Source organism: Podarcis pityusensis (genome assembly GCF_964106645.2).
Source record: "Podarcis pityusensis genome assembly, chromosome: 7".
NCBI classification, from domain to species: domain Eukaryota; kingdom Metazoa; phylum Chordata; class Lepidosauria; order Squamata; family Lacertidae; genus Podarcis; species Podarcis pityusensis.
In genome coordinates this window covers 20,192,008-20,310,255 of record NC_138031.1, presented here as the reverse complement: position 1 = coordinate 20,310,255, position 118,248 = coordinate 20,192,008, and the positions used below count along the sequence as shown (strand labels likewise).

The following is a 118,248-nucleotide window of genomic DNA, read 5'->3' as shown; positions in this document are numbered from 1 at the left end:
CCAGTAGAAGGGAAAGTCAATGTTGGGGATCAGTTGAGCTGAGCGTCAGTCCCTCACCGCTCACCCAACCAGCTCCCCAAGGCTTGTCGGCCCTGGTCCCATTTCAGGGATTGGACAAAATTGTGGCAAGCCCCAGGATTCCTTTAATGGAATTCCCTTCCAGCACCATTGGAGGGGCAGGCACAGCCTATCCTGATCCTTCCGCCACCAGCTTTTTATAACCAATGCCTAAGAGCAACCTTACAAGTTGTGACGAATTGCTAAGTAGTAGGCAAAAACCAAATGGCACCAGCCAATCAGCCAAATGGCAAAATTCCTACTAGGTCCCTGCACCAAGGCAGACGACCCCATGACAGGCAAAGCAAGGTCAACCGGAACACAGGGTGGGCGGGCAGGTGATCTGATGCACTCTGCTAAAGAGAAAGCAAAAGCCAGAGTGCCCCAGTATTTAAAGACTATGGTCCCACCCACCAATTTGCTACATGCAATTTGCCCCAGCAACCCGGTCAGCCAATTGATGCACCAGGCAATAGCCATTAACCTGCCTGGCAACCCAGGGCTGGCCTGGCGGCCCACACCGCAACACGCGCTCTCATTTAATGGAGAACGCGCTTTACTTGTATTAAAGCTACAACTGCACTATATATTGAAAGCAGCATAATGCCAATTTAAACAGTCATGCTTCTCCCCCCAAATCCTGGAAACTGTAGTTAGTGCTAAGAGCTGCTAGGGGGCCCATATTTTCCCTCACAGAGCTACAGTTCTCAGACAGGTTTAGCGATCTATCTCTTTCCCCAGAAAACTCTGGAATCTGTAGCTCTGTGAGGAAAATAAGGATCTCCTTTAAACTAATATACTAATAGTTTATGCTATCACAACCATGATGGCTAATAATAATAATAATAATAATAATAATAATAATAATATTTTTATACTGGACCGAGGCCGTTTAGGGCTTTAAAGGTCAGCACCAACACTTTGAATTGTGCTCATTGTTTATAATATAGGCTGAGATGCTAATGCAAACTTAGATACCAGAGTCTGTGCTACTGTCTTCACACAAATCATGGGAGATGAACAACCATTAATTCAACTTGGCAGCACTGGAATGTTTCTACAGGAGGCTAATATTGAATTTTAATTCGTACTTCAATCATTTTAAAATTGTAGAGCATTTTAAATCTTTGCCGTTTTCAGAACCAATTATTTTGGACTTAAAGGAGTGATAATGATAGCATCACTTTCAAGAGAGGCCAGCTAATCATCTATCGTTCATTGACATATTTTGATGGGTATTACAACTGGCCTGGAGGAATCTCTCGCAGGAAAGGAGCAAGCATAGCAATATAATGAAATGAGGAAGCCTCCAAGTATAGCTCACCAGCTCTGCCTCACCCCATCCTTGAGTGTTTTTGCCTGCCTTGAATGTGTTGTTGAACTCTAAATGCCTGTTGCTTGCCTAGATGCAGGATGGGACGTGATATGTATGTATGAAGAGTCTGCTATCAGCTGAGAGACACCTTGGGGGTCCCAGTAAAGAGGAGGGTGTCTGAGAATGGACAGTGACATGGGACAGTGCCAATGGTTCCACAGGCCTGATAGCAGGTTTAAGTTCCTGCTTCTGAATCTCACTGACTATCTTTTCGTAAAACGCCTGTTTCATATTTCCCCACTACATTTGCTTTATTTGAGTTTTGATTGCATTCCTGTGATAAATTTCGCAGCGATGTAATAAGCTGGAATTGCAAATGATAAGTTGAGTTTTCCATTCCTTTTGTCAGCTTGTCTTGGCTGAGCAATATATCCTGCCAGGAATTAGGTCAAGAAAAATGGTCAAAAGGCATGAAAAAACAAACCCGCGTATTCCCTGCAGATTATTGCAGAGCTGTGAATTTTATTGAGGTTCTGGGCGTGCCAGCTTTACATGAATGCAGGAGAGGTGCCCAAACCACACTAACTAATAACATTATTACCTTGTGGACGTGCACAACCCCCAGATAAAAAATGTGAGGTTATTAATATCCGCCTTGTGTTAAATGTATTTTCCTACAAAGACAAATACCTGCAGAAGATATTGTCCCGAAATGCAACGGTAAGATGAAGAATGCATTGATAAATTGCTGAAAGGAGATGAAAGGTTTGGCTTATCAGTCTAATCATGAACCTGAATAATTGCACTTCTTTGGGGCAGAACATAAAGTACTTGGCCTCCTGAGAAATCATTCCCAGTGTGTCAAAAATCTATTACTCTTTGTTTGAATAAGCAGTGCTGCTTGTCGGTTGTAATGAGAGGCAAGCAAGTGTAAAGATTACCTTTACAAGCATTGATCTAAATGCCTGGAGAATAACTTCAACTACATGTGTATACACCTCTTCATTATTAGTATGCTAGCACATCATGAACTACCTTTTGCTTCACGCTTACTATGAGTCATTCCCATAGAGCACAATGTTGCTGAAGGAGCATGCATAGGATTGCACCGTAAATTTCAGACACAATTATCTACAGAGAACATACGCTATAACAATTCTCTCATGAAAATAGGGGTGCTAATAATAATAATAATAATAATAATAATAATAATAATATCCTGCCCATCCAGCTGAATTGCCCTAGCCACTCTGGGCAGCTTCCAGCATATAAAAACATAACAAAACTTTAAACATTAAAAAAACTTCCCTATACAGGTGTCTTCTAAAGGTAGTATAGTTACTAATCTCCTTGGCTCAGGGGTTGCATAACTCCATACCCTCCAACATTTCTCTGATGAAAATTGATAATCTTTGTGTTCTTATCTTGTGTTTTTATGTTGTGAAGTGCCCTGAGATTCACAGATGGTGGTATATACATTTTAAAGAAATAAATGTTTCCAGACTTTACTTTTCTGCCTATTTTGTGGTTTTAAATCTCTGCTGTGGTTCTCTCACCAAAGAGCACCTGCCCCAAACTTGGATCTTGACATCCAGGAAGTCTCCTCCCCCCCCCCCCTTGCCACCATCGGGATGGCCATTTGTCATGGATGCTTTAGTTGAGATTCCTGCATTGCAGGGGGCAGACTAGATGGCACTCGGGATCTCTTCCAACTCTACAATTCTGTTATTCTGTGAAATCCCATCCTCCACGCACAAAGCTATGCTATGCTTACGAATGGAGTTGGGAAACACCCTCAATTTGCAAGATACATGATGTAGGCCCAGTGTTGCCAGTTTGTTCCATGTCGTTCTATTAGTTGCATCATACCTCTGAGTATCAGTTGCTGAGCAGAATTTTGTTGAACTCATGTCCAGCTTGAAGGCTCCCCAAAGGCATCTTGTTTTTTGTGGCGATCACACAGGGTCCCCGGACGTTTAACGGTCTATTGATCCCTGTGCCACCACTGTGCTCGCTTCCCCGCTGCCACCAACCAGTTACTCTCTGGTAAAACACTGAGTCCAGTCAGTTGTTAAAATTGAACCAAAAAAACAAGTTTATTTTACAAACATTAACAAGTTTATGGTTTCTCAGATAATACTCCTGTCAGCATCTTAACTTTTGTTTCTTTACCGGCCTCTACCTTCCTAATACCTTCTGACTGATTATCTCAACTGTTTGACTGACTCCTCTTAACAAATTCTCTCCCTCTCTCACACCAGACTAGCCCAACCCACAGACTTACCTTCTTTGTCTCTTCTAACTCCAGACTGTCTTCTCAACAACTCTAACTCCCTAAAAACCTCTGTGCTTAAAACTTATACACAGCTAACTCTGCCCCCTGGGTTCCCATTGGTTAGTCATTTTACAATTAGTTAACCCTTTCCTTATGAACCCAGTATGATGTCACACACATAGGAGGACAAACGCCACATTGACCTCTGTGACAACAGGATGTTGGACTAGGTGGTCCATTGACCTAATCCAGCAGGTTTATCTTCCGTTCTTATCTCTCAGGATCTTTTATGCCTAGCTTTCCTGAATGCAACTACAGTTGCAAGAAGGCTAATTGGGAAAGATCACATCTACCCTGGAAAAATATATCAGAGGATAAATTAAACCCAGCTTCTGCAGATGTTTTTTTCAGGTTTTTCAGGGAGTAAGTTCCAGGTTCAATGCCTGGCATTTCTAGGTAGGCTGAGAAAAGACTCCTCATCTGATATCCTGGGGAGCCACTGCCAATCAGTGTAGAGAACACTGAGCTAAATGGACCAGTGACCTGAAGGTTATTTGAAAGTTCAAATAAGGCAGGTTCTTATGTTCCTATGATCTGCTCCATGATTAGACAAGCCAACAAGAATCATCCTAATATTTTAAAGGCAAAAAATTGCCTTCATTAAGTCAATGTCTACCAAGAGCCTGTGGTAGTGTCATTCAAGTACTCAGGAAATGCAGAACATATTCCAGACAAATCTGACATCTTTCCATCTCAAAGAGATGCAGTTGCCTCCCAGCCGAGATCATTTTCAGGCTTATAACTTCTCAGTTGGCAGTCTGTTTCTGATGCTGGCAATAAATACAATTCTATCATATCATTAGATCTGGCTTAATGTGGCCAATATGATGCTGAAAGCAATGGATATAATGAAGATGAAAGCAAGGTCATTTAGTTACGCTGCATATTTTTAAAGGGCAAAATAGGTCATCATTCATGCTGTGCTTTGCCTAAAGTGTCTTCAAATGAAGATCGAGAGACTGACAGCTAGTGTTGGAGGAAAAATCCACATGAGTTTATTGGTTGGCTCCTTGCTGCTCTGAAACTGTTAACAAGCTGTCATTCCTGAAAGTCAGTTGTCATCCATTATTTCCAGTTCAAAAGAACTTAAAAGTTTGAGGTTGTTCTCTGAAACTGCGGCTAAAGCTGATAACCTGTGGAAAGTGGATTTTTCATGGCAGGTTTCTGAAAAGGATATAGGATCTGGGGCTACCTTAAATCAATGGTGGTTGTGTAGGATAGCCTGCCTCATTGCCAGGGTGCTGTCAGCAGCTCCTGGCTGATTGCCCAGGAAAGTATAAAGACAAGGAAAAGTTTCTTACCGTCCTTTTTTATTTCAAACTTTGCAGAGAGAGGCTATAGAACCAAGCCTCTTGGATAATGGCATTGTCTCAAGTCATTCTCCACCCCCTGTATTTCCCACTTCCTCATTTGTCATCATCACCACCTTCTCTATGGGTGCCGCTAAGTGCCCTCTGTCTTTAAGCTCTTTGCTCCCCTACTTTTCAGGCTCCCCAGATTCTGGGAGATGGTGGGTCTGGAATGCTTTCTAATGGCAACGTGTCAGCCAGGTGTTGCTCTGGCTCTCCCATGATTTCCCAACTTTCCCCCTCATCTGCCTCTGAGCTGTGACCTCCCGCAAACCACTGTTGCAAATCTATAGTCTTCCCTTTCCTCTTCCCTGGAAGGGTCAGGATGGGGAGGCAATCTCCAGCATTCTCCTCCTCTGCCCAGCCCCTGACACTCATATAACCAAAATGCTTAAGTCTAATTATTGCATGAAGGGGTTAATGCCATAGAGTAAGCTGCCCTACCACACTTAGCTAGGTCACTCACCCTCACCTTGGAAGTAAGAAATTAAGTTTATTGTTCCTTCAGTCTAACATGTGAACTTCAATGTGTAAAGAGATCTGAGCTGGTTGCTCCAAGCTGTTTTCTACAAAGAGCTGAGCTGGTTTCTACAAAGCCATAATTGTGTTCCTATACAAATAATGTTGGAACTTTCACCACTTTGGAACTAATCCAAGTTTTGCTTCCCGTGTTTTCTGAATGCTGTATAGAAAAGCACATGATTCTGACCTTTGGAGAGTTTGTAAGTAAGCCATTTTGAACCAAATGTGTGGTCTTTTTCTATGCAAAGGGAAGTTGGAAACTTTGGAAGGGACTTAGAAGGCCATATTTAAAGCTCTAATAAGCTGTATTTCCACACTTTACTTTGTAGATTTTAAATCTTTGTTGGTCTTCTCTCACCAAAGAATACTTGCCCTAAACCTGGATCTTGTCATCCAGGGAATTCTCCTCCTACATACCTAGTTTTCCTTTCCCTACCAACAGGCTGTTTGGGTACTTTTTTGGGTGGAGGTATAAAATGTGGTTAAGGAACCCTCCAGAATTTTGGGAGGCAGGGGACTTCAGAGATAGAATAGAAGGGGTAAATCTGCTCTCATGATGTTGGCTGGATGCTTTGTTTCTAAAAGAAAAGTTTGGATTCCTTAAAAACAATAGATCTTCATCACACTAGTAGTCAAGGACAAGGATTATAGTCCTTGATAATAGTCACATAATAGTTATTTTTCACGAAACTATCCTGAACTGATCATTCACTTCAAAAGAAAACATAAGGGTCAGATTTTTGAGAGAACCAAGGCAAGCAGGGCTTTCATTTATTTAGTTTTTAAAAAAGCAAAATCCCATGTGCTTTAGATTAAAATATCACATGACATGTGCATGCACACCCACACACCATTATATGTGATATCTGGCTGAAATAAGATAGAAGCAGGAAAAAGGGCTACTCTACAAAATCCTAGCTCTACCTGGGGTTGTCTAAAAAGGTCACTTGCCAATCACAACAGTGACTGACTCTGGCTAAAACCTGGTAGAGTGGGGGCCACCAACCAGGCAAGTTCATTTCACAGAAATTGCAGATGTGGTGGGTTCATGCTCCTCATTCAAGCCACAGCCTTCAAGAAGCAGGGATTTCTCTGTGATGTAACAACTTCTGTGGAACTGTCATCCTTTAAAAGCCTACCAGGCAAGTTCTGAAGGCGACCTTAAAAGGCTTAGGATTTGTGGGTCCTATGTCGTGATTTAATCTGGGGTCCATGTAGCTGCCTGTACCTTGGCCCATATGTATTTTCTTTTGGTTTTTATTGTGAACCACTTCAGAGGCTATGCATGTGATGGAGAAGCTATTATTTATAAAGGGATAGAGAGATCAGTTACATGACAACTTACATCCATATTGTGATTTTATTGCTATTTTAAAACAAATAACATAATTTGTATTATGTATTTTCGAAACAGCTTAAAGGTCCTGGAGGGCTATGGGCAGGTTATAAATAAAGTGCACACACATATACACAACAACCATTGAAATTCATCGATTTGTGACACTTTGTCCCTAGGAATAATTTGAGTAGTCCTGATATTGCATGGATGATGGTGCCTTTAACACTCAGCACACTGTACAAATAACGGTTTGGATAATTAGTTTCTCCTAGTGTTTCTTTGCTTGTTTTTTTTTAAAAATATTGCTCCCTTTAGGGTTAGGTTTTATGATATGTTTGAAACCTGATCATTTTTTATATGCTGATGATGAGGCTGTGTTCTGTAAGCCATTCTGACTTGGTGGAGTATATAAGTTTCTATTAAAAAAACCAAAATGAATATAACATTTGGAAAAATAATTAAGACACTTAAAAGAGAACACCCCAACACACATCCATGCATCTTGACATCATCTCTGAAGATATTCTGCATATCTGTGCCTGGAGCAAAGATTTCTAGCTCAAAATAAGTGCACAAAGCCTAATAAAAATGTTATTAGCTGCATCTATGGGAACTTGATGAGATCTTAGATAACAACAGCTCCAGGGTATGTGAATGGGGTCATTAATCCCAGCAGAAGATAACTCTAATGTCCACGGTCGATAAATTATATATCGGCCTTGTTAGCTGTTCTGATCATTGTGTTGTGAAGGAGAGCTGAATTATATTCTTAGAGAGGTTGTAGACACATGGACAACCACCACTCAAATCCTGCAAGGAACATCTCCCTGTGGAAATTGGTAAACATGCATGATCCCTTCACCATAAAGCAGATAGGTGGGATGATGGATCCTACTCTCCTCTCTCTTCTAAATAATAATAATAATAATAATAATAATAAATAATTCTATTTATACCCCACCCTCCCCAGCTGAAGCTGGGCTCAGGGCGGCTAACAACAATCAAAATAATCCAACATTCTAAAAACCTTTCATTATAAAAATTAATTAAAATCAAATTGATGGCAACCATTAAGCAAAATTCTGTGCAGATTGCCAGAGGAGGGGGTCAGGCTGCGCCCTGACCAAAAGCCTGGTGGAACAGCTCTGTCTTACAGGCCCTGCGGAAGGATGTCAGGTCCCGCAGGGCCCTAGTCTCTTGTGACAGAGTGTTCCACCAGGTTGGAGCCGCGGCCGAGAAAGCCCTGGCTCTAGTTGAGGCCAGCCTAACCTCTCTGTGGCCTGGGATCTTCAGGATGTTTTTATTTGCAGACCGTAAGTTCTTCTGTGGGACATACCAGGAGAGGCGGTCCCATAGGTACGAGGGTCCTAGGCCGTATAGGGTTTTAAAGGTTAAAACCAGCACCTTAAACCTGATCCTGTACTCCACCGGTAGCCAGTGCAGCTGGTATAGTACCGGATGAATGTGATCTCGCAGCGAAGACCCTGTAAGGAGTCTCGCTGCGGCATTCTGCACCCGCTGGAGTTTCTGGGTCAGTCTCAAGGGCAGCCCCACGTAGAGCGAGTTACAATAATCCAGTCTGGAGGTGACCGTCGCGTGGATCACAGTGGCTAGGTCAGGGCAAGAGAGATAAGGAGCCAACTGCTTAGCTTGGCGGAGATGAAAAAATGCCGCCTTTGTTATAGCTGTAATCTGCGCCTCCATAGAGAGGGAGGTATCGAAGATTACACCCAAACTCTTAACGGACGATGCTGGCACTAATTGCACCCCCGCAAGAGATGGGAGTTGCCCCCTCAATCCCATATCACCCCGTTCCAGCCAGAGGACCTCTGTCTTTGAAGGATTTAACTTCAACCGGCTCCCACGTAACCATCCAGCCACAGCTTCTAGACATCTGGTCAGTGTGTCTGGGGCCGAGTCAGGATGACCATCCATCAACAGATAGAGTTGGGTGTCATTGGCATACTGATGGCAACCCAGCCCAAAACTCCGGACAAGCTGGGCAACGGGGCGCATAAAGATGTTAAAAAGCATCGGGGAGAGAATCGCACCCTGAGGCACTCCACACACCAAGGAGTGGCGCGATGACAATTCCCGCCCAAGCGCCACCCTCTGTCCCCGACCAGAGAGAAACGAGCACAGCCATTGGAGGACTGTGCCTTGGATCCCCACGTTGGCAAGGCGGTGGTCCAGGAGTTCGTGATCGACCATGTCGAAGGCTGCTGACAGGTCTAGAAGAATCAGCAGCCCCGACCCGCCTCGATCCAGCTGCCTGCGGAGATCATCTGTTAGGGCGACCAGAGCCGTCTCGGTCCCATGACCAGCGCGGAAGCCGGACTGGAATGGATCGAGAGCCGATGTTTCATCCAGAAACCTACCAAGCTGTTCAGCAACCACTCTCTCAATCACCTTACCCAAGAATGGAAGATTCGAAACCGGGCGGTAATTGGATAGATCTAAAGGATCTAATGATGTTTTCTTTAAGAGCGGGCGCACCACTGCCTCCTTCAGTTCCCCTGGGAATATCCCGGTGCCAAGGGACAAATTGATGATATCACCCAGGGAGGCCCGCACCTCGTCTGGACACGCTCTAATCAGCCAAGATGGGCATGGGTCAAGAGGACAGGTGGTGGGCTTTCCAGCTCGGAGGAGTCTGTCCACATCGGCTGGGGATATCCGGTCAAAGTGGTCCAATACTGGACCCGAGGACAGTCGACCAAAGGTGGAAAAAGGTTCCTTCATTTTCTTTGCATTTCCAACATTTATTATCGGGCAAATGATAGATTTTGGCTAGCTTGACTGGGGTTAAGTACCACCTATAGATCATTTTCATTATATTTTCTCTTAATACATTGCTGTCAGGGAACTGACATCAGAGCGGGAGGCGAAGGGGAGGCTCCTGGATGATGCTGGAGAGGGACCCAGCAGCAGGGGGAGAGGCGACTCAGTGGAGGGGTGTCAAACAACTCTTATGTTGGAAGAGATTCAAGAAACGCCCACTGACGGATTCTGCTAGTGACTGAGACAGTCATGATGAGAAAGGGCTGTGCAGTCAGAAAGGTTTAACAAGGCAAATCAGCCTAGAGAGGCACCAGTTTACGCACGAGTAACTCATACTCATTACAGCAATCCGTCAGTCCCTGAAAAGTTGCTCGTGCGCAGCAGCAGGCAGGCAGCATCATGAGCAAGCCCGGAGAAGCAGGCACCCAAGGGGGAGCAGCTGGAGGGCAAACGCTGGAGGAGAGGAACCGAGATTTGGAGCAGCATGTGGCCATTCTGACGGCACGGCTGGACGAAAGGCGGTCTCAAGATGCACAGGTCAGACCCACCCCCATAGCAAGGAAGGTACCGGGACTGGTGCACAAGTTTGGGGGGAAGCCGCAAGAATACAGTGCGTTTAGAACGGAAATAGAGTACGCATTGGAATTGCAGCATAACGATTTTGAAGACGACGCGGCGCGGGTGGCATATGTTGTGGGTCACCTGCAGGACGGGGCCAGGGAATGGGTCAGACCCCTTATGGCGACGCAGAATTCCGCCATGCAGGACCTGAGGAAATTCTTCCAAGCGATGGACACGATGTTTTCCACTGATGTTCAAAAAAGTGTGACTAAGCGGGAATTGATGAACTGTAAACAGGGGAGCCAGTCAGTCAGGGACTACTGGTCGCGCTTTGCCATGATAGTTTACCGCCTCGGGTGGGAACTGGGCTCCGAACCCATACAGATGTTATTCGAGGAGGGGTTGTCCCCAACGGTTAAGGATGAACTTTCCTGCGCACCCCGCCCACAGGGGATGGATCAGCTGACCAAGGCTGTGCTTGCGATTGGCGTGCGCCAGGAAGCGCGGGCCCAGGAGAGGCGGGAAGGGAGTGAGCAGCGTTGCCATGACTACCACATTCCTGAAATACCAAAGCAGCCCTCCCCGCCAGCAGAGCCAATGGAAATAGATGGGGCGCGCGCGCGCGAAGTTTCAAGCACCAGCGAAGGGCGCAAGAAGGAGGGAAAGGATTGGAAAACCTCCAAAAGGTGTTACCTTTGCCAGCGGCCAGGCCATTTTGCCAGAGCCTGCCCTCAAAGAAAGGCTTGGCAAGGAATGGTGGGAACCGCAGGGGGTGAGGAGGAGGTGGTAAAGGAACAGGAACAGGGAAACGGGAACGCTTGGCTGCCAATCAAGGGGCACAACAGCCAAGCCAGCCACCAGTAAAAGTGCCCCAACCAGACCCCCCCAAGGCGGCAATAGCCATCGAAGTGGTGCTAGAACTCCCGAACGGGCACCCAGTCAAGGTGAAAGACATGCTGGATTCAGGCAGCTCATGTAATTTCTTCAGCAAGGACTTTGCATTAGAGCACCAGCTCCACTTACTGCCTTTGGATTTTCCCTTGCAAGTGACCACCATTGATGGCAGGGAGCTTCTAGGAGGGGAAGTGACACACCAAACCCCGCCAATGAGAATGAGGGTGTCCAGGCACTCGGAAACCATCGCCTTTCACGTCGCCTCGCTAGCAGGACCCCCAATAATATTAGGGATGAGCTGGCTAGCACAACATGATCCAGTGGTGGCGTGGCATCAGAGGACAGTCACCTTTGGGTCAGCTTACTGCCTGGAACACTGTCTAGGGGGGGAAGCCCCAAGAATGACCGTGGCCAGGGTGGCTGGGATGGCGGTGGAGCGGAAAGGAGAGGTGCCGCCACAATACGCAGATCTGCGGGAGGTCTTCAGCGAAAAAGAGGCAGATAGACTGCCACCCCATAGGCCCTTTGACTGCCAGATCAACTTGCTTCCGGGGGCTCAGCTGCCAGTGGGTAAGCTGTACGCCATGTCAGACAGGGAGATGAAGGAGTTGCGAGAATTTATCGACAAGAACCTGAAAAGAGGCTTCATAAGAGAATCAAAGGCAGTAGGGGGCAGTCCGGTGTTCTTTGTGGACAAAAAGGACACAAATAAACCCAGGCTCGTAGTGGACTATAGAGCTGTCAATTTGGTGTCAGAACCCGTGACCTTCCCAATGCCCAGGATTGACGACATTTTAACGCGAGTGAGGAAAGGCAAAATTTTTACCAAGCTGGACCTCAGGGGCGCATACAATTTGATCAGGATGAGGGAGGGGGACGAATGGAAGACCACAATGTTCACACCCCTAGGTGCCTTTGAGTACTTAGTTATGCCTTTTGGATTACAGTCGGGCTCCGCCTGTTTTCAAGCTTTCATGCACCACGTGTTGGGGTCTCTGCTGTACAAGAACTGCGTAGCCTTCTTGGACGACGTCTTAATTTATTCGGACAATGAGGAACAACATGTTAGAGACGTCAGGGAAGTGTTACAACGACTGCAGAAGCACCAGTTGTGGGTCAAGCTGGAAAAATGTCAGTTTCACGCCAGAGAAGTCGAGTTTCTGGGGTACAAGTTGTCTGACAAAGGCTTAGCGATGGACCCAAGCAAGGTGCAGGCAGTGCTGGAGTGGAAGGCTCCCAAAACACGGAAGGACGTACAGAGGTTCCTAGGGTTCAGCAACTTCTACAGGAAGTTCATCAAGAACTTCGCCCACTTGACAGCGCCAATCACAGATTGTCTCAGTAGCAAAAAGAAGTTTGTGTGGACAGAAGAGGCCCAGCAATCCTTCGAAAAACTGAAGAAGGCGTTCGCATCGGAAGAGCAACTCCTGCACGCAGATCTGGAGAAACCCCTGAGGCTAGAGACCGACGCGTCCGACAGAGCCGTGGGGGCGGTCCTTTTGCAGCCAGGGAAGGGAAAGCAGGAATGGAAACCGTGTGCCTTTTTCTCCAGAAAACTGAGCAAGTCGGAGCAAAACTATACAGTGTATGACCGCGAACTGCTGGCAATCTACGCGGCCTTTCGTCGTTGGCGTCATCTACTGATAGGGGCACAACAACAGATCCAGGTTTGCACAGATCACAAGAACTTGGAGTACTGGAGAACCGCACGAGTACTCAACCAGAGACAGATTCGATGGGCACAGGAGTTCTCCAAGTTTTTCTTTGAAATCCGCTACGTGCCCGGAGAAGAAAACGTAAGAGCAGACGCTCTCTCACGTAAACCGGAGTACCTGGAAGGAGAGGGGCCGCCGGAGAAACGACACGTGATCCCCGAGGACCGATGGGTGTGTGTGGGAACTTTGGTGGGGAAACGAGAACTAGCCGGGCTGACCAGAAACGACGTGTTCGCGCAAACTAAAATCCGGGAACTACGAGACGGAAGAGGGACCCAAGAAGGGTTTGAGGAGAAGGAAGGGGTACTGTGCTATAGGGGGGCGCTGTACGTACCGGGGGAGACCCTGAGGGGAAAGGTACTCAAACAACTCCACGACAACCCCACAGCAGGGCACTTTGGACAGCACAAAACCATGATGCTTGTGACCAGGCAGTTCTGGTGGCCCAGGGTGAGGGAGGATGTACGGGAATATGTACGGGGGTGCGACCGCTGCCAAAGGGCAAAGGGGGAGCGGGCTGCCCCCACAGGATTGCTGGAACCCTTACCCACGCCGGGGAAACCCTGGGAGGTGGTATCCATTGATTTTATGACAGATTTGCCCAAGTCCCGGGGAAAGACAGCAGTCATGGTAGTGGTCGACCTACTGACAAAAATGTGCCATTTTATAGCTTGCTCACATGCTGTAACGGCAGAGGAAACAGCCCGGTTGTTTGTGGAGCACATATTCCGGCTGCATGGCGCCCCCTTGAGGGTTATCTCCGACCGCGGAAAACAATTTACTTCCCGGTTCTGGAGGAAACTCATGAGCTTACTGCAGGTGGAGGTGGGTTTCTCGACGGCAAGACACCCAGAGACCAACGGGCAAGCAGAAAGAGCGAACAGTATACTCCAGCAATACCTACGCTGCTATGTCAGTGAGAGGCAGAACGATTGGGTAGAAAAACTAGCGCTGGCTGAATTCGCGTACAACAACGCGGAACACGTGTCCACGGGAATGAGCCCATTCATGGCCAACCATGGGTGTCATCCCAGGGCCTTCCCGGGGAGTGGGGAGGAAAGCTGGAGCGTACCCGCCGCAGAGCAGTTTGTGGAAGAAATGGAGGCCCTACACCAGCAACTTAAGATGAACTTGGAGCGGGCCAAGGAAACTTACAAGAGGCAGGCAGACAAGCACCGCAGGGAAGGGGAGACCATACGGGTGGGGGACCGGGTGTGGTTGTCCACACAAGGGCTACCTTTCAAAGGGGGGTGCAAGAAGTTGCAGCCCAGACAGCTGGGACCTTTTGAGGTAACACAGCAAGTTAATCCCGTGGCATTTAAGCTCAGGTTGCCTGATAGCATGAAAATACACCCGGTTTTCCATAGGTCCCTGCTTTCACCGCATAGGGAAGGGCGGGAATTCCAGGGGCAAGAGGGAGAAGTCACCACACACCCGCAGGTAGAAGAAAGGGAACACCACCACAGGGCCACGGAAATACTGGACTCAAGGTGGCAAGGGCGCCGGGTGGAGTATTTGGTAGCGTGGGAAGGGGAACCCAGGTCCAAAAACACGTGGGTCCCCACGGAAGCCGTCGAGGACAGGTATCTGGTGGAGGTATTCCACCACCGGTTCCCGGACAAACCCAAACCCCTGGAGAGATTCTGGGAGGAGCAATTTGGAACCACAGATGAGGAAGAGGTTTTTGAGGGATTTTCTGACTCCGAGGAGGGAGGAGAGGTTTCGGAGGAAGAAGCATCAGACGGGGAAGACCACCCCGTTGGTAGGTGGAAGAGCGATTGGGAAGCGGGTTTCGAACCCACAGAAGATGGTGACAGTTCCTTCCAGGGTTTCCCCGCCTCCTCGGCCGACGAAGGGGACGAAGTTGGTCCCACAGGTCGGCCCAGGGGTGGAGGGGATTCTGGGGGGGAGGTGGATGTCAGGGAACTGACATCAGAGCGGGAGGCGAAGGGGAGGCTCCTGGATGATGCTGGAGAAGGACCCAGCAGCAGGGGGAGAGGCGACTCAGTGGAGGGGGAAGCATTTAAGCGCAACACCAGGAACAAAAGTGAGCAGATGGGAAAATCGGAGAGAGGGCTCACGGACTCTTCACTGGAACTCAGTGAGGAGGGGACAGGTCCCCTGCTACCCACGCCCACCCTGCGCAGAAGGCTCCCGCGCAGTGAGAGGCGGAGGAGATTGGGTGTCAAACAACTCTTATGTTGGAAGAGATTCAAGAAACGCCCACTGACGGATTCTGCTAGTGACTGAGACAGTCATGATGAGAAAGGGCTGTGCAGTCAGAAAGGTTTAACAAGGCAAATCAGCCTAGAGAGGCACCAGTTTACGCACGAGTAACTCATACTCATTACAATTGCAAGCCGTAAACTTCATACCTGTGGTCCATAACCGTTCCCAGTCAGCAAACATAATATTATGCCCAACATCTTGTGCCCATTTAATCATAGCAGACTTAACTATTTCATCCTGTGTATTCCATTTCAACAGCAGATTATACATTCTTGACAGATTTTTAGTTTTAGGTTCTAACAATTCCGTTTCCAGTTTAGATTTTTCCTCCTGGAAACCAATCTTTTTATCTAGGTTAAAAACCTCCCTTATTTGATAATAGTGAAGCCAATCTCGAACTTTAGTTTTTAATTTATCAAAACTCTGCAATTTTAATTTATCTCCAACTTGTTCTAAAATTTCACAATATTTTGGCCAGTTTGTCTCCATATTTGTTTTTTTCAATGCCTTTGCCTCCATTGGTGACAGCCACCTTGGTGTTTTACTTTCCAACAAATCCTTATATCTCACCCAAACATTAAACAATGCTTTCCTGACAATATGCAACATGACCAATAGTCAGGGATGGTGGGTCTTGTAGTTCAGCAGCATCAGAAGGCAACCGATTCCTCATCCCTTTCCTAATATGTAGCTAGGATTGTTAATTTCGCTCAACAGCTGAACAAAATGGCATGTTTCATGCAACAGCAATGGATGCTCATCTTTTCCTCACCTTAGGAGAGCCACATCCCTGGACCAAACTGCCCACAAATTAAAAATTGTGTCCTCCTTACTTACAGGAAAAAACTGTATTTTCATTAAAACTGGAACTCTTCATGCCTCCATGGATGAGTAGTCAATGCGGAGGGGCCCTTAACGCTTCGGCAGCTAATCAATATGGCCAACGGTCTGATTGCTTGATGCTGAGCACGCTTTCATGTTGGGCATAATAATTAGAATTGAATCTGGGCTTTTTCTTTCTTTTTTCCCCCATGAATCATGAGCTACTCGGGCCCTAATTTACAAAACATTTAAGCGCTAGAGAGGTTTGGAGGCTCTTGACAAGGAAATAAGGATGCAAAACGAAAGAGCCCCAGAAGTACCAAAGCTTCGGAAAGAGGGGTGGAAGGAAATGTTTTGCTGACACTGAAGTTTAACCTTTTAAATTAATCAAAGTTGGAGAGGAGTGAGGGATGTCTCTTAAACGCTCGCTGTGTTCCACCGAGAGCCCATCTGCTTGAGCCAGGCAAGATTAAAAACAAATCCCGTAGATCAGCTGCACCTGCTTGTATTGTAATACATTGTGGAGTAACGGAAGGATTTGGGGGGGGGGGGCTGACAAAAGCAGGTTGGATCATTAAATGCACACAAGGGGGCATTTCCCCCCTGCAGTGCATTTGTCAAGTATCAACTAAGTGGCTCAATTAATTGGCCTCACATTGTTCAGATCTGATGGGCATTATCACCATGTTGTAATAAAATCTTCAGAATGATTTCTCTCTGACAGCATTTGCCAAGTTCCATTCGCTGTCTCTCGGTACTTACAGTATGTGTGTGTGTGTGTGTGTGTGTGTTTGTTTGTTTGTGGAGAATGCAGGCACACAGAGAGACATGTATGCTTGTGAGTTGTTGCTGTGCCTGCCTGACAAGTGCAGAAGGCAACCACTGTTAAACAAACAAACAAACAAACAAACAAACAAACAAACAAACAAACACTAGAGCTGCTGGAATGCTGCAGAAGATGAAGATGGCAGCCGCACTGGAGTTAGCAGGCTTTACTTCTCATTGGTTCTAGCTCAACCTGTTATTGGCTGTAGCTCCACCTACTGCGGACCTCCCTGCCTTTTGCACCACCAGTCCTAATGGGCAGCAGCCACCACTGGTTGGATTCAACACTCCCACAATTCCATCTGCTGTTTGAACGCCAGCAGCTGGTGTGATTTTAACCTTTCTTTCTTTCTTTCTTTCTTTCTTTCTTTCTTTCTTTCTTTCTTTCTTTTTGACATAGTAAATTGTGTGCTGTATTCATTCCAGTTAATTTATTTCTCTGTGCATGGTGTTGTTGTTGTTTTTTTAATAATAATAAAAAATGCCGTGTGCACTGAACATGTAGCAGTGAAAGCCCCCTTCCCTTCCGCCTGGAGACTGTGGGCTGCCCAACTTATACGGTGGCCACCCTAATCGCACTGTAGAGCTTTTCCTGGCAGCCTTACTTCAGATTGCAGATAAGCAAGGGACTGCATATTCACCTCCTTGCCCACAAAAATAAGCAGAGAAAGAAACAAAAGCAAATTAAGGGGAAAGGTTTGGCTTTGCCTTATCCCCGACATGTTAATTGTATCTCTGTGTGGAGCATGTGTATATTCATGCATTCAACAAATATAGAAGAAGAAGAAGAGTTTGGATTTGATATCCCGCTTAATCACTACCCGAAGGAGTCTCAAAGTGGCTAACATTCTCCTTTCCCTTCCTCCCCCACAACAAACACTCTGTGAGGTGAGTGGGGCTGAGAGACTTCAGAGAAGTGTGACTAGCCCAAGGTCACCCAGCAGCTGCATGTGGAGGAGTGGGAAAGTGAACCCGGTTCCCCAGATTACGAGTCTACCACTCTTAACCACTACACCACACTGGCTCTCCAGTGTAGTCCACCCACCTACAGGGGAGAGCTGTAGCTCAGTGGTAGAGCATCTGCCTTGCATGCAGAAGGGCGCAGGTTCAATCCACAGCATCACCAGGTATGTGTAGACAATACTGAGCTAGCTGAACCAATGATCTGAATCAGTCTAAGGCAGCTTCCTGTGTTCCTAAGCAAAAAATTAAGTGTCTTGAAAAAAACACAGATCAATGAAGCAGAACATGCACAGAGATTTATTTATTTTTTAAATACTGATTTTATTCTCTGCTTTATCATGCTCTATTTTTATTGCTAAACCACCTAGAGGACTCGATCACTAGATGACATATAAATACTTTTTGCAAGTAAAATATATTGCGTGTGGAGGTCCCCAGGCCACCCCTCAAAATAATTCACAAATCACACATAATTTTTGTTTAAGGTTTTTGGCATAATTTTGGCCACAACTTTATTAAAATACATAATCTGTGAGTGGTTGCTTAGACATTGGTTATGACTATCTGTCCCCCCACCTGGGACAGAACTGACTTTCCGAACTCCCTCGGAAGCCAGTGAAGGGAAAACAATATTGGGGATCAGTTGAGCTGAGTGACAGTCCCTCACCGCTCACTCAACCTGCTCCCCAAGGCTTGCCGGCCCTGGTCCCATTTCAGGGATTGGATGAAATCGTGGCAAGCCCCAGGATTCCTTTAACAGAATTCCCTTCCACACCACCATTGGAGGGGCAGGCCCAGCCTATCCTTACCCCTCCTCCACCAATTTTTATAACCAATGCCTAACCGCAACCTTACAAGTTGTGACGAATTGCTAAGTAGTAGGCAAAAACCAAATGGCACCAGCCAATCAGCCAAATGGACAAAATTCCTACTAGGCCTCTGCCCCAATGGCAGACGACCCCATGACAGGCATAGCAAGGTCAACCAGAACTCAGGGCGGGCGGGCGATCCAATGCGCTCAGCGAAAGAGAAAGCAAAAGCTGAGTGCCCCAGTATTTAAAGCCTATGGTCCCACCCCCCGAATTGCAACATGCAATTTGCCCCAGCAACCCGGCCATCCAATCGTTGCCCCAGACCATCGCAATTTTTACCTGCCTGACAACAGAGAGTTGGCCTGGCAGACCCCACCACAACACGTGCTCTCACTTCAGGGAGAACACGCTTTGGAATAAATGTCTATCTCCTATCTATCAATGCATTCAGTTTCCATTCACTCAATGGGTTGCTTTCTTTAAAAAGAAAGGAAAAAAGGAGGCTGTGATCAAATGCTGCCTTTCGCTCCTTTTAGGTGGGCAAGAGCTGGAACCGAGCAACCAGAGCTCACCCCGTTGTGGGGATTCGAACTGCCAACCTTCTGATCGGCAAGCCCTAGGCTCTGTGGTTTAGACCACAGCGCCACCCAGTAGATTTAAAATCCATCTATTCCCTGACCTGCCCCCAGAATACTGTGGGGGGTGGAATATGCCAGACAGCATACGAATTTTCTGTCCCACTGAGACCAATGAGAGCAAAAAGCTTCCGAAAGAAAAGCTTGCAGAAATATAAAAAGTCAAGAGAGAGAGAAAAAAGAACTATGAATCACACCTTCCATTCTACTAAGCTGAGCCCAGGAGGGTTTTGGATTTAGCAATTTCTCTGCCTTCACTTCTCCCTCCCGCCATCTTTTTGGATTGTCCTCTTACAACAGAACCATTAGTAAGAATGTCTAGTGATTGCCAAAAGCAACAAGGAAAACAAGCAATCATCCCCAAGGTTCAGAATTGCTAGATTAGATTAGCAGCAATGAACAATATGGACTGCACAGATAAATTTTACACACCCTTTTAAGTTTGTTTCTTTTGAAATGAGCACCTGAAATCAATGAAACTGCTTAAATTGATTACGAGGTGCTGTGACATCATCATTTGCCCTATATGATCCCTGATTTGCAAGGAACGTGCCGTGAATAAGTAAACATGCATAGGATGGAAGAGAAAGCAGAAATTAATTTAGTAAACAAGGCTTCTTGGATGGTACAATATATATTATCCAGCTAAGTACTTTTTTCTTGTTGCTGTATATGATGTCGAATAGTCAATAATACAGTGTGAGTAAAATATGCAGGGGGGGAAATCAATCTAGGCCTGAGGTCATAGACAATATTGAAGAGCAGTGCTGTGTCAAATCTCTGTGAAGTTCAGATATTTTGCAAAGTTCAATTTCTGACACTAAAGTTGCCGGAAGAGGGTATGGGTTGAAAGATGGGTGCAGAAAAATTATTCCACACTCATGCACATTTTTGTACTTGGTTGTGGTAACTGTTTCCCCAACCTACTGCTGCTTCAGAGCCATGTTTTAGTACTTAAAACGAAATCTCAACTGTGTGATCCTAGCCAGTCAGTCTTCTCCATCTTCTTCCCTCTGCCTTCCCTTCCCAATCCAGTCTTCTGATTTTTATTTTTATTTTATTCTTCCTTTACTCTTGGCTTTGATTAAATATGTCTAATCTTCTTCATGATATTATGAACTGACATGCTTCTTCTTTTTTCCTTTTACCTTTACTGTTCATTTTTGTTACTTGCATTCTTACAAAAATTAGAAAAGAAACTCCAGCAAACAATACATTCAAAAAGTCTGCAAAAATTAATAAGTAAAAACCAGGACATCCCAAAAGTTGTTGAGCTTTTTCTTACAAAAATGCCAAAACCCCATGATTTTTCAATTGACTTGGCTAAGATCCATTTCCACCTTTGAAATCACGGTAATGTCCAGGAAAATCCAGACGTATGGCAGCCCTACTTGTTTTGACACAGAACTAATGAAAAGGTTTGTAAAACCTAGTTTTTCATCATCTAGAAGCAGATGCTCCACAGAGACAGAAGTAACTACTTGACACATTTTTATGATGTCTGATTTTCCTTTTGTTAAAAATAAAGAGTGTTGCTGCTGCCTTGGAGACATGGAAACCATTGATTTGTTTATTGTGTTTTTGGCCACAAGAGCCCTGCATGTTAGTTGCTTAGTCCTATTCAGAAATTTAGCGAGTGAAATAAGCCTTTGATTCACAGATGCTAAGATTTTGCTTTTCTTCCAAAATGTAAGGAATAAATGTTAAAAAACCCAGCATAAAGGATGGAGGTAGATTGAAGAAAGATTGATTGTGGATCAGTGAAGAAGTAGGTTGAGTAAATGAAGGCTCTGAATAAAAGAGTCTCAGGTTTAGACATCTGGGATAATACAGTTGTACCCTGGATCCCGAACGCCTTGTGAGTCGAACGTTTTGGCTCCCGAATGCTGTAAACCCGGAAGTGAGTGTTCTGGTTTACAAACGTTCTTTGGAAGCCGAACGTCCAACGTGGCTTCTGTGGCTTCCGTGACTTCTGCTTGAGTGCAGGTAGCTCCTGCAGCCAATTGGAAGCTGTGCCTTGGTTGTCGAATGTTTTCGGAAGTCAAACGAACTTCCAGAATGGATTCCATTCGACGACCAAAGTACGACTGTACAAACAGCATGAAAGGTAGCAGAACTGGAAGAAGAAGAAGAAGAAGAAGAAGAAGAAGAAGAAGAAGAAGAAGAAGACGACTAGAATTGAGAGGTAACTCCACTATAGAAAGAGGCTATTAGGACTGGCTTGAACGTCACACACATCTAAGATGTGCACTCAAAACAGCAATGTGTGAATGAGAAAACACACATTTGGAACACCTACCCAGAGACTGGACCTGGTGTTGTCAGCTCTTTCTCATGTGCACAAATCTTGACAAACTAAGATTTGTTTGCAAGCAATAATGGCAAGGTCCCTTGATGCACAGAAATGGAATGTGCATAAACTGAGAAGCTGGCATAAAGCACACCTGTGTAAATTAAGCCACGGTAAAGTTACACCAGATCCAAACCCTGTTCAATGGGGTGTGGGGTGTGTGTGTGCTGCTCTGCCTAAGCCTGGCAGAGGGAAAACAGAGGGGAGGAGTTGGTGAGGACAGACAAAGCTATAATTATGGACTGCTTCAAAGGAGTTTCAGAAGCAAGAAGCAAAAAGACCCTCTCTTGGGCTCAAGGGAGAGAAACATATTGTATTGGACTTGCTATGCATAAATAATACTGCTTGTAATATTTGCCACCCTGCAAGGAAAGAGTCATCTTCAAAGTCTTGTAAGTGGAGTTTACTTCATCACTAGGGCTTCAAGGGTAAAACCACTGTATCCCTCTGTATGACTCAGAAAAATAGCTAACAGGATCCAACCTAAATCTCCCATCTCTGATCTGGCCCATGTCATGCCCCATTTTAGAGCATGTACAGTGGCCTTAATTCAGTCAGCTTCAGTTCAGCTGGCAGAACAAGGATGGCCAAGTTACACTGGCAAATCTTTGGCTGAGCCAGGGTTGGTGGCTAAACACTGACTGAGCCTTGCTGTGCCTGCAATCAGCCAGGTGAGCCAGAGATCCACTGCATCTTAAACAGCTCATCCCTCTGGGTCTTCACATAGGATTATCCACGAAAGCTGTAGCAAAAATGCAGCCTGCAGTTTCACAGACCTATTCTCGGGTGACTGTGTTTTTGGCAAACAGCTCTGTGGGCAGGAGAAATTCTGAAAAATTGCCCAGTGTACTTTCATGCTTGACCATGGTAACAAAAGCTGTAAGAAACGCCGGGGGTGGGGGGAGGAGAGGTGTGATTTCAAGCAGCCAAAGGCTTCAGATTTAATAACTCGGCTGCTCAGGGAGAGGAAAGAGTTGTTTACGTTTCTCCTGTTTGCAAAGCTTCAGGATGAAGAAGGAGATTGTGTAAGTAAGCTGACCCCTCTGTGCAATGGGGAAGGATCTGAAAACTTGTATAAATCCTTTACTTTGACCAAAGACTGACTGCAAGCACAACCTAACTAAATCTTATCCATACATTTAATTCCAAAACAGAATTTGCTTTATGGGAGAGCCAGAGCTCCGAAATCTGGAGACCCATCACTAATCAAGCATAATTGAAAAAGCTTTAATATGACCTCAGGGCTAGCAGACACACCATTTGGCAGAAGTATTGGTTCCAGCATGCTCGGCAATGGGGATGCAGTTTCTGAACCAAAAACAAGCACAGTCTGGATCTGGACCATATGACTCGGGGCAGGGAAAGTTCTCTCTTTCCCTCTGTGTCATGTTCTGGCTTGGAATTTGCCTCTCCCATAAAGCTGCTATTTGCTCCTGTACATAGAGCCTGTCTGTAAGGAGCAGGTGTAGAGAGAGTCTTCTCTGTGATAGTCCCTTGTCTGTGGAATGCCCTCCTCTTATAGCAGAAGTGGGTCACCTGTGGCCCTCCAGATGTTGTTGGACGACAGCTCTCCACTATCCCTGATCTTTTCTCCTGGTGCTGATGGGAGTTAGAGACTGCCAACATCTGGAGGAATGTAGATTTCTCCCAGCCAGTGGTTATTTTTTTTCTGGGGGTACTCAAGGGTACGGGACACGGGTGGCGCTGTGGGTTAAACCACAGAGCCTAGGGCTTGCCGATCAGAAGGTCGGCAGTTTGAATCCCTGTGACGGGGTGAGCTCCCGTTGCTCGGTCCCTGCTCCTGCCCACCTAGCAGTTTGAAAGCACGTCAAAGTGCAAGTAGATAAATAGGTACCATTCTGGCGGGAAGGTAAACAGCGTTTCCATGAGCTGCTCTGGTTCGCCAGAAGCGGCTTAGTCATGCTGGCTCCATGACCCGGAAGCTGTACGCCGGCTCCCTTGGCCAATAAAGCGAGATGAGCACCGCAACCCCAGAGTCGGTCACGGTCAGGGGTCCCTTTACCCTTTACCCTTTACCCTTTACCTTTACTCAAGGGTACAGAGTGTGGCACTCACTGTAACAACTTCATGGTGAATACCAACACCTTTTTTCTGGGCACAAGTGGGGTATAGTGGTTAGCGTTGGACTAGCAGCTGGGAGATTGGGTTTCAAATCCCCACTCAGCCACAAAGCTCACTGGGTGGCCTTGGGCCAGTCACAGCCACTCAGCCTAATCATCACACAAAGTTGTTGTGGGAATTAAACAAGGAGGAAGAGAACCATATAGCCCACCACAAGCTCATGGGAAGAAAAGGTAGTATATAAGGTAGCAAAGAATAACTAATAATACTAAATAAATGTAATAAGTGTAAGTCAGCAATTTCTTCTCCCTGTTTCCTTTTTTAAGGACATTACATAGCTATTCCATGCAGAACAAAGGCCACATTTCTGTGTCAGTGAGACAAATTTATCTGGGTGAGACAAATTGGTGCAATGCTCATTCTTGTCAGCAAGAGTGATTTCACCTGGTGAATTCCCTCTACAAGAGCTTTGTAGAATCAATATTCTGAAGCTTCCTTGCATGTCGACTGCATGAATGTAGCTGACTACGTTGGAGTCAAACTGCCTCAGTCCAGGCCTCTGAGCCGGAAGGCAGAGTTGGATTCACAGATCATTCCCTTGGGGTTGCTTTTCATTGGAAACAATTCAGCCTTTCAAAGGAGTTACAAGGGGAGGCAAGTGGAGGGACAGCAGTGAAGATTTAGCAGCAAAGATAACCAGCTCACTCCTATTCAGACATGGCAGCATCTAATATCTTTCATTAGGAAGAGGAATGGGGGTATTGACACAAGCTGTGATCTTGTCAGTTTTCAGGCTAGGTTAGCTTGAGCCAATGATTGTGGGAGAGATCACTAGGAAAATAATGTTCTGGAGATGCCTTATGCCAAGTAAAAGATTTTGCTACATATTCTTCTAATGAAAGCTTAGCTAACTGGTCAATTGATTCAGACTTCTTAGGAGCTGATGCATATGCTCCCAGACAATCTCACCTTCCTCCATATAATGAAACCTCCACAATGCATAATAACAATTTTTGTCTACTAGAGACTGAAACTCTCTTTTTTTTATAGAAATTTATTAGGTTTTACAATAGAAATAAACATAATAAACAATGTAACATATATCTTAACATAATTTCACATTTTCTTTGGACTTCCTCACATCTCCCGCTCCCACTTTCATCGTTATAACATTTTGTCAGCAATTTATTATCTTATTTGCATTCTTATATCCCTTCTATGTTTCATAATCTTCTAGTTCTCAAAAAGAGTTATATTTTCTCAATCTCACTTATTTTCTTAAAAAACATCTAAATTAGTGGTGCTCAGTTATTTTGATCTAGTATCCTGTTTAGCATTCACTCAAGTTGCAATGTTTTTGTAAATAATTCTTAAATTTCTTCCAATCCTCCTCAGTCCTCTCTTCTCCCAGGTCGCGAATTCTGCCAGTCATCTCAGCCAGTTCCATGTAGTCTATCAGTTGCATCTGCCATTCTTCCAGTGTGGGTAGATCTTGAGCTTTCCAATGCTTTGCGAGTAGTATCCTTGCTGCTGTTGTTGCATACATAAAAAATGTCTGGTCCTTCTTTACCACCCCTTGGCCGACAATACCCAAAAGAAAGGCCTCTGGTTTCTTAGTGAAGGTATATTTAAATACCTTTTTCAGTTCATTATAAATCATTTCCCAGAACGCCTTCACTTTAGGGCAAGTCCACCAGAGTTGGAAGAATGTTCCTTCACACTCTTTACATTTCCAACACTTATTGTCAATCAGGTGGTAAATTTTTGCAAGTTTGACTGGGGTCATATACCATCTATATATCATTTTCATTACATTTTCTTTCAAAGCGTTACATGCAGTAAATTTCAATCCAGTACTCCACAACCTTTCCCAGTCCTCAAACATAATATTATGCCCAATATCCTGCGCCCACCTTATCATAGCCGATTTAACCATTTCGTCTTGTGTGTTCCATTTTAACAGCAAGTTATACATCCTTGAAAGTACCTTACTCTTAGGTTCTAACAATTCTGTTTCTATTTTCGATTTCTCCACCTGGAACCCTAATTTCTTGTCATTTTTAAAAACTTCTTTAATCTGAGCGTAATGTAACCAGTCTCGCACTTTATCCTTCATTTTCTCCAAACTCTGCAGTTTCCAATTGTCTCCATCTTTTTCTAGAATTTCACTCCTATTCAGACATGGCAGTATCTAATATCTTTCATTAGGAAGAGGAATGGGGGTATTGACACAAGCTGTGATCTTGTCAGTTTTCAGGCTAGGTTAGCTTGAGCCAATGATTGTGGGAGAGATCACTAGGAAAATAATGTTCTGGAGATGCCTTATGCCAAGTAAAAGATTTTGCTACATATTCTTCTAATGAAAGCTTAGCTAACTGGTCAATTGATTCAGACTTCTTAGGAGCTGATGCATATGCTCCCAGACAATCTCACCTTCCTCCATATAATGAAACCTCCACAATGCATAATAACAATTTTTGTCTACTAGAGACTGAAACTCTCTCACAGTGGGAACTTCTACACAACCAATGTCTCTTAACAAAACAAATAGCAGAGGGAATCTTTACCAGAAGGGACACATTGGAAAAGGAATTTTCCAGTTTGAATGCTATACTTGGCACACTGGTTGGGTTAGTGGAGAGAGGAATTCTGACTGTAGCCTTGCAGATGGGACCTCCAAGCAAAGAATTTGAAGTTGGTGATGGTTTGGAGGTACATCAAGATGATGGTAGGTCTGAGCTCGCTAAGTCCCTATCAGATTCAGTAGCTAAACAATTAAATGACATCTATCAAGACTGGGACTTGAACTCAAAGATCTGCTTTTACACCAATATGAATGCTCAGGAGATGGACTTGTAGAAGTCATTTTCCATCTGTGACCTAATTTCTTCAGTTGCAAGACTACTGAAAGTGGATGAGCGAGAGGAGAGAGCGAACTGTTTCATTTGTGATAAAAAGGTAAGCCCAATATCCTCTCAACTACATTACACATAAAAAAAGATGTTCCTGTTGAAGTTGAATAATTCTGCTTGCACAAATTCTTCCCAGCACTAGTCTAATGTAGGGGTCACCAGTGAGGGGCCTGTGAAGGCCTTCATTGGCACCCCCAGGTGGCGGAGGGGAGTATGCTTGGGCTTCTCTTTTTCTCTTAAAATGTAAGTCTCTACCCCCAGAAAGAAAGCTATGAAGCAAAAAGTGTGCAGATACACCTCTAAACAATTTCTGTGAAATGAGCCAGACTGGCTTCTCCCACCTGTGAGAGTGAAGTCAAGACTGTGATTGATAAATGAATTGTCTGGACACCAGGCAATAGTATTCCATGGGGTCCTAAATGGCTGTTATTTTCCCTGTCCCCTTTTTCTGGTGCTTGTAATCTCTGTAGTTTGCCCACTGGCATGACCCCCTGGTCTAATGTGTTTTTTATTTTATTTTAAAGGACATCAAACTATTGGCAAAACGACTTCCCATTTAAAATCCACATGATTGTGTGGACCCTTGTCTCATATTCTGTACTATTCTAACATTCTGTTCATGCACAATTGCCCTATCTGATTCGCTGTGTCTAGAATGCAGTTTTGTGCCCTGTATTAAAAAACCCCTAGTTACACTTCATGGCAGCTTCTATCAGCTCTACAGCTGTTCACGTAGCAGATAAACAGATGTACCTTTTGCTCAGCACATCAAATGGCATCAGGATTGTCAATAACCAGCCAAGTGAGACTTGCCCATACAGGGGAAAGGCAGTAGGAGAAGTGAGCTGCATACTGAGAGGGTGCATAATAGTTAGCACAGCTTTTAAAATAGGAATGAAAAAGGCAATCGGGGGTTGGGGAGAGGTTTTCTTAATTCATTGTTACAGGTGACTAAATATTGACACTAGATAAAAAACATTCTTGTTTAGTTAAGTCTACCCAAGTGCTTAGAAAGTGAAGATAATTTTTATCTGTTTTAGTATTTTAACTTTTGTATGTTTTAAAGTAGGGCTGTAATTTTATCTTGATTTTCTTGTCGTATATTTTTGTAAAACACTTGGAGTTGTTTTTTTACAACCAAGTGGTATATAAATTTTATGAAATAAAAATGTTGATTCTGTATTTAAATCATGTCAGTGATTTGGACTCTACAGAAAGTTGAGGGATGCAGTTCACACATGCATAATTCAATATTCAATGGATATATTAACATGCTTTGGAAAACAGCTGCTTCTCTGGAAGCCCAAGGCCCAAAAAAAGAACAGTTCATAACATAAACTGACTTCTTGCATGAGTAGAGATGGAAAGGAAGCAATGGCAAAGAGGGTGAAGACTTCCATAGGATTTGAGTTGCACCTTGATCCAACTTTCCTTTTGACAAAGCAAAGAGAGTCGATAGAAAGGGGCAGGGAGGAAAAGGCTGTAGCTGGTTAATGAATTGAATTGGAGCCTTCCTAAGTCCCACTGAGACCATTGATATTGCAGAGTATGCCTGAAAGTTCTCTTCCTTGCTGCTGAAAACAGCAGACATTGGGGTTTTCAGCACCTTGGAGAGAGGCTGGATGCTGTAAGCATCTGGAAAGCCCATTCTGGTATAGTATGCAGCCTCTGATTGAAATCTCATTTGGAGCATTAGGCAGCCTATTAGTTTTCTTCCTCTTCCATAAACATTACATGAGTAAGTAGGTCGGAGAACAAACTGACAGGTCTTAACTTTGCAGCTCTGTTGAAAGCATAAAGTGCTGGGCTCACAGAATAGAATTATCAATTAAATGTGGCTATTGCATTTATAGGGCACCTAAACGTATTGCATTAAAAACCCAAGTTCCTTTTCCCTTTTCTCCCAATGCATATGTGAACTGCATGTGTCCTTGATGGATCTGTTCTGCAACCCCAAATATCCACCAACATTGTCAAATTTGGCTCCTGATTCCTTTCCTTGCTGCCTGTGTCCACCCCATTAGCTAGCCTATCACCCCTGCCCAAAATTAGGCTGCCCTTTTTCTGCCTCTTGTCCTGTATCTGGCCCTCTGATAGTATCTTCTAACTGGCAACTGCACTCAGAGGCCTGAACATAGAGTGTGCCCAGTACAGCATGTAACTGAATCTCCTATAACTTATATCTAAATATTTTCCTAGTGGAGCAACCTGTCTAAAGTCACCAGCAGAGACCAAAATGTTGTGGTAATCAAAAATGGTCCATTTTCAAATGCTTCTAGCATTTTAATAGAATAGAGGGTGAGAATGAATGTGTGCTAATTATATATCCTTGGGATTTTGTTGGAAGTTTAATGGCCAATTTCTGTTGTTCTTAACATTGCCCTGAAGAAGAGCATAGTCTGAAAAGTACACATTGGCTTTTGAAACAACAGCACAAATTCAGCAAGTTGTTTTCCTACACCTGCAATTCCCCTCTTTCTTTGTTTTTCATGCTTTGTTGTGCCTCTCCTTTCCCCATTCATACCAAGAATGGCAATTGCTGCTGTCACTGAGAGGCCAGACAAAATCATCCAAGAGTTTGTGTGTTGCCTAGGCTTCCGTCGACACAGAGATTGTTCATTCACACTTACTGATAAATACAGGGAAGCCTGGGTCTTAAAGGGTGGCAAATAGCGAGCTTTCAGATAGCCTGTCCAACCAGCAGCTAATGTTACTTCTTTGAGAGACCATTAACTAGAGCAGCTGGTTGTCCTTTCAGTTCATTTCTGATAGCAAAGATAATACCATAGCACGTGTGATGCTCATTTGAGCTTTTCAGTCAGAAAATGCTCAGCAATATGGTTGGAACTGATGCTGCAATCTTGGCTATAGCATGGTGCACATTTCATGTGGAGTCTAGATATTAATGCTCCTCTCATCCTAACCCTTCTCCAGCTTCTGCTTTGTGCCACATAATAGCCTCTCTCTCTCTCTTTCTCTCTCCCTCTCTCTCTCTCTCTCTGTGTGTGTCACGGGCTGGACTGAGGAGTAATGGTGTGGGCTGCCACCCTCCTCCTGAACCTTCCTGAGAACAAGAGGACAGTATAGATTTAGAACAGTGGTTTGCAGAAGGGCATAGTTCAGAGGCTGCAGAGGGGGAAAGCTGGAAAATATTGGGAGAGGAACAGCAGGAAGAAGAAACACCAGGGGAGAGACAGCTGACAGATTCAGTGTCTTTGGAAAGCATTCCTCACACACTCACTCTCTCTCACACACACACACACACACACCGCTCTCAGGACCAGATGGGCATTGAGAGTAGGAGAACAGAAAGTTCAGAGGCAGAAAGCTCAGATCAGCTGGGCAGGGATGACATAGAATAGGAGAGACAGAGGGGGTTGGAGTTTACTTGGAGCAATGCCATTATTTAATAGAGACTGCATTCCTTCATCTCTTTCTGTGAATACTGAATAAATTAATTGGTAAGAACTCTTTTTGTTTTTCTGCTTCTTTGCTGCCACCGGCAGAGGGATCAAATTCCCTGAAGCCTGACAGTGCTCTTGCAACTGACAGAATGGGAAAGCAGTGCCACAGTAGTTCATACATGTGCTTTATTTGTGAAATTTTAATGATAGTCTTGAGCTATGCCAAGATACTACAGATATATATAGATATATATAAACACACACAGAGAAAGACACATTTACACACACATTTACACACACACACACACACACACACACACACATACACACACACACACACACACACATGTTCGGCAAATTGGCTCCTGCCATGTGGTTTTCACCATCCTCATAGCAATTGTCACAACTTGAGTAGTTTAGGCATTGGGTAGACGTAGTCTTGGACAGAGGGGAGGTTGTAGCCTCTGTCTGCCCCTCCAGAAAATGGGGTAGCCTATTAAAGGGATCCAAGGGAGATGATTCTGTCTGGATGCCCAGGTACAATCCAGAGGAGAAGCTACTCTTTGATGTTCATCAAGAATTCCCTCTCTTCCAATTGACCCCAAATAAAGTACTTCCAGCAGGCAGACTGGAGGGAGTGTTTCAAACCAATGCCTATGCCAAACCTCTTACATATGTAGTCAATAAAGTTGTGGCCTGATCTGACCCAAAAATACAACTTGTCATGTCTCATTTATTTAAAGCTAAGATGGTCCATTGGGTGGGAAGATGCCTGGGCACCAGAGAGAGATAGAGAGAGAGAGAGAGAGAGAGAGAGAGAGAGAGAGAGAGAACCTTCTGTTAAGGGCTACTACTATTTCCTCTGCTGACTGCTCTTTGCAGAATAAAATACCCTTTTAACTTTTGATTATGAAGTTTTCTCTAGCCTGTACTGTGTTTGCTTTGAGAAAATGAAGCATCTAGAATTCTCCTCATGATTTAGGCAGGATATAAAGAAAAGCAAAAATAAAAAATAAAATAAAATGGACCCTATTGAGCTGGAAGAAAACAACACGTTCGCCTGGGCTCCCTCATTCTTACCCACTCAGTTTGAAAGTGATGCAGTCAAAGAGCTAAAACCCAAATATATGAATAAATAAAGCACAAAGCATCAAGGGGATTGGTTTTCACAAAACACACTGCCGTTAATAAATAGAAATTTAATTCATTGGAGAAGGGAGAGATTGTAGAGAATGGTTATTGCCAAAAGGGAAAGAAGAGATTATCAAAACACAGAAATAAGCTACGGCAGGGGGGCTCCTGTCCAACACAATCTGGACCCTTTTGAATGTTTGCCTTTAGAGTTCCCCTCAGGCTTACAACTGGGAGTTTCTCTCTTTGGTTTCTGTGCTGGACAACAAATGTGGCTTTTCTTTTATGCCGTCCCATCTTGCCCCAACACGTAGCCTGAGGCAAAAGACCGCGAGAGCAACTTATGACTAACATATTCCCACCATCTCCACTCTTCAGTAGCATGTGCTCCACTCACCATCCTCCCTTCACTGGTAGGGACCTCGTGGTTTTCTTGCTCCCAAGACAAACGTACACTTGCTAGCTTTAATTAATTGTCTTGCTACGGACATTTCTCAAAAGTCCTGCAACCAGTAACACTATTTTATATTTCTCTATCTCGGTTTGCAAGCTCAACCTAACACAGAGAAAACAGAATAATCCAGTAAATTAACACAACATGAATTAAAATACAGTGGTGCCTCGCAAGACGAAATTAATCCGTTCCGCGAGTGTCTTCGTCTAGCAGTTTTTTCGTCTTGCGAAGCAACCCTATTAGCGGCTTAACGGATTAGCGCTATTAGCGGTTTAGCGGCTATTAAAGGCTTATCGGCTTATCGGATTAGCTGCTAAAAGGCTATTAAAGGCTTAGCGGCTTAGATAAACGGGGGGGAAAGCGAAAAAAAATCTCAAGACTCGCAAGACATTTTCGTCTTGCGAAGCAAGCCCATAGGGAAATTCGTCCTGCGAAGCAACTAAAAAATGGAAAACCCTTTCGTCTAGCGGGTTTTCCGTCTTGCGAGGCATTCGTCTTGCGGGGCACCACTGTAGTGCACATCAGTTACCAGAAGAGAGCATGCCATTGCATGAAATGGAGAGAAATTCCTGTTAACAACAACAACAACAACAACAATTTATTATTTATACCCCGCCCATCTGGCTGAGTTTCCCCAGCCACTCTGGGCGGCTCCCAATCGAGTGTTAAAAACAATACAGCATTAAATATTAAAAACTTCCCTAAATAGGGCTGCCTTCAGATGTCTTTAACTTTAAGATCATTTATGTCCAGGCAATTAATCCTTACAAAAGAAGCTCTGGGAGCTTGGTGGTACAGGCTTGGGCAGATTGAGTGGATGAGACCAAAAGTGGGCCCAAAGGTCAAGAAGGTGGTTTTCTGGATGTGCTGAAGAGGGAAGTGAGGGGCAGGTGGGGCTTGTCAATCTGGGAAGGTAGCTCATCTAGGAGAAGGAAAACTCTGATTCTAAACCTCCACTGCATTGTGAGCAGTGGCGTAGCGTGGGGGGTGCAGGGGGGGCCGGCCACACCGGGCGCAACATCTGGGGGGGCGCGCTCGCACTCGGAGCTCTCTGCCCCTACTAAAATCCACGGGTTAGGGGGCACAAATTGCTTGCCTTGCCCCGGGTGCTGACAACCCACACTACGCCACTGATTGTGAGATATCTTCAGGAGAAGAAAAGGCGAAGGAGTAAACTCTGCACAAATCCAGAGTGTAGTCCCTAAAACAGTTGGGTGGCACCTTGTATGCTTCCTTCCAGCAACTACTGCAGTCAAGCTGGTGCTCTGCTTTCCACTGGGCCACATTGAGGCCAAGAGAGGGGTCTTGTCATCTGGGCAGCCCAGCACCTCCCTACAGACTGCCAAGGCTTGCACTTCGGTGCTGCTAATGCAGTGGTTTGACTTCACCCCTGGAGGAGTACTCCATTTTCTCTCGAGACAGATGGATGCCAATAATATATATTTATTTTGTTTTAATTCAATTGGCTTTTAAAAAAAGATTGTTTTTAGATGTACTTATTTTTATCTTTAAGTCACCTTGAGTGCCTGTCAGGGGAAAAGGCAAGGTATATAATAATAATAATAATAATAATAATAATAATAATAATAACAACAATAACAATAACAATAATAATAATAATAATAATAATAATAATAATAATAATAATATATTTATACCCCGCCCATCTGGCTGGGTTTCCCCAGCCACTCTGGGTGGCTTCAAACTGAGTATTAAAAACAATACAGCATCAAACATTAAAAACTTCTCTAAACAGGGCAGCCTTCAGTTGTCTTTTAAAAGTAAAATAGTTGCTTATTGCCTAGACATCTGCTGGGAGGGCATTCCACAGGGCAGGCACCACTACTGAGAAGGCCCTCTGCCTGTTTCCCTGTAACTTGGCTTCTCGCAGTAAGGGAACTGCCAGAAGGCCCTCGGCGCTGGATCTCAGTGTCCGGGCTGAACAATGGGGGTGGAGACGCTCCTTCAGGTATACAGGACCAAGGCCATTTAGGGCTTTAAAGGTCAGCACCAAGACTTTGAATTGTGCTCGGAAACATACTGGGAGCCAATGAAGATCTTTCAGGACCGGTGTTATATGGTCTCGGCTGCCACTTCCAGTCACCAGTCTAGCTGCCGCATTCTGGATTAATTGCAGTTTCCGAGTCACCTTCAAAGGTAGCCCCACATTGCAGTAGTCCAAGCGGGAGATAACTAGAGCATGCACCACTTTGGCGAGACAGTCTGCAGGCAGGTAGGATGTCAGCCTGCATACCAGATGGAGCTGGTAAACAGCTGCCCTGGACACAGAATTGACCTGTGCCTCCATGGACAGCTGTGAGTCCAAAATGACTCCCAGGCTGCGCACCTTCAGGGGCCTTCAGGGGCACAGTTACCCCATTCAGGACCAGGGAGTCCTGATAATATATTTATAACAAGGAGAAACAGAGTTGCATCCCCCCTGTCCTGCTCTTAATACAGATCATCAGTCTGGGCAACAAAGGCAGATCCAGTCCCCAAACCCAGATTGAAAAGACTTAGATAATTTATATCCTCCAGGACTTCCTGCAATTTGTATCAACCAAGAAAAACCTCATGACAAATTCAGAAGCTGAAAAACACTTCTTGAGGCATGTCACATCTACACAAACAGCACCCCCCCCCCTAGAAATTAGTACAGGCCTCACCCCCATCCCAAACCATGGGAACACATAGGAAGGGGAAGTCTGAAAAAAAGAAAACCAGTGAAATGGACTTTCAAGCTTGTAATGTTAGAAGTAAAATCAAAGCTTTTCTTCACACAGCCGTACCTTGGTTTTCAAACAGAATGCATTCCGGAAGTCCGTTTGACTTCCAAAATGTTCAGAAACCAAGGAGCCATTTCTGATTGGCTGTAGGAGCATCCTGCAGCCAATCGGAAGCCACAGAAGCCATGCCAGGCATTTGGCTTCCGAGGCAAAGTTCGCAAACTGGAACACCTACTTCTGGGTTTGCGATGTTCGTGTTCCAAGTTGTTCATGAACTAAGCTGTTCTAAAACCAAGGTACAACTGTACTCTTAAAATATTTGCAACAACTTCTCAACATCAGTTATGAATTAATATTTTTTTTAAAAAAACCAGATTAGGACTCCTAGGGCAATTCTTTTTATTTCAGCTAGTTTCAAATTCCTACTATTGCTATTTATCTTCCAGTGACAGCCCTAACATTGACAGTACGATCCTCACCATGCCTACTCAGAAATAAGTCCTATTGAATCCACCAGGAACTTACTCCCAGGTAAATGGAGTTAGGATTGCAGCAGAACTCTTTACAAATCAGAGGCACTGAGATTCCTGCAGCCTTTGCTGTTACAAAAACCTCTTTTAAAACTACTCCATGATACATCCGAATGTATTGTGCCTTGTTGCAAAATCTTTACCCGGCAATTTCTGGTCATTGTTTGTTTGTATTCTATTGGGACGCTATCAAGAGAGCCAGAGCTGGATGCTGCTATTTCACAACAATGTGATTTGCAGTCACTCATCCTCAATCAACTTGTCTTAGCATTAAACAAGAGTGACACCATAATGGAGATTAATGCCAGTCTATGGAGTCCTTAAGCCTCTGCCAATGCGAACTTCATTTCCAGGCTCAGTCAGCAGTACATAATGCAGCACATCTGCTCTTAATATTAAACACTGGAAGGCAGAGTCGCTTGGGGGCAAAACAGGATTGTTGCAACGCATAATCTCAGGGGTGCTGCCCGTAACAGGGAGATAAATGCAATAAATAAATATCCAGGATCAGAGTTTTGGTCTGGGCTTGATCTATGGCTCATCTGGGGCTGTTGAGTTTAGAAAAGAGGTGAGGTGGGGCATGGATGTTGGAAGGTGCATAAAATTTTGCATAAGGTGATGAATGTAAGGTTTTTGACCCCTTCTAATAATGCAAGACGGGACGCAGGTGGCGCTGTGGGTTAAACCACAGAGCCTAGGACTTGCTGATCGGAAGGTTGGCGGTTCGAATCCCCGCGACGGGGTGAGCTCCCGTTGCTCGGTCCCTGCTCCTGCCAACCTAGCAGTTTGAAAGCACGTCAAAGTGCAAGTAGATAAATAGGTACCGCTCCAGCGGGAAGGTAAACGGCGTTTCCGTGTGCTGCTCTGATTTGCCAGAAGCGGCTTAGTCATGCTGGCCACATGACCCAGAAGCTGTACGCCAGCTCCCTCGGCCAATAAAGCGAGATGAGCGCCGCAACCCCAGAGTCGGTCACGACTGGACCTAATGGTCAGGGGTCCCTTTACCTTTAATAATGCAAGAACCTCAGGGCCGTCCAATGAAGCTGAATGCTGGAAGGTTCAGGACAGGGGAAAAGGAAGTGCTGTGAGGAGTTGTGATGGTCACCAGTTCAGATGACATTAAAAGGGGATTAGACTCATGGTGGAGACAGCTGTCAATGGCTGCAGGCCACAGTGGCTACCATATACTCCTTCCAAGATCAGAGGCAGCAGGTCTTTGAACAGCAGTTACAGTGGAACACAGAAAGTTGGCTTATACCAAGTCAGAACATGGGCTCATCTAGCTCAGCATCTCTCCAGGGTTTCAGACAGGTAAATTTTCAGTCCTTCCTGGACATGCCAAGGGTTGAACCTGGGTCCTTCTGTATGCTACAACAGCAATGGGAGAGAATTGTGCTTGATGATGATGATGATGATTCCCACCTGATTGGGTTGCCCAAGCCACTCTAGGTGGCTCCCAACAAAATATTGAAAACACAATAAAACATCAACCATTAAAAACTTCCCTGAACAGGGCTGCCTTCAAATGTCTTCTAAAAGTCAAATACTTGTTTATCTGTTTGACATCTGATGGGAGGATGTTCCACAGGGCAGGCCCCACTACCAAAAAGGCCCTCTGCCTGGTTCTCTGTAGCTTCACATCTCGCAGTGAGGGAACTGCCAGAAGAGCCTTGGAGCTGGGCCTCATTGTCCGAGTTGGACGATGGAGGTGGAGACGCACCTTCAGGGACAAAGCCATTGAATTGTGCTTGGAAATTGACTGGGAGCCAGTGTAGATCCTTTAGGACCAGTGTTTTATGGTCCCGGCGGGCTTCCTGCATGGGGGCTTCATGCAGGCCTATAGTTGACCACTGTGGGAAACAGGAAGCTGGTCTAGAAATATACCTGTATTCTACCTCTGCTGTTCTCTTAACAACCGTCCACATGCCTAGCCCAGGCAGTTTTCATGGAGAAACATACAGTATATGGAGAACTGGCCCCTGTACCAATGGGGAAGAGTTCCTGGTGGGTCATGTTTCCCCCCTCGATGTTCTCACTGAACCAGAGGCATGATTAAAATATTCCAGGGTGAGCAATCACGTCCTGGAGAACTGTATTGTCAGCCTGCATTGTCTTCCTGCTAAGTGAGCAGTGGAGGCCGGTCCCTTAGGGCAAAATGGGGCAGTGCCTGTGCTTGTCTCTGGTTCCACTTATTCTGGGTCTCCATGCCTTCTGCTCTAGCGATCCCCAATGGGACCAGCTGCCACCACCAACGAGAAGACAGCCTTTACCACAAATCAGTCTGAGTGGTTATCTGTGTGGGCTCTGCTCTCTCAGAAGAAAACCTGCCTGCCAAAATGATTATTAGTTCTCTGTAGCCTGTGGAGATTATACAAGACAGGTGTTCATACCTGCAGGCTTACAATCTAAATTAAACATTTATTAAAAGGGGGAATTAAGTAAGATGACTTAATGGGGAAACTTGATTACTTCATTCCTAATTATCCCCAGTAACAATTGCTGCATCTTCTAGCCAGCAGCAGCTAAGACAATTCCCTCCCTCCTTTCTTTGTAAACCATGTTCTCTGTTGCCTTTTGCCAACAGGAGCCATGCAGAATAGCAGGGACTTAATAATTTGTGAATTACACAGATATTTTGCCTACAGTGAATCTTATTTTCTAATAGTCAAGGCCTCCGTGGTGTCTGTGCTATTCCCTACTCCTCACAGTTCCTTATTGCTCATTCCAATACAGCTCATTCCAGCCCACTGCTTCTGCCTGTGATTTATTGTTTATTTTTATTTTATTTTTTAAAAAATAGGGGTTTATGAGACACCCACCCACTATTAGAATAGAGGCTGTCAGAAGTCCAATGACTGTTTGAAACAAGACTGCTAAAAGGAAGGACAGAATGAAAAATTTGCAGGCACATATTCCTTTACTGCAGAGATGGGGAACCCGTTATTATATTCTGATATTATTGCATTCAAAGTCCCATCAGCCCCAGCTAGCATGACCAACAGTCAGGGGTGATGGGAGCTGTAGTCCAGCAGCATCTGCAGGCTCACAGATTCCCCATTCCTGCTCTATTATTAAGCCTAGATTGCTTTTTGGAATCTGGTTGTGTACAGGTGGAAAGAGGGGTTAGCCAAAGTGGCTGATCTTCTGAGTCCCACTATCCATTCATTTAATGTGCTGCAGGGGAAAAAAGAAATGCAGACTCTGAGATTGTGTAGCGTAGCATTTGGTTTTCGAGCAGGAAGTCTGTGTCTTGCCATCAGCAAAGTTAAATGAGCAGACTTTGAAAAAAACTCAGTATGACACCTTTCACAATGAATAATAGCCCAGCCAACTTCAGGGTAAAAATTCTGTAGAAAACAAACAGGGAGGGTGCCTTGGTGGACAGTTCATAAATATTGAGCTGAGTCCAGCTATGGCCAGAATGCATATAAATGCTGCAATGGAAATAGCTTTTGACAATATTTCTAGCCCCTGTCCCCAAACCGTAACTTCCTGAAAGTGTTACAAAACATAACTCCAGAAGTCACCAGCATGCATGATTCCATGGGAATTCCATTTAGTATATTTATTTGAAATGCTTTCCCTCCCCAAAGACTCTCAGAGTTGTGCACACAGCAATCAATAAAAACAAGCCGTTCCTTCCCCACAGCATTACAATCTAAGGGTGGCATCCAGCAAAGGAAGGCTATGAGTAGACTTCCTTGACCATGGTTTTCTATGGATCTGTGGGCATGGTTACCATCCAAAAATAACACAATAGGGAATAAAGAAGAAGAGAAGAAGAGTTTGGATTTGATATCCCACTTTATCACTACCCTAAGGAGTCTCAAAGCGGCTAACATTCTCCTTTCCCTTCCTCCCCCACAACAAACACTCTGTGAGGTGAGTGGGGCTGAGAGACTTCAAAGAAGTGTGACTAGCCCAAGGTCACCCAGCAGCTGCATGTGGAGGAGCGGGGAACCTGGTTCACCAGATTACAAGACTACCGCTCTTAACTGCTACACCACACTGGCAAACTCAAGACACCAATTCTTAATACTCTTTTTCTCTCAAATCACTCAATAGGATGACGCCCTTTTGCTCCCCCAATTAACCATGAACCTTCGCTGCGTGGGGGGAATTCAATGGTGCACCAACATGATTGTTCTCTGCCAGCGCGATCCTTTCTGCCTGCCTGCTGGAACAATCTCCCCTCCTCTCTGGTGATGTTTTTTGGGTTCTCCTAACCCTCCAGAGCTTGTGCCCATGAGGACTGGTAGGGTAGACGGTAAGGAGACCGACAGTAGAAGGCAGGCAAGTGAGGGTTGGCTGGGGGCAGATTGAGGTCACTGTGACAGTGCTTCACTCATCCTAATGGATCAACCTTCACTGATGGGAGCTGCATGGGATCTGGAGGGTCACAGGTGTCCAACTCATTCTGTAGTATGTTTCTTGCCAGATGCTATTTCCAGAAAAACTTTACCAAGAGATGTCTCTTGAACTTTCCCAATAACTTTCAGAAACTCTCTTTGGCAGGAAGAAGCTACGGCTTGAATGGATATTCATTCGATGCATCGTAGCTAACCAGATTTCACAGTGGCAGGAAATGGATTGCATTTTTTCCATCTCTGTACAAAGCAGCTGCTGCTGCTGTAAATTATTTCCTTGTAAATTAAAATGTCCTACGCGTTTTGAGCTATTGCTCCTAGTCAGTGGCAGTCTCTGGAAAGGAAGTTTTAATGACATCAACAATTCATACGGCTCTGCCGTAATACAATTTATTTGAAGTTTTTAAAAAGAACAAACACATTACTTTACAAAGTTAAAATATGTACAGTTGGCACTGGGTATATGGAAGTTTGATATGTCCATATTAACCTCAGATGCCCCAGTCATACTCAGTGCTGAGATTGACAAATGGAGTATGTGCCATGTGAAGTCCCCCTAACTTCCTGGAGGTGTTCAGCTAGCCAAAACGCCTCTGGAGATAAATGTGGGTTGTTCTGGGTCGTGAGGTTTTGACTGTGATATTTTGCTTGTAAATCAGGCACAATCCATTTAAGCAAAACTGTAGATGTGCTGCCACCCATACTAAGTCACCAGCCTAACCAAACCTGCTCCTTGAACTAAGTTGTTATGGTTTTTTCTTTTTTTAAAAAAAATTAAAAAATGGCACCCTTTCCTTCTTCTGATGCTGCCGCCTTGTTGCCTTTTCTGTTATGGCTTCCGATGCATGCAGAAAACAAGTTTGCTACATACCTGTATCTGATCTGTAGAGCTATTCTCCTTATCATTTGACAGGACAAGGTGGATATAGAAGTCTGATTTCCATGAGGTTGCTTCTCACAGTGGTGATGTTCACAAATCACGCTAAACCAGAAAGACACCACCGACAATCTTGGATTTGTATGCTTCCCATCTTGGCCCATTTCCTCCCACGTGGCTGGGAGGAGACGTTTGGAAGCTTTTGGCTAGCAGTGGTTGGTCATGTGGCTTGGAGCAACAAACCTTGGTTGGTATTGGTTAATTTGTTATTATGTCGTGTATTTTTGTGTTTTTATGCTGTAAACTGCCCTGTGATCTTCAAATGAAGGGCAGCACAAAAATTAATTAATTAATTATTATTATTATTAATAAGAATATAAACCCAAGGATAGGCCTTTTAATCCCAAAACTGCATTACAGCACATGTAACACACTCAGATTGAAGACTTTGCTCCATCCTGCTTTAGGAGTCAATTAATGGATAACACCGTATTTAGGATGCAAATAATTTTACATGGCAGGTTAAGCACTGGCTGCGCCCAACAGCCAAGAATAACTTGCCAGAGTCAATTATTTTACCCATTGCTATTATCAAATGATAAGCTATGCCCTGCTGCTATGGAGGGATCTGTTTAAATTAGACCCACAATAATCTCTGTGTTCCTTAACAGTGGGAACAGAAGTGGGTCATTCCATTTCTTCCCTCCTGCTGTGGAACACAGTGTATGAAATGGGAAATCCAACCATATTTGGAATTAGGATACTTCTCTATCTTTGCTGGGGATACACTACGAGGTGTCGAGGTCAATCTTTGTATGCTTGGGTCAAACAAGATTTAGATGTGTGCTGCAAAACTTTGATTCATTGCAAGTACTATTCTATTTCCAAAAAGTGTACAGAAGTATCATTAAGAGGGAAATAAAACCTTTTTTATGGTTAGATTTGCTCCGTTGGTAACCTTTGGAAGTTAAGCTACATTTCCCATGCTTGCCTTTTTTTGTCTTCTATAATGAAGACTATGTGAAAAAATGAGTAGGGAGCTATTTGTTTTTCTTTCTCTGCCACAAGAGACAGAGAAAACGAGCTTCCCACAACTCTTAGCTTCATAAATGCTGACATGAATCTTAATGTTTTAGTATTTAACTTTTCGTTTGTTTTAAAGTATTGCAAATTCTTCTTAATCATATTGTTTTAACTTTTTGTAAACAGCTTTGAGGGTGGGTGGGTGTTTTTTTAACCATCAAACGATAAATTTTATGAAGCATATAAATAAATATGCTGTTGTGTGCAGGAGAGGAAGTATTATATAACTAATGAATTGTTATTTTATAAAGGAGCTTTTTCTGCAACAGTAAAATTTAGCTTCGCAGCAGGGCTGGCTGACGAAAGGAAAAATAGGTAAGTGCATCTTGCTTGCATCATGTCCACAAACTGGTTTAATTTTTCAAAGATCTCACCCTCGTCATGATCATACTGAAGAGGATTTTATGTGTGCCTTTGAACAGTTGCGGAGCAGCTACCTTCCTGTTTCTGCAACAGTGCTGAACCTCCTCTTTTCATAAGAGGCTTACCTATGGCATTGTTTAAATTCATTATCTCTTACCTTCAGACAGTAATAGCAGCTGTAGAACTGAGTGCCCTCAAACCCCTAGTTATTCTCCCTCAAATCAGAGCTCCTACCTCAACGTCAGGGGAAAGAAGACAAGAACATCAGTATTATTTATGTATTTATTTATTTGCTTGCTCTTTAAAAACCCACTTTATTTCTAAAAAGGTTGAAGATTTTCATCTGGAACCCAAACACAATAAAAGTTTACACATAATGAGAAGTTTCAGAGTCAATTAAAAAAAAGTAACAGCAGAGGAAAGTAAGATGTTCGTGCTCACTATCGTTTATCCGATGAGCCAATGCAAAGTGCTAAGCATGGAGACATTTATAGAGATGAAAAAGCAAACAAAACAAAAATGAAAACAAATAACCCCGCCTTTTTAACTAAGGCTGCAAATTACATTTTAATTATTTTGGTAGATTTCCACACACACATATATATGGAGTGATCTGACTTAGCATGCCAGATAAGACATTGCTGTAATAAAAAAAAATGAAGAAAAATGAACACTGTACTTTCAACCAGCTATTATTAAAAAAGATGTGACTGGAAACTATTTGGAAAAACAGCAAATTAACCATTTCATGGAAGCACCTGCTGGAAAGAGAAAAACAAATGAATTCCTTGCACTTCCTTAACAGAACTGCAACCTTGCACAAATAATGAACTGTTTATTAAAAAATAAAGCCGGAAACTTTTCTCTATTAAATACAAGGCAAATGCGAAGATACATTTTGGTCATGGTGCGATAAATGTTGCTTTTGAACTTACAGCATACCTCTGTATTTTCCTAATTTTTTTTTATGCAGTCACTATTTGAGCCAATTTTGAATGCAACGATAACGCGATACGTTTGGTCATTAGTTCTCAGTGTTCACTTTTATTATGAAGAGCACTTTCGTCGTCAGAACGAACAATCTCTCGTTTGTTGCCTGGAACCCCAAAACGGGGTCATGGGTTTCAAGAGTCGCTACCAACTGCTTTGCAACTTGCCCCACTTGTCTTCCTTCCTTCCTGTTGTAGAGAACAGTAGACAGAGGAGTCGGTTGCCGATAGATGAACACGCGTCGCAGGCACTCGCAAAGGGAAGAATAGGAGTGATTTGGGGCACATGCCATAAACTTCTTGTCTTGCTTTGATGCTTGCACATAACCTGAAGCACACACAGACAATAAAAAGAAGATAGGGCTACAGTGGTACCTTGGGTTACATACACTTCAGGTTACATACGCTCCAGATTACATACGCTTCAGGTTACAGACTCCGCTAACCCAGAAATAGTACCTCGGATTAAGAACTTTGCTTCAGGATGAGAACAGAAATCATGCTCTGGCGGCACGGCAGCAGCAGGAGGCCCCATTAGCTAAAGTGGTGCTTCAGGTTAAGAACAGTTTCAGGTTAAGAACGGACCTCCGGAATGAATTAAGTACTTAACCCGAGGTACCACTGTATTTTAGATATGCTACATCCTCTCTCAAATAGAGGTCAACCACAGAGTTTTCTTTTCTTTTAAAGAAAGAAGATGCAAAAATATATATTGGCAAGTATTTCTTTCGGATGCAAGCATCTTCTATGCCCTGTATCCTCAGGAATAGACTACTGGATTGCCCTCCATTTGGGTGTGGCTCCTTTGAAACTGTTCAGAATTGCAGCTGGGGCAAATGTGTTTTCCTGATATGGGAGGCCTGACTCCCATCATCCCTGACCATTGGGCGTGCCAGTTAGGGTTGATGGGAGCTTGCGCTGCTGCTGCTGCTGCTGCTGCTGTTGACATCCGTCTGCCTTGAGAGACAGTGGAGTGTGTGAGACAGGCCTGGACTTCTTTTGGGACCACCCAACCTCTGTACTAAACGCCATAGCTGAAACTTTCAAAACACAGGGTGGAATTCAGTCTTGCTCCATTACAAATGCTCTGTCTGGATAAATGTTTTAGCTTGCCAGATGGAACTACCCCCCCCCCCTTCTTCCCATGCGCTGATCTGAGGGTTCTTTTGACCCTGCCTCAGCCAATCTGGGGGGCAACGGGGGGATGAGAATATGTCATTGTCCCTGAGCAAGGGACTCCTAAGGTGAATCCCTCCCACAGACTGTGGTATAACACAGCACATTGCTGTTCAACGCAAAGCAAACAAATCCCAAAGTTAGAGCCAACCTCTTTTGGAACAGAAAGGGACACTTTAAAATACAGTCAGTCATATGTGTAGAAATGGGAAATATACCGGTCTCTGAAAAATTCAGTATATGAAGTGGCCCAAAGATGTGGAAATTCACCACAAAGTGTTATTCATTAAAAATTATGGGATGATTAAAGCCAAAATACTTTAGAATTCCCTGTTATTTTCCACACTGAAGAATAAAAACATGGGACTGCCAGCTAAAAAAACCCAAACCCTAAAGTGTTGTTGTATTTTTTACATCAACACAATCCTGAATTGGAATCTTCCAAAGGATGTAAGATGGGCAATACTACAGCACTCCTTTTGCCAGTAGTGTGCTCAGTGAAATCCACTCAAGTTAGTGAATGCCTGGAATTTTTTTATGGATTTCCCCCCACTCTGGAGCAATTAACTTGGAATTGATCCTCAAATTTGTTCTGGGAGTTGTCCCGAACTAAGTTCTCCTGAGAGCAGGCCCACAGAAATTAATGGCCATGACTAACGTAGACCCATTGGGTCTACCTACAACTTAACTGCACACAATCCTGAAATATGTTTTTTATCTGTGGACATAGAATCTATTTGTGTTCTCCAGATGGCACTGTAGAACCCTTCATCCATAAAACTAATTTCTATTTAATTCTGAAGAAACTTGGCTTGCTGATGAGATAGTAATTAAGATTTTAGAGATCTCCATTCTCAATTAGTTGGCTATGATGAGGAGGCAGTAATTAAGATTATACTGATTTTTCCCCCATTGTCAGTTGGTTGCTTATTCCCTTTTAAGTCATTACGGAAGTCAGCTTAGCGTTTAGCTACTTTCCAAGATGCTGCGATTTATCAACCGAGTTTTGAAAGACAGAGAGCTCTGTTATGGATGAGATCAGAGACACTGCATGGCAGTGTTGGAAGAGTTATGGACCACAGCTTTATAAGGAAGAGAAATGCTATTTCAAAAAGCCTCCCTCCCATACCTAAGGCATTGAAGGTTGAAATGTGCTCCCATTTGTCCTGCTGATCTGGGCGTGGCTGCCAGAGAAGAGCATCGACATCATGGCGTAAGCAGAAGCATGGCATTTCCTTGGGATCCACCACCGTTGAGAAGAGGTACTGGTTGCTTCCAAGATTCACCTGCAGACAAAAAAAGGGGGGGGGGATCCTTTTAGTACAAATGTAAAGCTTATCTGCTTGATTATATGCAGCATTAACAGCTTCACAGCAGCTGGGGGAGGGGAGGGCGAAAGAAAATTGATAGAGCAGATATCCATGCACTGTGGAGGACCAGGATAGCTTTAGTCAGTTTTGGTTCCCCCCTTTCAGGTGTGCATACAGGAGCCAGGCCCTGTGACCAATAGGACTTTGCAGGACTGGGGCCTTCCTAGGTTTGTTCTGAAGGGGGCAAGGCATGGCCTCATAGGTGAGGCCGATTGGTAACTCACAGCACCTGATGGCAAGAGCTGGGAAGGGATATAAGGTCAGCATTTCTCTTTGGCTCTTTGCCACAGCAACACGCTTCCTGCCTTGCTGCGTTTGGCTTCTTGCTTCCTGATCCTTGAACCTCGGCTTCTTGACTCCCTGCTTCTTGATCCTCAGACCCTTGACTCCTTGATCCCCTGACTTCATGACTCCTTGCTTCCTGACCCTCAGACCCTTGGCTCCTGGCTCTATGACCCTCTGCTTCCTGACTTCTGGCTTCTGGACCCCTGTTCCTGCTCCCACCCCACCATCTTGCCCCCAGTCCTGAAGTCCCCAGCCGGGACTTCGATCGCCTGTGAACCGGACCGTGACATCCCCTTGCCCTGACATAGATATGAAAGGCGGTTTACTTATACCAAGGAATGTTTTAGTGCAACATTAGATCCATTCAAAACCACTTCCACATGGTTCAAAGATTACCTTAAATTCTATTCCTAACAGCCAGGGGGGCATGTTGGCTTAGAAGCTGGAACACTGAAGTTCAGATCTCCACTCGGCCATGAAACTTGCTGGTTGACTATGAGCGAATGGCTATTTCACAGTACTGTATAATCTACCTCCCTGTGCCATCATGAGGTCAAAATGCCTTGGACTCTTAAATAGGCAACAAATAGACCATACAGCACAGCTGAATAAATTTATCATTTTAGTCTGAATATAATCTTCACTTTTTAAATTTGTTCAGATTCTTAAGTTTCAGACAGACTGAACCCATTTAAACTATGAGATTACTGGGCACGTTCAGGACGGGGAAGTAAAACAAGTATCAATGTAGAACTTAAGGCTATTGCTAGACATTACTGTTTAAGTATCTAAGTATCTAAGCAATGACTTGCACCTCTCTGCTTCCTGTTTCTCCCCCTTAATCGTAATATTTATGTAGTGTTTGTTACTCAACAATAAAAATAAAGAAACAGAAATTCAAAAATTCCTTTAGAAACACTGCCAGCGACATCTACTTTTCTCAAAACCCACTGGTGAATTACCAGGGCTTGCTATATACATTGAACAACAGCTACAATTATAACGGTAAATGAAACCACCAACCTACAAGTGCCACGTCTTCCAAAAGAGAATGTGGGGGGAAGAAATGGCTGCTTGCTCACAAGCAGTCCAACCAGCAACCAGTCAGGATGGGCAGCAGCTAAGCAAGGGTGGGGGTGATGGCTTATAAGTCTCAGAAGGAGCCAGGGAGGAAGAGAGAAGCCAGAGGAAGGCAAAGGCTACATCTGGAAGGAGGATGTTGCAGTGGGTGCCGGGAGATAAGAGGGCTTATTTATTCCCCCATGACAAGCAGGTTTCTCTGATCTGCCAAGAGAGGACAGCCTGTGCCTGAAACCAGCAAGGACGACTGTCTAGATCTCTGAGTGGTCTGGGACCATGACAGCCCCATTTTGTAAAGATAATGTTTAAGCCAATTTAAGCACCTACTTCTCAGGCGTCTAATGGCATGAAAATAAACTGCTCTGCTTTGCACGCCGAGAAGGATCGAAGCAGATCCGTTAGATGCAAAGGCTACGTCGCCAGCAGCTGTTTTTTCAGAAAAAGAACAATCTGGGTGTTTCAGCCAAGACGACAACTTGTAACCAAAGGCAGGGCTAGCCGACATCTGAAGTCCAGAGAACTGGGCGCTTAAGCACCTGTCTGCTCTTGGGCTAGTTTGTTAAATTCAGTATCTACTTCAGGGTTGTTGCTTTTCCCTTTTAAAATATTTTCTTAGTTTAAGAACAGAGGAAGCTGTCTTAGACCATGTCAGATCCAGCTTAGTAATGTATGCACTGGCTGGCAACAGCATTCCGTGGTTTCATGCAGAAATCTTTCTGCACATGGCAGCATCTCTGCCACATGCCCATCTGTTTTCTCCTCTAAAGCAGGCTCTCTGGACGTTATTGGTTGCAAAGAGGCAAAACTGTGAGGCCACCGATATCAGGACTTGCCCGTTTTACACATTTACATTTGTATTCCCAATCTCAGCACCACCAGTCGCTGGATGACACCCCACCCCACCCCACCCCCGCGCGGATGAACAGCAGAGAGTGAGAAAGGTAATGTTTTCAGAGAAATGATTTTCTAGGTCAGGGAATCAGTATTTCTACTACGATTCTGAGAGTCCCTTTGACTATACATCATGCACTGTCCGCAGTAATAACGTTGCTGGCAGATTCTAATATCATATGCTGACTCCCTTAAATAAATAATGCCTGAATCCACATTACTTCTAATCCAACTCTGCGTTAGGAACACCAGAAAGGAAGGCCGTAGAGAAACGTAAGCTTCTCTATAGACTAATTCAAAACAGATTACTGTTATTAATATTATTTCCCTCTCCCCCCGCCCTTTTCTCCTTCTACCCAGTATCTTTGAATGTACACACTCCCCACACGAGTTAAGATCAAAAAGATGTCTCTCTTACTGGGATTCTCATGGTTCATTATAGTTCCTAATGAAATAAGGCAAACCTAGTGCATACATTACTTTAGTAATAACAATAATAATAATAATAATATTAATTTATTTATACCCTGCCCATCTGGCTGGGTTTTCCCAGCCACTCTGGGAACAAGAGCAACAAAATATTAAAATGCAATAGTCCGTCAAACATTAAAAGCTTCCCTAAACAGGGCTGCTTTCAGATGTCTTCTAAAAGTCTGGTAATTGTTTTTCTCTTTGACATCTGGTGGGAGGGCGTTCCACAGGGCGGGTGCCACTACCGAGAAGGCCCTCTGCTTGGTTCCCTGTAACTTGGCTTCCCTGATTCTATTGTGTGTACGTGGGAACCTTAAGCTACCCAACTGGAGCCCATATGAAGGGGTCATGAAGTGCAATCCAGAGAGGTGGTTGGCTAAAATATGCTACTTACTAATAAACATTAAATTAACCCAGTATAGATGGGAGGCGGGACACAAAGATGCTTCTCTGCTAGACAGCCTTAAGGATTGACATGTTTCTTGTGCATGCATTCAATTTGTTTTGAGATTTGTTTACTACCATATGGTTCCCTGAACCTTCTGGGAACCTCACAAGAAAAAAGAAGAAGAAAAAGCCCAACACAGTATCTAAAGAGAGATGAAAAGCCCCTGATCAGAAAAGCATAAAACAGCATACTAGCAGCACATGACAGAGCCTCCAAAATCAATTCCACTTACTCTCCCCGGCACCTACTGGAACAGAAAGCTTTTTGCTACTTAAAGATAAAACCAGAGGCAACCTGCCAAGCTTCTTTTGAGAAAATTCCATAATGAGGCTGCCTCTGAAACATGCACCTACCCACTCACCCTGGTGCTCACAAGAGGGTTAGAGAACGGCTAGCTTTCTCGGGCAGCCGCAGGTTGGCCCCAAGGATTATTCTTTGTCATTCAAAATGGACACTGGGAGGGTCTGGGCATGCGCAAGTTAACGCCAACTGCATGCAGTGAAGAAGTCTGAGTGAACAGCTATTTGTGCAAAGGCTTCTTCCTGGCAAGCAGTCTACATGGATGTCCAAGTCAGGGCAGGCAACACGGTGCTACTCCTGGTAACTGTGTGATGCCCCCTTCACACAACTCACTCCCTGCAGTATCAGTTTTAGGCTTAAGGGGTAACAAGAGAGGAAACTGCACGAGATTAGCAATATTTTCTCACTGGTGGGTAACTTCTTGTTTCTAAAATGGAAGAACTTTTGTCAGGAATTAGGCAACCATAGAATCTTGCAGTTGTTGACTTCCGAGACCTGGACATTTGGAGGGGTATCTACAATGAAATACAGTGGTACCTCGGTTTACAAAATTAAGCTGTTCCGGAAGTCCATTCTTAAACCAAGGCATGCTTTCCCTAATGAGGCCTCCCGCCGCCGGTGCCCTTCCACCATTCGGCTTCCGTTCGTAGACTGAGGTAAAGTTCACAAACTGGAACACTACTTCTGGTTTTGTGGAGTTCATATACCAAATAGTTTGTAAACAGAGCTGTTCTTAAACTGAGGTACCACTGTACCTACACTGGCTCCCAGTACATTTCCAAGCACAATTCAAAGTGTTGGTGCTGAGCTTTAAAGCCCTAAACGGCCTCGGCCCAGTATACCTGAAGGAGCGTCTCCACCCCCATTGTTGAGCCTGGACACTGAGGTCCAGCTCCGAAGGCCTTCTGGTGGTTCCCTCACTGCGAGAAGTGAAGTTACAGGGAACCAGGCAGCGGGCCTTCTTGGTGGTGACGCCCGCCCTGTGGAATGCCCTTCCACTGTGTCAAGGAAATAAACAACTATCTGACTTTTAGAAGACATCTGAAGGCAGCTCTGTTTAGGAAAGTTTTTAATGTTTGATGTTTTATAGCTTTATTATCATCAACATCATCATCATCATCATCATTATTAGTAGTAGTAGTATTCCGCTGGGAGCTGCCCAGAGTGGCTGGGGAAACCCAACAGGATGGGCGGGGTATAAATAAATTATTGTTGTTGTTGTTGTTGTTGTTATTATTATTATGACACTGAAATTTGTTCTGTACTGTAAGCGAACAACTGTGACCCTCCAGTTGTTGGTGGATTACAAGACACACCATTATTGACCACCTCTCCTCACCTTATCGTGCAACAGATTGAAAGCCAGGTCCTTCTCCACAACCATGACTGCCCAAGCAATTTTTGCACAAGTAACAGCACCATACTACTGAGCGTAGTCAATGACTGCCTTGGTTCATGTGTTCAATGTACATTATGGAGGTAGGAACTTGGACCCAAATGGGCAAGAGATTGCAGAATATTGTGGAGTGGGAAGAGAATCTGCATCAAGGGATAGTAGAAAAAGAGATCCCTCTCCCTCATCAACAGACAGGAGAGAAGAGTTGCTTGCTTTGAAATTTATCAGCCAAAAATTAGCTAAAGGCACCTAGTTTACCCAGTAATTTTAAAATACAGAAAACCCCCGCAAGGCAGAGAGGACAAGCTTACTGATATTCTAAACTAGTCTGCAAAAAAATAATTACAGTTTGCAAGATGGCAATTATTTTTGAGGCACAAAAAGAAAATAGAAGCAGTCAATACCAACCCATTGATTACTAGGAGAAGCAGAAAAGAACATAAAGAGACACTAATGGCAGCTATTTCCCTTCATCTCTGACAAAAGAGATGTATCGGTTGTGGATTTTTTTTTTTTGGCCAGACAAGATGAATTCACATTACAGTAGTCCTGTGCCTCAAAAAAAACACTGGTTACATTACCTTACATGCAAAGATTAAACACACCCAAACAAGATAATGCTATTTGGCATGTTGATTAGATTCAGCCACGCTTATATTCTAGAGGCAAAAATAATGTGCATCTCTGTTTTTATATAGAAAGAATACATTTAATTGTTAATTAACATCAATAGTAGCTGGCAACAGCTAACTGCACTTTTCTGTCTGTGCAGGAACCCTGCACCAAGAATCCCTGTCTGAATCACATTAGAAGTTTCCAAATTCACTGATACTCTCGAGAGCAGTTAATTTCAAAGTAAAATGCAGACTGCTTTGAGCAGTGGCTGCCTCTGTGCAACTATGCATAATGCCCGACATTCAGGGCTGTTCTTGGATTCAAGCAGCATTCAAAGCATGGGCAGCTAATGCAGACGATCCGAGCTTGGATAAGCCTTGGGGTGGCAAATCTTCATGCAGCACGTCTATCTGCTAAAGTTGTCTATTTGTATAGCTGCTTCCAAAGGTCAACTTTTATCGGGCAGAATGAGCTGCGTGGACACCTAGAAAAATTGAGGCAAGGGGCGACTGCAATGAAGAGCTGGGGCCCGCAACAAGACCGGGCTGCTGATGCTTAAAATGGAAAAACAAAACAAAAACACACAAGTGAGGCGGGGAGATGGTACAGAGGAACTTTGAAATGAAGCCCACCAAGATAAGCTGCATTGTCAAGCTTCTGGCAGTTTGTGATTGATGAGCTATCAGCTGCTTGGTTTGGCTTCTCAGGTGCTTGAGAATGCCCTTGGTTTTGCAGGCCCAGGCAGACAGCAGACACAGGGTCTAATTGACCCTTTCCTGGGCTTCCATAGATGACTGGCAAGTTGCAATATGTGAAAGCTTATTTTAAAGCAATGCTCTAGAGCAGCGGTGACCAACTCCCAAGAGACTGCAATCTACTCGCAGAGTTAAAAACTGGCAGTGATCTACTCCCTTTTTTGGGGTTGAGGTCAAAGTTTTTGAGGGTTTTTTTTAGGAAGGAGGAAGGCCCATTTTGGGGGTCGGGTCAAAGTTGTTGAGTTTTTCAGGGAGGAAGTAAAATGTTGAGCTTTTTTTAGGGGAGCCACAATTGTTCAGCTTCTTTGGGGGGAGCCACTGATCTACCAGTGATCTACCGCAGATGTCCAGTGATCTACCAGTAGATCATGATCTACCTGTTGAATATGCCTGCTCTATAGAGGGAGGCAAAAGGAGCTGCGTGGCACCTGATCTCAGACAACCAATCTCTATGTGGATGTTGTTCCAAATACTATATACGCCCTCCAAGTGGCAAATGGACACACAGAAACAAAAGCAAATGAAATTGAAAGAAAAAAAGCACACCACCCCAATCATAGAAGCAAGAAAAAGTAAAAGAACCATGTTGTGGGGTTGAGCTTTGGGGGTGGGGGGAAACGACGACACAAAAACATACAAGGGCTAGAAAAATTCAAGAAGCACATTTCTAGCACCTATTGGCCACAATGACTACAAAAAGAAGCAGCATGATTTAGCAGAGCATTACTTCCAGTTGCTAGATGATACAGACAAACAGGAAGTTATATTCATTGTATGCTGCTCATCAGTGTCTGGCTGGCCAACAGAGTGCTGGATTAAATCATCTCTGGTCTGATCTAGCAAGACAAACATTGTGCTTATTTCTCATATGCAATTATCACTTCAGTGAAAGAAGTTTAAGTTCTGCCATGTCTTTGGGTAGAAGATAGATCAGCTTGAAGAATGCAAATTGTTCAGGCTAACACTGCAGTGCATGCTTTTCTATTCCTAGGGATTATTTCTGGAAGGAAAATGTGCATTTTTGAAACCATACCAGACCCTGATTAGCTTTGCAAATGTGCTAGCAGTTTTCTAGTTTTGTTCCTACTCTCCCCACAGAAAATGGCATAATTACATACCAGTGTCTTGCCCATCTAGTTTCAGTAGTAACCAACTGTATGCATCCTGCTCAAAAGGAGCAAATGTGACAAACAGGCATTAAGTACAAAACCATTTGCGTTGAACTGTCTTCCTTGGTTGCCAACTGGTAATTATTTGATACAACTGCATAAAGGGGAGTTTGCCTTTCTCATGAACATGTATTCACTGCTTGTTATCTATGCTAGCACTCCTCTTTTGCTGTCACAGTGAAGTGATTTCTACGAGTTTTTTTGTTTTTTAAATAATGAATGGCAGCAACCTTTTGGCTTAGATGCAAACAAGATGAGCTGTTATCTTCACATGCAACTATTTAATAAAGGAGGAGAGAAAGTGCACTGAAAAATCAAAATTAGAAGAACGATATTACAATGGACTATTATACAAAGAACTGTGGACATCAAATCTACTTTATTTATCAAATCTACTTTATTTAGAAAACTTCGAACCTAATAGTGCACAAAAGACTGATTAATTTCCTGAAAGCGGTACATCTCTAAAGTACTGGGGTGTAAAGGTGCACTACTTGCCCTGGACAAAAGGAGTCAAGAAAGAGAAGGAAAAGAAAATCCTCTTCAAGAGCAGCTAAAGTGAATGAAAGACAGATAACTTGACGGGTTGAGCTCATATCTTGAGACTGGCGGTAAGCAGATAAATAATACTAATAAAGGGAAGATGCATGGCTCCATTGGCCAAGGCATAAAGTAGCAAATCCCAGAAAAGTAACAGCCCATAAAAATAAAGAATTGCCTTACTATCTCTGAGAATTTTCAATCTTGGAGGAAGCAGGGGGGGCATATGCCATATTTTGGCATGATGTAGGCGATAGTAAGTTTGCCAATGAGATCAAAAATATGACTTTGTCTCTCCTTAAGTTAGTGTTTGAAGTGATAACAGAAGAACTGATACATGATATATACGTATTTTTTTTTAAAAAAACAGATTTGTATACCTAGCATCTGGAAATGGGATCTCGTCATCGGCGACTTCAAATGCTAAATCACTGCTAAAACTCAAAGATCAGCTAATAGCCATTCTGAATGCTTCCTACAAAGACTTGATGCAAAAGCTGTTTTAAGAAGTCCAGTGTGGAAAACTGTGCCATAAATTCAACCAATGTAATAAACATAAAGGGTTGGATGGAAGGTTAAGCTAATTCCCCTATCATCCATCTCCATTAGGATGCCCCAAATGCTCCACCAAATCAGGCTGAATGGCGCAGCCTATAGCGAGAAGGGACAAGTAAAACAGGTTATGCCAGCCCCCAATTCTACAGCTGCTTTGACTTCTTCTATACATTTTTCACTCTGCTCACTCACCCAGGTTTCAGTAATATAGACCAGATCAGCAAACTCATCCACAATCAGGATCATGGATGAGGGAGATCTTATTCAGAGCTGACCTGACATTCAACAGCAGCAGCTGCAGGCCCCACGGCTGGCTGATAGGACAACTACAATTCCCCAGGTGGTGGGGTTAGCACATGGCACAGCCATTAAGTGCCTGTGTCATATGCCCTTTACCTGGCCTTCCCTACCTGCCCCTATCCCAGGCTTCCTCAATCTCAGCCCTCCAGATGTTTTGAGACTAAAATTCCCAGCATCCCTGACCACTGGCCCTGCTAGCTAGGGATCATGGGAGTTGTAGGCCAAAAGCATCTGGAGGGCCGAGGTTGAGGAAGCCTGCCCTACCCTAAACCACGGCAAATGACCCCCCTGCTCTCTCCAGCTCCTCCCCTCCCAGGCACATCTCGCCCCCGATCATCATCATCATCATCACCACCACCACACACACACACACACATCCATTATAAACAGTTAAAACAATTGTAGCAGAGAAGCTGCCAGATGCATCAATATGACTTGCGCAGCAGTCAAGCTAGGAATAAGCTTTTTCGCCCTTCTCTCCCCTTTGCAGAGGGATGAAAGGCTTGGCCTCTCTCTCTCTCTCTCCCATTCACCTCCCTGCCACAAACAGCACCAACCACTTTCAGGCCCCTGAGACCATAAACCTACACGGAATGTGCAGTATATAAACTATGCAAATAAATAAATTTTCAGAATGGTAAGTTTTTCAAACCTTGTACACAGAAATAAGGAGAAACTTACCAATATGCTTTACAACGGAACAAAACATAGCAGCTAAGAGAGGACAATGCCACAAGCAGTGTCTTTATATTCAAGGACAATCTGCCTTTTAGTATCCCTTACACAACTTGCATGTACATTACGTTATTCTACAGCACAGACCAAACTACGTGTTGAGCCTGTTCGAAGATCATCTTTCCTGATGAGCGGAGTCCAGGCCTGGCAGGTAGGTGGTGGAGGACTAATAATATCAGACAATGCAATCCAGTTCTCTGCCGGTAGGCAAGCAATTAAGAAATGCTTATTATCAAGATTATTATCTTATGCTTACCACATGGGTGACATTGAAGGTGTTACCATCAAATCTGCACAGACTTGTGCTGTCTTCGAGGAAAATGTCGCATTCTTCCAGCTCCTGGGCATTGCACGGAGGGTTCTCTTTGTTAGGGTCTGGATTCTAAATGAAAAAATAATATTATTTAGATTTTTAGGCATTCCAAGGGCATACTGAAAAATGGGTGAGTGGAGAAAATAGCCACACAGTAAAACTAATATGATAAATAGCCACTAATGCAATACAATATGTACTGTATCAAATATTTCAAAGGTAGTTCAAACAAGCTAGGGCCATGCCACGACCCCAGGAGGAACCCAGGGGGGCTCGACTTGATCTGCATCAACGGGGCTCCCCCTGCTGGTGGTTTACCCTTCCAGACTTCCTGCAAGGCGGGCAGGAGTCAGATATACAGTGGTACCTCGGGCTAAGTACCGTATTTTTTGCTCTATAAGACTCACTTTTTCCTTCCTAAAAAGTAAGGGGAAATGTGTGTGCGTGTTATGGAGCGAATGCAGGCTGTGCAGCTATCCCAGAAGCCAGAACAGCAAGAGGGATTGCTGCTTTCACTGCACAGCGATCCCTCTTGTTGTTCTGGCTTCTAAGATTCATAATTTTTTTTTTCTTGTTTTCCTCCTCCAAAAACTAGGTGCATCTTGTGGTCTGGTGCGTCTTATAGGGCGAAAAATACGGCACTTAATTCGTTCCGGAGGTCCGTTCTTAACCTGAAACTGTTCTTAACCTGAAGCACCACTTTAGCTAATGGGGCCTCCTGCTGCTGCCATGCCGCCAGAGCACGATTTCTGTTCTCATCCTGAAGCAAAGATCTTAACCCGAGGTACTATTTTTGGGTTAGCGGAGTCTGTAACCTCAAGCGTCTGTAATCTGAAGTGTATGTAACCCGAGGTGCCACTGTAGTCTGTTGATGCCAGTGCCTAAGCCAATACCACACACATTTTGTAACCAATAAAGTTGTGGCCTAAATTTTGCCCATTAACATTAACCTAAATTCTGTGTCCTTGTGTCTTTATTCTTCTGGGGTGGCTTGGGGGGTCTTGAAGCGCAAATACCCACGAATGCAATACAATATGTACTGTATAAAATATTTCAAACATAGTTCAAACAAGGTCTTCTTGAACTTTTGGAATAGCGCGTACCGCAGCTGAAACAGCAATTAATTCTTCACATAACATGCTAGCTGTACATATTTGAATGTGCCTTTAGCACAAGAAATGTAACAGCTATGCTGCCTGGATAGCTCAGTTGGTTAGAGCTGTTAGGAGTTCAGCCTACACTCAAGTAGGACCCTGGAAGAGACACATGCCCGACTGGCATGTTCTCTCCCTCCTGATCGATCATTTGGGAGCTTCATCAGCTTTCTTCAGCCCGAACATCACAGCGACTGATGCCAACTGACACCGGCACACTTATATATCCGCAGAGTTTGCGCATCATGCGCGTAACAGACGTCAGCAACTCAGCATATTGGCTAATCTACTTTATTTACATATAAACACACACGGAGTACTGCAACATGGCTCCCTCTCTCTCTAGCATCAGACAGCAAAGAGAAAAAGAACAAAGGACAATAGTCCCACTTCACGGAACACAGTAACACAAACATCCTGTCTCCGTCACTTCCCACTTTGTGGAGTCAAAACATATACCGTCATGTGAAAGACAACAATCCTATGACTGCAATTATAGATTAGGAATTCTAACAAAAGCATGGTGCTAAGAATGCCAAGGTTGCAGGTTCAATTCCCATAAGGGACAGCTGCATATTCCTACATTACAGGGGGTTGGACTAGATGATCCTCATGGTCCCTTCGAACTCTACAATTCTATGATTCTATCACAAGTTTCAAGGACACTATTTTCACTATGGAGGCACTGAACACAAATTACCCAGTGCTCCCAGTGAATCTTTGAAATCACAACTGCTCAGAGTGGGAGGCTTCTATGACTTCTAGGGCGTACAACGGAAAAACCACACGCACAGGCCCTACGCAAGGACAAGTAAGACAATAAAGCAATTTGTGAACCGGGAACAAATATTGCATTGTGTAAATGAGCAATACTGCCACAGGCAGAGGTCAAATCAACTGTAAAATGAATGAGGAATATAACAAATCGGCTTGAGAATTTTAAGTTGGGTTGGCGTTTATATGCTCCAGCAATGCATTCACTTTGGAAGCTGACAAAAATGGGTAACAAGAAAAGCCGACATTTTAGCTTGTTCATGAACAGGCAAGATGAATAAAAATTAGTTCCCTGGAGTTGTTTGCAATTTGCCAGTTGCCATGCTACCCTTGACTGAATATTCAAGGGTCATGTAAACAAGCCAGGAATCTTCATCTTTAAGCACAGGAATGCCAGAAGGAAAACTATCCAGGTTCCATATGGACACCATATATTCTTTGTTCCTGAACTCAATTTGAGTGCAATTTTGATTTTTGAATTTTGTTTTTTTGCTAAATAGCATTGGAGAGCTTCTTGGGCGTATAAAGCAGGATGTAGGTTATGCTTAAAATTCTACAAGGCAGGCTTAAGCAGTATGTGGACCGAGTCCCAGAAGTGCAAGCTGGATTTCGAAGGGGCAGAGGAACCAGAGACCAAATTGCAAACATGCGCTGGATTATGGAGAAAGCTAGAGAGTTCCAGAAAGACATCTATTTCTGCTTCATTGACTATGCAAAAGCCTTTGACTGTGTCGACCACAGCAAACTATGGCAAGTTCTCAAAGAAATGGGAGTGCCTGATCACCTCATCTGTCTCCTGAGAAATCTCTATGTGGGACAAGAAGCTACAGTTAGAACTGGCTATGGAACAACTGATTGGTTCAAAATTGGGAAAGGAGTACGGCAAGGCTGTATATTGTCTCCCTGCTTATTTAACTTATATGCAGAATTCATCATGCGAAAGGCTGGGCTGGATGAATCCTAAGCCGGAATTAAGATCGCCGGAAGAAATATCAACAACCTCAGATATGCAGATGACACAACCTTGATGGCAGAAAGTGAGGAGGAATTAAAGAACCTTTTAATGAGGGTGAAAGAGGAGAGTGCAAAATACGGTCTGAAGCTCAACATCAAAAAACCGAAGATCATGGCCACTGGTCCCATCACCTCCTGGCAAATAGAAGGGGGAGAAATGGAGGCAGTGAGAGATTTTACTTTCTTGGGCTCCATGATCGCTGCAGATGGTGACAGCAGTCACGAAATTAAAAGACGCCTGCTCCTTGGGAGAAAGGCGATGGCAAACCTAGACAGCATCTTAAAAAGCAGAGACATCACCTTGCCAACAAAGGTCCGTATAAAGCCATGGTTTTCCCAGTACTGATGTATGGAAGTGAGAGCTGGACCATAAAGAAGGCTGATCGCCGAAGAATTGATGCTTTTGAATTATGGTGCTGGAGGAGACTCTTGAGAGTCCCATGGACTGCAAGAAGATCAAACCTCTCCATTCTGAAGGAAATTAGCCCTGAGTGCTCACTGGAAGGACAGATCGTGAAGCTGAGACTCCAATACTTTGGCCACCTCATGAGAAGAGAAGACTCCCTGGAAAAGACCCTGATGTTGGGAAAGATTGAGGGCACAAGGAGAAGGGGACGACAGAGGACGAGATGGTTGGACAGTGTTCTCGAAGCTACAAACATGAGCCTGACCAAACTGCGGGAGACAGTGGAAGACAGAAGTGCCTGGAGTGCTCTGGTCCATGGGCTCACGAAGAGTCGGACACGACTAAACGATTAAACAACAACAACAACAACAAGTATTCTAAAGAAATACAAAGAGATAAAAGAGGATATTGACTTACTGGGAAACTTGCATTTACTGGAAGAGGGCTTGCTGCACCGTTCTCAGTTACTCCCAAATGAAAACTGATTTCTCTTAAAGGGGATAAACACTTGACTGAGACTAGAAAGAGCAAATCAAAAGCTGAGAGCAGAATTTACTTTTATCCATATATGAATATTTTATATATATATCATTTAAAAATATGAAAGCGATTTAGTGTGTGTGTGTGTGTGTGTGTGTGTGTGTGTGTATAAAATCAGAGTTCATCAACTATCATGGAAAGATGTATTTTTAATTGCAGGCATAAGCCTGGTGGAATAGAATTTTTTTCAGGATGTGTTTGACAGTTTAAACAGAATTTGGAAGATGTGCTTAGGAAAAGCAACACTATACCATTTTCCTTATTATTTTAATACACTAGACTAGCTACTGGGATGCAGGGCCTCTGCTGAGAAATAATGCTCAGCAGCGCAGAAACCATTTGCCCTAGATTCATTGCTTTTAATTCACAAGACCAAACATTTTCCATGTCTACATTTTTATGGTTCACAGAAGTGAAACCTTGGTCAAAGGTATTATGAATCCAACATTAGGTTTTTCTCTCCTCCCCCCCCCCCGAGTGAAACAATGTGAAGGATATGTAACAGATTTCAACCACGGTTTCCTAGATACATTGGTACCTTGGGTTAAGTACTTAATTCGTTCCGGAGGTCCGTACTTAACCTGAAACTGTTCTTAACCTGAAGCACCACGTTAGCTAATGGGGCCTCCTGCTGCTGCTGCGCCGCCGGAGAACGATTTCTGTTCTCATCCTGAAGCAAAGTTCTTAACCTGAAGAACTATTTCTGGGTTAGCGGAGTCTGTAACTTGAAGCATATGTAACCTGAAGCATATGTAACCCGAGGTACCACTATAGTTATAAAGGCAAAAAAATATGAATCTGAGGTTCTTACATTGAGACTTCTGAAATGTTTTTAATATTAAAATCTTTGAAATTTAAATGACTCATTTGTTAGGGGAAACGCTCTTTAAAAAAAGAAGAAAAAGAAACCAGAAAAGGAAAGCAGCAGATTCCATTGTCACTAAAGCAGCACGACTAGATTAAAGGTCAAATTCCAATAGACTTAGCTTGACAAGCTAATCAGCTTTTACCGATCTATTGCTATCCAGAAGTTTTGGGTGACAATTCCTATCAACCCTAGCAGGCATGACCCTGTCATCTCAAACATCTGGAGGGCGCCAGGTTGGCAAAGGCTGAGCTAAACTTTATCTTCATAGTATGCTTGGGATCTTAAATAGCGTTGGTAAGGTAAAGGTAAAGGGACCCCTGACCATTAGGTCCAGTTGTGGCCGACTCTGGGGTTGCGGTGCTCATCTCGCTTTACTGGCCAAGGGAGCCGGCATACAGCTTCCGGGTAATGTTGCCAGCATGACTAAGCCGCTTCTGGCGAACCAGAGCAGCGCACAGAAAAGCCGTTTACCTTCCCACAGGAGCAGTACTGTCAGGGAACTGCCATCAGCTCAGAGACGAGAGGTGGAAGGGCAGCTGGATTACAGGGAGCCTCCAAAGATCGTGGAAAGCAGCACTTCCTCAGCAGAGGAGGGAAGCCCCGCCTCTAGTGGGGAAGAGATGCAGGGCTCGGATGATGCAAGGAAAAGCCAAGACACCGTGCATGAGCAAAGCGGGGGGGGGGCAGGTCCCCCTTTACCCAAGCCCTCCTTGCACAGTAGGTTTTCGCGCAGAGAGGGGAGGCGTCAGATGGGGGTCAAGAGACTACTCTGCTGGGGAAAGTTTAAGGACCGCCCACTCTCAGATTCTGCTAGTGACTGAGCAAGACATGGAATTGAGGCGTTCTGCACTGTAAATGTTTTTGCACCAATAATAAAGCCTTTGAAAAGACCAGTGGGGCTCTTGCCTGTTCGCTCTCGAGCAACCAAGCTGATAGGCATAACAGGTACCTATCTATCTGCTTGCACTGTGCTTTCAAACTGCTAGGTTGGCAGGAGCAGGGACCGAGCAATGGGAGCTCACGCCGTTGCGGGGATTCGAACCGCCAACCTTCTGATCGGCAAGTCCTAGGCTCTGTGGTTTAACGCACAGCGCCACCCGCGTCCCTATAATAGGATTGGTAAACAAGGTTAAAAACTAACCATAGCTTGTTAAGTATTATGCCTGCACCATGTCTGAATAATTACTCTGAAAGGTGCATTTGTTTTTCCACCGGGCTAATCAATCTATTTAAAGATTCTTGCTTTCAAGGATTATCGCCATAGTGGATGTCAATCATCACAGGCTTCTTCAGAGCTGGGATGAGAGATTCTTTCATAACCAAGATAAGAAACAGAATTTTATCGTAGTTCCACCGCTGTACTGAAACCTGAGATAACGCACCATGATGCATGGAACCTTGAGAGGATGCTGCCTCCCACCCTAACAGAATTACACACTCAAAACCTGGGATTAGGAAAGTTCACTCTGTAAAATCCAGAGCAAGGTGGGGTGCTTAGGAAATGATTATGAAGGTTAGGACTGAAAATGAAGGGGATTTGAGTGACTTGAGCACAGGGAGCAGCATTTAATCCTATTGATTATAATTTGAGCTATGAACATCTGACTTCAGGAGCAGCTGCCGCAATGAGGCAATGACACCTTCTCAACAGCGGCATCGCAGCATCATCTTCTCTGTATTTTCTCTTGGTAACTTTTAAATGATTCTTCAGGTGCAGGGGGTTCTGCAATCCAAGTCAAAACATGCTTGGTCCTAAATAGGTCATACAAAGTTATTGGGATTTCCTAAAACACAAACAGATCTTGAATAGAATTGCAGCAAAGTTATTATAGCCTTGCATATATAGACTTGGGGTTTGGGAGTGTTTTTTGGGGTGGAGGGATACTGAAACAAATGCATATTATAAGTTAAGAGAGTGAACAAAAGCACAGATCTGACATTTCACATTTTAGCTGTTTAATGGTCTTACTATTGTGAACTGTTTAATTGTTCTCCAGGCACAGTATGTGCAGCACAAAATGAAATAAATGGTGCACTGCATTTAAAAATATGATTCACTATTAATTTGTTTCTAAAAAGTTAACACATATTTAATTGATGGCCGTTCTGTACCATTCTCACAAACAAAACAATTTTAATTACAGTGGTACCTTGGGTTGCAGACGCCTCAGGTTACAGACTCCACTAACCCAGAAATAGTACCTCAGGTTAAGAACTTTGTTCAGGATGAGGCGGGGGCAGCGGGGGGCCCCATTAGCTAAAGTGGTACCTCAGGTTAAGAACAATTTCAGGTTAAGAACGGACCCCCAGAACGAATTAAGTTCTTAACCCGAGGTACCACTGTACAGTATGCTTTTTGTTCTGAAAACACGCACACACACACACACACACACCAATTCCTGTGGTGTTTACTGGTACTAACATTGTGTTCCAGCAGGCAATATACAGAAATATTTCTAGGATTTAAAGTTTTAAAATTTCCCAGTAAGCTACTTAAACAGTAACAGTCCAAATAATTTTTTCAGGTACAAATCATCCTCAAGAGAACATTTTCTCATACCATTTATTGTTTCATCCGGCTTCTTCTTTTCTTTTGGTGGGGCTGAGATTTCAAAGCCCAAAGACAACCGTGTGAAATTCCCCTTCCCACCCCTATCTTCTTGGTAGGTAGTTAGTACGTGTGGGGATGGCATTGGTGATGGAGACAGTAATGGCTGCCTAATTTCAGCTGACTGGACCCAGTTTTAAACACGTAATTCTTAATCAGTCTATTTGTTACAAAATCAAGGCCTGTACAGATTCCTCCAGTATGATAATGCCTGCCACTTATGTGATACAATTATACGAAAGAGTATTTTAAGAAAAAAGTGGCTTGTCTAATTATTCCCTTGCTGACGGGTATGAAAAGTTGCTTTGTGCAACCTAATGAGGTACGTTTCTTGCCATGCATTTGATTTGTGAATGAACTAGGCAAATTTTCCACTCTTTAAAAATATAATAAAGGTAATATATCTTCTTTACCAAGAATTTTTTTTGCAGGTACAACAGTTTGCTTTTTTAAGATTATTATTAAAAATCTCTGTAGACAGCCTAACATCCAAAAAACCTTGAAGCGGTGTACAAAAGGATCATATATATATATATATACAATGACAACAACCAAAATAAAAACTGCTGCTGGAGGCATTGTAATGGTATCAGCTCCGTGATCTGCCCAGAAGGAGAACTGGGAGGATCAGAAGTGTCAGGGCAATGTGGCGGTGAAGGAAGAAACATTCAACCAGCCAGAGGACCAAAGGGCAGCTAGTGGAGCATCAATAACAGGTACCAAGAAAGGAAATTTTGGAGAACAGGTTAAGTGGAGCAGCCCAGTGAAACACAGAAACAAGCAGGTGAGGGAGATTGGATACAGAGGGAAAGTGAAGGCAGCAGAGAGAAACAGACAGAGAAGGAAAAGGCAGTACAGAAGGGGAAGGCAGGCAAGTGTTGCCTCAAAAGCAAACTCGGCCCTCGAGTTGTTTTGAGACTACAATTCCCATCATCCCTGACCGCTGGTCCTGTTAGCTAGGGATGATGGGAGTTGTAGTCCCAAAACATCTGAAGTGCCAAGTTTGCCTATGCCTGCTCAAAAGTGTCGCCTCAGTATACGTGAAGGAACATCTCCACTCTCATCATTCAGCCCAGACACTGAGGTCCAGCACTGAGGGCCTTCTGGCAGTTCCCTCACTGCAAGATGTGAGGTTACAGGGAACCAGGCAGAAGGCCTTCTCGGTAGTGGCACCTGCCCTGTGGAACGCCCTCCCATCAGATGTCAAGGAAATAAACAACTACCTGACTTTTAGACAGGCCTTGGGGTTGAGGCAAAAGATCCCACAATTATTTGAATCTTCCAGTGACTCATAAGATAGAATAAAATGCATGACCAACTGCTACTCTAGGAAGGTTTAGTTGAAAGTCTTTAGCATGCGTTGAAAACGTAAGATAGACAACACATATCAGTGGGGAGAGTGTGCCCACTACAGGTGCTTCCACGTAAAAGCTCATTCATGAAACACTGGCTATTATGAAGAGGTCTAGCTCAAGACTAGCTCAAAAGTTTGCACATTATTGTAGCACAAATAACGCACTACAGCATCTCAGTTGTTTCCAAGAATATTTTGAATCCTAGAAGATTAAGTTGAAACATTATAACATATATGAAGATACATCTCACACAAAAAGCATACTCAATATCACTTCCTATGAATTTGTAGCACATTATCAAACTTTCAGTCAAAATAAATAAAGATTTTTTTTAAAAAAACTTCCCTTTATATGCATGCCTGTGTGTGAAGAAGGAATAGATTTGAAAACATGGGTGTTGGCTTTTCTTGTTCAAGTAACACCATGTACAGATTTCTGTTCCTGATGTACTTCCTAGACTCAGTTTCATAGATAAGCTATGTGTACCTGACTCCTCCAGTGCCTCCCTGGATGTGGAAGAGACAAGTAGTACATGGAAATAAGGATCTTGGACAAAAAATGCCCCTATTATCAGCTGTGAAATATCGGAAGGCAGGCTATCTCAGTATCATCTGAAGCTGTTGAAAAGAGCTTCAACCCACAAAAGCTTAGCGTCACAAGGCATTTGTTAGCCTTTGAAAGGTGCCCTGGGACGCTACTCTAATGGCTGTGATAGCAGAGCCTAGAGCCTTGGAAACGGATGCTTTAAATTACTGTTGTCATCTCTCTCTCTCTCTTTTGAGGAAGTAAATAAACTACTGAAGAAAGTACCATCATCAAGGTAACAACTGAGCCATAATATGGTCAGCCACCACACAGCCCAACCACCTGCCTATACACGAGTCTTTCAACAGTGAAATCAGTGCAGGCTTCTCAGAGCTAAATACGTCTATGAATCCATTGCTGTACCATACCACCCTATCACCAATTCAGATACAGGCAGAAGTGAGCCCCGCTTTACCAAGTGTTTGTGGGTCGAACTAGATGCGATAAGAAATGTGTTGGGGCTGCTGAAAACTGAAAGCTACCCCAGCTTTGGCCGTAACATATAATTATGCAAATGGATGCTGTCAAGTGTTCCCACCAGCACTCCACATTGTTGATCTGCCACTGGAGATTGGGGTGGGAAGCACAAAAATGACACCCACCCAAGGAGTGGGAACTCAATGTAGCATTGGTGTTTTTAGCAGTTTAACTGTTCATCATAACAACCTTGTCCTGGTTTGCTCCAAGCGTCAAGGTCAACAGTAGATGGGTGTTCAAGGGCCACATCTCGTGAACGTATACACATGCATACAAACTTTCTCTCTCTGTCTCTCTCTCTCTCTCACACACACACACAATCTCTCCCCACTGGACTGAAGGACAGACCCGAGAGAGAGAGAAGCACTCCTCCCAACCCACCAAACAGTTGTTCAGAGCTTTCAGGACAAACCACACAACTGCTAAACGCCCACCATGAGTGTCAGTCAATTTTGAATGCCTAGGGTCCCACTGGGCAACCAGGGGCAGAGATTCCAGCTAGGAAGGGGGAAATGCCCCAAGCCAAACCTCCCACAGGGCCCTTGCGGACCCCGACTTTACAGCAGAGAAAAGGCAGAAAGGGGTGACTCTTCCTGTGTGCCTCCCCCCGATCCCCGTTGCAGCTGCAGTCCTCTCAGCCTTCAGCTAGTGAAATTTAGCAGCGGTCAGGGGCACTAGCAGAGGGCTGCAGGTTGTCCATCCACATGTGTGCTAGGTAGTAAGTTACATTGACTTACGGGACTTGCTTCAGTGAGATTGACTTAAAGATTCTGCTGCAATTTGATAAGACTGATTTCCCTCTTAGAATCAAAAGAGTTCTCTTTGATCAGCACTTTACCATTTCATCAGACGTTAGATGCGTCAGACGTTCAGCTATTGCGGCACTCTTGGCTGGATCCATGACATATTCTCCCCGAGAGTCACCAACAATCAGTTCTGGCCACGAAGGTCCCACTTCCTTCTTAATCAGGAAAATCTCCAAGCTGCAAAGAGATGAAGAGACGAATATTGGTAAATTTGATGAGTGGGACAAAATTATCAGTATCAGGTAGTATCCAGCACTGAAGGAGTGGAAAGGCAGCTCATACTATATTTCCCTGTCCCTCCCCACCTACACACATGTACTTCCCCCACCTATACCCCCAAAATCTTCATCAAAATCTAGATAGGGAACTTTGTGGGCTGCAGTGAAAGGGAGATTCACCTGAAATAAAGCAGAGCAACACTGCACCACTTGCACAAGGTTCCTGATTTACATGGGAGAATTTGGAATTTATGCACGATGGCTTTATTACTTCCATAGTAAAATGATTTTGTCCCCAAGATGCCAAAGCAGTTTGACTTTAAAAGGAAACCTGCAAGAGGCTCATGTACTAGCTAGTTAGAAAATTGTAGGAAAGCTTTTAAATTGACACTTGGAACCACGCATAATGAAAGAGTTAAAGGCAGCTCTCTCCATTCTATTCTGACCTACTTCTGGCAATACTTGTAGATCTGTTTCCAAATTGTACATATAAGTTAGCTTGATATTATACCGTCCTCTGTCAGAATGCCACATGGCTGCCCCTTGGACCTTGACAAAGTTGCTGAAATCCAAGGCTCAATGCAGCAAGTGGCCTTTTAATTTATAAAAATGGGTGAGGAAATATTCTCTAGATTGAATTCAGCAAAGAAGAGAAGCCATATAAACATAACAAATCTCCCATTTAGAGAGTTTGCCTCTCTAAATGTACTCCAAATCTTACATGATAAATTTGTATTGTGGAACTCGCAGGGAAGTAACTTGTTTAGTGCTGAAGAATTAATACTTCACTTTGGCACTTAATCACAAGCTAATAATTACTAAGCCACTCTGGCTTTATAAATTCATAATTTAGATTAGCCACTCATTCCTCCCTTCCCCATACCCATTATTAAAAGGTCACTCTTCTTCTAAATATTTCATTAACTATCCAGTGAAAGCTGCACTGAAGGGGGAAAAATTCAAATGGGTAAGACACAGATGTGGCACGACTGGTACTATTACTGAGATATTCCGGAGCAATCCCAAACCAATTATGAAAACAAGATGAAAACAGATAATCAAATTGACTTCTCTCAGCCGGGGTTAGCTGCCAAACTGCCCCCAAGTTGAATTCCTTACAACATCAGATCCTCCCCACTAAAAATGCTTTCCAGTCCCTTATTGGTTGTATCTGCATTCTAGACGAATTACTAAATATGAGAAATGAAGACAAGCTATCAAATCAGGCGCCTCGGTTCCATTAGTGGCCACCCTAATGATTCTAGCAGGCCCCAAAGCAATAGACTTCCTTTGCTGTTTGCCTCCATTAACTGGTATTCAGAGATGATGTCTCTGAACAAGGTATCCTAACGAGTTAGTGTCACTAAACTATTTCTTCTCCTTGGCTTATAACTGAAAGCTTTTTTTGTATAGGCTGCTGTTGCTGGGTTACTGGTTTTTTGGTTGGTGTCTTAATTTTATTGCATCAGACATATATCAACAGGTTCTTGTATTATGATTTCAATTGTATGCATGTTTCTAAACATATATTGGTTATTAACATAAAGCAATGCATATTTGCTACCAATGGAAGCCATATTCGGAAGGCTATTAGTTTTGAAGGGCAGTGTAACGTCTGTTACTTAAGCATGCAGTTGTACATACCACCAGACATCCAAGCCTTCTATAAACGCTAACATTAATAAAGATTAATCAAGACACAGAAAAGTGAAGTGTACGCTCCTTGGAAGACCACCAGGCATACGCAACTGGGCTAGTTCAACAGTTTAAAATACAGTGGTACCTTGGGTTAAGAACTTAATTTGTTCTGGATGTCTGTTCTTAACCTGAAACTGTTCTTAACCTGAGGTACCACTTTAGCTAATGGGGCCTCCTGCTGCTGCGCCGCTGCGCAATTTCTGTTCTCATCCTGAGGTAAAGTTATTAACCCGAGGTACTATTTCTGGGTTAGTTGAGTCTATAACCTGAAGCATCTGTAACCTGAAGCGTCTGTAACCTGAGGTACCACTGTATATATGAAATATCAAAATGATAAATACACACACTCTCTCTTGCAAAAACACTCTGATCAATTAACATAGTGGGGCCAGAGGTCACTAATATTTGGCCTACCACTAGGGTGCTCTTCATCAATATCCTCCCTCAAACAACATACTCCCTTAACTGAACTGACAAAGTAATGGGTTTGCCTCCAGATGCCACACAGATGGACGGTTCTGCGTCAGGAGGCAAAATGTGCCGGCTTACAATCTGAACCTGGAAGGTCAAGATTTTAAATTGAGTTTTTAATTACATCCACTTAAGTACATCCACTTTTGCTGTATCTCATTGTATGTGTATATTCTGACAAGTTATAATCTATCCAGTGACCATGTGGTGAAGGGCGGTACACAGGTTCTTAAATTAGTAGATATATAATGTAGAAGGTAATTTGTGCTGCAAACATTGTGTGTACAAATGAACGAACCCAGCTTCATTCTCTTTTCTTTTTTTAAAGGGAAGATGATGCAAATTAAGTTTACACTCATACATATGCATGGCCCAACTTGCTTTGTTTGCATGATTTTGATGCAGAAGCACTTTCAAACACGTGGTCTCCACATGCACAGCTGAAGTGGTATCATTTCATTGCAACATTTTATGAGTTCTCTGTCTTAAGATGTATGACTATAAGTGCTGTTAGCATTTCTCATTTTCCTGATTTGTAACTTAGCAGGTGCTAAGACAGGCACAGGCAAACTTGACCCTCCAGCTGTTTTGGGACTACAACTCCCATCATCCCTAGCTAACAGGACCAGTGGTCAGGGATGATGGGAATTGTAGTCTCAAAACATCTGGAGGGCTGAGTTTGCCTATGCCTGTGCTAAGATGATCTGCAGATCTGAGTGCTAAGATCTATTACAGGTTCAAGTGTCAAACCTACCTTGATCTTCCATGTGGAACAGCAGGGAAGCCACTGCTATAGTATCCAGAAGTTCATAACTCATGTCCTCTCAATCTTTACCATGAGAGTGTACTGTCTAAAGGTAACATATACGTAGTATGCATCTTCTATTTTTTAAAGAAGGCATTGTCAAACTGGGGACAATGAAGATTTGAGTACGGTGTGTTACCTGCTCTAGGAGGCTGTTGGAAAATGGAGAATACTACTAATTATCATGCCTACCGTGTCATAGTATATGCCACACTATAATTATATATATTTTTAATAACCACGCCAAAAAATTGTTTCAGTGCTAAGGTGCTGTTGTGCAAGTAGGAGGCAAATCTGTGCACAGAAGTGTCTGGTTTTTGCTGGGACCATCACTCCTACTCCTCTGCCAGGTTATGTGTGCAGCAAGAAGAGTGTTGCGCCACATCCCATGCAGTTCCCCAGTCTTCAGGGATTAATTCTTGGGGGGCAACAGAGGCTGAGCTCTGTTCTGTGTGCAGAACAGACGCTAACATCCAAGCCAGAACTCTTAACTACTGCAATATGAGTAATGATAAATATCATGTTTATCCTTCCAACACTTGCAAGTTCTAAACGGAGTGTGCATCCTGGTCACAACCATGCTTATTTGGAAAACAGCCAGTGCTTTCTTCCTAGGAAAAGAGGTGCAGGAACTCCAACCTATTTTGGGTGGACAACCAAAGCTGTTGTCTTCACCCAAAAAGACCAGGATTACACAGGTCTTCTCAGGAGAGGAGTGTTATGGCTGCAAAAAAAGCCATTGATTTTAAATGAGGCTTTCCAAAGTGCATGCAAAAGATTATGTCACTGAGCATGGTCTGAAGCAGATATGTTTCAAATATGTACTTCGTTTTGATCTCTAGTTCAACCAAGGCCACCTGGCTAAGTTCTCAAAGCTATGATGGGCTTGAATCTGGGACCTGCTGCATACAACACATGTGCTCTATATGGCCCTTCCACTTCCCCTTCTCCTATGCAGAAATATCTGTTAAACTTTTTTTTTTTTTTTGCCTATTAGAAGGTAGGGGTGGAAAAGCAAAGGGAGATAAGCAAAAGCAGTATTTTAAAAAGCTTTACGGGAGGAAAAAGAAAAGGAATCTGGAAGATTGGATCAGCTTGCACTTATCTCCATTTCTAAAAAATAGAGCACCAAATGTAGCCCATACCAAGCCTTTGTTTTCAAACACTTAAGTCAGAGGAAAAACTTGAAACACATTTGTTGTCAAAAATGATCCTTGCAAATGTCTTAATTAGCTTTGCGGAAAGAAAAGCCAGCCAAATCAACCCGAAACACTGACAGCTGGAGGAAAGATAATGGGGATAGGAGAAGCACTGAAATAATCCCATTGTTTTCAACAAGTTAATTTAGATGGAAAGAGCTTTCGCTTTCATGATCAACATGTGATATGATTAGAAAAGGCTTTTTTCAATCCCAAAACGATCAAGAGAAAGCACCACTCACTTCACATGCGGTTACAAAATGTATGACTAGAGGGCTATATGCATTTGTATTGAACAGAATTCCTAACCTTCTCTGCAAATAGCTAATCAGAATGTTTAACATGTATCTTTATTTTGGATCTTACGGTCTATGTGGAAATTGTTCAGTTTGGTTTTGAACTTTCTGATGTTTTGTTTATGACTACTTTTGTTATGTTTGCAGTTATGTAATTATTTATATGTCGTAAGTGGCCTTGAGCACAGTTTTAACTTTGGCGTACAAATAAAATGATTGATTAAGGCTGTTAAAACAACAACAAAAATCTCTTGGAAAACTGGACAGATTTCAAAACTTTAATCTGAAGCAACAGTAGACATCTCTAAGTTATCTATGCTGAGATGAGCTAAAGCATTTTAATTTTCAGTCTATAGTTCTCCTTACTGGTATGAAAATAGTGTTACTTTCATTAAAATAAATTAACCCCCCTCAGAGAAATCCAATACTGAAACCGGCCTAATGAAAGACATTTGTTTAATGACTGTTCCCATTAAATGGACTGAACAAGTTACATTAGCGTCCAGTGCTGAGTTACTCTCTTCCTTTATTTAAGACTACACACTGGATTTATATAGATCTCTAGATAAATAAATCTATATAGATCTTGCTATAATGGTGAATACATACATGCTGAACTCTAAAGTATCATAATTAATAATAATATTCTGAGGTGGCTCCCTGTTTGTGGAATGCTCTCCCCAGGGACATTCGCCTGGCGCCTTCATTATACACCTTTAGGCACCAGGCAAAAACGTTCTTCTTTAACCAGGCCTTTGGCTGATTGACATCCAATGCACTTTTAAAATATGTTAGGGTGGGGGGATTATTGGGTTGCTTTTGTTTTTATGATATATTTTGTGTTTTTATATTGCGACTTTATCTTGTGAACCGCCTTGGGACCTGCGGGTATAGGGCGGTATACAAATTTAATTAACAACAACAACTGCATATACCCCACTAACTTTGCTGTTGCAGCAGCCTGCTTAGAGGCACAAAAGGTAATAGTATTAAATCACAAGCATTCATTAAAGAGAAGACATAATTTATCAGCAATTCCTATCGAGCAACAAATGTACTGGAACTAGTGGAAGGCCTTGTTCAAATTCTGTTCAAATTCCATTGTCTCTCTTTATAAAATGTCTACGTACGACTAACTGTGACCAGTTTCTGTTTCCGTGAAGAAAAGGAAGCAGCCTGCAAGGAAAGGAAGCACACCTAATAAGACAGCTCAGGTTCACAGTATTACACACTTTAGTGCCCAGGGCTATTGAGCTACTTAGGCATTCAGCTATACAGACACCAGACTAGACTACTCAGTACTGCAAGAAATACCTATTATTTTCTTTAATTATCCACGTGGAGCTTTCGTGATCAATCGATGAAAAAAGCGTTCCTTCTAATACAGGGCTGAGGGGATCTTTCAGTGCGACACTGAGATGGCCTGGAGAAAAACGGACTCGAATGTCCTCTTTGGCAAAGTCTTCCGGTAGCTGAAAAGTAACCGTCAAATCATCTTCAGTCTCTTGCCAGTAGTAGAGAGGTTCTACAAACCAAGAACACAAAAAGGAATGGATCACTGATGGTGAACTGCAACACTAAGCACACCTGTAGGACAGGCAGGGTGGTGTAGTGGTTGGAATGTTGGACTACGACCTGGTAGAGATGTGAAGGCCTGGGAGAAAAAACCTGGAAATTTGCAGAAAAAGATGTTTCTCTCTCCCCTTCCCTGTTTTTTTCTGAAGTTTTCTGACTGAATCTTTTTAACTTAACATGGAAAACCTGCGCCAGAACAAAGCAGAAGTTAAGAGGGGACCCCTTGCATAAAACAGAAACATCACACTAAGATTACCCTCTGTAATCTATTCAACATACCAAGCGCTCCCTGTTGTTTCAACGCAGCATCACATAATCAATTAAGTGAAATGCTGAGCCTGTGGAGGGGGGAAGCAATAATTTTCCTAATCCCTGCAGGTGATCAGCTTTTGTCTTGAGGCATGTACTTGTTAAGTCTGCTGAATCCTCAGGTAATGGTCATCAAGCTATTCACCCTTCCAAATAAACAAGCTGCATCTTGCTCATTTGGAGAACTGACAGGTTGGTTTCTGCACAGAAAACTTTAAAACCATACTACTAACACTTAGGGACGCGGGTGGCACTGTGGGTTAAACCACAGAGCCTAGGACTTACCGATCAGAAGGTTGGCGGTTCGAATCCCCGTGGTGGGGTGAGCTCCCGTTGCTCGGTCCCTGCTCCTGCCAACCTAGCAGTTCCAAAGCACCTCAAAGTGCAAGTAGATAAATAGGTACCACTCTGGCGGGAAGGTAAACGGCGCTTCCGTGTGCTGCTCTGGTTCACCAGAAGCAGCTTAGTCATGCTGGCCACATGACCTGGAAGCTGTACGCCGGCTCCCTCGGCCAATAAAGCGAGATGAGCGCCGCAACCCCAGAGTCGGTCACGACTGGACCTAATGGTCAGGGGTCCCTTTACCTTTACCAACACTTAAAACTGTGCTGAATGTACGGTGCACTGAATTTCTAATACAAATATAAGCTACAAGACCATGTTTTGTTCCCTAGTGTGCCCTGAAAGGTGAGATAGAAATTTATAAAGCAATAATAAATAAAGAGCTAGTTGTCTAACCTATTGTCAGGAATGCAAGGTTACCTTTTTTGTTTTCCTCTGCTTTCTCCTTTTCACTTTTGTCGTGCTTATCCTCACCATTCTGTGTGAGAGCATAGGGCTTGTATGAAATAACCATCAGGCCATCGCCACTTGGCTCTATAGCTGCATAATGCGGAACTGACTTTCCTTGAAGAACTCGACGCTTGGAGATTTCATACCCATGATCACCTGATCAAAAGAGAAACAATTCCTTTGAATGTGCTGACACCACCCAACCCTGCTCATCCCAGTTTTTAAAGGACAAAAATCTAACCCGCTGGCTGGTTGACTTTAACAGAAATCAACATGTTCCTCAGTTGGGAAGATCTTGACCACACAAAAAGTCAATGCAGAAACACTGAGATAGGTGTCTGCAGGCTTTTCAATCTAGCAGGCTTTCAATATTCCTGGCATGACAGACTGCAAGGTAACCCCCAAAGCACTACTTGAAAAAAGTCAATTCTATTTGATTGCAGCGTCATAGTGTAACAGTGTGAGAAAGAAGTCAGACAAACACAAACATCTCCAAGGTTTTTGCTCTTCGACAAGTCTTCTAGCATAGTACTGTTGACTCTCACCTGCAGAACTGTAATGAAGACTATTTCTAGGCAAATGGTCTCCAGAAACCATTTCTGACCCCTTTCCTGGAGGATTCATGCTGCTTTTAAGCTTCCTGGGTACATTTGGCTCTGCTCTCATTACCTCCCTCTCTCCAAAGACAATTAAATCTGTAGCCAATTTGGAGAGTTTGATGAGACCATTTCTTTGTTTCCATATGCCGAGCTTCCTCCTGTCATATTCAGACTAAAACCTATATGGAAATATGTCCTAAGCCTCTTCTACCCACTTCCCATATCCTCTGAGGCATCCTTGCAAATATTTCTTTTTATTGCAAATAGAGAGCTTTGCTAGTTGTTAAGGATTTGCCCCTCTGTATAGCCTTACAGAAGAATAGGTCCCTAGAATGAGCCCGTTTCCGCTTTGTCTTAACCTAATTTAGTAGCCTGTTTTGTTCATAAGATGTCCCCTCTAATAACTAGCATCTCACTCCTCTGTTGTTACACAAAAATGCCAGCATGCACTGGGCTTTCCTTGGATTCTGGCTGCAGGTATGCAAACCCAGCCCACCCATCCAGGTGTTTCCATTTATGCCAGACATAGCTTGCAAAACTGGGTAGCCCCACACAGAGGCTTACCTGAAAAATAAGCATATTTCAGAAAACAGTGAAAACCCTGATACAGTATTATCCTAAGAATTGTTTTCTCCTTAAATACATACACTTAAATAAATACAGCACTTTTCAGCAACCTGTTTCATTCATCTGAAGCAGCTACATAATAAATATCCAGGCTGATAACAAATTCATTTTGCTGCTCTAAAAGAGGCAATTCTCTATTGGTCTTCTAGCTATTTCATTAGCCTTTTCTTTCCTAAATTTGCTCTTTTGTGGTTTGTAATTAAAACCCAGCCCCCGCCCCCCTTTAAAAGTAACCACCAGTACTGTGTTGGAAAGAACTCAGGAAATGCATGAAATTAGATACCAATAACTGCTACAAGAAGGCAGCAGGATCTGTTGAACACAGGAATACAAATAAAGGCCATATTAATATTTACCGCAAGGTTCTTTGCACCAGCAGGTAAGCTATTCTAAAAGATGGCTCCGAGGAAACATGGAGTTTCTGTTCCAGCCAGCCATGACTGGTGCCTGAGGGCACTGAGTATTTCTGTACTGATCGGCTAGGGAGGGGAAAGAGAACTTAATACTGCCTTGATCTTCTTACTGCTTAGCCTTCGTGTGGGATGCACAGGAGTCGTTTGTCTATATGAAAGAGTGGCACTGCAGTGAAAAATACTTTTGACGGAAGAGTGGTACCAGCAGGAAAGAGCAGTATCACAATGATTTTACTGTGGGCATTGGATTTTTTTTGTAACGTATGTTGTTAGCCACCTCCAGAATACTTAACAGAGAGGCAGGGTACACAGTATTTTGGTGGTGGGAACAATAGAACAGTGGTAACTCGGGTTATGTACTTAATTCGTTCCGGAGGTCCGTTCTTAACCTGAAACTGTACTTAACCTGAAGCACCACTTTAGCTAATGGGGCCTCCCGCTGCTGCTGCGCTGCCGGAGCACAATTTCCGTTCTTATCCTGAAGCAAAGTTCTTAACCTGAAGCACTATTTCTGGGTTAGCGGAGTCTGTAACTTGAAGCGTATGTAACCTGAAGCGTATGTAACCTGAGGTACCACTGTACTGGTAAAACATCATCATGCCACAACTATCCCAAGCCCTGCAAGGGACAGCCAACTAAATGAAAAGGCAAATATTGTCCTGTGACAATATCAAATCACATATTTGGTATTACAAAATGCCATGTGGAGTTCTCCTCTTCAGGATGCTCCATGCCATTCCTTCTCCTTCCATAACCCCTCTATTCCATTAACTTTTGTTCCAGTAAACTTGCATTCAATGCCTTCTAAGAAGGCTCAGTCCTCACTGGGCTGTTTTTGGGGTCCCCTCCCAGTGCATCTTAGAAGCTGAGTGTTTGGGCCTAAAAGGTGGTCTGAAGATACCTTAAAAATATTTGAAAGTGCTTTTCCTTGTAAAGACTTGTTTGTCCTCTGTGCAAAATGTGGGTTCCCCCTCTGCAGCCTGCTGATACCAGCTCTTGTGCACAGATGCTGCTGTTTGGACTACAGAAGGATCAGTGCTCTGACAACTGAGTCGCAATTAGTATCTCATAATGATTTCAGGGGAGAAAGGAGAAGTTGCAAATGTGCTGCTTGCATCTGCCCTTAATGTCTGGTTCCAGTTCCATGTGTACATACACTGGCTGAAAGCTTGGGTTTTCATTATGGGAAATACTAACAAGGGGCACACAGCAGCCACATTTCCAAGACACCCATTGACTTAGAAGTCAGCCCCATTGATTTAAATTTGATTTACAACATGCTTGTTGCCTTCCTCAGTGACTGTTTTGACTCTCAGGGATCCAACAGTCCCCCAAATGACTTCAGATTTAGATCCTTCACTCAACTATCAACAAGATGACAAAATTATTTCTTGCTACCTGAGCCATTGGAATGGCAACTTCCTAAACATATAAGGAGTACGAGTCTCTTTTTCAGACACAAGGAAAGCAACAGCAAGTAAAATACTTACTCTCCTTGGTTGTTTTTGTAATTGTGACCCATTCCAAGGAAACATGGAAGCCACTGCCTTGTACATCCAATTCATCTTTTTCTACGCGAAGGAGCAGTACGCCCACTGAATGAGCATCAGACTGCAGAAAGGAGATGCTGTGGACTATAACAAAGGGACTCCCGAATTCTTCATTGAATAGTATCTGAGAATAGACAGACTTTGTGAATGCTACTGTGTCATGCCTTCTGAATGCACAATGCATGTTTCAGATCAAACAGATAACTCAAGGATGAGACAAGAATACAGTGCAGAATGGCGTGGGGGGGAAGATGACACAGGAATGCTGGGTTTTGGTGGCATCTCTGCTCTAGTACCTGGTTCCACAAGAGTTATTACCTTTTGGAAAATGCTGATGAGGTACATACAACACTCATTTTTCCAAGACATCTATCCAGCTTTATTGGCACTGTGAGTGTTATTACTTGAGAGGTTTAAAAACTCGCTGAAAGCATAGCGTCATTTTCATTTCAAGCATAGATTTTTCTTCCCATTTTTACTTGTTTCATGCATATAAATAATTTGATTCTGGTGCCTACGAATCTGACATTCCCACCACCCCTGGAAACTAGATCATTTCCACTATCTAATAAATGTGTGGGCAACGTACAGTCCGAAAAAACAGACTTGATAATGAGTCTGCATTTTAAGCCCCGTAATTAGAAGGAAATGGGTTTTGAATAAGGGTTTTGAGCTGTCATCAACTTTAGTCAAAAGTATTTTTAAAAATGGGTAGAAAAATTGACTGCAATCATGCTTTGTTACCAGTAAGCACCAGTGTATTCACTGAGCAGTTTTTGAGCACCAGGGAGCAAGCAGAGGGAAGAAGGAAGTTGCTGACTTCTCATATAAACGTTTTAATCAATAAATAAGCATTTGCAACCATTGTTACCTAGGTTTCAGTATCTGTATTTTCCTACTCTAGATTTTGCATTAACCCCAAAGTTTTATTGTATGGCCTTTGTTGCAAACTGACATGGAAATAAAATTCAAGTTATACTAATGCTTGAAAATTTGGATATGCACTTGCTTAGGACAACTTTGCTTTTTTACACAACTGTTCACAGGAAACAGATTATTACTCTTTCATCTGGAAAATCAGCATGAGCTTGGTTTGCAAACTAGCAAGCTTTAACCCACAGCATAAAGTACATCTAGATAAGTAAGGCCTTACAGTGAAAATATATGCCATTAAGTTGAAAAAGCATTACAAACAAGTCTCCTTCCATCAGCTTTCTCTTTAAACAGTCCCCAATGATAAGCAGCATTAATAACTTAGATATCCTGTGCACTGAAAGAGATTTCAGACCGTGGAAAGCCTGAATATAAGTTTTTGTGTCACATACTTTTTATACGATGCACAGATCTCATACCCTAGCTGTGCGATTATCTTAGAACCAGGAATTGTTTTTTTTTTAAATGAACAAGGCAAAAGTCATACAATCCCTGCCTACTGTAGTTACCCCATACATGATTCTGAAATTAATATGCATAACGTTTTATTATTGGTAACCAGCTGCTGTCAGAGTTGGGTGAAGTGAAGGGAAATGGGGATGGATTATCTGAGAGGCTCAGTCCATGTCTGAAATACCGATTGCCCAGAGGGAGAAGCCAGTCGGAAGTTGCTGCTTTTTATGACCAGGTGGGTCACTATTGGCTCTTTGTGTTATCAGATTACTGATGACTGGGTAGCTTTAGTGCTGGGTATTCTTTTGAAGCATTTCACCTGCTCAGTAAGATACGTTTCCGATACATATGTGTAAGTAGGTGGGTTTATGTACATCACCATTTAATTTACATTTCAACCCCTCCATTTTCAAAACAGGTACAATAATGACTTGACTACAGTAGTGCTGTTGTTAATGAACCAACATACGCAAAGTGCTTTGAACCCTCAAAGCAGGACACAGATGACATGGTCTGTTGCTACTGTGTCTTTTTGCCAGGAAGCAAGGGGGAGAAACAATCTCTATGCTGCATTATTCTCTCTCAAAAACAGTTCAGATAGTTAATTTAGGATGCTTGGAAATAAAGCAAGCAAAGTGGATTCTTCAATGCTCAATGAAACCACTTATGGTATAAAGCTAGGATTAGTGCCCATCTAAACACTATTAGTGTTAATATGCAATCCACAAATTTCTTCCACTGTTTATATTAATACTTAATTCTCCTGATGAATTATGGTTGCAGATCTATGACTTGCAAACAAAATCAAATTTCACATTTCGAGTATCAACAAAATCACAGAGCGACTATGAAAGGCACACTTCGAAGGCAGCAATGTCCCCATGAGACACTTTTGAAAGATGCATACTTCTCATATGCCTTTTCACTTAATGTGCTTATATTTGCTTGACTTCACTTCAAATGTACTTTTACTATAATTACCTTGACTTGGTAACACTGAATGTAGTGGGAGAAGCCATAGAGTACAACACAGAACTAGTGTGTCATAGGCAGCGCCTAGCCGAGTTCCCATAAGCTCAGGCTGCAGGGCATAGAAAGGTCTTAAACAGGTAATCACAGTAAACAAATGACTTGGAATGAAGCAGCTTCAGACATTAAGAAGACCATAGCTTCAGCACTTGGCATTTCTACATCTGTTTTCAAATTCACTTAAGAAATATCAGCAGGAGAGATTCATCTGAGTAACTTTGATTGCTTTCTGGATGTGCTATCCAGATGTGAAGTTACACCCCAGGCTACACATACAGCATGGCAACAAAATGCAAGGGTACAGAAAATTTGGCTGACTTTGGTAGCCAGTCAAAAGGTATGCTGGCCATCTATCCTACGGGGTCCAGATTATAACATGACACCTCCAACTAGAGGTATCTGAAGTGCTTACAAAGTCCAGCAAGATTGCAGAGGTGAGCCCCACCCTCCCCTGTGCTTCCAAGCTTAGGACATGCTGAGAGAAAAGGTTTTGTCCCTGCTTGCCCACATCTCACTGCTTTCTGGGCTATACTGAGGCTCAGTACAAGATCAGGGAGATCACTTTTCTCTGAGGCTTGGAATAAAATAAAAAACATAAAAAATGTACTTGCCATTTGATGCCTGTCCAAATGACACCACCACATTTGGAGGCAGTATACCCAAGTATCAGAAACTAGGAAGGCACCACAATGGGTACCTGCTGCCTTCATGCCTGCTTGTAAGCTTCATAGAAATCTCTGGGTGGCAACTATTTAAAACCGAATACTGAACTTTTCAACTAATCCTGCAAGACGTTTCTCACTCTCTCATACAGTGGTACCTCTGGTTACGAACTGAATCTGTTCCGGGGGTCCGTTCGTAACTGGAAACTGCTCATCATATGAGGTGCTATTAGCGAAAGTGTGCCTCTCATTGTGTGCGCACCTCTGACACGTGATTTCCACTCACATCCCGGGGCAAAGTTTGCAACTGGGAGTGGCTACTTCCGGGTTATCGGAGCTCGCTCATAACCCATAGCGTGCGCAACCAGAGGCGTTCGCAACCAGAGGTACCACTGTACTTTCTCAGTGTCTCTTCCGCCATTCCCTGTTCGACAGTCAAAATTTACCTTCTCTGCCATACATTCTCCTCTTCAGCTGGGAGGGTTTCCTAGACTGCTCTTGTACATGTTAAGTAAGGTAGCATGGCTTGGATACCATATAACCCTGACTGGCAAGTGTTCTTGCACAAATGAAGGATGACCCAAGTTAAGGTTCTGGAGATCAGAAGACCTTCAAGATGCAATAAGAGGGGGAAGAGCTGGTTTCTTGCACAAATGAAGAATGATCCAAGTCAAGGTTCTGGAGACCTGAAGACCTTCAAGATGCAGTAAGAGGGGAAAGAGCTGGTTTACACAGGAAGAGCAGGAGGCAGTAACTTCTAGCTTTGCTTAAGCACATTCAACCATCTGGAAATAGAAAAGCTAGGCTTTACAATACTTACTTCCCACTTTTCACATGAGCCATCGCCACGTTTTCCTGTTCGAATCAGATACAGCCTTCCTGTTCCATCTGAAAGCGTAACCCAGGTGGAAGATGTGAAGTGTACAGATGCACAAAGGCGATTATCACAAGCTATCAAGTCTGCAGGAAGCCTGAATACTTCTCTGGGCTTTTTTAAGGCAGTGTCCTGTAAGTAGGAAACAAGAACAGAGTTGAAATTAGACGAACGACAATCAAACCTTGATGAACAAATGTTGATGGCAAATGTTTGTTTTTGGCCTAACATGAATGCAAGTTCACATATTTTATCAGCAAATAGTTTGGAATACAAAGGGAAGAGACACCTCATTCTTATCTCAGGATAACAAACTGCCACCATCCCCTTATTAGAAGGATGACATATGAACTGAGCCCTAGAGAAATTTATACCAGGAGAGCGAATATTAAGAAAAACCTACAGCTGGTACATGACAATAATAATTTTGAAGATCCAGTTAATCACATAAAAAAAGTTTCAGTGTTATTTGACTCTGTGTAGGTTTAAAGAGATAGATATATCCAAATACGACAGACAAGCGTTGGAAAGGTAACACAAGGCATATTTCATGCATATTTTCTCATGGCGCACACATGTATGACCTTTCTGGAAGGGGGTGTTAAATGATATTCAAATATATTCAGGTATAATATTCTTCTGGTCCCAAAGAAGATTTTGTTGGATTACATAAAGGTTATAATAGAAGCAACAGTTCTAGAGATAAGTAACTTACTTGGAATTGCATGCATTAGTATTGCCATGTAATACTAATTTCACAATTTCCAACAATTTTGCAATGGCTGGAAAAAAATATGTGGGATATTGCTTGGTTGGTACAATTGCCTTTTTATTCTAATAAGATACATCCATCATATATATATATCTTTGCTGTGGAAATTGAGAGTTGCTTACTAATTGCCATTACACAGACTTTTATTAATTTACTAGTGTTATTAAATCATCCCTGCTATTATGAATCACTGTTTTTATGACTTAACAAGTTACATAAATTATACACTTAATAAAAACATGAAGAAAAGAATGTAAAAGATCCAGACTGCAGTTATCTGATAAATCGTGGCACCTGGCAGCCCATGGAACAAAGCCAGCCTGCAAATTACTGACTATGGGGCAATTCCTTTGGGAACAAAGGCAGTTGCTTAGTTTATACCATGTTATACCACTGCTCCATCTCGCTCAGGATTGGCTGCACTGATTGGCAGCAGTTCTCCAGGGTTTCAGGCAGGGATCTGTCCCAACCCTACATAGAGATGCTGTGGATTGAATTTGCATGCACTCTTACCACTGAACCACATTCTGAATGCAACCGCTTGTCCTTTGCACACTATATATCTTTTGGCAGAGGGAAGAGGTCATGCCAGCTTGAAAACTACAAATATGTTGAGTAACATGCAGCGCTAATCTATTCAGTTTAGGGAGTTATGGAAGAGTTTGGTATTATCTCCTACTTTTTCTTTTTGTAAGCCTTGTAAGCAAAACCTTGTATGCTTTTACTGTTAAAATGAGAGTCAGTTTATAAATATCTTAAAACAAGATGAATCTGAAGATGGCATGCTTAGAGAAAAAATTTTCACTGGAAGAGGTCGACTATTTTGTTACAGTTAGCAACACTACTTATCTTTGAATGCAGTGTGGGTGTGGCAATACTTGTGTGGCTTCCTAGTGCAAAGGACACTGCTGCCAGTAACCAAGAGGGAGAGAGGCAAAGCCGTGGGGATGCAGTGCGGTGTGGGTGCAGTGGCAGAGTCAATCCAATGTGGTGCTGCTGCACCTTCCAACCTGCCTGCTGCCTTGCCCCTCTTGGTTACCAGAAGCATCTGAAATGTTTGGAAGCCAGGAAAGCAAGGCTACTCATCTCTCAACTGCTACTGTTTGAATACATCTCTTTTTCCTTAGTCATTTTAAAAAATATGTATACATATATAGAAGATGATGATATTGTGTTTGACCTAAGGCAACATTTAAATAGTATACAAAGAAAGTCAAAACAATTCCAGTACACTCTTCAGATACATAGTTTAGACTAAGATTTAAACGGGTGTTTTTATGCAGTTTTGAGCAAAGAGGCTTTGCTGTAAACTCAGTGTTAAAAATTGTTATCTCAACATGGTAACAATATCAATATATGCATTTTCAGTTCTGTTTTAGCCATCAAGAGGAAAAGGGATGTTACCTTCATGCTCTGCTTCCCAGAAATATTTGGCTGACCACAGTAAGAAATTGAATGCTAGACTGGATGGATCTTGGTTCAATCCAGTAGGGCTCTTAGGTTCTTACCAAAGCAAAATGCAGTGTGTGTGTGTGTGTGTGTGTGTGTGTGTGTGTTCAGTTTTGTGAGTTATTCTTATTTTAAAAATACATACCCGGCTTTCCCATACACAAAGGGATTGCTCAAAGCGGCTCGCAACAGTAATGCAAGCATGGATCAAATCAAACAAAAAACTGCAGAATCCCAAGGAATATACAGAACAGCACTCAAGACTCAACACATTATAAGCACAACGGAATCGAAGGCTTGCATACAAAAAGGAATGTTTTGAATTGCCAGTGCAACACAAAATGATGGGTAAACTAATGTAACCCTGTGAGGCAGGGATTTCCACGTATTGGAGCAACCAGCGAAAGCTCTCTTGCATGCTACCACTTGCCTTAGAAGGAAATGGCACACACGAGAAAAGCACAACTGCTGATCTTAAAGGATAGGCAGATGCACCTAAGAGAGACCAGCTGTTCGAGTACTTTGGTACTCGAGCCATTTAGGTAATAACTAGCACCTTGTATTGCACTTGGAAATGGACTGGAAGAATAGGCTGCATAGGCTTCGCTCCCAATGTTCTTGAACATGAATGATGAAACTAGATGCTTCAGATGCCCTCTCCGTTACAGATGGGACTAAGATGATTTGTTCCCAGACAACCTACACTCTCGCCTAAATATCAAGTTCCCTCTTGAAGTCAGCTTCCATTTTTCAGGGACCAAAAAAGTCTCTCAACATCATGGTCTCCAAGGTAACAGCTCTTCAATAGTTAGCATTTAGTATGAGCACAGTGTTTCTGGCACATACCCACACAGAATGACACCATGACCTGCTTGCTGGAAACAGTTTGCAGATAACTCTGGGGCAGCACCTCACCCAGAGCTGCAATTTCTAAGGATATGGCAGAAATGAGGAAGGGAAAGCTCATCCCATCACAACCAGCATAATTATTTGGAAGGAAAGGAAAGGAAATAACTTTGCTTTCAGAGTGGAGAAAGATTTGTGTGTGTGTGTGAAAACTGTTTTTACGGCAATCATTTTTTTATTAAAAAAACAATACTTCCAAAAGGTTCAGAGAAATATGGTATTTTATACTTCTCTGTACATTTCTATAACTAATTCTGAGTAAGAAGTGCGACATGTTTGTTTCCTCAATTATTTATTGAGGCAGGGGCACATTTCTCAGCAAACAAATCACAGAAGCACATTATCAATCTCTCACAATCCTTAAGGGTGGGAACAATTATTTCCATCTTTGTCTTACTTCTTAACCACACTATTTTGAAAGTTATACAGTACTACAGTGGTACTTTGGGTTACATACGCTTCAGGTTACATACGCTTCAGGTTACAGACCCGCTAACCCAGAAATATTACCTTGGGTTAAGAACTTTGCTTCAGGATGAGAACAGAAATCGTGCAGCAGCAGTGCAGTGGCAGCAGGAGGCCCCATTAGCTAAAGCAGAGCTTCAGGTTAAGAACAGTTTCAAGTTAAGAATGGACCTCCGGAACAAATAAGTACTTAACCCAAGGTACCACTGTATTGCAATATTATTCAACAGACTGTAGTCAAATATTCTGCTGACTGGTTCACTCAAGCAGGAAGTTCACCAACCTTCACTCCACTGCCTTTAACCTTCCTTCCCCATTGTCCCATTGTCCTACAGAATACCTTTGTTGCCCATTTTCTGTCAAATGCATTACCCCAAACCCGTTGCTTGAGTTTCCTTGCTGCTCCGCACCGTTTTCCACTAACCTCTGCCTCCCCCATCCATCCTTCCTGCTCATATCAGCCTACTACGTATTCTGTTTTTGGCCATGTCTCCTTCGTTTCTCAGTTCCCATCCACCATGTCTGCTCAGCAATCCTGCCTCTTTCCTAATAGTACGTTGTCCTCAGATCTTTATAAACAACGGCAGCACTTTTTGCAAAGGTGTTCTGCGTTCCAGACAACTGCCTTCCAAGCCTGGCCAGGGATAGCTACAGAGGCCTGTCTTTCTTTGTAAAACCCAAAGCATTCTCTATCTGAATCACTGCCTTTGAGAAGAATCGGGATATTTCACAAATAAGTGTGTGTGCCGGCTCTGGAAGGGATCACAAATCAAGCTTCTGGAAGCAAAATCATTTCAGTATGCAGAAACCTAAGCACAGAGTGATGATTAGATGGAAGCACATGTCGTACATCTGCCTTCCGGGACTGTTTGGACAGACATTAGAGATGGCAAGATTGTCACACGACCCCATCTAAGCAACTAGTAAGCCTGCAGCTTCAGTTCTAACTTCAAATTTGAAAAAAAGAAATGTGCAAAGTATTGCTCTGTGCAACTAATTTAACTGAATAGACATAATTAAACAGTGCATAACCCTGTGAGTGTAATACTTGACTACCTAAGGTGAAATACAGTGCAGTTAATATCGTGCAAATGTGTTGGGTAGCTTAATTAATAGCAATGAATAGTGGAATAGCAGTATTATTGGAGAATGTGTAATCTTTATTGGATCACACAATGGAATTGAGAAATGCCCATATTTAAAGTCAATAGTGCTTTTAAAAAATAACAATAATCAATTCTATAGTGTCTGATCTCTTTGAATTACAAATCATAAACACAAAGATGTTTAATAATATTCAAGCATCATAAGTTACTGAAAAAAATATGTTAAAAAGTATGTTCAAATTATGAATACTAGTACAGTGGTACCTCGGGTTACATTCACTTCAGGTTACATATGCTTCAGGTTACAGACTCCGCTAACCCAGAAATAGTACTTCGGGTTAAGAACTTTGCTTCAGGATGAGAACAGAAATCGTGCTCTGGCGGAGCGGCAGCAGCAGGAGGTCCCATTAGCTGAAGTTGTGCTTCAGGTTAAGAAAAGTTTCAGGTTAAGAATGGACCTCCGGAACGAATTAAGTACTTAACCTGAGGTACCACTGTATTTACTTGGTGGCATCTGACTAAGTCATACTCAAAGAAAAACCAGTGAAATCAATGAACTTCAGTTTGAGGCGACTGACTCAAGTTTTTATTTCTTTTTTCATGGCATCCTTACCAGAGTAATGCTTAAATTCATGACTCTTCCAAGTTGATCAACATAATAAACATTATCTTGGTACCAGGGATCCAGGTGTAGATAATTGTACATGCCAAAGGCACGCATGTGATCCAGGGTATACTGATCATCCCGAAGTTTGACTTCTGCTACAGCTGAAAAACAAAGCACAAACACAGAAAATGTAAGATCCTGCATCCATTTAAAACAAAAATCTCAAGTTCCATTTAATAGATAATAATTCTTTGGGACCTATAATTCAAAATGGTAACTTCATTGAAAAATAGAATTGTCCTTTAAGTCTCTGACTTACTGAATTTAGATATTTTATTCAAACTATTATATTATCATTATCATTATTATTATTATTAACAAATACGGTGAAGCAGATCTGATAAAACAACAACAACCCCAGAGTGCCACCTGCTGCCTCTAGTTTAAGTTGTACATATGCAAGAGACAACTTTGTAAAACAGTTTAGGTTCTTTTCCCTATTGTCATCAAAGCTTCCCATTTGTTTGGTGTCCCAAAAACGTAGAGAGAAAGTGGCAACAAAGCCATAATCAAGCTGGGCAGACCTTCAAAGCGCTATGACCATGTCATTTCGCATAATATTTTCATGAGGTTTGTAATCATTATGGACAAACACACACACACACACACACACACAAAAACAGGAACAGTGAAGCTTCCACTGCTAATGTTCTAGGCTATCAGGTCCTGTTTCCCAATACCCAATTTATACATAACTTTTGGTGAACTGCTAGCTGAAATACAAGAAAATTGCATTCAGTATTGTGTGATCATCACCATCAGGCAGTAACTGAATGGCCATCTTTTTAGGAATGCTAAATCATGGCTTTGTGTTACATTCACAAGCCAAAGGGCTCATGTCCTCCAGCATGGCCACAAGGAGATGGGAAGCCTTTGTTTCAGCTTCCAGCTAACCACAGGTTGCTGCCAACACTAGACACAGTGTGGTTATTGTTACCTCTGATTTTTTAAACAAGCCAACTTAAATTACGGTTAATGATTCTGACTAGTTTTAATAAACTACAGTTTACTAAATGCAGTTCCTAGACCGCACAAAACAAACGATGAGTTGAAAAAAGAAGCAGATGCTTCCAACATCTTCCTTGAAGCTGCATGTGGGAAAGCACACAAATCCAAGGTTCATACACTTAACACTAAAGAAGAAAGAAAGTTAAAGAGAGAAGATACTATATTTAAAAAAGTAATTCTACACCACTCATAAACACAGCTCTGTTGGAGCATATTTCCTCTACCCAAGTACAGTAGACTCAGTTATTCTGGTTACCCCAAGCTTCCTCTTTGAGTCAGATTCAACAATGAGCCCATAAAGGTCACTAGGTTTATGGGACTAGGGCAGTGATTGCTCTACTTCATATTCCCTACCTGCCACTGAGTCACGGCCCTGGTCTGTAAATAGTTTCATACCATTCTCCGTCTCCTGGACAGGGCTAGCTTTGGGCTGCATCTACAATCTATAAACTGCCACAACTCCTCTCCTTAGAAAGTATCAATCTGGTGACCTGCCAGTAAAAGGTGTAAGCACCTGGGTGGTCTTCTATAGCATCTGGGCTATTCATTGTGCACAAAGATACCAATATATAAACATTCTCTCTTAATATATAAATCTTCTCTCACCACCATCTTTAAGCAGAAAGCTTTAGAAATGATAGCCAAGGCAACTCTCTGCATTGTACTGCCATCCTGTGGATCAAACCTGCCACAGCTTACAAACACATTTTAAACCAGTGGTTCCCAACCTTCACTCTTCTCCCCAAAACCACTTGAAAATTAGGTACTTGATAGACCAATTAAAATGATCTTTTCTTTTTGTTGTTTAGCAATCATAATGTGCTGAGCTAGATGCAAAATATGTATCAACTCTCCACTCCTTTCAAGTGGCTTGTCAGACTCTTTTCTGCACTGGAGACCTTCCATTGTCTTGCTGCCAACTGTGGGTTTATTCTTCGGAAAAAGGCAGATTCTCCTCTCCCCATGACTTCAAGCCCATCTGCTCACCTTCTGGGTAGACTGCTGTGTTCTAAGAAGGATGGAGCAGCCTCTGCACCCACTGTTCTTCACATATATATAGCTATGCTGCTCTGCAGAGTTGCTACCGGGACTAACTGGATGAGACTCATGGACCACTAATGGTTCATGAACTACTTTAGGAACCCCTGCTTTGAAGCATAGTTAAAGCTAACTGTGGTTTAAAGATGAGCATTCACTGTGTGCTGGTGCATAGGAAGAAAATTGTGGTCACTTAACTCTTAATAGCAGAGGAGCAGCAAAGTCGTGGTTTTCTTTGTGTTACGTCCTAACTCAGATTCATGGTTTGTGTCTTGCCAAACAAACCATGAGCTGTAATGAAGTCCTGTTCTTGACTTAGCACTTAGTGCCTATGATTTCCTTTGGAGAGAGAAACCATAAACCCAGGTCCAGACATAAGCCAAACTATGGCATAGCTCCTGGTAGCAGAGCAGCAGCAAAAGCTGGGGAGAAGTGGCTGCGAAAGCTGGGTATGAAACCCTTGTCCAGGACTCCGACACCTGAATCCAAGTATGTGGTGACCAGAAAGAGGGCCTTCTCCAAGGGAAGCTTGTCAGCACCAAGCAAAAAATAAAATAAAAATGCCCAGGCATTTAAGAATGAGGCAATGACTCAATGGCAAAGTGGATGCTTTGCATTCACAAGATCCTGGGTTCAACCCCAGCATCTCCAGGTAGAACTGGGAAAGACTCCTGCCTAAAACTCTAAAGGGATACTACCAGTCTGTGCAGTAGACAATGCAATGTTCAGTCTTAGGCAGCTTCCTACACTCCTAATGCCTTTGAGCCAATTTTAAAATTGTATGCATATTGTTATGAAGGTTGCGTGCCACCCCCGATCTCTGCTGAGCAGTAGCAAGATTCCGGGGGATCCAGGCACTTACCCAGGGTCATGCTTCTGTTGGAAGTCAAGACACAGCAGAGACAATTGTGTCTTTAAAAAAAAAAAGGTTTATTTTACACATATTTATACCTGGGTGTAGCTGGAGGGAACACAGAGTTTACAGCATTTGCATCTCAAGAGGGGCGTGTTCCCCACAACAGTGCAGCATGAGATTCCAATACATATCCATTCCTCTGTTCCAGCCTGCCCTCAGCCAGCCCGCCAATATGGTTCTGCCCCTCAAGGCCTCTGCCTCTAGTCCTACTAACTTCATTTTCTGTTCCCAGGAAACACATGGTCCAAGCAACTCCTCTACATCCATCCACTTGCCCCCTAATCCAAGCCTAGTTTTAAAAGGTGACAATTTTCCTGTAACCTACATAATTGTAACTTTGGCAACCAGAGTCGAGGATTTTTCTGTGATAGGCCATCAACACCTTTTGTCCTGTTAACGGCCTCTATCCCAGGTGAGGCCCTGGCCTGGAAAGGAAGCTTGGCCTGTGTTTTTCTACTGGCTACTCCAACTATTTTCTAAATGCAATCATTTTACTAACTTCTAACATTCACTAACTCTAGATTTGTAACCATATATATATTTTCAATGCTGTTTGTTTACAATTGCATGACATGTTCTTATAATTTTCTTGCTGTTTTAATCATTTGTATTCCAACTACTGTTTTTATTATAAGTTTGTCCACTTGAGAGCTTTTCAACTTTAAAAAATTGCTTATATTTTTAATAACTTACAGTGCAATCCTAAACATGTTTTCTCAGAAGCACTGAGCTCTGTCAGATTTACTCCCATACAAGTCAGCAAACAAACTGCAGCCTAAGGATGCAACTAGTAAGCAGACCTAGTAGGAAATAAGAACAACTAAGAACAGTGGGACTAGCTTCTGATTAATCATGTGCAGGGTCGCTCTATTTTTTTTTTTTAAAGTGTTGCATGGTGAGGTTAAAAGCAAGGCCTGTGTATCAAAAAGTTGAAGACATCTGATCTACAGACACCAATGCCAACTCTCATTAATCTTAAAGTCCCTTTCTGGCCCTATAATCAAGATCCTCCTATCCCTTGAGCCTCTTAGAAGTATGACTGGAAGTCTTTCTAGCAGCGATCACCCTGTAAAATCCAGTGAGAAATGTCAGGCATGCCCCGTCACCATTGTCCCAAATGGATGGCAAAAATGTGCCTTGTTAAAAGATCTTCAAAAACACCCCTTTATCATCCACCAAACCCCACCCCACCAGTTTATTTCTGATGCTGCTTTAGTTTAGATGGCTGTTTTGGAATTATTAAAGGTTTCAGTTTTCTACATCAATATTCTGATATAAAGATGAGCGCTAGAAACAGAAATTGCAGTATTTCAATATTGTGGCCTTTGGCTAATTGAACAAACTATGGCCTTTAAACTGGGGGGGGGGCAAGTATTGTTTTGTTTGCTTTTATGTTATGCATGTTTGCATTTTTATTCTGTAAAATTCCCTGTGACCTTCAGAAGAAGGGTGGCATACAAATTCAATAAATAAATATTTGATTTGCCAGTCACTTAACAGTTTTTAACTTCATCCCCATGGGCACACTCGGCCAGTCTCCTGAGACAGATGAATGCCAACGTAACCGATATATATATGGATTTGCCAGCCACTTTCAGCTTCTTCTGCAAGCAAGGAGAGACTAATAATAATAATGATAATAAATTTGGATTTGCCAGCCACCTTCAGCTTCATTTGAAACTAGAGGGGTTATTATTATCCCTATTAAACTACAGTGATAATTATAATAATGAATCCCCACAAACCCCACTCACATGTAAGACGTTTTAGGCTCCAGACCTGGCAGAGGAAGGGTTTGTAACATGAACTCTTAATTGTCAAGAGCTTATATCACATACCCTCCAACATTTCTCCGATGGAAAATAGGGGCATTCCATTCCATAATGATAATTTTACTATTTACACTCCACACATCTGACTGGGTTGGCCCAGCCACTCTGGCAGCTTCCAACATATATAAAAACACATAATCAAACATTAAACATTTTTTTAAATAAAAAAACTTCCCTATACAGGATTGCCTTCAGGCAGCTCAGGAGTCAGATAACTCCATACCCTCCAACATTTCTTCGATGAAAATAAGGAAACCTTACGGAAAAGTGGAACATTCTGGGATCAAATCAGAAACCGAATGGTTTCTCTAAATCAGGGGCATCCCTGGAAAACAGGGGCACTTGGAAGGTCTAGGGTAAATATTTAACAGAATTGCAAACAGTAGCTCACTACCTCCACAGAATGTCATGCTGTTTGCAGGGGCACAGAATAAAAATGTAGTATCATCAAAAAAATATGCTTCCAACATATAATTTAAAAAATATATATATTTTAAAACTTCCCTATACAGGATTGCCTTCAGATGGCTCGGGGGTTGGATAACTCCATACCCTCCAACATTTCACCAATGAAAATAGGGATATCTTAAGGAAAAGTGGGACATTCTGGGATCAAATCAGGAACCGGGATGGCTTCTCTAAATCAGGGACAGTTGGAGGATCTGATATCACAGTATCATAAAATTGTAGAGAAGGGGCTATGAGCTTCATCTAGCCCACCCTACTGCAATGCAGGAACCCCCATACCTTTTTTACAAAAACTTCCAGTACTTTTTACCCCGCCTGTCTTAAAGGCATAGTAAAGATAATAAAAAGTAACAAATCATCCCCAATAAACACTGCTATAGTTTCGAAAGGGGTTCATTTTCCTTCCCCGCCCCCCCCCGGGTGGTGACAGGGAGCACTGAGGCGTCCAGGCCCCTCACGGCTTTCTCCCCCATGGCACTCACGCGAGTCCAGGCCCACTTGGTAACAGGCCAGCGGCTCCAGCGACAACTTGTACCCCTCGAACTTGGGGTCCAAGAGCAGCCGCTTGACGCGAAGGGAGCAATTCGCCGCCGCCTCCATGCCACCCGGGAACCAATAAAGTTGTTGTTGAAACGGCGAGGCGTCGCGATCGGCCGACGAAGCGCCTCTTGCGGCCGCAAAGGCTCCTGGGTACTGAGGCACGCCGGGAGATGTAGTTCAGGGGGCCCTCTACTCCAGGCTGGACTGGATGACCCTCGGGTGCCCAACTCTATGATTGCCGGGGGGAAAGCACGTCTTGCAATCAAATCCTGTCGACCTTGCTCAGAAGTAAACTGCACTTTCAAAGGGTTTTTGGTGTGTTGTTGTTTTTTGCTTCCTAGTGACAAGAGTGGATGAGGAGCCCATTAAGTTTGCTAAATACACTTGCGTGCTTTCCTTACGTATTAATTAACCCTGTTTAGCTTTCGCTAGGCATATTTACCTGGGAGTGAAATCAGCAGATTTAAGAGTTAGAAATCAGGAAGACCGATACTTTAACAAGGAATGGGGAAAATTTATAACTTACCTTAAAGACCATTGTAAACAGTTAAAATCGTTAGTAGGATCGGAATTATCACGTGTAGTTGAAGGTTGAATTCTGGACATAATGGAAAAGAGGTAAAGGTTTTGGATTATCATAAAAGATGCGGGAGGAAAGGATTAATAATAGGACCCACAAAGGGGAGGATGGAAGTTCAGGAGATTCCTTGGAATCGTGTTTTTTATTATTTATGTGTGATATATGTAAAAATTTAATTTGAAAAACCAAATAAATAATGTTCTTTTTAAAAAAGAAAGAAACCAGCAAAGATTTGCATCTAAGGAAAGCTGCACACTGGATGGGAGCAAATCCATGAACTCCTACTGAACTGAGTGACACCTAAACTCCCGGGTGAAGTTTCGCAACCTGGACCCCCGCGAAAACCAGCCTTCTCCTCCGCCTTCTTTCTATACCTACACCATTCTGAATTGAACCCGCGCAAGACTGCGTGGGAAAAACATCCTCCTACGGGTTGCCCGAGTCGAAGCTGCCGAAAGGGATTGTGGGAGACTTAGTTTCATCTCGAGACGGGGGTGGGGGCTCGAGCAAAGCAGGCGAGCGGCTGGAGGGCCTTCTGGGAGTTGTAGTTCTTTTGCCATAACCGGGGCTCGAATAGTTCGCAATCTAGGACTACATTTCCCATGCATCCCTGCGGCGGGGAAGATTAGGCAGGGCGTTGAGATTTCTGTTAAGTCTTGGTCTCGGGAGTCGGACGGGAAGGGATCGGGTCTCCTCCGGGGCAGGTAATCCGACTTGTCGGCGGTAGGGGTGTGGGGGGTGATAGCGGAGGAGGCGGCGTCTTGGTCGCCTAGACTGAAGAATGGCTCCCTTTCCTCTCCCTCCTTCTCCCTTTTCCCGATCTCCCCACTTGGAACTGGCTACTCTCTCTTTCTCTCTCTCCTCCCCATTTCCAGATACGGGGAAGGCTCTTTCTTCCAGATCCAAGTTCCCCAGTGTGAAATCTGGGTGGCCGTAAATTCGCCTGACTTCAGTAGGTCGCATCTGCGTGTTTTGGAAATTTGCTGGCCAGGCAACTAAAAACTTGCACGCATTTAAAATGGGCTGGTGATTCAGGGTGCGTTCTCACGTTAAACGTGACTGTGGCGTGTGCACGCCGGAGTTTCCCTCACTCTGAGAACACATAACGCCTGAATGATACACCAGTGTACTGTTTGCGCTTCTGGTTTTGCTGCCAATTGATCAGCCTGGTTTTCAGTATGATTTATTGGCAGCAGTTGTACAGGGCTTCAAATAGGGAGCTTTCTGATCCTCGGTGGTGCAGGGTGGGTTTGTCCTCCCAAGTGCTTTGTTTTTCTATGAGAACTCAGTCAAGGGATCTTTAGTAATGGACACAGGAGACCAACCTTTATCCTAAGTTTGTTGGCACACAGATGCAGATGGTCTGGGGAAATGAAAGCTGATTGTGTCCAAATCCCAGGGGGTGGGAAGTAAGAGGAGGTTTAAGGATTTATTTCCTTCTCCCAAAGCCTAGTGCAAAGTTATGACTAGATGATTCCTTCCTTTGCCTGATTTCTTCTACGTGTGATATCAGGGTGGGTGGTGTTCTTGGCCTTAAAGCAGCCAAGTGCAATTCAAGGGCCAGTTGCTGCTTCCAGCTTCTGATTTCTGCTTTCTACTTTGTGCTGAGCTCTATCCATATGCCTTCCTATGTTCTCTGCAAATGCAGAAAGACTGGGGTGGAGAGACATCATTGGTGACCACAAATAGTGACCATCAATTGCATTAAAAGCATTACTGCTTTGAACAGGTATAGGCAAACTTGGCCCTCCAGATGTATTGGGACTACAATTCCCATCATCCCTGACCACTGGTCCTGTTAGCTAGGGATGATGGGGTTGTAGTCCCAAAACATCTGGAGGGCCGAGTTTGCCTATGCCTGGTTTTGAAGGACAAATGCTTTGTTCTTGTTTTTTCCTTTTTAATTTGACTCGTCATAATGACTTTGCTTCATTATTTCTGATCAGTTTTAAAACTATCAATTGTATCTTCCTTGCAGAGGGAGCTCTGATATCCGTGGTGATTGAAATCCGCTTGGGAACAGCATAGTGTGTGTTCCTTTCTTAAAACGTAAGTTTCTCATCATGCCTCTAGACCAAAATTTTCAAATTTTTGGCTCCTGTCTTTTACTTTTCCCCTCACAATTTACATTTACTTTTATATACCCCTTTGTGTATGAAGTGAAGGGCCATAGCTCATAGATGGTGCTTTTGCTTTATATGTAGAATGTCCCAGGTTAAGTTCCCAGCATCTCAGGGCAGAGCTGGGAAAGATCCCTAAGTAAAAAACTGGAGGACCACTAACAGTCAGTGTAGACCATGAAGCAAGGATCCAATGGAGCACAGACAGTAGCCTGCATAAGGGGGGGGCATCTCTTTATCTAACTTGAGATGCACCATTCCTACATCAAGACACTGAGAGACTTTCTTCAATCAACACTTTCCGCCCAGTGCTGGTGCATCTGATATCTGCTTGCCCAAAGCTGCAGATCAATCAAAACATGTGGGGTATCCGTTATTGGGATTCTAAAATGATTTTTTTTATTAAGAACAAATATTGGAGGGTGGGAGGAGAGATTTAGATTGATGTTGGAGGGGGGAGTGTTAACCCTTTCCTTTTTACAGTATTTCCTGAATTTCAGTTGCCCCCAGTTTTCAAAGAAGAAACAAGACTGGTTCCTGTAGTGTACCTTCGTCTTTGGGGCTAATGGTTGCTTTAGGGTTGATTTTAAATGAGGGGATGGCACAGACAGGAAGATACATCACCTTGCCAAAAGCCCACACACATTTTCCCTGCCCCCAGCTGTTCTTAACTGAAGAAAAAAAATCCATGTTTAGTTTTGCCAGAAAAAAATTGACTATCATAGTAAATAAAACAATGAGCTCACTTTCACAATATGGTAAGCCAAACTATGACTTACGGAGCCCACAAAAATGTATGTGGTCCCAGAGAGGAGCTTTAAGGTGTTTTGCTCCTCCCTGGGCCTTTTTAATGCACTGAACTAAGTTGTTTTGGACTACATCTCCCATTAGTGCTGGCCAGGGATGATAGGCGTTGTATTCCAGAACATTTGGAGGGCACAGGCTGGCAATGGTGGCTGTATACACTTACTTGGGATTAATTGCCTTGAATTTAATAGTTCCAGTAAATGTGCCCAATATTGGCACCTGGTCAAAATGTTGGGAACAAAGAGCCACATTTATTGGGAGTGGTTTGGAACTGGTAAAATCTATTAATAAAACATTGCACTTGCATATGATCTCACTGTTCTGGTCTAAGAAAATCATTGTGCTTGGCTCTTGAATCAACAACGGAAGTTGTTGTCTTGCCACTGAGGTCCTTGTGTCAGATGGAAAGAATGGATTTATGTAGTATCCGACTATAAAAACAGAACCAGCTAACAAAACATTGGAAAATCTCAGAACAGGTCCATGTACTTTGCGATTCCCCCTTGATCAAACCCTGCCCATCCAACCATGCATTGTCAGCTTCTGAGACTTTCCTGTTACCAGTGTGGTGTAGTGGTTAAGAGCGGTAGTCTCGTAATCTGGGGAACCGGATTTGCGTCTCCGCTCCTCCACATGCAGCTGCTGGGTGACCTTGGGCCAGTCACACTTCTTTGAAGTCTTTCAGCCCCACTCACCTCACAGAGTGTTTGTTGTGGGGGAGGAAGGAAAAGGAGAATGTTAGCCGCTTTGAGACTCCTTAAAGGGAGTGAAAGGCGGGATATCAAATCCAAACTCCTCTTCTTCTTCTTCTTCTTCTTCTTCTTCTTCTTCTTCCCAAGTCTCTGGCAAGCAGCCACTCATGGGCTATATTCACCTTTTTTGTGTACACCCAGTTTAGATGGGTGGTAGATGTTGTGTCTCAGTAAGATTCATCTTTGCAATTTTTTATTTTTTTTTTTGTAGATCGGTTGTTCACAGATAGACTCCCAAAAAAATGAATAAAGATGCCCAAATGAGAGCAAGCATAAACCAAAAGCTAATCGAAACAGGAGAACGAGAACGGTAGGTGGGCTTTGTTTCCTGTTCCACATGTAGGAATATATTGCATCTCTATGGCTGCAGTCGTAACCCCACATGGTTAGGATTGGAGACTTCTGTGTTCATTACTAGGGAAAAAAGGTGTGTTAATATACGAAAAGTCCTGCTGGATCAGGCCAGTGGCCCATCTAGTCCAGCATCCTGTTCTCACAGTGGCCAGCCAGACGCCTATGGGAAATTTACAAGCAGGACCCAAGCACAAGAGCACTCTCCCTTTCTGTGATTTCTAGCAGCTGGCATTCAGTAGCATTACTGCCTCCAATCATAGAGGCAGAACATAGCCATCATGGGTTGGAGCAACCTATTGCCTTATCCTCCATGAATTTGTCTAAAGCTCTTTTAATGCCGTTCCCTGCAGCCCTTGTAAATCTGGTTCTGGGGGGGTCATGGGACTGTTGGGAGGGGTACACAGGGGGAACTGCAGATGGAGAGGAGAACCTGTAGCCAGTTGGTATCACTGAGCCTAACTAAGTACAATTGTAGAGACAATAAAATTGGTGGGTGGTTGGGACCATTCATGCTGCCCTTAATCACTTGGAGTAAAAAAAAACTACAAATATAGCTGGTTTGGGATTTTGCTTATTGGGTCCATGTTAGCTTTCTAATTCAGGTTGTTGGACCCCTCTGCCCCAGCTAGCATGGCTGCAATCCAACAACATCTGGAGGGCTACAGATGTGTCACCCTTGGATTAGGTTTGGCCAGTGCAGATTCCACATTCCAAGCATTTGTTTGTGCTAATCTCTCTTATGTGTGGTAGTTTATATTTGTGGCTCGATAATGCGGTTTACTTTACTGTCCTCTAACGACATGTTGTTTTACAGCCTTAAAGAGTTACTGAGAGCCAAATTAATCGAATGTGGCTGGAAGGACCAGCTGAAGGCACACTGCAAAGGTAATTGTCGGTTGATCTCGGTAATTGTGAATGTATTGACAGAGCTAAGCCATAAGTACAAAGCATATGGAAGTGAGTGCCTATATATCTGCATTTTAAATACTGATAGATTTTTTTAAAAAAACAACAACACCTGTCTGTTTCTTTCCACCTCCATTTTAGCAGTTTTAAGCACTGCATTTTAGACCCAGTTCCTTCTAGAACCAAAATGTCCATTTCCCAGAAGATTTATTCCACCTTCTGGCACATAATCATCAGCTGCTTAAAATTTCTAGTTAAAAAAAAGTTTATTTTTTTCTCTCTTTATTATATTTATACCCAGGCTATGCTTCTAACAAGCTAAATCTGATGATGATTTCAGAATTAGGTTGACTGAGGTTCCTACTTTTATATGGTCACTAGTTCGAGTATATTTTTCCTTCCTATTTCTGTATAGGTCCAATGCAGACATGACACATCTGATCACTTAAAGTTAAATGTGTAAATGCGCTTTGGAATGAACCGCAATACATGTGTTGAGTTTTTTCATACAGGCTAGGCCTATCATTTTCTAATTTGAAGTATTGTGTGTAACCTTGCTTAGATGTCATCAAAGACAAAGGCCTAGAGCATGTCACGGTTGATGATTTGGTGGCAGAAATTACTCCCAAAGGCAGAGGTAAGAGAAGTAACATTGCTTTGACACCTATGCAAAGAACAGTGATGTGTATCTGGCTGAGATTTATGTACTGCTGCATCTAGGAAAGTGAATCTGTGGTTGTGCAGTCATTCCTGGACTGCAGCTTCCATCATTCCTAATCATTGGCCATATTGGCTGGTGCTGATGGGAGTCGGAGTGCAACAACAGCTGGAGAGATTCAGGTTCTTCATCCTTGATCTAGGAGAATGCCGCAATTGGTTTACTATAAACAAGATTCTCTGTCATCTTGAGGCATGTACCTAATTGTGCTCATTTACTTAATTGCGAAGAGATGAATTGAATGTGTTTAATGTGATCAGCCATAGGCAATTAGGAAAGGAAGAAAGAAAGAATTGAGTAAAACACTGGCACCAGGACAGCTCTAGCTACAGGCAACTAGTCTCATGTAACAACTGGACATGTACCCTCCATATTATCGGAAATGCATCCAGCTAGTTCAGTATTTCCTGATGCGTATTAATGGCTTGGATCCTAATTAGTTCTCAGTGATTGGAAGGGCCTCTTCTGTTTTGTCCAAGCAGAGTTCAAGGTGGATCACAGCAAATTAAACCACTGGCAATAATTAAAGGACATAGAATAGAGTTATAACCCAAAAACAGATACAATAATTTCAGGTAACATCAAAGTTGAATTCAGCCTAGCCTGACTGCCTGGCATTTTTTTACAAACCCATAAAGACTAAGGCTGGGAGATTTCTCTTGGAAGAGAATGACACAAACGTGCCACTGTGCAAAAGTTCATATGATCCATCCATCCAAAGACAGCCCATGGGCTATTGATTGTGACCTGCCAGATGCTCAACAACTCAGACAAACCCAGAGATACTAACTTCCCAGTAGACTGGAACTATACATGGCTGTTGGGCTTTGTAGAGCCAAAGTTCTGATCTCATGGGGTTTGTTATTAACCTGGACTAAACAGGATGCATATCGAGGGATATAAAATTGGGCTCTTCACTTTGTATGTATTCTATAAAAATGGTGTTTGCACTGCAGCACTTGTAAGCTCCTGTTGTCACATGTAATGTGGCTACAGCTTGATTTCTCACATTAGTGTTGTTAGCCGCCCTGAGCCCGGCTTCGGCTGGGGAGGGCGGGATATAAATAAAATTTATTATTATTATTATTATTATCTTTTCCCCACTCTCATCTCTTGCTATTTATTCTTACTTTTCAGCCTTGGTACCCGACAGTGTAAAGAAAGAGCTTCTACAAAGAATAAGAACATTCCTCGCTCAACACGCCAGCCTTTGATTTCTTCCATTGAGTCTTACCATGTTGTATTACGTGAATCTTGCCAGAAACTGGAAGACGTTTTTCCATGCTTTAGGGTTGAAAGTTCACTTTTTTTTAATGTTTAGTTACTGGAAGCATACTTTGCTACATTGACTTCTTAATTCTTGCTATTTTAATAAAAAAATAAAATGAACTGCTTGTGGGTGTATGTTGGAAAGAGATGCCATTTCTTGCCATTAAAAGGTTATTGTGTCACTTAACATGATTGACATCTTTTTCATCACTATTAACTATTCCAAATGTCTCTTAAAATTGCAGTAGCAGAAATGATAACAGTAGAACACACGCTAGATAAAGTATTTGGTTAACTGCAGAGAAAAAGAAGGATGCCCATATGATACAGGATGGGGCAGAGCAGTGATGGGTAGGATTTTGGGTAGATGGGTATTCTCTTAGCCTACCCTTTCCCAACCTGGGAGCATCAATATCTTTTGGTACCCTAGCCTATAGCTATACTATAGCTAAACACTGCCTATAGCACTTAATTGTGACGCTGAGTTGAAAGAGATGATGTTTCTAAAAGAAGCAATTAAGATTTGGGGGGGAGTATATGAGGTCATGGCAATGGAAGCTAGATTTTAAAGGCAATTTTGACAACAAAATAAGGTAGTATGCCTGCCTGTAAGACCGTGAGATTTGAAAGTGATCTCAGAAATCAAATCTTCCTCTGATGTTCATATTTTAAGGTCCTGATGGCGCAGACTAAGGAGAAAAAATCTAGACGCTAGATGTGTGTCTTGCCCCCCCCCCCCTTCTGATCGAGAACCTTGAAATCCTAATCCATTTTACCCAATGACATTCTTTAATTGCAATCTTACATTATCTAGAAACTCCTATTGTAACATTGCAGACTATGGGGTGTATCCAACTAAGCTTTACCCATTAAAATCAATGGCTCTAAATCGTGTTCATTAATCTCAGTGGGTTTACTCTGAGGAGGATTAGTATTGGATACAGCCTTATTACACAAGGGGCAGGGGGTTGGACTAGACTGAGGATCATCGTGGTCCCTTCCAATTCTATGGTGTATTTTCTGGCAGGAGTGGCCAAAACTATTTTTCTATACATGGAATTCAAACAGCACCAGTAGTTAAGAACAGAATGGGTTGCTGGTACCCACATGACTGGGACATTTAAATGACATGTAACTTCTCATTTCTTGTTTATTATTATTATTAATTATTTAAGTTTGTGTACCGCCCTTCATTTCAAGATCACAGAGCGGTTTGCAACATAAAAATATAAACAGAATACATCATAAAAGAATAATGTGCCACGTCCCAAACGGATGCCTATGTGTATATAAGTAATAATCTGTGTCAGTTTTAAAGCCATCCGACTCCCCCCCCCCCAAATGTTTTTAAATTTCTGAAGTGAATTACAAATAAAATGTTAATACTGCATTTTTCTGTCAGCCTGACAGTTAATTTTCTTCCGGCTATGCATGCCAGTCATTTTAAAGCCCCGCCCATCTCTCCTACCCCCTCCCCCCGCGCGCCTTCCTCAGGCCAAAGTGCGAGATGACGCCTCGGAAGGTGGCGACAAGCACCCTGAGGCGCTTGCGCAAAACGCCTTTTCCGCTTCCTGTCTTCTTCCTCGCTATTCTGCGCCTGGTTGGCCGAGAGCGGCGGGGCGCGGCCGGAAGAGGCGGGTCGGAGCTCGTGAACGGGTCTCCCAGGTGACAGCGAGGCCGGGCTGGCGGCAACGGCCTATGAGGGAAGCAAGCGATGGCAGCAGCGGCGGCAGCAGCAGCAGCGGCAACGGCGACGTCTGAGCGGGAGGCCGCGTCCGCCCTTGAATGAAGGGAGCCCGCGGTCGCCGAGGGAAGCGGCTCCCCCTCGGCTCGCGCCGCCGCCGTCGTGTCGCCTCTTCTCCCGCTTGGCGCTGGACAAGGTGAGCGGCGCCGGGGAGGCGCTGCCCGCCCTGGAGCCGCCTCGTCCCGGGGGGTGAGCTGGGCAGCTGCTTCCCCGGCTCGGAGAGGAAGCAGGCGGGCCCCGTCCCTCCCTCGGCCCGCCTGCGAGCCCTGATGGGGCGGCCTCTGGTTGGCCAGCTGCGGTTCTCCCCACGCTTCCCAGTGGCGGCTCTTCCGCCGGAGCGAGGAGTTCCAACTTGCCAGACACCCGCTTCCCCTCTGCCGAGCTCAGCTAACCGGGGAAGCCCCAAAAGGTGTTCTTTCCCCCTTCCCACCTTGTAAAGTAAGAGTCGCAGTCTTGTTGTGGAAAGCCAGCGGGAGGTGTTCTGCGGCACCCCTTTTGCAAAAAAAGGAGTTTTATTCGGGCATGTTCTTTTTGCTTTATGAGGGGGAGAGAAAAGAGAAGAAGAATCTTTATTTGCATCAGCCACTAGCCATAGCAATAAAATAAAACGTACTGAAGATAGAGGTAGAAGCTTAGCTATAGAAAATACATTTTGGGGGGTTTACATCAATAATCAAATAATAGATCTTATTCTAATTGCCCCGGCTAAAAACCTTGCAGTTTTCTGTCCCCTGATCATCTCGATGTGCTAAAAGGAAGAACACAGTAGCAGTGGTTGAGTGACCCGGCAAGGACAATAATAGAGGGGTAATAACTTCGGTCCTCAAATCTTTATAAAGAGTGCAAGCCAGAAGCACATGAGTTAACTGACGCAATACTGCCATCTCCACATGGACATAACTGTTTTTCCAGTGGAATTTTTTGAAATCGACCCTCAAGTCCAGCTGAAGACAGTACAGTGGTACCTCGGGTTACATACGCTTCAGGTTACAGACTCCGCTAACCCAGAAATAGTGCTTCTGGTTAAGAACTTTGCTTCAGGATGAGAACAGAAATCGTGCTCCAGCGGTGCGGCAGCAGCAGCAGGCCCCATTAGCTAAAGTGGTGCTTCAGGTTAGGAACAGTTTCAGGTTAAGTACAAACCTCCGGAACGAATTAAGTACTTAACCCGAGGTACCACTGTATATTCAATCTTGCAAAAGTGAAAGCGCATCTGTATTTTGGAATTGTTAAATTTTCCAAATAGGGTGCCAAAGTGTCAAAATGACTAGGCAGAAAATAATCTTGTTGTTGTGTTGTATAGTCGTTTGGTCGTGTCCGACTCTTCATGACTCCATGGACCAGAGCACGCCAGGACAAAATAATCATACCATGGACAAAATTTCCTTATTGTGGCCAAATTATTCTCTCGCTCGATACCATATAGGCGCTGTCTAATTAAATTATTTGCTTCGCTGAAGCCCAGTGTTAGTAACTGTTGTGTTGATGAACCAGAAAAGTAAAGCTTTTGGTTGACAATTTTAGTCCAAGCACTCTCATGACAATCTTGAAATGCTAAGGGTAGTAGGCCAGTGGAGTTTAAATTTAGGCAAAGCCATGCAGGAATTGCGACTGAAGAATCCCCGACACATGTCCATCCAACCTTGGGTTAAAACCCTCTTGATAGATAGTGCAGGTAAGCACACACACATTCAATATGTTAGTTCCTGAGGTCAGTGGGGAAATGAAACTGGAAGGAATACAGGCAGGGATAATGGCAGTAAAGTGTAAACGTGTGGAAAACACAGTTGCAGCAATCTAGCGGTGTTTATGATAAACATCCTGGCACCGGTTAGTTACTGTAATTAGCATCTGTAGTTAAGTCAAAGGCCATAACCTCGTTTTGAAGCTCAATTGATAAGCTTGGTTTTCCTTTTGTTGTAACGAGTTGAGTAAAAGTTGGAAGCTGCTAGATCTAAACTAGGTACTATAAATACTAGTGATATTTGTAGTTCTTTATAAAACAGTGCTTGCCACTTGGAACCAAAGCCCACCTTTTTAAAAAGTTTGGGGTGCCCTCTGACATGTGCAGCTAGATAAAACTTCAATCATTAGGGGATGTACATCACTAGATAAAAGTTATAGTTCCTCTTGTTCTTTTGAACTTTTAATATGCCTACCTACATGCATCACTTGTGAGATTGCCTTTTTCTTCAAGGAAATACTGAGCTTACTTCTGATATCACACATTATGAGAACCATATCTAGAGATAGGGAAAGATGACATTGATCATGTGAGATGCAGAGAAAAGCTCATTGGCTGTATTTAATGCATGTTATACTGGATGAGACTTCAGACAAGTCCAGCATGCTTAAGCTGGTAAAGGAAGGGGTCACTCACTGTAAACTGTTGTGTTGACCTAGTATTTGAGGGGGAAAACTCCATGTTCAACTGTCAAGATGTCTTTACTGCACACCTGTTCCCCTAGATTTAATTCATAATAGCACCTCGAGCTGCATAGTTTATTATTCTATTCTAAGTAAGTTTGAGTTATGAGATTGACTCCTAAGTCATGGGCATGTCATATTGGCAGTTAAAATTTTAGGATAAGCATTACAGTTACTTCGTTGCAAGTCTTAACTCTTTGTTTCTAGAAATATTTGCAACCCAAACATGTGCATGTTTACTGGGAAGCAAGTCCCAGTGAGCTCAATGGAATTTGATGTTGGTTGGAAGGGAAATGGCTATTACTCATGAGTCTTGGTAATTGTGACTACCAGATTTTTTGTTTTAAATACAGGGTCATATATTTTAGATTCCATTTAAATTGGAACAACTTGAACGTTACACCGTTGACATTTAAAAGGCAAAGCTTCTACTTTATGCATTTGACTCACTCTGGTTGTGACACGTTAGGAATGCTGGACATGGGTGGGAGTTGCTGTTTGAGGTATAGCCATTTTTTGAGCAGTATGAGTTGACATTTGTGACAATTTGTTTTTTCGCACCCATGAAAATCCACAAGAGACGTTCATATGCCTAGCATATGTTATAGTATGTAGTCATGATTACTACTTGTATTGAAAAAAATTAAGGGTTTCCTATATTCAGTCTATATATTTTGTCACTTTGAAAAAGCAAAACACCTTTTGGACCCTAGATGAATTTCCAAGCTATCTGGAAGAGTGGCTAATGGGGATAATACGGTTGTCCACATACAGCACCCCACAGTCAATTTCGACTGGACTTAACCTTTACTCCCTTATGAAAATGAGGGGTTATGAACCATATTTTCTCTTAATTGACAAGGGCTGTCCCTTGCTCTGAACAAATTAAGTACTATAGTGCTAAAGAAGAATTCCTGTACCTAAATGGGGTAAACCAGATAACAAGGACAGGCAGAAAGTAGGGGCAATGCCTATAATTTGAGGGTCTCCTATGTGGGTTAAACCACAGAGCCTAGGACTTGCTGATCAGAAGGTCGGCGGTTTGAATCCCCTCGATGGGGTGAGCTCCCATTGCTCGGTCCCTGCTCCTGCCAACATAGCAGTTTGAAAGCATGTCAAAGTGCAAGTAGATAAATAGGTACCGCTCCGACGGGAAGGTAAATGGTGTTTCCGTGCACTGTTCTGGTTCACCAGAAGCAGCTTAGTCATGCTGGCCACATGACCCAGAAGCTGTACGCCGGCTCCCTCAGCCAGTAAAGCGCGATGAGCGCCGCAATCCCAGAGTCCGTCACAACTGGACCTAATGGTCAGGGGTCCCTTTATCTTTTTACTGGGACAAAGTCATAACTTGCAAACCTCTTATCATATCCTTCCTTTATTTACCTTTGCTCTAAATGAAAAAGCTCCAACCATTTCATCCTTCACTTGTTAGAGGAGTAGCTTCAGGCCCCTGCTAATTTTGGTTGTCTTTCTCTGTACCTTTTCCACCTCAGCAAGATGCAGTTACTGGAACTGTCCACAGTATTCCATGTGAAGTTTGATCATAGATTTGTATAAGGCCATTATAGTATTGGTCTTTTTATTTTAATACTTTTCCTGTTCATCTCCAGCATGGATTTTGCCATTTTCATAATGCAGGATTGATGTTTGCATTGAGCTATTCAACATGACTTCAAGATTGCTTGCCTGAGTAGTAGCCACCAGATCAAGCCCCGTCATTGTATATATGAAACTAGAATTTTCCTCCCCAGTGTGCATCACTTCCTGCTTAACTAAATGCCATTTTCTGTTTTAGTACCCATTCAACTCTTTATTTGGAACTCTTTATTATCCCTTTTCATTTAATCACCCCATATAATTTGGTGCCATCAACAAACTTGGCCACCATATAGTCTAGCTCTCTAAACAACCTACAGCAGACAATCTTAAAGAGGTTGTATTGGATTACCCATGGCTTCTGAGATGACAAAGGGAAGTCCAAAAGGATGGCAAACACTATAGGCCAAAGACTTCAGTTTTAACTGAAGGGAGAAAAGTGAGTAGGCTGGAGAGATTGCACTAACTGTGTGTTGCTTTGGCAACCAAGATGAACTTTTCTTACATACCTGAGGTATGACTTGTGAGGACTTGTGCAGAGAGTTATGGGCCATTTACACTTCAGAACAATCCAGGAATGTAGACTAAGAACGTAGAAGAAGATGATGAAGAAGAAGATGAAGAAATGAGACTGGTGGGCATAAAATCATAAAATTGTAAGCTGGAACAGACTCAACTTACAATTCAACCCCCTGCAATGCAGAAGTTCTGCCCACAGACGTCTCTGGGTGAGCTCAAACCATTAACCTTCTGGGTAGCAGCCAGGTGTTCTCTTGGGAGCTACGATTCAATGACAGGGACTCACTGAATCTGAGATACGCTTAAGGTACATGGTAGGACAACCTCCTTGCAGTGGAGAGTCTTTAAGTCGTGGAAGAAGGTAGAAGGACATTTTCAGAGACAGATACTGTATTTTCAGCCCTTTCTTGCATACTCTGAGAAATGCTAGCTCCAGAACTCAAGTTAGTATTTACTAGTTCATTGCAGTGTACATTGGTTGGCAGGTAAAGGGGAGGAGCATCATGAATGTCTGATTGTTCTAAATTTATGTTCTTATTTTATAATTCCACTCTTATCTGGTTGCTGTAACTGGTTGGAGCTGTTGGTTGAGAGAGATTATTTTCATGGCATTTAACAGTTTCATGCTTGTTAACTCTGCAGAATGCATTTGAATCCTTGTGATTTTCAGGGTATTGCTTCAACGTCTGTTACTAATAGATACTGAATTTATCCCTGAGAAAATACAGATCACTTAACTTACCCCTTCTGTTTCCATCCTCTTAGGTGTATGTGAACCCTTTGCTTATTGAGGCAACTGTGTTACTATAGGGTTATATGCCCCCACCTCGGTTCCCAGTTGGTGTCAAATTGTTTTGTCTTTCTTTTTTTGGTGGGGGAAGAATTGTGGGTTGTATCCATGTAAATCATTATTGAAGTAGGTCTGTAGAAATCAACAGTTTTAGGTTAGCCATGTTCATTGAATTCAGCTGCTCTACACTGAGGATAACTTTGTTAGATTCAACCAGTGCTTTTTTTCTGGGGGGTACGCAAGGGTACGCATTCCCCTAAACATTTTGTGAATCTTTGTCCATTTGTCCATTTACTGTATTTATTTTCCCCGATTTGAACTATAAAATGGTATTTTTCTTGAGCCACAATGAGAGTACCCCTAAACATTTTTTTAGAAAAAAAATCCACTGGATTCAACCCAAAGTGTGAAGATAAATGTTTTTTCTTTCTCAGGGAGAACTCCATCTTTGCCTGCAAACCTAGGCATGCTTAGTTGAAGTGAATGAAATAATGCTTTTGACATTGATTGGCTTCTGTTCATTTTATACATTAATTCCAGTCCAGGAGAATCTTGATCTTCGAATCTACAGATATCTTTTTGGAGGGATTATTTGTCCTGATACACCTGATATGTGCATAGTCAGCTTCTTTGTACATTTTTCTTACTGACCTTTATAAAGTCTCACACAGTTGAGTTACAACTATTTAACTTGTGTGAATTTAGCTTTATACACTTGGCTGAAAAAAGAGGGTTGACCATCCGGGGGGGTGGGGTGTTGGCAATCTCACAGTACCCTTACATATTTTGAAACGTCTTCAGAAACTTCGTTGCTGTGCCATTGCCAGAAGTTTCCACAGGTAGATAAGCTTGGTGGATGAATTTGGAGTTGCATGTGTAACCCCTTCTTCTCTCCGCTGTGCTTACCTTACTCTTGCCACTGGAGCATCAGTTGCTGCTGAGCATTAAGTGCTCCCCCCCCTTTTTTTTGAATGATGAAGCACCTTTCCCTCCTAAATGAAGGGCAAGGCAGTAACAGCACAGAATTGCCCGCCTGCCACTATTGCCTTCCATCATGCTATTTACTCTTCTATTCTTCTTGCCATTTACAGTACACTTATGATATATTATGGGATATGAGGATATGCCTCAACCTCATGCTGTCTTAATAAAGTTATTTGTGGACATAAAATGCAATTCCTATATACAGTTTGTAAGAATAAAAAAAACCATAGGCATTATGACATACAGACAAGACCTTGTTAGATAACAAAATTCCAAATATGCTTTAAAGCTCCTGGGAGGACTATACAGTAGTTTCTGTATAATAGAATAGATTTTGAGTTGTAGGACTCTCAATTATTTCACAAAATTGCACTGTTGAAGCTGAAATGGTGATAGTTATTGTCTGAGAATTATTTTTCTATGTCTGAAAGAATTCCTTGATGGTTATTCCCAGGTGAATATGTACAGGATTGCAGGCTTAGTGTTGCATATCATGAGAAAATGTAGGGTTAACTGACTTCATGGTGGAAGTAACACTGACTGTTCTGAACTGTAATAAACTCTTGATGAGTGCCAGAATGGTAAGCGTTATGGGCTGTATGTTTACAGAGTGGGAGTACAGGAGAAAGTTCATATTTGTATTTTCCAGTTTAAGTCTGTCTGTGAATGAGACATAAAAAGATCCAAAATACTATTCATTGCATTAATGAAATCAAGTGAAAAACAGAGTGTGTGATTGACTTTTCATTAATTAGTATAAACTTTTTTTAAAAATTTCAGATTAGCTTCTTGTGAAGCCCTGTTGAAGTGCAGTGGAAACTCACTTCAATAAATAGTCACTCAGTTGATAAACTATGGCAAGTAAGATTTGCTTCCATGCAGGGAATATTTGGTTGAGGCAGAGAGGTGGTTCTTTTGTTCACTTCAGGCTGTTAATGTGTCAGAAGTTATTAACATAGGTTTGTATGGGCAGGCAGGCTAGTAATTTTTTGTGACTTTAAAAATTAATAGTAAGTTGAATGCCCTGATGCTGCAGTTACTGAAAACCATTTGTGGAACTTGATAAAGAAGAGAACCACACACTTGAATTATAGTTTTTCCATTTTTATTTGGACTATTTAAGTGTCTGATTCCAAATTATCTTTATGGGGCTTAGGGAGTGAAGTGCAAAGGAAGTTTAGAGAACCCACCTCTCCCCTGGACCTGATAAATTCAAGAGGCTGCTTATAGTTTGGCTTCTTAATATCTGCTTTCCTTGGTAAAAAAGCAAGACTTGAAGGTGGTCTGAAAAAAAATATGTAAACTAATGAATTCAGTGAGCATAAATAGAGAAGGGCTGGCTAGACCTAGTTTTGATGTTACAGCCAAAGAGTGGTTTAGCGAACGGGAATGGCTTTGTTCCTGCATCCATAAGGTAGTAAAAAGTTGTGTAATACATGTCAGCATAATTGTATTAATTCTTTTGCAGGTGAAGACTTTCACCATGGCCATTACACAGTTCCGTCTTTTTAAAATTTGTACATGCCTGGCAGCAGTACTGTCTTTTTTTAAGCGCTTAATATGCAGGTAAATAGCTTCTCTTGCATGTGATTTTGGTTTAATTGTAAGGTTTTCCCCCCTCTTCATTTGTGAAGAACTTTGTTTTCTTATTTAATTTCAGGCTGTGTAAAGCTCTACCTTAATTTGCATGGTTACACGTTTAAATGAGTTGTACCGAAAAGAGTTATAAAATATACCGTATTTTTTGCACCATAGGACGCACCGGACAATAGGACGCACTTTGTTTTAGAGGGGGGAGAACAAGGAAAAAAAATTCTCCCCCTCTCTGCCCAGCGCCCCTTCAGTGAAGCGGCAGGAGGCGCTGCACAGAGAGGGGGAGAACTTTCCCCCTCTTGTTTTCCCGCTCTAAAACAAGGTGCCGTTTAAGGTGCGTTCAGGCGGCTACCTTGGAAGCCTGGAGAGCGAGAGGGGTCGGTGTGCACTGACCCCTCTCGCTCTCCAGGCTTCAGGATCCTTTCGACCTGCTCTTTGGGGCTGGCGGGGGGGAGCCCACCAGTGCTTTAGCAGCACTATGGCAGGAGCCTCTAAAGCCGCGCGTCACCTCTCCAGCCGGGAGAGGGTCGCGGGGTGCTTCTTTAGCCCCGCGCGCGCTCTCCCGGCTGGGGAGGTGACGCGCGGCTATGGCAGGAGCCTCTAAAGCCGCGCGTCACCTCTGCAGCCGGGAGAGGGTCGCGGGGGGCTGCTTCGCTCCATAGGACGCACACACATCGCCCCTTCATTTTTGAAGGGGGAAAAGTGCGTCCTATAGAGCGAAAAATACGGTATATATATCATTTTATTCCTTATTTGGACTGCTAAGAAATAGCCATGACAATTGTTTTAAAGCATCTACTTTCACCTCTTCTTTTTCATGCCATCTATATAACCTTTTCTGGAACTTCTGGAGTACCTGGAAATGTTGAACTTTTTTTTTCTGGTTTGAAACAACACTTTTAGCAACATAGAAGCTAACAATGTAAACATTTCTTTGGAAAAAGGAAATGCTATGCTGCAAAAGCAACAGAGACTGCTGGGACACCTTAAGCCACTTATTGTGGCATTAGTGTTTGTGGGCCAGAATCCACACCTTTAAATGCATGATGAGGTCATTTTAATTAGCTGACATATCTGCATTAGTGCCCTGGGCTCCTTTAGAGGAATTAATTAAATAGATAAAATTCTGAGTACAGAGAGAAGAGTAAAAAGTCTTCCATTCTTTGTTAGGGACAAAGTCAAGCAGTTCCAGGGAGCAGTAGGTGTCACAATACTTTTCAGGAGTAGGTTTTACCAGAGCTAACCAGATCTTGTTTTCATGTGATTGGGTTTTCTGTCCTCAATATTTGTTTGTTTGTTATGTGCATACTCAATATTTTTCCTCTTGATGAATAAGCATAGCTAGTTAATACTGTAAATAGGCATCAAATAGAAACAATTTCAGAAAGTCTGGGCAGCAGTAATTACACTGGTCTAAGGTGCCAATGAATCTTTATCTGTTACCCAATCCCCCCCCCCCCCCCACAGCCAAAGAAAAACCATGGACAAATTGAGGCATGCAGTTAGTATCATAGAATCATATCATTGGAAGGGACCATAAGGATCATCTAGTCCAGCTTTCTGGAATTCAGGAATCTTTCGCCCAAAGTGGGGTTTGAACCCATGGCGCTGAGATTAGGAGTCTCATGCTACCGACTGAGCTATACTACTTTTTTTTTTAAAAAAGTAGAAGTATGCTCGTTGCTTCTGTAGTTTTCATTCAGTAGTGGTTCTATGAACTTTAATTTGGTTCAAGATTGAACCTTGAAAATAGTAACACTTTACTTAAAAATTAGAAAACAAAAGTACAGTCCATGTGAAGATTTTGGTAGTTACAGCATAGTTCCCATTCCTGGCAAACCTTGCTTATTATTCTCTCTGGCTTTATACTCACTCACTCACCACCACCACCACCACCACCCCAATATAAATAGTGAGAAGCATGCATACAATAAATAATGCTAAACACTGTTCCATCCATTTGGGCTGCATAATTCAAGAAATTTAGCAAGACTTTATTGAACTAAAGACTCAAAGCTGTGTCTTCCAGTCACAGTTCTCTCTTCAAAGTTCAAAGTTCTTTACACACTTCAGTGCCTGCGTTTTGGTACAGAGAAACTATTCAGGCTACTGCTTCAGTTAATGTCCCAACACAATAATTTTAATGGCCAGATTCCACAGGAGGAGGAGCAATTGGAAAAGGAAGTGACCTCTTCTTTTTATATATTGTAAAGCAGGGGGAGCTAATAAGATGCTCTCCTAATGGTATGGACACTAACTCCATCAGCCCCAGCCAGCATGTGCAATGGTTGGAGTCAAAGAGAATTGTAGCCCATACTATCTAGATGTCATCACACTGTGTATGTGTTCCCTTCCAAATCACAGATGTGCAAGCAGGAGTCTGTACCTTGGTAAGAAGTAGTCAGGTATGTTAATTCTTACAAAGGAAATCACTTGCATCAGCTGAGAGACATCTACAGTAACTAGGATAGTAGTGGGAGGTTTAAATTAAGATAAAGATATAGACCAGCACTTCTTCAAAAGCAGATAGTAATCTTTGCTTGTTCACACAAAAGTTACTAACCTTTTCAATCCGCTACATTTTCACTTAGCTACTTTCAATCATTTTCTTTAACATATTTAGCCTTACTAATAGCTTTTAGTGTTCATGTTTTCAGAGCTAAGAAGATCCTTGCCTTTCTTTTTCAGGACTGGAAGAGGGCGAAAACTTAGTGGAGATCAAATAACTTTACCAACTACTGTGGATTACTCGTTGGTTCCAAAGCAGGTAATACATTTTAATGTCAGTGATTGAACAATAGTAATTCCAAGTGGCTCAGTCAAATATAGATTGTTTTTTATGAGTGTCAAGCTGCAAATAGAAAGCGGAAGTCTCGCTGTTTTCATCTTTAGTCAGAAGTAGAAGACTGGACTTCGTGGGATGAAGATGCACCGACAAGCGTGAAGATTGAAGGTGGCAATGGTGATGTGGCCAATCAGCAAAATGGTTTGGAAGAAATGGAGCCTGACTATTTTAAGGACATGACGCCAACAATAAGGAAAACACAGAAAGTAGGTTTCAAGCACACGTGACGCCAAACATTATGTAACATCTTATAAAGTAGTCCTTATTAGTATTTGGTGCAGAGGAAATTTCTTTGTGTGAATCAGCTGGTCTGGTGCATTTTAGTATTGTAATGCAACAACATGGTTGTATGTGGCAGAGGGATAACATGCAAAATTAAAGGTGTTACTCCATCTTGATCTCTTTAACTGGCTAGTCTAGGTTGTTACAAGTACAGCAGCATGGATAGTTACATTATTGCTGCTTGTATCAAAATTTGGAGACTTCAGAGGAAGCTTACTCCTTTCTGTAGCTTAGAACTTCATTTGTAATCAGGTGACTGGCTTGTATGTTTACTGGTGACAGTATGATACCAAGGGAGTTGGTGCAATTAAGCTCTCCAGAGCAGCATTGACTTGGTTCAGAAGTATACGAGCCTTCATAAGCTTTGGTTTTGTCCCTTTTCTCCTCCTTGGTATGCACAAAGAGGAAATCATAAGCACCTTTTCTGTTTTTAAACAAGCCATGGGACTCTGTTTTTGCCCAAACATGGGAAACACCAGTTTGTTTAACTCTGGTTAGTGGAAACACACTGAAATCTGAGACCATGGTTTAATCCTGGCTAAATTCTCGCTGACTAGCGCTTAAGTAAACCAGCGTTACCAAAGTTTGGACATAACGGGAAACCATATTTTAAAATTGGATGCAGATGCTTCTGATCATTTGGCTGCAAGAGGTTGGGAGGGAGAGTGAGCAGCATAAGTCTAAAGGTCATGCAGAGTGGTTCATTGTTTGGGAAGTATGGGAATGCCTGTGTGTGCGAGTTTTCTTCCAATTCACAGATGTGCGGGTGTGAGTCTGTACCTTATTGTCAAGTAGTCAGATATCTTATTGTCATGAGGCATGATTCATTGTGGCCACAGTAGGTTAATGATCTGAAAATCTTGCAATTCATTCTGTTAATAATGGAGGTATTTATGATGTTTTCTCTTTCCTCTCCAATGTTATATTGCAGATTATTGTTAAAAAACGCGAACCCTTAAGTTTTGGGAACCAGGATGTCAGTGCAGGATTTTCTAGTAGATTAGCAGCTACACAAGACACTCCTTTTATTCATCAGTCTGTAAGTATCTTCTCTGTACTGATCACTTTCTGTGTTTAGATAATGTTTTCTCTCAGAAGACTGTGTAACTATTTTTGCTTTTTCAGAGGCAGGTTGTATTGTTGGAATGTCTCTTAAGGGTATTTTCCAATGCCAAATCTCCAAAGGCAGCACTTTGTTTTAAAGAGTGTATCTTGAAACTTGTTGATTATATCACTCCTACCTGTACTCCTACCTCCCATAATACAAAAGACCTGCTAAATTGCAAAATAAAAATGGTTGAACTGCCAAAGCCTCACCCTTCCAAGCACTGACCAGCTATTTTGGTGGCTTGTTGTAGAGTAGCTTCAGACATGGCTCACTACACTTTCTTTCCTGCTTATTATTCTCCATGGCACTGGGTATAATTATGTTTGCCCAGCTGCAGTATTGGTTGATCCAATCTGCTCCCCCAGCTTTCAAATTGTAGGATTGATTCAATTCATTCACTCCCCCCTTAACCCCTATTACAGGGGTGTCCAAACTTTTTTCAAAGAGGGCCAGATTTGATGAAGTGAACATGCGTGAGGGCCAACCAAAAGGCTGACCAAAGGTGTGGAACCTTTTTTAGGATTGAAGTTGTTGAGCTTTTTATTGGATTTTACCCCAGGGAATAAACTGCCACAGGGTCCTGATTAAACTGACCGGCGGGCTGGATTAGACCCCTGAAACGGACTTTGGACATGCCTGCCCTATTACATGCAACAAGTATTTCTGTCAAAATTAAGAACTAAACCAGTGCATCCATTTGTTCTCGCTATCGATAAATGTGGTGATTTTCCACTACCCCTCATGAAAAGGATGTGATGCATTAATTGTCCATAAAAGGAAGTGGTTGTCAACCCCCCCAAGCCTGCCAAAAGGCTCCCATGGGTGTCAAGGGCACTCTGCTGAATAGGGTGTGTTGTGCTCAGCGGGGGAGCTGAGGGTGAAAGGGGGACTGTGGAAAATCAGGTGGAAGCACCTTCTCTGAGGACTTCCTGCAGTTCTCCCTTTCCCCCTTTACACCCTGTTCTGCAGCCCACCCCATTCAGCAGGGTGCCCCTAATCCTTGGAAGATGCTGAGGAAGGAGGAGCAAGAAAACTCACCTTGTGCTAACCCCCTTTCTTGGGAACATTTCTGGATCCAATCCTATATATCATGCCTTTCGTTGACATAAATTTAGGATTTCATGTAGGTAAAAACTAGGACGTGACAGAGACATCTGTGATAGTTTGCCTTGTCTGCTAGTAAAAACTTCAGGAGTTTTAGACAGATGTTCCCAATGGGAATGTTACAATCTAGTATGGCAGGAACATAGAAGAGTGATGTATGCACAGTTAAGGAATTAATAATGTCTTGGCCAGCACTAGAAAGCAGAAAATGCTTCTGTGTTTTTGGAAGTTCATTCAACACATGGCTGTCTTCATTAAGTAATGTGCAGAGTGGTAGAGTTGCTGTTGCCTAACTAGGATTCCATTCCTATAAATAGGATGACACACCCCTAAGGTGGAATAATAGTTTTCTGAGATTTAGCGAGTTGAGTCTCTCTCTGTAGATATGTGTTGAATTCTTGTCCTTTTCCAGCCAGAACTGGGAGACTTGGAGACATGGCAGGAAAACAGAAATGCTTGGGAAGAAGAGGAAGATGCCTCCTGGCAAGCAGAAGAGGTTCTTAGGTAAATTTGCACAATCTTATAATTGGCTGTACTGCAAATATTTGCTGTTAACTAGCAGGCATTGATTCAGAGAGGATGCACTTTTAATCGTGTTTGCATGTAACACTAAGCTATAGTTCATTGTTATATGAATGAACCCTTCAGCTTGTATGCTCCTCCCCGACCCCTTTTCCTTCTCTGATACAGTCATGAGCTATTGGAAGCTATTGGGCCATTTTCACTGGCACAATGAACTTCAGTGCATGCAACAATTGCGTCAGTGGTCTGATTAGCACAGAACACTGGATGCAACCCGTTGCTTGTTTTTGAACAGAAGCATGTTCAAGTAGTTAAATTTTAATTGTGGCTTATAGAAACCAGCAAGCTTCATAAACCAGGGTTTGAAATTGGCTTGTGGCAAGTAGAAACTGAAAGCTGCTCACCAGAGGGAGTGGGGAGTGTGCACGTTTAAGGTCACCCAAGGTCTTCACTGTGCTGAGCACAGCATTCATATAAGAGAATTTAAAAATACAGTGGTACCTTGAGTTACAAACGCCTCGGGTTACAAGTGCTTCAGGTTACAAACTTCGCTAACCTGGAAGAGTTGCCTCGAGTTGAGAACTTTGCCCCAGGATGAGAACAGAAATCGTGTGCCAGCGGCGCAGCAGCAGCAAGAGGCCCCATTAGCGAAAGCACGCCTCTAGTTAAGAACAGTTCAGGTTAAGAACAAACCTCCGGAACGAATTGTGCTTAACTAGAATTACCACTGTAAACAGAAACCCCAAGTATAAAGAGGCAATACAATTACTGTGAAGATTCATAGCAGTAAAATCATTGCAATTTGAAAAGCCACAACACTTTTGTGAATTTAATATTGGAATGCTGTTCCCAGTGCTTGTCACATATCCAGAGCTTTAGGCACTAGGCCTAGAATTTTCTATTCACCCAGGCATTTGATTGCTTCTGTTTAAGGCTGTTTTCTGCTCTTAATTTGAACATTTTATTGTTTGGTTCTATTTTCTTCTGCAATCCGCTTTTGCAGATTTGGTTTAAAATCAGGATAAAAATTATGGACCATATCCAGTGCTTCAGTTCTGCTGGCATGATGGACTTTCATGCATATAGCGGAGCTTCCTCTTCTCTCCGCCCCCCCATCCCCAGATGTTCGAGGGCCCTTCTAGAGCAGATTTTTCAGTGTGCACAGGGAGGAGGAGAAGTCTCATTACACCAGTGGAAATATATTGAATGCAGCCCCTTTTATTTGCTTGCTTACTTTTAAAAAATACTATTTATCAATAAAAAGTGGAGAAAAGCCCATAACCAGGGTCCAACTCAGCTAAGAGTTTATGAATGACAGCTTCTCCATACCTTCCTATTGCGTACTTAGTCAGCACAAGAACCCAAATAGCGTGGTTTGAAGGCACAAGAAGCAGTGCCTGGATTGGAGGCTGGATTGGAGCCACATGTACACCATCTTTCTTTCATGATGGAAGAAAGGCGGGATCTGCAGCGTTTGCTAAGGATTCCACGTCATCTTAAGTTGCTGATAAAAAATGGTACAGCGCTTCATTAAAAATCTCATTCTGGTTGGAGAAGCATTGATGAGTGCTGTTTAAGTATAACTGTAAAGATGAGCAGGAAAGGTTGTTGTTATAATATACAGTCGTACCTTGGTTCTCAAACAGAATCCATTCCGGAAGTCTGTTCAACTTCCAAAAACATTCAGAAACCAAGGCGTGGCTTCTGATTGGCTGCAGGAGCTTCCTGTACTCAATCAGAAGGTGTCAGACATTCGGCTTCCAAAAAAAGTTCACAAAACACTTCAGGGTTTGTGGTGTTCAGGAGCCAAAACGTTCGAGTCACAAGGCGTTCGAGAACCAAGGTACAACACTGTACGTATGAGATCTTGGCAAAGAATAGTTTAAATTGTTGGAAATACTAAATCCTTAAAATAATACCTTCCCTAGCCACCAGAGGGCTCAGTATACATCCAAGCCTCTCCCATTCTTGGTTAAAGAACAATCATCGTTCCTTATATTTCACTTTCTTGAGGATTAGTGTTAAGGCCATGGATGGTTTCCCATCCCTTAGTCAAAATACATGGTCTGAAATCTTACTCAAACTGCCATGAGAAGGGGTGAATTTTACATCAAACAATGCTCACATCTGTTTTACCAAGCTTATGTTGGTTAACATGTTCCACTGCTTAGCTCTAAATTGTATTGGAAAGTAGATTATATTCCGTGGGTCGGCCGCTATTGGTCGCATCTCAGGCAGCCATTAATTCTGTGTCACTGTATTTGTGCACCTTCTGTATACGGAAAGCATTTGCATCCATTGGATGGAAAGTCATTTCCATCTTTTGCATCCATTGATGCAATTCTATTTTTTGTCAAATTGCAGGCAGCAGAAAATAGCAGAAAGGGAAAAAAGGGCAGCTGAGCAACAAAGGAAGAAAATGGAGAAAGAAGCACAGCGGTTAATGAAGAAAGAACAAAATAAAATTGGTGTGAAGCTGTCCTAACAACATTTGCCTTGGTTTCACGGAGCCAGCAGTGGGGAGAGAATTCAGCTTCATCATTTTGTATTGATCTCAGTATTTTTAGAACTCCGGCTCACTACTTATTTTAAAGCCATCTTGGAAGAGACGGTTGGTTCTTCCATAAAGCAACTGGACAGTTCAAACAATGACAGCATCATCCCATTTAATCCCATCAAGATGGGACAGTGTTTCCTGCAGAAGCCCTATCCCCGTGCACTCACTGCGAGAAGAGCTGCTACTTCATAAACTCTTCAAATGCCTGTTTTGAAGCTAAAGGGAAAAAGGGTGTAAATAATTGAATGATGGCAATCTATTGTCTATTATGCTTATTACGAGAAAGGTGTGTAATTAAATAATTTTAAAGAATGTGTTGCTTCACTGCTTGTTTTCACAAAACCCTGCCTTTGCTGCAGTACTAAGTGCCTCATTATAAATTTTAAATAGAAGGATACATACATAGAAGGATAATTTGCTTAATGCCAGCCATGACTTCAGGCAAAAAAGAAGATGTTGCTATTATCTTGCTTTGTTCGATGTACCTGCAATGATGTTTGCTTTCTTGCATCTTTAAACTCCCAAGACAGAAGCCCTGCTGGAAGGTTAAGCTGAGATAGCAACTTCTACTTCCCAAACATAGGCAACAGGTGTCTGCCTGCTTTCATGAAAAATTCCAGAACTGCTTAGGTGGTGATCTAGGCATTGCTTATGCAGATTAATATATCAGTGGCTGCTTCTGAACTTTGAAATCCAAGTTTTAAGGGCACAAAACTCCTTTGATATGCTGAAGTATCAGGGGCGAGGCAATTGTGTAAGTCCCAGCAGCCAGATGGGCTTTCCCTCCACCTACAAAGTTGGACTGTATTCCAATGCATGTGATCAGGTTTCTTCCAGCCTAAGTGCAAAGAAGCCTTTCCTTTCCTGGTAATGAAGGGTCATTGCATCTATGCCAAACATCCAAAACTTTGAAGAGTGTGTCACATGGAAATATTGAGTTGTCAGATCAACTTGAAGCTGGCCTCACTAAGGAAAAAATGGGCAGTTGATTGCACAGGAATGAATTGCTCTAGTATGTATTGCTTAATTTAGCATGCTGAGCCAATCCTTGGGCTGTTTGTCAAAGCTGAAGGCAGCTGGAAAAACTTATATGGACTCATTTTCCCAGGTTGCTTGCTTAGGAACTCATCATTCCATGTTTAACTTGCCACTTCTGAAATAGGGGCATTGGTGCTTGTGCTGAGGGCCAGCCTACATTTTACCTTTGTTGTGTAGATAAACAGAGGTAAGATTCCTACGTTAGATTTTGATGTGTATCACTGGCCCTATTTTTCAGGTTGGCTGCCGTATCAAATGTGTTGGAGTGTATAAGCAGGGATGCGGGTGGCACTGTGGCCTAAACCACTGAGCCTCTTGGGCTTGCTGATCAGAAGGTTGGTGGTTCGAATCTGCATGACGGGGTGAGCTCCCGTTGCTCTGTCCCAGCTTCTGTCAATCTAGCAGTTTGAAAGCATACCAGTGCAAGTAGATAAATAGGTACCACTGCAGTGGGAAGGTAAATGGCATTTCTGTGTGATCTGGCTTCTATCACGGTGTTCCGTTGTGCCAGAAGCAGTTTAGTCATGGCCCGGAAAGCTGTCTGTGGACAAACGC

General features: G+C 43.0%; 3 protein-coding genes and 1 long non-coding RNA gene across 9 annotated transcripts; 2 read left to right on the top strand and 2 right to left on the bottom strand.

Moving 5' to 3' along the window:
• Positions 1-41,703: 41,703 nt before the first annotated feature.
• On the bottom strand, positions 41,704-91,205 carry NUDCD1 (NudC domain containing 1). The gene is made up of 10 exons (XM_081012659.1): positions 91,021-91,205; positions 85,223-85,377; positions 79,858-80,043; positions 75,901-76,084; positions 72,742-72,927; positions 71,410-71,620; positions 65,441-65,585; positions 54,765-54,890; positions 44,728-44,884; positions 41,704-42,750 (listed from the first exon to the last, which is right to left on the bottom strand). Exons 1-10 carry the CDS (start codon positions 91,136-91,138, stop codon positions 42,458-42,460), a joined length of 1,761 nt encoding a protein of 586 aa, XP_080868785.1. The 5' UTR covers positions 91,139-91,205; the 3' UTR covers positions 41,704-42,457.
• LOC308480985 lies at positions 78,972-79,851 on the bottom strand. The gene is made up of 2 exons (XR_013988387.1): positions 79,732-79,851; positions 78,972-79,646 (listed from the first exon to the last, which is right to left on the bottom strand). It is a non-coding gene; the product is annotated as an uncharacterized lncRNA (long non-coding RNA).
• Positions 91,206-92,215: 1,010 nt separating the features above from the next.
• Positions 92,216-98,699, top strand: ENY2 (ENY2 transcription and export complex 2 subunit). Of its 4 annotated transcripts, none has more exons than XM_081012927.1 (7): positions 92,277-92,362; positions 92,534-92,610; positions 93,637-93,707; positions 95,549-95,647; positions 96,506-96,576; positions 97,160-97,234; positions 98,453-98,699. In XM_081012927.1, the coding sequence occupies exons 4-7, from the start codon at positions 95,580-95,582 to the stop codon at positions 98,527-98,529; spliced, it is 291 nt and encodes a 96-aa protein (XP_080869053.1). In that variant the 5' UTR covers positions 92,277-92,362; positions 92,534-92,610; positions 93,637-93,707; positions 95,549-95,579; the 3' UTR covers positions 98,530-98,699. The 4 variants fall into 4 exon arrangements, with proteins under 4 accessions (XP_080869052.1, XP_080869050.1, XP_080869053.1 ...); XM_081012925.1 differs by having other exon boundaries at positions 92,283-92,362; positions 95,546-95,647; XM_081012926.1 differs by lacking the exon at positions 92,534-92,610 and having other exon boundaries at positions 92,216-92,362.
• A 1,519-nt stretch (positions 98,700-100,218) lies between these two features.
• On the top strand, positions 100,219-116,967 carry EBAG9 (estrogen receptor binding site associated antigen 9). 3 transcript variants are annotated; one of them, XM_081012862.1, is made up of 7 exons: positions 100,224-100,464; positions 108,113-108,210; positions 110,926-111,004; positions 111,130-111,288; positions 112,296-112,403; positions 113,989-114,080; positions 116,463-116,967. In XM_081012862.1, exons 2-7 carry the CDS (start codon positions 108,128-108,130, stop codon positions 116,581-116,583), a joined length of 642 nt encoding a protein of 213 aa, XP_080868988.1. In that variant the 5' UTR covers positions 100,224-100,464; positions 108,113-108,127; the 3' UTR covers positions 116,584-116,967. The 3 variants fall into 3 exon arrangements, with proteins under 3 accessions (XP_080868987.1, XP_080868988.1, XP_080868989.1); XM_081012863.1 differs by lacking the exon at positions 100,224-100,464 and adding an exon at positions 100,746-100,766; XM_081012861.1 differs by lacking the exon at positions 108,113-108,210 and having other exon boundaries at positions 100,219-100,464.
• The last annotated feature ends 1,281 nt before the right edge of the window (positions 116,968-118,248 follow it).

What these genes read in the sequence shown, in the direction of transcription:
- EBAG9 (XM_081012861.1), top strand. Translation starts at nt 100,370, where the DNA reads ATGAAGGGAGCCCGCGGTCGCCGAGGGAAGCGGCTCCCCCTCGGCTCG. An exon ending in CCCGCTTGGCGCTGGACAAG is followed by an intron (nt 100,465 to 110,925) that starts GTGAGCGGCGCC and finishes TTTCTTTTTCAG; the next exon opens with GACTGGAAGAGGGCGAAAAC. An exon ending in CAATAAGGAAAACACAGAAA is followed by an intron (nt 111,289 to 112,295) that starts GTAGGTTTCAAG and finishes GTTATATTGCAG; the next exon opens with ATTATTGTTAAAAAACGCGA.
- NUDCD1 (XM_081012659.1), bottom strand. Translation starts at nt 91,138, where the DNA reads ATGGAGGCGGCGGCGAATTGCTCCCTTCGCGTCAAGCGGCTGCTCTTG. An exon ending in TGAATTTAAGCATTACTCTG is followed by an intron (nt 80,044 to 85,222) that starts GTAAGGATGCCA and finishes TCCTACTTACAG; the next exon opens with GACACTGCCTTAAAAAAGCC. An exon ending in TACAAAAACAACCAAGGAGA is followed by an intron (nt 72,928 to 75,900) that starts GTAAGTATTTTA and finishes TCTTTTGATCAG; the next exon opens with GTGATCATGGGTATGAAATC.
- ENY2 (XM_081012926.1), top strand. Translation starts at nt 95,580, where the DNA reads ATGAATAAAGATGCCCAAATGAGAGCAAGCATAAACCAAAAGCTAATC. An exon ending in GAAACAGGAGAACGAGAACG is followed by an intron (nt 95,648 to 96,505) that starts GTAGGTGGGCTT and finishes GTTGTTTTACAG; the next exon opens with CCTTAAAGAGTTACTGAGAG. An exon ending in AATTACTCCCAAAGGCAGAG is followed by an intron (nt 97,235 to 98,452) that starts GTAAGAGAAGTA and finishes CTTACTTTTCAG; the next exon opens with CCTTGGTACCCGACAGTGTA.